This window comes from Leucoraja erinacea, chromosome 21 (genome assembly GCF_028641065.1).
Source record: "Leucoraja erinacea ecotype New England chromosome 21, Leri_hhj_1, whole genome shotgun sequence".
Taxonomy (NCBI): Eukaryota; Metazoa; Chordata; class Chondrichthyes; order Rajiformes; family Rajidae; genus Leucoraja; species Leucoraja erinaceus.
Window position 1 is genome coordinate 7,984,632 of NC_073397.1, and position 121,145 is coordinate 8,105,776.

Consider the following 121,145-nt stretch of genomic DNA (forward strand, 5'->3'; position numbering starts at 1 on the left):
CCTTCTTCAGACTGAGAGTCAGGGGAGAGGGAAACGTGAGATATGGAAAGACAATGCTCAAGGAAATGTATAATGGTTCATTGTTGGCAGAGGGGAAATTGACAACGTGGCCTCCAATTAGTAAAATTAATCAGGACAGTGGAACTAGTCGGAGAACTAGAATCGGGATGGGATGTAGAGAGAGGGAAAGCAAGAGTTACTTGAAGTTAGGCAGCATTTTTGGAGAAAGAGGATGGGTGACCTTTTGGGTTGGGGCCCTTCTTCAGACTGAGGGTGGGGTGAAGAGCTGGAGGCAAGACAAGAGCAGAGAGAGAGGGTCTCGCAGAACTGTCAGAGAGAGGAAGGGAACATCTTCAAAGTAGGCATACCTTGAGATTTCACTGTGGAGTATGCCAAAATGTAGAAACACTGAACTGCATTTGCTGGTTTATACCAAAGATAAACACACTGTTTTGGGTCAGGAAGCATCTATGGAGAAGAAATGCTGGAGGAGTTCAGCGGGTCAGACAGCGTCTGTGGAGGGATGTGGATAGTCATCTGGAAGAAGAGACAGACCCAAAACGTCCAACATTCTGTTTATTGCTCCAGATTCCAGCCCCAGTCTCCTGTGTCTCCATCGATGGAGGGGGTTCAATACCTGTTTTGGAGAACTCAGTGTTAATAATGTGGGACTGATACCAGGAGCATAGAAACTGACATTGTACAGCATAGAAACAGCCCTCCGGCCCACCATATTATGTCAACCTTTTTGCCCATCTACATAGATTCCATTTAAGAGAGAGCTAGATAGGGCTCTTAAAGATAGTGGAGTCAAGGGGATATGGGGAGAAGGCAGGAACGGGGTACTGATTGGGGATGATCAGCCATGATCACATTGAATGGCGGAGCTGGCTCGAAGGGCCAAATGGCCTACTTCTGCACCTGTGTGTGTGTCTGTGTGTGTGCGTGCGCTTCTGTGTGTATGTATGTGTGTGTGTGTGTCTGTGTATGTGTGTCTGCGTGTGTGTTTCTATGTGTGTGTGAAAATGTGTCAGTGCTCGTGTCTATACGTGTTTGTGGGTGTGTCTCTGTTTATGTGTGCGTGTTTCTCATCTGTGTGTGCATCTCAGTTTTTGTTCATCTGTTTCTTTGTGTGTATGTATGCAGTGTCCATGTGTGTGTGCGCGCGTCTGTGTGCATGTGCATGAGTTGAGTTGACATTAGTTTAATGTCACATGTACTGAGGTACAGTGAAAAGCTTTTGTTTGCACGCTAACCTGTCAGCGGAGAGACAATAGATGATTACAATTGGGCCGTAAAATAAACCTAAAGTACTGAATCTCTACTCAAACCAAGACATTGTTTATTTATTCACTGTGTTGTTATAACTTTCACTTCAATGCTACTTCCTTAAAGCAAATTGGCTTGAATAGAAAACTTGATACATAACTTTCTTTGGGTATTTTTGTAAGCTAATAAATGGCTTCAGAGATGAGAATTAATATCTTGTGGGGGGAGAGGGAGAGGCGTGTGGGTCAAACGCAAGCAAATGGGACAGAGACATATTTTGGCACGGGTGTATGTGGGCAGTGCATGTACTGCACGGTGGCACAGGTGGTAGAGTTGCTGCCTCGTAGCACCAGAGAGCTGGGTTCAAGCCTGACCTCGGGTGCTGTCTGTGTGTGTGGAGTTTCTCATTCTCCCTGTGGCCACGTGGATTTCCTCCGGGTGCTCCGGTTTCACAAAGACGGGTGAGTATGTACTGTTAATTGTCCTCTGAACCAGCGTGAATGGGTGATCATTAAATGGCATGAACTCGATGGGCCGGAGGGCCTGTTTCCAAGCTGTATCTATGTATATTTCAAGGATTCAACATTGCAAAGTTCCACAATTGAAGATAAGATGGGAAACAGAGAGTGTTGGAAATACTGGCAGATCCCGCAACTTTAATTCTTTCGGAGTGATGATTCAGGGCAGCACGCTGGCATGGCGATCTTTGTAATTCTCCTCGTGACCTGCGTGGGTTTTCCCCGAGATCTTCGCTTTCTTCCCACACTGCAAAGATGTACAGGTTTGTAGGTTAATTGTCTTGGTGTGAATGCAAATTGTCCCCAGTGTGTGTAGGATAGTGTTTGTGTGCGGGGATAGCTGGTCGGTGCAGACTCGGTGGTCCTTGCTGTATCTCTAAACTAAACTGATCTAAATTAGTCTTGAGGCAGACAAACAGTGGCCAGTCACTTCTGCCAGCGTTGCCAACTTGTGCGCTCACTGACAAGGTTCAAGCTGTTGTTCAGTGTTGCTCCAAATCCATTAAGCAAGTGGGAATTTTCTCTTTGTTTAAGAATGAACTGCAGATGCTGGAAAATTGAAGGTACACAAAAATGCTGGAGAAACTCAGCGGGTGCAGCAGCATCTATGGAGCGACGGAAATAGGCAACGTTTCGGGCCAAAACCCTTCTTCAGACTGAATTTCTTGGAATTTCCTCTTTCTTTGTTTTGAAAATGGGTTGCGCAATGAAGGTGTTGTGTACTTGACAACTGCATTGCTTCACGAAACGTGAAATGTGTGGGAATTGCGAAGGAATTGCGAAGTGTCTGTGATGTTCCACATTGGAACATCACAGATACATTGGAACAAGAGCTACATATACATCATAACCAAGCTGACCTCCCGGTGGCTCAGCACTTCAACTCCCCCTCCCACTCCGCCTCCGACCTCTCTGTTTTGGGTCTCCTCCATGGCCACAGCGAGCAGCACCGGAAATTGGAGGAACAGCACCTCATATTCCGTTTGGGGAGTCTGCACCCCGGGGGCATGAACATCGAATTCTCCCAATTTTGTTAGTCCTTGCTGTCTCCTCCCCTTCCTCAGCCCCCCTGCTGTCTCCCCCCATCCCCCAGCCTTCTGGCTACTCCTCCTTTTCCCTTTCTTGTCCCCACCCACCCCCGCCCCCGATCAGTCTGAAGAAGGGTTTCGGCCCGAAACGTTGCCTATTTCCTTCGCTCCATAGATGCTGCTGCACCCGCTGAGTTTCTCCAGCTTTTTTGTGTAACCTACATATACATCACCTCCTCATTACAACATCACCTATACATTATAACAGCTACACATTTAGTTTAGTTTGGCTTAGTTTAATTTAGTTTAGTTATTGTCACGTGTACCGAGGTACAATGAAAAGATTTTGGTGCGTGCTATCCAGCCAGCAGAAAGACGATACATGATTTCAGTCGAGGTTATTCCCTTATCATGATACGGGAATAACTTTTAGTGCAAGGTAAAGACAGCAAAGTCTGATCAAGGATAGTCCTAGGGTCATGGTCGGTGGGGGCGCTGCAATGGCGGCAGCCCTGTCAGCAGCGTGTTAGTTTTTTTCAATTTTTTAATTTTTTTAGTATGTTTTAAAGTATGTTTTTAATGTTTCTTTGTGTGTTTTGTGTGGGGGGGTAAGGGGGAAACCGTTTTGGCCGCCTCCTCCATGGAGAAGCGACTTTTTCCAGGTCGCCTCCCCCGTGGCCTAACAGCAAGGATCGGCGCGGCCTTTCCCGGAGACGCGCCCGGGGCTTCAGCGGCGGGCGCAGCGTGGACTCTCGGCGTGGAGCGGGTGAGCCCTCGCTGGGGCTCGCTGGAGGGGAGCGCTCCGTTTCGCTGGCCCGGGGCAGCCGGCAGCCTGAAGCAGCGGTCTGCACAGCTCCAGCTGGCGCGGCGTCTACAGCCCGGGATCCCTCGTGGGGGACCCGGGGGAAGAAGAAGCCATCACTGCCGGCCCGTGGCCAACTTCTACCGCGGGCCCGGCGTGAACTTACCATCACCCCTGGAGGGGAGGTTCGACCGCCGACCCTGCAGTCTGCGGTGCTTCTGTTTGCGGCGCGGCGGACACTTTAAATCTTCGACCGCTGGCCTGCGGCCTACACCAACTTAAAGCCGCGGTCTCTGGTGGGGAAGAGCCGACTCTGGACTTACCTGGACTTGTACCTTGTCCTTTTACCATCTGGACACCTGCAGCAACGGCTGCGGAGGGTTGAGGTCCCGACCACGGGGGAAAATGGAGGACGACTGGCCAAGTTCTGTGCCTTCCACCACAGTGATGAATGCTGTGGTGGATGTTTGTGTTATATTTTTATTGTGTTTATGTGTGTGTTCTTTATAATTGTACCGCTGCTGACATATCATTTCACTTGCACTTATGTGCAATGTGACAAATAAACCGTATTGTATTGTATTGTATTGTATCAAAGAGGTAGATAGAAGTTCAGGACTGCTCACCGGATGTGGTAAGATGGTTCAGTTGCCTGATAACAGCTGGGAAGAAACTGTCTCTGAATCTGGAGGTGTGTGTTTTCTCACGTGCTGCATAGGAAGGAACCTCAGATACTGGTTTATACCGAAGATAGACACAAAGTGCTGGAGTCACTCAGCGGGTCAGGCAGCATCTCTGGGGAAAATGGAACAGGTGAGGTTTCGAGTCGGAACCCTTCTTCCAACCCTTCAGACAGTCTGAAGAAGGGTCCCGACATGAAACGCCGTTAGTTTTAGTTTAGTATAGAGATACAATGCGGAAACAGGCCCTTCGGCCCACTGAGTCCACACCGACCAGCGATCCCCACACACTAATGCTATCCTGCACCCTAGGGACAATTTACCTACAAACCTGTACGTCTTTGAATCGTGGGAGGAAATCAGAGATCCCGGAGAAAATCCACGCAGGTCACGGGGAGAACGTACAAACTCTGTACAGACAGCAGCAATAGTCAGGATTGAGTCCGGGTCTCTGGCACTGTAAGGCAGCAACTCTACTGCTGTGCCGCCCATAGACTCACCTGTTCCTTTTAGTTTAATTTAGTTTAAATTCGAGATACAGGCCCTTCAGCCCACCGAATCCGCGCCGACCAGTGATCTCCCCGCACACTACCTATCCTACACACACTGGGGACAATTTACACATTTACACCAAGCCAATTAATCTACAAACCTGTACTTCTTTGGCGTGTGGGAGGAAACCGAAGATCTCGGAGAAAACCCACGCTGGTCACAGGGAGAACATAGAAAAGCAGCGACTCTAGCATTGTGCCACTGTGCCACCCAAGAGATTTGCCAATCAACATTTCTCCAGAGATGCTGCCTGACCGCGGAGGTGCTCCAGCACTTTGTGTCTATCTCCAGAACCAACCGTATGGGGCTGGTGAAGAGGTACATTCAGCCCATCAAGCCTCTGTTCGCATTTACAGAGAACTCTCTAATCAGCCCATCTCAATCACTGCTGCCCCTCCGCTATTAATCTATCTCTTTCCAATTGTTCTTGACTTCTTTCAAAAGCTTCCTTCCTTTCTTTCCACCTTCTCCCTATCCCTAACGGCAACCTCTTCCCTCTCCTGGTCTCACCACTATCTCTCTCCATCCCCTGAGCCACCCTTTCTCTACCTCCTCTCCCCTCCCTCGCTCTCTCATCCCTCTTACTTCACTCCACATCCTCTCTCCCTCTGTCTCCATTTCCCTCTCCACCTCCTCACTCTCCACCTCCCTCTCTCCTTCGCATGTCCCATTGACATCTTTCTGGAGTAACTCAGCGGGACAGGCTGAAAGAAGTGCAGGTTTGTAGGTTAATTGGCTTCTGTAAATTGTCCCTGGCGTGTAGGATACAACTGGTGTATGATAGATTGCGGTCGGTGTCGACTTGGTGGGCCGAAGGGCCTGTTTCCATATATATGTTTTACATATATATCTTAATTTCATTGAACCATATACGGTTGAATATGTGGCATTATTTTCATCTTGTTTCTATAGTCAAAAGGTGAGATTGATTAATTTATTTGTGCAGAGCAGTGATGGAAGTCTGACTCCTTGTTTCTTGCCTCTGTTTATATGTTTTTGTTTCTATATATATGCATAACAGCATGAATTATAATCTGATTTCCATACATGAATATACTAAAGTCATTAATGTGCTGCATCTGTTGATCAGAGTCTGGCTCTACTGTGGAATGTAATTAGGAATGTAGTTCAGCCTAACCTTATTCACACCTAATCCAATTTGAAGCATAAATGTTGCATCAAGTGTAAGTTAAAAGAATGCACCAGATTCCACAATTTCAAACTGAAAAATGCAAAAGCTTCCTACCTACCCTCCCCCCCCCCCCCCCCCCTCCCCCCCCCTCCACCCCCCACCCCCCCCCCCCCCCCCCTCAGTCGCTGCATTCCCTCGCAATTTCTCACTCTCACCTCTCACCTCTCACCCAATGTTGGCAGCCCTGCATTTGTCCACATTAGGTACTTCAGGCCACAGCGTGCTCTTCAGCAAGCAATCGCATGATGTTGTTGACCGAACTGAGGCTGACCCCAGTTCCAGAGTGAGGGCAATGGAGGTCGAACGAATAGTTTGCTATTTCTCCCGTAGATTAGCTCCACTCCAGCAGGTAGCACGCTGGAGATAGGTGCAACAATGTGGCAAAATATATTAGTAAAGCCGTTAGGGCGATGGAGCAGCCATGCTTGACACTATCCATACTGAAACTGGATCTGTTGTGGTTCCATTGGTCATCATCATCATCGGCGGTCACTCGAAGCGAGTATGAGTCCTCCATTGGTAATGATTTGACCATTGGTAAGATCATGACTCGCATGCAATTGTGTGGCCGGTATAAAATGATGGTGATTTTTTTCAGACAGACAAATTAGAGAAAAGTGCTGCTCAATCCAACCCAACTAACAGAACCAAATGCTTTTGTGAGGTCGATAAGGGTTTGAGTAATGGCTGCTGCTTCCTGTGTTTCTCTTTGAGCTGATGTGTGATGAAGATGATGTCCATTTTGCCTCTGGATAGATGGAATCCAGTGTGATTCAAGAGGCAGCCCTTTGGCCACTGGAGAAAGGGGTTGAAGTCACTGGTGACGACTTTCATTGGGTCATACAGCAGGCAGGGAGACCCCTCTATAGCTACGGTAATTATCATGTCTCATTTACAACGGATGGTCAGTTTTAACCTGCTGAGCTTTTCATACCAATGAATTGCCCCAACCCCGAACGTTGTCTGTCGATTTTCTTCCAGAGATGCTGCCTGAACCATGGACTTTCCCAACAGGTTGTATTTTATCCAGAATTGCAGCACCTGAAGTCTCTTGTGTCCCCTTGATCCCAAGTCTTGTTTTATTGTTGGCAGTTGACAATCTTCTTGTCAGTTAGAGAATGTGTCAAGGCTAGAGAGGATAATACATATGGATAGAATCAAGAGTGCTCATTTCAAGGACAGAGTCATGACTCAGATCTTTGAAGGGTTCAATCCAGTCATTGCCAACCACTCATCCTTGATGGGTTCACTTCACCTCCGTACCTAGCTATTAGCTCATGGATATTTGTCTGTAGATGGTCTTAAGAGCACTAAAAATCCCGCATCATGGTTGTCAGCAGGTTGCTAGACCTCCTGTGCATTTTCCACCCAACACCTGTTCTTTGAATCACAGGCTTTGAGTTAATACTCACCTTGCAGGTGCCTGTAGACCATCTCTTTAGCCTTGGGACAGAGTGGAGCTCCGACACAGTGTGTTTCTATACCGTGTTTGACTGATTGATCGATACTTTATTGTCACGTTTAATTGGTAATTAATTCCCCCCCCCCCCTCCACCCCAAGCCGGGTCCCATCTTGTCTCAGCAAAAGGGGTCCAGAACAAGGGGTCACAGTTTAAGGATAAGGGAAAAATCTTTTAGGACAGAGATGAGGAAAACATTTTTCACACAGAGAGTGGTGAATCTCTGGAATTCTCTGCCACAGAAGGTAGTTGAGGCCAGTTCATTGGCTATATTTAAGAGGGAGTTAGATGTGGCCCTTGTGGCTAAAGGGATCAGGGGGTACGGAGAGAAGGCAGCTTCAGGATACTGAGTTGGATGATCAGCCATGATCATATTGAATGGCGGTGCAGGCTCGAAGGGCCGAATGGCCTACTCCTGCACCCATTTTCTATGTTTCTATGAAACATGCTCCATCGACCACTGGGACTCACTCTGGCCCATTCCAAATGGGTTTCCATTTAAATAGCTCATGGATCTCATCAAACCATCCCTGGTGTTTGCATTGGAGAAAAGCAATAGTCTGTTCACAGGTGCCAATGTTTGTGGACCTGAAGTCATGCAAACAGCGCTGAATTAGGCCCTTCGGCCCAACTCGTCCATGCGCACCTCATGAAGTCCATTGGACTGACTGATTCATCTCCGAGGCCAAAGCTCACCCCATAAAGATAGTGTTAGCCTTCCAGAGCAGGCCATCTCGTGTACATCATGTCTTGCCCCGGATGGTGATGTTAGTGTCACGGTGTCTGAGCTCCCGACGAACAATAGCAGAGAAACGATCAAGTGGTGGGCTGTTCATGAGGGTCCTAAAATGACAGGCCTCAACTTCATATTGAGGAGTGGGCCTATTGGAGGGTATCCATTGCACACTAGCTACTATATGGACTTAGAACCAGGTCCTTGTCCAATGGCAATCAAGTTCAAGTTTGCGTTTATTGTCACTTAACCAACTAAGGTAGAGTGATATTTGACTGGTTACCATGAGGCCCGATCATGAGTGGAGACCAGGTTCTGTTGCACAGCCATTATCCAGAGTGGACACACCAGTCATCTGTTATCAACATGCATGCACTTACACATATGGGTGGAGCTCAGGCCGTGGAACACTTCCTCCTCCTTGCTTCCCCGAACTCAGCCAAACATCCCGCCCCCTCCCCCTTGAATTCCTCTCACCATTTATCTTTCTCATCCCTGAATCTCTCCTTTAGTGTCGGTCAACCCCCTCTCCTCAGCTCTCTTCCCTCTGCCCCCCTTAAACCCCTCTACTTTGTCTACAGCCTGTGGAATACCACCCCGCCCCACCCCCGCCCTGCCACCCGCACAACTTCCCTCCCTGCACCAGCCACTCTTCCCCTTCTCTTTTTGCCCTTAGTCTGCTCTGTAGCCTCTGAACCTTCCCGCTCACAATGCAGGCCGCTCTTCAATTTGCTGTCTCCCTCCCCTGTCCTCCTTGCAGCAACACACATTCCCCCCCAGCCTCAGCACCCACCTCTCCCCCCCCCCCCCCACCCCCCCCCAGGGCACGCCTCAGCCCCCACAATTGAACAGTGGCTCTGGTCTGAAGCGCCAGGCGACCCACACTAGTTATTATGTTGAATTATAATGGGTCATATCAAACGCTCCGGTTCAACAGATATGGCATGCAGACCTCTGTGACTGACATTCGCAAGCCGACCCTTGTTGCGTTTGCCACATATTTATATCAAAATGACTGTGTGTTTGGCCTGTTATCAGCAGGCCCCAGCTGACTCTCTCTTTCTATCTCTTCCTGTGGTTTCCAGGGTGTTCCACGAACAACGTCAACTTGCATTCTTTGCCCTGATCAGCTGTTGGATAATGCCTGCGAGAGCACATATCTCTGCTTGTGCAGTTCCCTGAACACGGCCCATTTATTTCACGTTTCTCTTGGTGTCATGGAGTTATACCACATGGAAACAGGCCAATCGGCCCATCACATCCATGCTGACCCAATGGGCGCTCATTAGTTCCCTCCCCCACCACTTGGTTCATAGCCTTCGCTTTTTTGGCAAGTCACGTGGTCTCCCAGACATTTTGTTTGTGCCACTAGTGACTTTGCTTACACCACTCTCATGCATTGTATTCCAGATACTCACTATATGTGGTAAATAGCACACTATCCTTGATTGGACTTTGCTGGCTTCAAATTCCGCTCAACGTTATTCCCTTATCATGTATCTATACACTATAAATGGCCCGATTGTAATCATGTACTGTCTTTTTGCTGACTGGGTAGCAACAACAAAAGCTTTTCACTGGACCTCGGTGCACATGACAATAAACTAAACTGAGCTGAACATGACGACACCTCCCTCCCCACATCGAAAGCATCTACTTGAGGCATTAAGGATACCCAGCATCGGGGCCATAACCACTTTGTGCTGCTGCCATTGGGCAGGAGGAACAGAAGCCTGAAGTCACACACATCCAACTTCAGAAACAGCTACTTTCCTGCAGCATCGGGTCTTGAACTGGCCAGAACTACCCTGATGCAACTCAGCAATGGAACATTGCCATCCACCACTTGCACTACCATGGGCTTGTTTAATTTTTTTTATTTTGCACTGATGTCTTATTTCTGGCAGTCTTTTTCTTTCCAATGTTTTGTATAATTGATATATATGTTTTAGTGTGCTGTTTGAGTCTGTGCCTGTGATCATGGGCAGAAATCCTGGGGGGGTGTGGGGGGGGACACACGTCCCCCCATGTTTTGAGAGGTGGGGGACAATCCCCCCCATGTTTTGTTTGTAATCCGGACTTTATCAGATACTTTCTAAGGGCCAAATCGGCCCGTTCACGGGGCCTTTCAGCGCCTGGCGCGGCTTAAAATCAACCTGCTGCATCGAGGCGATCAAGGCTCCCGATGTTGAAGCCTCCGCCGGTCGATGAAAGGCCCCGTGAAAAGGCCGATTCAAGCCCCATGATTCGGGGCGGACAAAGCTGCTGTAGCTGGAGTTTGGAGTCGGTCACCAATCAGGTCAGCTTCCGATGTTACTGTCCACAGGGCCCACGGCTTAAGCCTCGCGTGTGTGCGCATGCGTGGCCACCAAAAAATTGTGTCCCCCCCCCCATGTTTTGATAGAGATTTCCGTGCCTGCCTGTGATACTGCTGTAAGCAAGGCTTTCATTGTACCTGTACCTCAATTTTGTAATTAGCTACAATTAGGTAACTAACTAATTATATGCTTTAATTTCAGGTCATCCATGTAAGATTGTTTCATATTTGTTTCAGAATGCTTCAATCTATAATAACTGAAAATGTATTTCAGTTCTCTTAATTTTTAAGAAGGTTTTGGGCTTTTGACTGTCCTTGATCACAGCTTTTGTGTTAAGTCAATGGAAAAGCAAAAGGGATGCTAATTTTGGAGTATGAAAATGGCCATAACTTTTTTAATACTAAAGATATGAAAGTGACTTAGGTGTCAAATTAAACTTATCTTTATGCTCTATCTGATGGGATAAATTGCAGACTTGATTTTTTAAATCTCAAAATGTTGTAACATTGCTACTACTTGCATTGCCACTTTCAGGGAGTTTTGGCTTTGGACCCCAAGATCCCTCTGCACATGAATGCTGTTAAGGCTCTAGCCATTAATTGTATATTTTCCCCTCACGTCCAACCTTGCAATGTGCAACACTGTACACTTGCTCAGATTAGACTCTGTCTGCCATTTCTCCACTGGAATACGGTCATCCCAACCTTTGCCAGCACATCATTCATCATCCCAATTCAGATAAGACAATGTCCTGTCTCTGGGCATGGACTGCCTCTCGATCAGTACTCTGGGATGGTGGAGTAGGCTCTTCTTGTGAGTGCCAGTGATACAACACATTCTTACAACACCAGCAGAGAAAGCCTGCCTTCATTACCTCCTCTTCCCCTTCGGCTCATTCCCGCATAGCAGCCAAGGGTCATGCCTTGTGATTCTGTTAAAGAAGAAGGAGCTCACTCTGGAGGGAATTGCAGTGTCTGTCCAGGCTCAATGTTCAATCTCACTCTACATGCCCCGTGCTTCAAGTGCATGTGGGTTATTATGAGCATGGAACCATGCAATGGGAAGTCACACAGTATTCCATGTGGACTGTGGTAATGATCAGTTTTCCGATCCAGCAAGTAGTTGTCAGGCTTGTATGACTGGATGTCATCAGCTGCTACTCTATGAATAAACGTCCACACTCTGCCTAACGTTCAGAAACAAAATACCGGCAGAATTAGGCCAAAACTTCAGAGGCAAGATGGCGGATGTGCAGGAGTGGGCGCCGTCTGTGTATGGCAGCCTGCCCGCAGTCCGTTTCTTCACCTTTTTTTAATTTTAAGTCCTGTCCAAAATGTTAGTGGAGGTCTTTTATGTGGTGGTGGGTGGGGGGGGGGAAGGGGGAAACTTTAATTCTTAGTCCCCTACCTGGTCGGAGAGGCAGCATCCCTCCGAGCTGCTTCTTCGCCCCGTCCTCGCGGCCTACCATGGAGAATGGAGCGGCGTTTCCTGTCGGGACCGGCCGGGACTACAGCTTCGGCGGCGGCACAGCGCAAGGACACCATCACGGAGCGGAGCCACGGAGCGGGCAATGCCTTACCGGGTCCGTGCGATAAGCTCCGGAGCGCTGAGCGGAGCTGTGGCTGCGCGCGTCCGATTTGGAGCGCTGCGGAGCCTGGGATCGAGTTTGCCGTGGTCGGAGCTCCAACCGACGCGGCCTGAGGGCTACGAGTGCCCCGGTCTCCGGGGAGGAGGCAGCCGCTCCAGACTTTCCAAGCCGCTTGAGGATTTGGAGCGCGGCGGAGTTCCATGGATCGCCCTGTTCGCCATGGACTGGCTGCAAGGCCACAAAACGACGCGGGGTTTGACTTAACTTTCTGGTGCCTGCCCCCACAGTGGAAATTTTTGATTCTCTGTGGGGGGACGAGTTGAAGGCTAGACGCTCCAGTCCATTTTCCAAGCCGCTTGAGGAAATGGAAACTTATTATCCGACGCCATGCGAGTTTCCATCTTCACGGCAATAAGGCCCTACTTAAAATTACAAAGGACTGGCTGCAAGCACAAATGGGCTCCGACCTCGGGTGTTTCAGAGGAAGAGGAGCCCGACTTTCTGGACGGCGCTTTTCCGTGACAGTGGAAATTTGGCGGATTGGCTGTCCGGGGTTCGGGGGGACGTTGTGTGCGTCTGAAGGACTGGTGGGCGGTGCTTGTGTCCGGTGTTTTGAGCCGCGGGATTTTTTTAACATTTTCGCCCCAGCGCAAAGGGAGAAGAGGAGGGAAGAGACTGCAGACCTAAGACTTTTGCCTCTATGGTTGGTATGGAAACTGTTATGTTATATGTGTTTTATGTAAAGCACTTTGGTGTCAATGCAAGTTGACTTAAAACGTGCTATATAAATAAAACTTACTTACTTACACTTTTTTATATGTCCTTTGTAAGTAGTATGTGACCTACATACATCCACATAACTATGGTCAAGAAGCACGACTGTGTATTTACCATTAGTCAAGCATCTTCTCATCTGGCCACTCCACCACATCCCAATTATTTGTCCCTTATTTATGTTTTCTCCTTCAAATTGTATCGCCATTCATCCACACCATTAATATGAATATAGGAGGCTATTCAGCCCCTTCAACCTGCTTTACACCATGACTGTTCTGCAACTGCCATTTACTCCTTCAACCTGCATCCCACAATACCCAATAGAAAAATCCTACCACTTCCAGTCATGAAAGCTGTTGATTAAGCAGAAAGCACAAAGGGATCTTGGTGGCCAAATCCATAGCTCCCTGAAACTGACAACATGGGTAGATAGAGTGGTAAAGAAAGCATATGGTACGCTGGCCTTCATAGGTCGGGGCATTGAATATAAGAAGTCATATTGCAGCTTAATAGGACTTTAGTCAGGCAGCATTTGTAAAATTGTATGAGGTCTTGGTCGCCATATTACAGGACAGATGTGGAAGCTTTGAAGAGGATGCAGAAGATGTTTATCAGAATCCGCTCTGGATTAGAAGGCATTAGCTATAAAGGGAGGTTGGATTGTTTGAGCTTGAGCTTTGGAGCGTAATAGAAATATATAAAATTATGAGAGGCATAGATAAAGTAGACATTCAGAACCTTTTTCCCCCAGAGTCGAATTTACAAAGACTCCAGGGCATACCTTAAGGTAAGAGGGGCAACATTTAAAAGAGATGGTAATTTAAAGGTACGTGGATAGGAAGGATTTAGGGTGATATGGGCTAAACACAGGCAGGTGGGACTAGTGTAGATGGGCACCTTGGTTGGCATGGGCAAGTTGAGCTGGCTCTATGACTAAGAGATCCCCAGGGTGGTGGGGTGCCTGGTGCTCGGAGCAGACACGATAGTGGCATTTAAGAGGCTTTTGAATAGGCACATGGATATGCAGGATATGGAGGGATAGGGATCATGTACAGGCAGAGGAGATTAGATAACTTAGCATCATGTTTGGCACAGACATTGTGGGCCAAAGGGCCTATTCCTTTGCTGCACTTGTCTATATCCTAGAACTTATGAGCTTCTATGGGTCTTTACTTCCCTGAGTTTAGAAGAATGAGAAATAATCTCATTGAAACAAATAAAGGACACTCTATAGGGGAGACATGCAGTAGATGTTTCACCTGCTCCAGCGACTGGGACCATGGCACCATATCGCAAACTCAAGAGTCGTGGCTCAGGACAGAGATGAAGAATGACAGATGGTTTAATTAAATACGTACAAAATCCTTATGAGACGTCACAGGGTAATTGATGGGATGTTGTTTTTCCTGGCTGAGGGAATCGAGAAGCAAAGGCCACAGTCTCACAGAACGTTTGGCCATTCAGGATAGAACGAGCAATATCACTACGAGAAAAGAGAAATGAGACCTTTAAAGGTTGAGTTGCTGAATTTATGCAAGAAAGAGGTTGATAGGTTTGTATACATGAAGGGAATCAAAAGAGTACAGTTAGTGCAGGAAAGTGGTCTTGGAGAGTATTAGCATCATACAATGTGGAAACAGGCCCTTCAGCCCAACTTGTCCACACTTGACCCATATTCCTCTTAACCTGTCCTGTCCATGTACCTGTCTAAATGTTTCTTATCATGGGTACAGGATACAAGATCAGTCATAAACTTATTGAATGACAGAACATGAATGAGGGGGGTGAATGGTCTGGTGCAGCCTCCATTCTTTAGATCTAGTTACTTTTGTGTGAGAGTTTTAGATATATACCGGATTCCACGATGTGAAGCAATCGTTCCTGATTTCACTCATGAACAGGGTAGCTCTCAATTTAAGACTGTGCCTTTTTGCTGGGTCACCCCACCCGGGCCAGAGGAATTAGTTCAATACGTACCCCATCGATTCCCAATAATCATTTAAAAGCCTCGATTAGCTAACCGACCTTTCAACCTTCCAAACGTACAGCAATACAAACAGTTTGTACAACTTGGCCTGGTAGTTAAACCCTTAAGCCGTGGTGAAAGTAGAACATTGCTGATTCATGGGACTGTGAAGGCTTTAAATTCCTGATTAGCTGTTTACTCTTTAATTACGTGAGAGTTCCAACACTTGGTTTCTCTTATCTCTCTCTGCAATGCTCATGCTTATCCTTAGTGAGGGCTCTGGCATGCGTGTGTGGGAGGGATAGGGCAGGCAAGGGAGCATCATTATGTTTCCTGCACCGACTGCCCCTGTTGCCATGTGACACTTGACGGGTATTCCGAGAACTGTGACAAACAGCTGTTGCTGACAAGGTACGGGGCAGTTGAGACTTTAAATCGGCAACAATTCGACATTAGACTCGCCAACATGCGTGAGATAGTGCACCTCCAGATTGGGCAATGTGGCAACCAAGTTGGGGGCAAGGTAAGTGAACTTTGGTTTCACGATTACTATGGTTTTCTTTTTTTTAAATTTGGGCATTGGAAATGTGCTGCAGGGTTTTGTTTGGTCAACAGTCAATGGCAATTGTCCATGTGTTAACCAACCATCGCTGCAGGAACACATACATCCACCTGCTGGTCTGGTGGTCATTGTTATGGTCGCAGTCCAGAGACTTGAATGCATAATCTAGGCTGACAGCACAATGCTCTCGCTTTCAGTGACACTGCCTTCAAATGAGAAGCTGAGCAAGCCCGCAGTTAGTTATAGATTGTAAAATCTCCCATGTCAGTTGGTACAAGCTCAATATTCCATGCTCAACGGAAGACAGAGTGAGGACGCAGTCTGTAAATGATGTTGGTATGGATCTGAGAGAAAAAACTATACATCTCAATAACTTGTTAAAAGTACATAAAATAAAAATAACGGTTTGTAGAAACAAAATTCATTTTGTTTTAACATTCTGAGTCTGAAGAAGGGTCTCAACCCGAAACATCACCTATTCCTTCTCTCCTGTGATGCTGCCTATCTAGCTGAGTTTCTCCAACATTTTGTGTCTATCTTCGGTGTAAACCAGCATCTGCAGTTTCTCTCTATGCATTTTGATTTAGATAGAAAACAATAAATAATAAAAATGCCAACAGTTAATGTTATAAAGCTCAGATAAAATTAATTGCCATGTGGTTAATTTCTGTATAATTGTGAATCTTAATACTACATTGAATAATCCAGTCTAAAATGGAAATGTCATGCATGGTGGTTAAAATGAGTGGCAGTGTGCGGTGAGTAACCAAATAAGAAGAGAGATGGGTGTGGGGCAATTTCTCCGAAATGCCTGTCAGTCTTGTTTACACGTCGTAGAGTAGTTCCAGTAACTCCCAGCCAACAGGACTGGAATATAAATGTACAAAGGGAACATTGATTGGCCTCCATTGGTAAATGGATAGATCCACAGCTTGCTCTTTCTGATAAAGGTTCCCATACAATCTGCGCTATCCCAGCAAATTAATGCTCTACCACTGTCTGTCTGAAGTCAATGGAGATCAAGCTGAAAAGACTGGACAAAATACCTTGCATAAAGGAAAGTGGTTGTCAGAAGTCCATCATCCCAGTCCTAGGCTAACACTGCAGGAGATCTTCAGGGCACTATCCTGGGCCCAACCATCTTCATCTGCTTCATTAATAACTTTCCATCCACCATAACATCTGAAATAGGGATGTTCGTGAAGATTGGACAATGTCCAATTCCATTCACAATTCCTCAGCAAATGGAGCAACCTACGGCTGTGTGCATCAAGATTCAGACAGCGTTTGGACATGGGCCAATGAGATGATGACCATGTGCAACAAAGATCTAACTCGGCACTTCTGACATTCATTGACATGACCACCACCAAGTCCTCAACCATCAACATCATGGGATTCACCTGCAACCAAAAAACATGTGTGTGTGTGGCCAGCACAGCAGGTCAGAGGCTGGATGTCCAGCAGAAAGTGACCCATCTGCTGACTCTCCAACCTTTCCGTTATCAACAAGGTATAAGTGTGAATGAACCCTGCACTTGTCTGGATAATAGCAGAACACTCAAACTCAACAATATTTAGCAGAAGGCAACCCAATTGATTGCACCCCATCCCCATTTGTTCCCTCCACACTGATGAACTATGACTGCAGTGTGTTATTCACGTATATAAACTACTCTGACAGCACCTTCCAAAACTGTGTGCTCCACAACCAAGAAGGACAAAAGTACCAGGAACATCACCACCTGCCAGTTGTTCAAAGCTGTGCACCAAACTGATTTAGCATTGCAGTTAAACAGTATGGAAACAGGGCATCCAGCCTAACTCATCCATACCAACCAAGATGTCCATCCAAGCTAGTCCCCAATTATCCGCATTTGATCCAAATCCTTCTAAACCTTTCCTATTCATTTATCTGTCCAAGTGTCTTTTAAATGTTGTTGCTATATCTGTCTTCCTCTGTCAGCTCATTCTATTTATGTACATCTTCTGTGTGAAAAAGTTGCCCCTCAGATTCTTATTAAAAATGTCACCTCTCACCTTACATTTTGCCTTCTAGCTCTTGATTCCCCAACCTTGGGAAAAAGATTGTGTGCAATCGCCTCTCATGATTTTATACACCTCCATAAGATCACAGCTCAGCTTCCTATGTTCCAAGGAATAAAGTCTGAGTCATCCTCGTAAATTCCCTCTGCCTCTCTTTTGAGTTTAATGGTATATTTCTTGTAGCAGGCTGACCAAAACTGAACACGATCCGTCAAGTGTGAGAGTCTAGGACCAGGGGTCATAGCCTCAGAACTAAAGGACGTTATTTTAGGAAGGAGATGAGGAGGAATTTCTTTAGTCAGATGGTGGTGAATCTGTGGAATTCATTGCCACAGAAGGCTGTGGAGGACAAGTCAATGGATATTTTTAAGACAGAGATAGATAGATTCTTGATTAGTACGAGTGTAAGGGGTTATGGGGAGAAGGCAGGAGAATGGGGTTAGGAGGGAAAGTTAGATCAGCCACGAGTGAATGGCAGAGTAGACGATGGGCCGAATTTTCTAATTCTGCTCCTGTCACTTATGGATTTATGAAGTGTATACTCAACAATGTCTTGTACAGCAACATAATGATCCAGCGTCTATACTCGGTCCCCTATTTCATAATTAAAGGATCTAAATTCTGCAAGTCCCTCCTACACCATCGCCATTAGGACTGCACTGGATCAAGCAAGCCTTGAGGGAATTAAACATAGGCAACAAATGCTGGCCTTATTAGTCTAGCCACACATTGTAAAGTGAATAAAACAATTAACATTGATCTTGATGATACCATATTTAGGATATGCTTATTAATCTTAACAAAATACTTCACATTCTCTATTGACAGTTCTGGGAAGTAATTAGCGAAGAACATGGAATTAACTCCAATGGGAATTACACTGGAGACTCAGATGTCCAGCTTGAAAGAGTCAACGTATACTTCAATGAAGCACATGGTGAGGAACGTCACAGATAAGGAGCATCAAACTTACTGTTTTTATGTACATGTGCTGTATATAACCATTTATCAAAGTAGGTTTGTAGCAAACTAAAAATCTGCAAAGTTCCAAAACACAAGGTGTGAATCCTATACAGAATTCAAAATTATTTTCCGAAACAGGCACCATAAATATTTTGAAAACATACGTTCCAGGGACTTGGATGTGGGAGTCATTCTCAGTCCTTTCAGCAATGGAACCAAAGTTGGTTGATGCAGTATGCTGGCCACAAGATTGAAAACTTTACCTGTCATTCTTTTTTCCAATTTGCATAATACAAATGTAAAACTGAAAGAAAACTTTACACACACACACACGGTTGAATGAAAAATGGAAGCAATACTACTTTAGTTTAGTTTATAGATACAGCGTGGAAACAGGCCCTTCGGCCCACCGGGTCCATGCCGACCGGCGATCCCCGCACACTTACACTATCCTACACACACTGGGGACAATTTTTACATTTATACCAAGCCAATTTACCTACATCTTTGGAGTGTGGGAGGAAACCGAAGATCTCGGAGAAAACCCATGCAGTCACGGGGAGAACGTACAAACTCTGTACAGACAGCACCTGTTAAAAGGGACAGTGCAAGGGAAGTTCACTCTAAAATTAACCCAGAATCCATGTCCTCTGGGAGTGTGCCCTGGGACAGTGTAGAGTATGTTTTTCGTTGAATCTAATCTGTTCCAGGTCAGAAAATGTTTGATGGGAGGCATTATAGTATCCAAACTTTGCCAGACCTGTTCTATGAGTATCAAAGAGTTGCTCAATGCAGAGAATCACGAAATAGATGGATTTAATTGTAAGGCCTTGTTCACCTTGATGAGCGTTCAAAAGTATGTTAACCATGTAACTTTACATCCAGGTAACAAATACGTGCCCAGAGCAATACTGGTGGACTTGGAGCCTGGAACGATGGACAGTGTCCGAAATGGCCGCATCGGACATCTCTTCAGACCAGATAACTTCATCTATGGTACAGCCTTTTCTCATAAAGTAGCAAAGCAAAGCTCTTTTTGAACTGAAACATTTTCACTGTAAAAACTCAAGTTATCCTTAATGCAGTCATTTTTAGTCTTGGCTCTGTGCACATTTCTGATATGCGTTCCATTTGTTGGGTCATAGAACAACATTAATGAGAACCTTAAAGTAAGAAACAAAAGAAAATGGATTTAAGAGTCTTATCCATTGGATACTGGTTTCAACAGTCTGATCAGTGAATAAAAAGTGACAGAATGGCCATCAATTAGTCTGTTCCAGTGAAGACCAATCATAGTCAGTATACATTTGATTAATAGATGCTGTGGTGTCGGTCATGACACCAAGTGGACAATGACCACACTAACGACACTCGTAATAGGATGAACACATGTGATGTGGTTTATTTCAAAAGAAAGATAATGGTGATAGGAAGGCCCAGGTCTGCACAGGGGCATAGTCCTTCATCCTTACTGAGGGGGCACAATTAATAAGGGGATCAGTGTACCCCATCTCCACTGGAACTCTTGGAGGTGTTCCTAAAGGAGTAGGGCTGACAAGGTGCAGGTGAATTGGTCCAATAACCATTAATTGAACCTAGCTGTGTTCCGTTTGCCTCTGGCCTCAGTGCTGGTGCTAGTCATTGTTTGTGGTGCTGATTGGAGGCTTCCTCTGGCCTGCCTGCCGGTGATGGGGATCGGAGAAAGGTTGAACAAGATAGGTCTTTATTCTTTGGAGCGCAGAAGGTTAAGGGGGGACTTGATAGAGGTCTTTAAAATTATGAGAGGGATAGACAGAGTTGACATGGATAAGCTTTTTCCCATTGAGAGTAGGGAAGATTCAAACAAGAGGAGATGATTTGAGAATTAAGGGACAAAAGTTTAGGGGTAACATGAGGGGGAACTTCTTTACTCAGAGAGTGGTAGCTGTGTGGAATGAGCTTCCAGTGGAAGTGGTGGAAGCAGGTTCGATTTTATCATTAAAAAAAAAATTGGATAGGTATATGGACGGGAAAGGAATGGAGGGTTATGGTCTGAGTGCAGGTAGACGGGACTAGGTGAGAGTAAGTGTTCGGCACGGAATAAAAGGGCCGAGATGGCCTGTTTCTGTGCTGTAATTGTTATATGGTTATATGGTTAAGGGAGGACATTTTGTCACAGCGTACAATGGATAAGACTCTGACTCTGTACACACAGGGCAAGATCAGATACCACGGCTTAGTGTTACCCAGCAGTCATTTTTAATAATGGGGATAGAAATACTGAGCAAGCCTTTCTGATTTATCTTGAGTAGTTGCACAATCAGTAAAATATTAGAATGAACATTTATCCCACAGACCTTCAATAAGGTGACAGCAATTGTTTAGAATCATCAAGAAGTGACTAGTATCAATCCTTATTGCAGCTTAGGTCCATTTAAAATGCATCATAACTGGCCTCTTCTGTCTCCTTCTTCCCCTCACACCCTGCCTGCCTGCCTGCCCGCCTGTAGGAAACTCAGGTGCTGGTAACAACTGGGCCAAAGGCCACTACACGGAGGGTGCGGAGCTGATGGATAGCGTACTGGATGTGATGAGGCACGAGTGTGAGAGCTGCGACTGCCTCCAGGGCTTCCAGCTGGCGCACTCGCTGGGGGGAGGCACTGGCTCCGGCTTGGGCACCCTCATCATGTGCAAGATCCGCGAGGAGTACCCCGATAGAATCATGAACAGCTTCAGTGTGATACCTTCGCCAAAGGTCTCCGACACGGTGGTTGAACCGTACAATGCCATCTTGTCCATCCATCAGCTGATCGAGAACACAGACGCAACTTTCTGCATCGACAACGAGGCTTTGTACGACATTTGTTTTCGAACCTTGAAGCTGGCCACGCCAACCTACGGGGACCTGAACCACCTAATCGCCATGACGATGAGTGGTGTCACCACCTCCCTACGTTTCCCTGGCCAACTCAATGCGGACCTGAGAAAGCTGGCGGTCAATATGGTTCCGTTTCCACGCCTACATTTCTTCATGCCTGGTTTTGCTCCACTGATGGCCCGTGGGTGCCAGCAGTATTGCTCACTGACCGTGCCAGAGCTCACTCAGCAGATGTTCGATGCTAGGAACATGATGGCGGCCTGCGACCCACGGCATGGAAAATACATGACCGTGGCGGCCATCTTCAGAGGCAAGATGTCCACCAAGGAGGTGGATGAGCAGATGTTAGCAGTCCAAACCAAGAACAGCAGCCAATTTGTGGAGTGGATCCCAAATAATGTCAAAGTGGCTGTGTGTGACATCCCACCGTGTGGACTCAAAATGTCTTCCACCTTCATCGGAAACAACACTGCAATCCAAGAGATCTTCAGGCGCATTACCGAGCAATTCTCAGCCATGTTCAGAAGGAAAGCTTTCCTCCACTGGTACACAGGAGAAGGCATGGATGAGATGGAGTTCACAGAAGCCGAATGCAACACCAACGATTTGGTGTCTGAATACCAACAGTACCAAGATGCTACAATTGAGGTTGAAGATGAAGAATATGAAGTGGAAGAAGCTGAACTGGTGACAATTTGAGTAACTAGGACAATCAGGTGTATCACCAATCGAACGAACAATGAACACAACAGCAAAATATATCAGAACATCTACAGGAACAATGATTTTATTCTAAATAGACAGACCAGAAATTAACTTTGCTGGCCTGGAGGAATGTAGTTGACATCTAAAAGCGATTTTCATCTTCATAGAGATTCATGAATTTATATACTATCCTTCCATCATTACGGACTATATTTGAAGCATCACGTGCATGGGTCGCGAATACGGGGGGGGGGGGGGGCTGCAGCACCTCCACTTTCTTGGCGAGACATGCTTCATAACCCAAAATTATCCGGCCTGCAGGCGTATTTTTTTCTTCTGAGGATCTCCGACATCCAGAATCTCAGAACAAGCGGACAGTGAGCGCGACAAAACCGGGCAAAACCACGACCAGCCGTGGCGGAAACGGACTGCCCCCCCAAAACCCTCCCTCCCCTCTGCTCAATGGCCAATCACAGTGCGGTTCAGTCGAGATATGGGGCAGTGAACGAAGCGCTGTGATTAGCCGCTGAGTGGAATGGAGGGCCCAGAGAGAGACAACCATGAGAAGAGGGAGGGTCGGCCCCGAGAGGGGGGGGGGGGGGGGGGGGGGGGGGGGGGGGGGGTACATATCCCTCCACTTTTTGAGTCGGGGGATTGCCTGTATTATCCCCCAATTTTTGGAGGTTGAGCAACAACAAAAAATAATCATTGTCCCACCCTCCTCCCCTCCCTCACCGGGTACCCCTGAGGCCGGTGATCAGTGATCGCTCAGCCCTCCCACTTTAAAAAATGTTCCGCGGCCTCTGACATGGAAATGTTGGGTGTTTGGATATTGAACATAAACATATTTTGAATAATCTGGACAGTCAAATGATGCAATAGTGGAATGGATGGGGGGGGAGGGAAATAAATATTAATATTGACAATTTTTTTTTAAATTCTATGAGATGTATTCAGTGGGAACAGATGCCTCCAGCAGTATTAACTTTACGTGAGATTGGCTGTACAAAATATATGTTTTGGAAAGAGAAAATATTATTTCCTTAACTGAACCAAAATATATTGAGAGTGGCCTTATGCCAATGCTCATTAAAAGGGAATTTATCAAATGTTTTAATTGGCAAATGCTAATGTTTATCTAGCAGAATTTGATCACATTTCAAATGTTGCATGTAGATGGCACAATCCAGATCCCACACCACACACTTTGTGCTGTGATGCAAAACAAACTTAAGATGGAGAAGGAAAACCAATATAAAAATACTGCAGATTCTGGAAATCTGAAATATAACCTGAAAATGCTGTTAATATCCAACAGGTCCGGCAGCATCTATGGAATGAGAAACAGTAAATGTTCAGGTCCTTAACAAAACTTCCGAGTCAGACCTGAAACATTAACATTTTCTCCCTGCACAGATACGGCCCAACTTGCTGAGTCTTTGCAGCAACTTTGGTTTTAATTTCACACCACTACCTAGTCTGAAATCTACTTGACCTGCCAACTAAACGACTGGCTAGAATAGGCCTAGAGAGGCAACAGGCTGAAGAGTAGGTTGAGCAGCAATCTCACAATGTGCTATGTGACGTTGATTATTGTGTACGACTATTTTATACAACTAAGAAAACTGATTCAATAGAATGTTACGGAGCTTGACAGAGTGATCACATTTTATTTAATTGCCTTGCTTGCAATATTTAATATAACCAGACTACTGTATTTGGAAGTGGTCACGGTAATGATGGAAATAGTATGGGTGTTACCATAACTGGGAAAGAAGATGCTTGAATGAGAGGTTCCAAGAACAACAAAGAATGCGGTCTAATGAAAATAAATTAAAACACTTCCATTCAGTCGCAAGGATGACCCTTAGACACCACTCTATCACATATATTCCCTTTGGCCTCTCCATCTTCTCCCTCACAAATGAAAGCGTGCTTGCATACCCACTTCTCCAGTTTGGGCAACCGTGGGAAAAGTTGACTTTGATTCCCTCCCAACGGATGCTGCCTGATCTGATGAGTGTTTACAATATTTTGTTTAGGATTTTCTGCATTGCTCTAATTATTTAAAACTTGCTCAGTTTGCTTAGATATGTCAATGTTTGCATGTTAAACACAAAACCCAGTTGCACAGTGCCAACATAAACAACTGCAAAGATGCAGATCAGTTCTCATTTTCTTAATGATTATGATATCCAACAAATGATAGGAAAATAATACAAGATTTTGTGTGTGTTCCTTGTATATTGGATCTCCCATTGATTGGGTCTAAGGAAAACACAGCAGGTATCTGGGAGCATCGCCTCAGTTCCCCTCCAGGTGGCGCACGATCCCAACATTGTCACGAGGCAACGTTTTGGAACTGCCTATCTGACAGCTCCACTTGGTCTGTATTGATTCAAGAAATCGCACCAACACATGACAGGCAACCCGTCTCCCCTTTGTCAGTAACTTCTATCAACTGGAGTAGATCTTTTTCAATTTAATTATATCAAAAATCCAACTAGCGAGCTCCATTAGATGTAAGGTAGACAAAAATGCTGGAGAAACTCAGCGGGTGAGGCAGCATCTATGGAGCGAAGGAAATAGGCAACGTTTCGGGACGAGACCCTTCTTCAGACGATGTAAAATGTTATTAGATGTAAAATTTATTAGATGATTAGATGTAAAATTATTCATTAGATGTAAAACTATTTTGCATTCTTAAAATTAAATATTTTTAGGGGGGGGGGGGGGATGAGGGGGACATTGGTTCTGTAATCATTGGGCTGCATAGACTTCATAAATCTGTTAATCTCCAAAGTAAATGCCTAATCGTGCCTAAATACTCCTATACTGTCTCATTGCAAAGTACAAGCCAATAGCAGATTTTAGAGAATTGGATCTTAATTTTCTCATCTTCCCCCAAAAACCATTCCACATTGCCCCACACCATACGTAAACTCTGTATCCTCCTCATTGCCACCATCCTCAAACACTTACATTTGTTCAGCACTGGAATTAAGCATTTTATTTTTGGTGTAAATGCTGTCTTAATTGTAGCAAATGCTATAGAAAAATTGTGACGAACTGCAATACTTTCAAGGGAAAACCAAACAAGCACCCGACAAAGGAATAGAAGGATATGCAAGATGGAGTTGGTGAATGTATCAGGTAGTTCATTTAAAGCACTGACAAATGGATTGGGATGGCTTGTGCAATAAAAGCCATCCCAACTGTACAATGTGTAACTTGAAAAAGGTTTAAATCATTTATGCTATTGTACAAGTTGCTGTGTGTTACAGTGGGGATACCTTTAGGGTCATTTTTAGTCTTATTGTAAAGATGATTTATCTTACATCAATAAATATGCGTCGCTTATATCAATGGCCGAATCAAGCAATGATGAAGCACATATTCTACTGGTGGCTCACTGACATGATGGTGGTTGTGCCAATGGACTAGTGCAATAGCCTGGACTAAAACCAGAATAATTCCAAATCCATAGCACACTAGGATTGTTAAATTGGTTTGTGAGAAAAAAATAAATAAAGTATCAATAAAAGTGATCATTAGGGTATCCCAAAAACCCAGCTGGTAAATCTCCATCCTTCAAAGCCAGGTCAGTCATTCAATAAGATCTTGACGGATCTTATCTCACCACCACTTTCCTGCGCTAACACCATATTCTGGAATTTTTTTCATATCCCAAAATCTACCAATGTCAACAGCTATTTTGGACTGGTGATTCCAAGGATCCACTACCCACTTGGTGAAGAATCCCCCTGACCTGTCCTGAATGGTTGACCCCATATTTTAAGACTGACCACAAAGTGCTGGAGTAACTCTGTGGGACAGGCACCATCACGGGAGGATACGGGGTCAGCGCTATTTAATGTTGGGACCCTTCTTTGGACTACTGGAGTAAGGAGAAATAGGTGTGTGAGCCCAGGGGGGGGCGCAGGAGAGGGGGGGGGGGGGGGGGGGGGAAGAAAAAGGGGGGACGAGGGAGGGAGGAGTGGAAGGTGTTTGTTCGAGGTAACCTAAAATTGGAGAACTCAATGTTTATACAATGAAGTTCTCAACTACCCAAGCAAAATGCAAGGTGCTGCTCCTCCAGTTTGTGTGACCTCACATAGGCAACGGACGAGTCCCAGGACAAAAAGGTCAATATGGGAGTGGAAGTTAAAATAATTAGCAACCAGGAGATCCGGTACGCCTTGGCAGACCAAGTGCAGGTGAAATGGTCGGTGAGTCTGTGCTTGGTCTCGCCAATGTACAGGAGGCCACATTGGGAACATTAGATGCAGATGAGATTAGAGGAGGTGCATCTATTTCTCCCCCCCTCCCACCATTCCTTTCTCTGGATTCACAACTCTTTAATCCTTCTGTCTCATCTTTTTCTTAAAATCTCTAGCCTTTGTCCAAACAGCTGCCTATCAATGCCTGTGTTCACACATTACCTGTCACGCTTTTTCCTGCCTCAGTGCAGATGTCATTATAAATGTCAAATGCGCTAAATCAAGGCACTGAAAGAACAGTCCTTGTGTTTTTCGAGGGGACAGAGGCAATCTAATCAAGACTCTGTACAAAACAACTTGGCTTATTTTCAGCATTCTTCTATTAATGCATTGCGTTTTGTACAAAGGCTCAAATTAGACAGTATGTGGTATGAAGGTACACAAAATTGCTGGAGAAACTCAGCGGTATGAACCTGGTATCACTACAAAAGCTGTCAGATGAAATAAAAGTCAAATGAAATAATGTTCTTCATGGCAGGGCACTGAATAAGATGATGCAAGACTTGAAAATAATGCACAAAATTAGATGTATTATAACCTGAGACACATGTCAGTGCAAGATGTGAGATGTAAATGCAGTACACTCTCCAAGATATAACAAATGTCGCTCAATGAAATATTTGGCAAATGAGTCCAGTCCCAGACTACAATTCAATTTTGTACAATCCAGAATAAATTAGGCTTCACTTTGTATTCATAGCTATTGCCTCTGAAAATGTTTTTGTTTACTTGCTGCTTTCAATTAGATCTCTGCACTCACCCTTAAAGTATATTACTTTAAATTTGGTGCCCTTTCCTTGATATTGAACGATAATGTGTATTGCCTTAAGATACCAGGATTTTAGGTTTTAAATCCACCTTTAACACCAACCACTCTTATTGCATTTATTAAACAACACCCAGTCTCCATTTAAGCATGATGGAAGGTTTCCTTCTGACCAGGCCACGATAAAACATTAGCTTGTTTTTTAACTGCTAGTTTAACAGAAGTGTAGCCACAGGGAATCTTTCTACTACGTTAATAGACCGAGTAGAACAGCAACAAGAGGCAGCTCCTGCTCCTGTACGGATTCAGACTCAGCACTGAATGAGATGATGCAAGACTTCGAAACTATGTACCAAATGCTATTGGATGTTTGCCTTTTAATTAAAAATATAACCTAGAAGTTTTTGTGTTTGCCTGTCCACCGACTGATCCAAGAAGCAATGTCAATTGCAAACTTCACCTTCAACAACACATGAACCATGAATGCACTATCAGAATCAAAACCAGCAATTCTAGATGTACTAATGACAACCGAGTTATGGATCAACATTCTTGTAATCTTTGATTTTCTTAGTTTTTTAATGAACTATGTACAGAATTCCTTCATGCACCACCACCCACCCTTCCCTTAACCATTATATTTTTTGGGAGGTGAGGAACAATATTTCCCATTGTCCCAATTTGAATAGTCCTTGCCAATATTGCAACAGATAAAGTGGATGGCATCCTCAACTATGCACCAAGAGTTTAGAGTGTGGAATACTGAGGGACAAATAACATCAGATTTTAAACAAACAATAACCCCCTACAGATGTGCTAGCTTGCTCAATACAAGAAAAAACTCCATTAGCCAGTAAAGTATGTATATTTAAATAATCTCTGTATTTTGAATCAACATTTGGTCAGTTTTGCAGTCTTCGAATGGGTTAAAAGTTCCAACTATTGGGATGATAGGTTGAACAAGTTCTTCTCATCTTCAAATGTTCGGGCTATGGAGGTTCCTCAAATCCTGGAGAAAATTAAGCACACGTAATATAAGTAATAAATAGTACATTATATGCAAATTCTTTCAACGTTACAATGAATTTTAGAGCAGTTGGCCAGTAGCTAGTCAAAATTGCTACAATACCATAAGAAAATCACATTGGAAATTGAGGAAAACAATAATTTAATGTAATTTCATATAAATACTAAGAGCTTTAGTCCTTAGTTTAAAATCTACTCAAATCAAATCAAGTGAAGGAATGAGTTGCAAGTTGGTTATGATGGAGGAGAAAACTACAATGACATGCATGACAGCAACAAGCAATGGCCAACTTCTAGAGAATAAATGCAAAACTCACATTGGCCAAAACTCATTGCACCGGCCAAAGAAAGCCCTGCTGCTCGATTTGCATAGGATTCTGGGCACAGCAGTATTGCCAATAATGCAACAATAATACAACAAACATGCTGCAATCAACCCTTTTAGTACCAATTCCAGTATGGCTATTGTTCCTGGAAACACAATCTATGTGCTAAGGAGATACCAGTGTAACAGTATTAAGCAGAGAGAACATGAATTTACAAAAACAATCGAGGTTTTTGTTTGAGGTTGCAACTTCCAAAGTAGATAAGAAGGGTTGGGTGGAAAAACAAGACCTAGTGGAATGGGATTTTAAGGCCTTCAAAGGAATGCAACACAAGACTAATGCAAATTGCATTGGGTGCAATATATTGTATTGAGCATTGGCCAACTAAAACAGTACAAATGAATATTTAAGAAGGAACTGCAGATGCTGGAAAATCGAAGGTACATAAAAATGCTGGAGAAACTCAACGGGTGCCGCAGCATCTATGGAGTGAAGGAAATAGGTAACGTTTCGGGCCGAAACCCTTCTTTAGACTGATAGGGGGTGGCGGGGAGAAGGAAGTAAAAAGGAGGAGGAGCCCGAGGACATGGGGATGGGAGGAGACAGCCTGAGGGCTGAAGAAGGGTTGGAGACAGCAAGGGCTAACAAGATTGGGAGAATTCAATGTTCAATGATCAATTGAATTCTCTCAATTTTGTTAGCCCTTGCTGTCTCCTCCCCTTCCTCAGCCCTCGGGCTGTCTCCTCCCATCCCCCAGCCCTTGGGCTCCTCCTCCTCCTTTTCCCTTACTTCTCCCCACCACCCCCTATCAGTCTGAAGAAGGGTTTTGGCCCGAAACGTTATCTATTTCCTTCTCTCCATAGATGCTGCTGCACCCGTTGAGTTTCTCTAGCATTTTTGTGTACCTTAAATGAATATTCAATTCAGTTTGGAAGGCTGTGACCAGTGGGGTGTCACTGGGAGCAACAGTGGAGGCCTCGGGTCTTCAGTGCGTTAGTAGTGGGGCTTGATGTAATCTGCTGGAGTAGCACGGTGATTTACAACGATGCAGACAAGTTCATGAGATTCTAGTCTGGCAAAGTAATCCAGAAGGGCAAGGTAGATGGAATATGTGCAGAAATCAAGATACCCATTTTTGATTAAAATTCAGAAATGGAATTCTTAGGGAGCTGGGTGCCTCGCATACAAAAATTACTCAAAGTTAACATTCAGGTACAGGAAGCAATTAGCAACTAATTTGGCATTTATTTCAAGGGAAATAACGTGAGCTTCAATTATACAGAGCTCTTGTGCAGACCAACTGGAATAGTATGCAAGTCTCCCTGTCCAAGGAAATTAGATATAATTGGGATAGAGGGTGCTACAGAAGCTCAGATTGATTCCTGAAAAGAGACCAAGGTGAGGGAGTAGTATGCAAACTTAGTACCTCCCCCTGTCCAAGGAGAAACTTAGATATAATTATGGAGCGAAGGAAATAGAGGGCCGAAACCCTTCTTCAGACATGAAAGGCAGACTTATTGTTCAATCATTTGATTGATTCCTGAAAATTCATGAGATGTTCCCCTGGGGAAGGTCTAGAGATAGGGCACTAAAAAAAGGTCTGATCATGTCAAACTTAGCCCTATTCATACCTGCCCCAGGCATTTAATATATCTAAGACAGATGATAAGGTACATAATTTTAAAAAGCTAGGAGTATTAAACTCAGTTCAGGTGCAGCAGCATCTATGGAGCGAAGCAGAAATGGGGTTTTATCAATGAATTCATAAAGTGCAGGAACAGAGCTTCGGGCATGAAAACCCTTCTTCAGATAGTTGAGAAGATAAAAGGTATGAAAGGCAGACTTATTGAGCAAACATTTAAAATAATTTGCAACATCAGGGCAATTTGAGCAACAATAGGAATTGGCATGAACGATGTACAGAGATCCTAAAATAGATGTACCTGGCTGATGGTTACGTGTGTTCCCAGACAGTCTAGAGATAGGGTTCAGTCCCAAAATAAAAGGTCTGCCATTCTAAGCAAGTCATAAGTTTCTTCACTTGGGGAAAGTAAATCTTTGCAGATCTCTATTCATGAGGGCTGACAGCAACCCAGTCATTTAGTATATCTAAGACAGAGCGATAAGTATTTGGATATTAAAGATCAGCTATAATTTTAGAAAATTATAAACCAGTATTAGGTTCTACTCATGCTTCTAGTTCTTATGTTTTATCATTATTGACAAGAAGCAGTTATGTGGGGTTTTATCAATGAATTCATAAGAGTGCAGGAACAGAGCTATCCAGTGGTGTACATGAAGAAATTTTGCAGTTGACAGGATAAGTTGAGAAGATTAAAAGTATGCGTACCCTTGATTGTATAGCAGAGGCAGTGTTGAAAAAGCAAACATTTAAAATACATTGTTTAAATTCCAGCTGGAACATTATGTGCAATTTGAGCAACACACTTTAGGAAGGTTGGCAAGACCTTGAGAGAGGATACAGTGAGATCAACTAAAATAGAACATGAGAGTTACGTGAAACTTAAGGGAGCGTGCTGCTGCCTGCCCCTGAGTTAAAAAGATGCAAAAACACTGTGTAAAATACCGTGGGAATAACTTTGTCAATTATTAACCCTTACCCTCTTCTCTTGGAATGGGGATTTATTTTCTAAGTTCCGTTAAAATCTGCGGGCCGCCCTCGGTTTTCACAAGGATCAAACTGCATCACACAATAATTTGATCTGCATAAAAGGTTTTGCATATCTAAAATGATCCAAGCATCTCCAAGCAGATCTGCAAACTGCAGTACTTACACATTACTCTTTTGGTTTGTTGAGTTTTACAGTTACATCTCCTACTTTCTTGGCCTCTGCTTGGAACTGTGGTTTCAGTGCAGCCCGCAGAGCCACTGCACAAATCCGTGAATAACGAATGTAACTGGAAGAAAACATACAAAAGAAAATCAGAGCATTCCCTTATTTGTTGGCTCAAGGATAATAACAAAGGCGTAGTCATAGAAGTGGCAAGTCTAACAACCATTTTGAAGTGTTAATTATGTTGAAGCTCCAAACAGGAAGATGGTGCTTTTGTTGCTGCCTGTTTAATTACTTTGATCCCTTTTTCATCCTGTGCCACATACACAGAAAATGTAACCACACACTGGATAGAATTTTACTGAAAAGATCCAAGTGATTTGATCCAAATCATTAACAGTAGTATCAGTCATATTGTAATTACGAGCAAAACAAACTGCTGGAAGAACTTAGTAGGTCAATGGAATTTCTCTCACTGCAATTATATATGGCGAGCCCACACCTGGAGTGTATTATTTAAATCTTTTTGACCAAGGAAATAAAAGCATGCCATTGAATAAGCAGCGAAGAATCACTAGATTGGTCACAGGAATAGCAGGCTTGCCAAGTAGATTGGGACTTTAGCAGAATGAGAGGAGATGGCTTTAAAACTTACAAATAACCCACGTATCCCTTCTCTCTTGTTCCCTCCTTTACCCTAGTCATTGTATTTATTTTACTGCCACCCTGGCGAGTTTCATTGTGTGTATAACTTATTTGCACCTAGCCCACAACTAACATTGAACCATTTTCTTGATCATCATTACTTTTTTGCATATCTTTAATTTCTTTCATCTATATCACCGTCTACATCTCTCGTTCCCCTTTCCCCTGACCCTCAGTCTGAAAAAGGGTCTTGACCCAAAACGTCACCTATTCCTTTTCTTCAGAGATGCAGCTTGACCCGCTGAATTACTTCAGCTATTTGTGTCTATCTTCGGTTTAAACCAGAATCTGCAGTTCCTTCCTACACAAAATTCTTACATGGGTTGACAGGATGCAGAGTACATATTTCCCCTGGGTGAGAGTCCAGAATCAGGAGTCAAAGTCTTAGAATAAAAAGTAGATCGTTTAGGACCAAAATGGGGAGAAATTACTTAAAGGGTAATGAATCTTTGTAATCGTCTTCCTCCTAAAGGGTTGTTGCAACATTTAATGAGTTCCTTCAAAACAGATCAATGGGCTTCTGGATATAATGGGAATCAAGGGATATGGGGATAGTGGAGAAAGAGGGAGGCAGATCAGACAGCATCTTGATTTGTGGAAGAGCAGGTTAAAAGCGGCTAAATGGCAAACTCCAAAGCCTATATTAATTAGCAAGAAAAATTAACTTTTCTCCTTTATTGCAAAGAATGTACAAAATAAAGGTAGATAGGTTTTTCTGCAGTTGTATGGGACATTGAAAAACCACACTATGCCCACTGCATACTGTCATGGCCTGTTAATTAAGGTGGAATGTACCTGCACTAGTGGCAATTCTGAAAACATCATTGACAGTTGTTTTGTAGGCCTGGCCTATGTAAACTTTAGTGAACAAGTACCAGAGGTGATTGTTTGAAAGAATATTTTGATTGTAAATTTACAAGCATGGTGTGGGCAGCTAATCTTATTTCCAAGCAAATTTAAAACTTATCTTGTTTTAATATATTCAAACCAAAAAGAGGCATTTTACTAGATGCATTTGCAGACTGCAGCAACATCTCCAGATGAAGTAACAGAATCTTCAAGTCAGAAACTTCTGGGTCAAGTCGACTCTGGAAACCAATGCGTAATCCAAGCTAACAGCCCCAAGGGAGAGTGCTAAACCGTCTGTGATAATGAGAAGAGCTGCTGGCTGGCAGCGGATGGGACATTCCCAGTAGGCAAGCCCAGCTCAGGGTCCAACAGGACTGGCAACCTGCCAAAAAGCACAAAGTCCGCCCAAAGGCCTGTGGTCAGCCGGACCTCGCCTGAAGGCTCAGCAGAACCACGCCCGATGGCTCGGCAGGCGTCGTAACTGGGATGGACCTGGAGATGTCAGACGTGAGGAGCAAGGAGGTGACCCCAGGACACAAACATGCTGAGTGAGAAGAGAGGGGCATTGGTTTGTGGGAACTGCACCAGTACATTCAACACATGGGACGACTGGATTTTGAATAATGGCGCCAATAATTACGTTGCCCTCATGTATAAACATATGCAAAAAAAAAATTCACTGTGCAGTTGAATGTGACAAATAAAGCACTATTGAGCTCAGATGATTATTGAACTATAGAGGAAAAGGAGTATTTTCAGTCAGAACAAAACTGCCACTCTACTCAGAAAAATGACATTATCTCTCCATCAGAATAGCGGTGCAGTGGTAGAGTTGCTCTCTTACAGTGCCAGAGACCTGGGTTCGATCCTGACTGGGTGTTTGTTTATTCTCCCCACGACCGGTGTTCCGGTCTCTAGGTGTTCCGGATATCTATCACTTGCTAATTCTTGCCCCAAACATCCCCACACCTCTATCTACCAGCAATCTCTCCTTCCACATTAGTTTAGATCAAAGATCTTAAGATCTTTGGTTTAGATACAGTGCGGAAACAGGCCCTTCGACCTATTAAGTCGCGCATGCCAGCAATTCCCCTACACCAGCACAATCCTACATACTAGGGGCAATTTACCATTTTTACTGAAGCCAATTAACCTACAAACCTCTACGTCTTTGGAGTGTGGGAGGAAACAAGAGCACCTGGAAAACCCCCCATGGGGAGAATGTACAAACTCCATACAAACAGCATCCATAATCAGAATCAAACCCGGGTCTCTGGCGGGGTAAGGCCTACTGCTGTAGCAACACACCACCCCAATTGTCCAAAAAAGGGCACTATCGTCTGTCCGACCTGCTAATCACTCCACGAATGCTGTCTAACCTGCTAAGTTTCTCAAGCGGTTTGTTTTTGCTCAAAATTTCAACATCTGCAGTCTCTTGCGTCTCTAAATAATTGTTGAGAGTTTTAATAAACACAATTTTTTTTCAGGTAGGACTGTTCCGAACGTGTCAAATGTCATCACAGTTACTACATGCCAACCCCCCTCCCACAATGGCACTGCAACCCCTCCCCCAAGGGCACTGCATCCCTCAAGGTCACTGCACCCCCTGCCCTAAGAGCATACTGGGCAATGGACCTCCACCCCATATGCACCCAGGGGCGCCGTACACTCGGCCCTCCCAGAGATACTACAACCGCACCCAAGGTCACACAAGGACACCGCCTCCCCTCCACGCCCCCGCCGGGATGCTGTGCCCGCCGCCGCCACCCACGGGCGCTGCACCCATCGGCCGCTCCAGTCAAGGTGGGAGCCAGCGGCGCCGCTCCGGCCTCCTGTGCGGCCCAGTCCCGCGGGCAGCGAGGGACGGACAGCCGGCCAGCCCCTGTGGTTTATACTGCGGCCTACCTCAGCCCAGCCTGTCTCCAGTACGCCACCATTTTCGCTCCGGTCCCGTAGTGAAGATCAAAGATCTTATAAATCCAAACTCTATAGGACCTTCGGTAAAGATGGCGACGGGTCGAGCGCGGCCGGCACCATCCATCCAATAAACGGCGGGCTGGGACAGCGACCAATAGGAAACCAACTCTGGTCAGATGCAACCAATCACAAAGCAGCGCTCGCAGACATATATCCAATCAGCTCCCTTGTAACAGAAGACCAGTCACAGCTTGCAGCGTCTAAACCAATCATAGAGCAGCATTTGGAGGCAAGGCACCAATCAGGCCATCTCCCCCTCCCATTCCCCGTCCGACCTCTCTGTCCTGGGTCTCCTCCATGGCCAAGAGCAAAGATCTATGGCCAAGAGCGAGCAAGCAACACCGGAAATTGGAGAAACAGCACCTCATATTCCGCTTGGGGAGTCTGCATCCTGCGGGCATGAACATTTGTCAAGTCACATTTATTTATATAGCACATTTAAAAGACAACTCTCGTTGGCCAAAGTACATTGAATTCTCCCAATTTTGATAGCCCTTGCTGTCTCCTCCCCTTCCTCAGCCCTCGGGCTGTCTCCTGCAATCCCTCAGCCCTCGGGCTCCTCCTCCTTTTTCCTTTCTTCTCCCCGTACCCCCCCATCAGTCTGAAGAAGGGTTTTGGGCCGAAACATTGCCTATCTCCTTCGCTCCATAGATGCTGCTGCACCCGCTGAGTTTCTCCAGCATTTTTGTGTACCGTTGATTTTCCAGCATCTGCAGTTCCTTCTTAAATACCAATCAGGCTATTCGGCTCAGCACTGAACCCCGGGGAAAGACACAGTCACCAGCAGCTGTCAGTCTGCGAACTGCAGCAGCACCCTGCAGGACATCTCGCAGCATCTATGGAGCTAAGGAATGGGCGACGTTGTCTGACCCAAAACGTCGCCTATTCCTTCGCTATTCAGGAGAGGTGCAGTAAGACTGGAGGGTGGCAAATGTGCCTCTATTCAAGAACTGGCTGCAGGGAATATGCAGAGAACTATTGGGCATTGAGCTTAACAACTGTATCCGGAAAGTTACTGGAGAGTATTCCGAGGGATAGGATATACTGGCATTTGGATGGACAAGGGCTGATTAGGCCAATATGGTTTTGTCCATAGGAGGTTGTGTCTCACAAATCTGATTTGAGTTCTTTGAAGACGTGCCCAAAAAGGTCAATGAGGGCCGAGTTGTAGATGTATAAATGAATTTCAATAAGGCATTCGAAGATTCCACATGGTAGGCTGCTCTTGCTCTGGAAGGTTAGATTGCTTGGGATCCAAAGAGATAGTTAGCTGGATATAAAATTAGCTTCATAGAAGGTAGCTTCTCGGACTGGAGGCCTGTGACTAGTGGTGTGCCTCAGGGTTCAGTGCTGGGCCTGTTACTGTTTGTCATCTACATCAATGATTTGGATGAGAACATACATGGCAAGATGATGATATAAAAGTGTGTGGTTTTGCAGATAGTGAAGATGGCTGTGAAAAATTGCAGCAGGATCTTGATCGATTGGCCAGGTGGGCTGAGGAATGGTTGATGGAATTTAATAGAGAAATGTGAGGTGTTGCGTTTTAGGAAGTCTAACCAGGGCAGGACCTACAGTGAATGGTAGGGCTATGGAGTGTTGCAGAGCAGAGGAATCTAGGAGTGCATGGTTCCTTGAAGGTCAAATCACAGGTTGATAAGAGTGGTTAAAAAGACTTTTGGCACTTTGGCCTTCATCAGTTAGAGTATTGAGCAGAAGTTGGGAGGTCATGTTGGTCAGACATTGGTGAGACCGCATTTAGAGTGTTGTACTCAGTTCTGGGTACCATGTTATAGGAAAGATGTTGTCAAGCTGGAAAGGGTACAGAGAAGATTTACAAGGATCTTTCCAGAACTAGAGGGTCTGAGCTATAGGGAGAGGTTGAGTAGGCTGGGACTCCATTCCTTGGAGCACAGGAGGATGAGGGGTGATCTTATAGAGTTGTATAAAATCATGAGAGGAATAGATCAGGTAGATGCACAGTCTCTTGCCCAGAGTGGGTGAAGCGAAGACCAGAGTACATAGGTTTAAGGTGAAAAGATTTAATATAAACGTTTTCCACACAAAGGGTGGTACAATGAAAGTTCATTAGCTGGTGGTTTTAGCTTGGGCATATATCCTGGAACTCCCTCCCAAAGGCACTGTTGGAGCAGCTTCACCAGAAGGATTGCAATAGTTGAAGGCAATTGGTTATCTTCAAGTAAAACAAGAATCCAGTAACACTCATATCCCAAAAAGTAAACTCCAGAGATTTAAAACAACATGCTCAGCTGCAATGTGCCATTTTGAGAGGGCTTGATGCTGACAGTTTGAGATGGCTAGATAAAGTAGAAACAGGGTGCAATAATAAGGCATTGGCCATTTTGACCTGAGGTGACAGGAGATTTTTTTCTCCCGAGGATTGATAGCTTTGGTATTTATTTATTCGGGCAAACAGTTATTGAGTAATTCCTAAATTGAGATTCTCTTTTGGGATATGGAAGAAGTCGAAGGATGTGCATAAATTGGAATCAGAGGTTAAGGAACAGATACAACTGGAGGAGGGCTTACTCCTATCCTTGTATTTCTTCAGTGAAATGTCACCAGAACTTTATCACACTACTGCATGGCTCTTGCACTGAAGCTAAATTATACTCTCCCACAGCAATACTAATTTTTATAATTGAAACTGTTTCACTTTAATCACGTTTCCAGTAGTGGGAGAGTCTCGGACCAGAGGGCACACTCAGAATAAAAGGACGTACCTTTAGAAAGGAATTAAGGGGGCATTTCTTAAGCCGGAGGGTGCTGAATCCGTGGAATTCATTGCCACAGATAGCTGTGGAGGCCAACCCATTGGGTACTTTTAAAGGGTAGATTAATATGTTCTCGATTAGTAAGGGTGTTAACGGCTCAGGGAGGAATCAGGAGAATGGTGTTGAAAGAGAAAAAGAGATGAACCACGGTCAAATGGCAGAGCAGACTCCAAGGGCCAAATGGCTTAATTCTGCTCCTATAATTAATTTTGTCAGGTTTGCAAAATGTAGATTTCCCAATTCAAACTGATATTTATCATATCAGGGGGTGACTGCTAATGGTGAGTGTTTTAACACGATCCACAGGTTATTTCCACCAACAACTAGTCAGCCCATCAGAAATGCCTCAGCGCCTCATCTAGTTATGTTATACTTTGTACTCCCCATTCTGGGAAGTACAACAGTGATATATCACGGTTTTATTGAGATGAATTTGGTTCAGTAATGTTATTTTTGTGTACACAGGTGGCAGGGAGCATAATAGCAATATATTTATAGTGTTGCAGTCGGATTTGAAGTTGGTATTTGGACTGACTTAACAGGCTGCACCGGCTGGGACTATCTTCCCCGGAGCATAGGAGACTGAGGGGGAACCTTTGCGTTCTATAAATTCATGGGACATAGCTGGGTTAAGATTTTAAAAGGGATGCAACTTTTTGGGTATATGGAACAAATTGCCTGGGGAAACTGGGAAAAGGTACAATTAAAGTCAATTCAGACAGGTACATGGATAGTTAAGGTTAAGAGAGATCTGGGCCAAAAGCAGGCAAATGGGACTATCTCATCTATACAAATTGATCAGAGTGGATGAGTAGGGCAGAAGGGCCAGTTTTTGTGCTGTAAAAGTTGCTGAGTCTGACTTGTTATTGAACTCCAATATAAAGTAATGGTCCATGCTTCAAACATGCAAAACCTAAAACTACCCTCTGAGCATTACATCTTAGATATTAGCCTCAGAATTAGAACACTTTAGGAACAACAGAAATGGTTGAAACTATAAATTACAAGGTGGTGGTGCATGACCCCAGCTTATACAGAAGGTTGAGAGATGATCTACTTGATTTTTTTAAATGTTTTCCTTTTAACATAAATAAAAATGTCACCTTGTGGTGGAGAACTGTAGATTGACTATGCATGTTAGCCAATCACACATAGTTAGCATCATTAACCCCACCCCGCTATAACGTTTATATTAATACTTGCTTCTGGCACTACTCAGTTCGAGCAACAGTTGGCATGTTCTGACATCTAACCGTCCTTCATGCTATTAAAGTTTAAGTTGTGGATGTTTAGTTAATTGAATTTTCAAAATTACAGTGGTGGCTATGGGTTAAGGTTATAAGGCATTTGGAGCGCAAGTTGATAAATGGGATGTCCTTCTTATCAGAACAGACAGAACATACTCAAGGACCAAATAGTCACGTTTCCAAGTTCATTTTGTCCAAAGCTGAAATATTTTATGCTCTCAGAGAAAACCACCTGACATTGAACTTTATTCAAACATATCTTCAAACACAAAAAGGTTTAGATACAATATTTTAAGACAATTTTATTGACAGTAGTTTGGTTAAAAATGTTAAACTTGGCTGAAGTTTGAAATACAATTCAGTGCTATTAAAATAAATATTCCATACAAAAAACCCTTCATGGATATGCAAGTTAAGTTATTGCACAGGAAAATAAAATTTAAAAAACTAAAATACTGTGCATTGTGGTTCAAATGAACAAACCTAATTCAACATATTTTTTCCCCTGTTGGTCACATTAAGTTAGCAAATCTTCACCTACGAAAACATTAAATAAATGTTACCAGCAACATACACAATCAGCTTTCGTCTTTTCATTTGTTGTAAAAAGTTCCAGATCACAGATCATCTTGTGCAGAACTGAAATATAATCACGCAAGCAGATCCAGACTGGCCGAGAGACCAATGTCCATTCTGTCAGAACAAAACCAATCAAATAGGTACAAGAGTAAGGCCATTAAACCAAAGAGTCCCAATCCCATTCAAAATCCACTAAAAATGCAGAGGATCCCTTACCAATCACCTATTTTACGCTCAACACAATATTGCGTGACCCTAATACATTTTCTCCTTTCTCAATTCTACCTTTCGTGGTATGAACTGTTCGGCGTGCTAAGGCATTCAGAATTCTGGTTCTAACCCTGCACTTTTTAAACTTGTTCATAACACTGACTCCCACAGAAAACTAATCAACTGTAGAGATAATCGCAAAACCAACACAGGCAGTTTCGTGCTATCTTTATGTGGAACTATTAAATATGAAACAATGTGACAGACATTGGAAGTCAAATACAAACAGAAAAAGTAGGCAACAATCAGAATCGATGCAGGTGGCGCAGTGGTCTTTTATAACTACCACTTGAAAATTAGTGGACCCTAAATATTAACTACATTTCTCTTTAATTTCCCCAAGTCTGACCTAAGCTATAGAATGATACAAACTACAGCAGAATAACAAACCTACCATCTGAAAGTGGAATTCTGAATACTGCGTTAACTTATTAACTGTTTAAAAAATAATCACCAAGGGTGCAACTCCACTGAATGACTCCACTCTGCTGAGACAGGTGCAAACTTCCAGACTAAATCCCGAATGTACTGAACATTAACAAAGTGAGGTTTGGTGAGATGTGGAGCTTATCCCGCGTGGCACAACTGGACCAAAGATGCCCTACATAGGTCTCTGCATCGGGTACTGATTTTTTCATCAGGGTACTGGAACAAAAGACACAGACACCCCATATTATACTCCCAGCAGCACAGCTAAGTTTGTACTACCAGTAAATATAACGGAGGACAAACAGCAGTACACAAAACATGCATATTTTAATTAATAGTCAATGGATCAGTTGGTAGTATACCTTCTGCGTCAGATCAGTGGTTGTATAGATTAAATCTCCTCAGAACTTGATATCCTAAGAAAGTTATACAAAGAGAGGTCACACAAGTTAAGGCATCCTCCAGCAGTTCAGATAGGATTCTCAAAATTATTATTGCCATGTGGATAAGATTTAGATATTCTAATATTAAAGAAAGGGTTGTATTCAATGAATACACTTCCAAAACACTTAAATTTCCATGGAGTGACATTTAGGAAACTTTGCAATCTGCATACAGCTAGAGCCTATAAATCACAAGTAAGCATATGCTGGTGAGATGAATGGTAGCCAAAATCTCAGTATCTTTGACAAGATCCTTCATGCCCGAATAGCACAAAGCTGTTGTGCTGATATTTAGTGCTTGGGAGGGACTCACTCCACTATCAGGACTATCTGGTTCAAAGATGAGCTTGTTCCCAACTGTGCCAAGCTGACTTCATGGCAATTCGGCAAATGACTGCAATTGCTTCAGAATCAGAACCTTGCAAACAGGAAGTGAAAGTAAATTTTAAACTTGTAACTGCTTTCAAAAATTCAAGCACATTTGAAGTGAAACAAATTGCAAAGAACACAATTTAGCTCAAGAACTTTTCAAGTGTCAGCTTTAGTCATTCAGAATACAAAGGCTCTTCTTTCCACACAGCCTGATCCAGGAATTCTCTCATTCACAATTCTCCCATTTGAATTGGAACATGGCACAAATGTTTTCTTGTTTCAGCTAGTGACTGCTGAAATATTTTAAATAAATTCAGTCATAATGTCCCTCGTATCCATAACATCCAGATTCTAGCTGGTTACTGAAGACAGTCAAATGTATACATGGTTTATTCTAAGGCTCCACAATTAAAAAAAAAAAATGCAGACTGGGAAAACACAGTCCATTTCCTTGGACTAATTTACTGCCAAATAAGAGGATGTACCTGTGAAGAACAAAACTAGAGGGGAAGTATGATATGTGTTACCTTTAAAAAAGATCTAGAGCCTAGTACCTCAACATACTGAAAAAATCCAGTAACATCAGTGCTTTAGGAATGTTAACCCCTCGATATAGAAAATATATGGCAATTATGTGGTTTAGTTCTTTCATATTCAAGTACTAAATGCTGACAAAAATAACTAGATTATCAAAACTAAGTGAACCAGATATTCAAAAATGTTGATACTCTACAAAGCCATGATAGCAAAGTTTATATATGGACATCCCAAATACCCTTGGGTTCCCATCAGGGACTTCCTATCATCACATATAAACACAGCAATTCTTCTGAGAAGGATATCTTTTTACAGCAGGTGCCCATTAATTATATATTTTATCGATTTACAGAACTGTTGCAATTGACTATTTAATTTTCATAGTGAAGTTTACAATACTCATCAATACTTCGTGGCTGGAACTAACTGTTGAATTGTTAGATATACACTAGAGATTTAAATACATTTTCTTCAAGTTTTGATCGTTTTGAAAAAAATCCCAAGTTAGCCTAGTTTCCTCCAAGCTTATATTGCAAATGGTTCTCCATTTTACAGGTGAAGTGTGTCTTGTACCTCAGCCTCTACCTAAACCTGCGAGGTGCCAAGTCCTGCTTGGTTACCACAAGCTGTTTGCAATCATCTAATGCAACATGCAGGTGGCAATTTATAAGTTGTAATTCCAGGTAACAATTCACAGTAGACTGGATATAATGCACACATATAGAAACGTTTTCTTGTAGGAACAACTGGATAATAATCAGGAGTGGAAACTCGGCCAATTGTTCATTTTGCAATTAATCCACGCAAATTATCACTTTCTGATCTACTGAAATAACTGGCACTATTGTTTAGGTCCTTAATCTGTACAGCCTTGTGGACCACAAAAATGAATCACTTATCACTGTCAAGTCTTTGTCGTCATCTCTCAATTCTTCTGCCAACATTATACTTTACATATTAATATTAAAACCCATGCTTCCCTCTGGGTATCTGCTCCAATTCATTTTCATTTACCAGACCTCTAGGAGACACAGTCAAAGGTTCTTTCAAGTAGTCTCACCACCACACATCCCCACCCCGTCCCACAAATAGAAGTCAATTGAATCCAAGCTTCTTTAGTCTGTTTAGATCTGTCTGTCCCAGTGAACAAGGGGAAAATGCACAGTGGGAAGCAACAGGCTAAAACGGCCCAGAGGCAGACGTTGTGTTTCTGTACAATTCTCATTTGTTATTCTACTGATGACGCAGCCATTGGAATTTTGATACTTCGTGCAGATGCTGCCAACTCTTCAATCTCAGCATTTAACTTGCGTATTACCCACTCCATGGCTTCTCGGCCCTGTGTAGGAAAACAAAGATTTGTGTATTAATAGTAGCTCGCTGGAAAAGCATAGCTATATTCTGCTGGTCAAGTCTCACAACCTAAGGTGGTGGAAAGTTAATTCCATATCTTGTTATACAGTTCAGTTAGCTGTTTTATATGGAACATCACATTCTTTCAAATCCCTCAAGATGCAGGAGAAAAAGAGGCTATCAGGAAGTAAGGATGGGGAAAGATGGAAAGGGAGGGAGGGAGGGAGGGAGGGAGAGAGATCAAAGTCTTTATGAGTGTATAGCGCCATACTTAAAGGGAAGAGTAGGGGCAGGAAATCGGAGCAGGGATATATTATACTGCATACATCTATATTACTAAATCTCTGTTCTTGACCGCTTTTGGCCTTCTGTGCTGCGATTTCCGAGAGAACGCCGACACCTACGGCCGTCATTTTTGGCCTCTTCGCTCAGAGCCCCCCTCCGCCGCACGTGTGCCGACAATTTTTCCCGTCGATGAAAAATGACAGAGAAATTAATGTTTAAAAAAAAATCCCCATTCTCTCTGCTGCCCCTGCTGGAGGGAGGGGGAGGGACTATAAAACCAGGAAATGGTGTGCCTCAATCAGTCTCTGCAAGTGGTGTGCCTCAATCAGTCTCTGCAAGTGGTGTGCCTCAATCAGAGCTCTGAATAACACTGAACAAATGTTTCCACAGCTGTGAGTACCCATAATGTGGTTTGAAAATGAAAATATGGTTAGTTTGAGGAAAAAAGCACTGCCTGCAAATGGTTGTTTGGGTTGAAGTAAAAAGGAACTCTCTCTCTCTCTCTCCCCTCTCTCTCTCTCTCTCCCTCTGCCCCCTCTCTCTCCCTCCCTCTCGTTTTCTCTCTCTCTCCCTCCCCCCCTCCCTCTCCTCTCCTTTCCCCCCCTCCCTCTCCTCCCCCCCCCCTCCCGTCCCCTCCCCTCCCCCCCCCCCCCTCCCCCTACCCCCCCCCTCCCCTCCCCACCCTTACCCCCTACCCCCCCCCCCCTACCCCCCCCCTCCCCCCTCCCTCCCTCCCTACCCCCACCTCTCCCCTCCCCCCCCCTCCTCCACCCTCCTCCCCTAAAACCCCCTCCCCTCCCACCCCCTACCCTCTTCCCTCCACTCCCCCCCACTCTCTCTCCTCCCCCCCTCTCTCTCCCCCTCCCCCACCTTCCCTCTTCTCCTCCTCTCCACCCCCCATCCCTCTTGCCCCCCCCTCTGTGTCTCTGTCTCTGCCCCTTCTCTCTTTGCCCTCACTCTCTACTACCCCCCCCCTCTCTAGATGTGACTGCAAGTTGGGGGCTATGCGTCAGTAGATAGGGTGGTTATGGGGTAAAAGGAGCAAATTAATAATAATATAATATCAAGGGGGGTAATTAGCGTGAGTGCAGGGGGGGGGGGGGGATAGTTAGTGTGTGTGACCCTGCATGCCGCCTCCCCCCCCACAACCGCACGTTGGGGGAACAGACCCAACGGGTCTGCACTTGGTCTAGTATTTTTTTTAAATTAGAAATCTCCAAGGCAACTGCCAATAATAAAAGCATATTTTTTTGTAATTCTTATAATTGCACTTACTTTATTTGCATTAGCAGAGATGCTGGTTTCCATTATTTCTTCCAGGTAACTGCTTAGACTGACCCCTTTTACACTGATTATAGCTTCTTGGGTTAGGATAGTCCTGGAAAAACACCATGCTGTCAGATGTAGTAGAGATGGATATACACCATGCTGTCAGATGTAGTAGAGATAATGGAATTAACTCTATTCACACCAAATAATGCACAATTTGTGGCTTGTGTCACTTGAAGAGGAAGTGCAGCATTCCCTTCCCACACAAAAGCAACCTTTTTTTTTTATTTTTTTAAATAACGTAGGAGGAGCCATTTGACCCACTTTGTCCATTCTTATCAGTTGGGCGTTTCAATGCTAGCACGTGGCGATGTGGGCTCCGCCAGAGCCCAGCCTGTGAATGCGGAGCAGAACAACAGACAGCCAACCATGTCATCTCTGAGTGCCCACTCTACCACCCACCAAATGGAGCTCAGGGCCTGGCAAACATTGACGCAGAGACAACAACCTGGCTGCTCAACACCCGGCTTGAAATCTAACTATTCCTTTGGTTTATTTATGTTTCATTCGCAAGAAGAAGAAGTAATCCCATCAATCCCATGTTCTTTGTTCTGCAATTTATTCTGTTCACGCAAATTATGGTTCCACTTTAGTTCTTTCTACCAAGGACAAGCCGCCAGGAACCAGGTATTTCTAGTCTTTGGTGAAAATGGGCTTGACAAATTCAAACACAGCAAAAAACACAGCGGAACAAAAGGAATCTGTGCACAATAGATTTGCAAACTGCTTGTCTAACTGCATTTGTGAATAACTAGGCATATTAGAAAAAAAGCCCAGTGACCAGTATGAAATGTAATACTAGTTATCAATACCACAGGTTGATAATTAGATCCAATTCCTGGCCTCTGCCAAGTTGTTGCAAAAGTACACATGGTGTCTATAGAGCACAGCAGGCAGACAGCTGCTAACACAGAGGTAGCCCAAGATGCATATTTCACAGAACCAGCAAGACAATGCTTTTGCAAGTGTTACACACATACATGTAGAATTGTTACAGAAATATTTCTACCTACTTTTCAGGATCCTGTGGGTGTGGTTTATACTCCAACCGCTCATCTACCGACACTAAATTTGTTAGTGTTATCTGCAAAATAAGAAACATTCGGTTTGAAATGCATTACAGAACATGCATTTGTTCTACAACCATAATTAAGTAGCATTGGTCTCAAGTTACATCATCACTAATAAGTGAAATTTTAAAATCTGTAGAAGCTGGAATTGTAAAATATAGGTCGAAAAGTTTTTGATTGGAAACATTAGTGTTTACCGATTGTTTCAGTGTTTTTCCATTCTTATTGGACACCAGTTGAAAGATGAGAAACTGAATATACCCCGTTGAAAGATGAGAAACTGAATATGCAATGAGCAAAACACTTTGCTGACCCTGGCATCCGTAGTTCAAATTAAACCCAACTGTATGTAAGCAGGCTTTAGTATGCCAGCAGACAGTTACAAATCCATTATTTACAAGCATGGACAACATCATAATTGTACCAACAATGAGAGGCCATGTAAGGAGGACTCGTACGGCAGGGCGGTGCTAGCCTCAAGTTACAAATGAGAACGCAATGCTCAAGTGAGCCACACACATCAAACGGTGCCACATAAATGTGGTACTGATGCTGTATCACACACTAAGAATTAAAGTAGTTTTTAGTTTAGAAATATAGTTTAGGGTGATCGTTTAGTTTTTAGTTTGCAGCCACTCCAACAGTTCGTCTGTCTTTTAGTCTTTTTTTTTGTTATTTTTAAGGTGTTTTAAAAGTTTGTGTTAAAGTTCTCTGGTGTAGTGCGTGGGTTTATGTGGTGGGTGGGGGAGGGGGTCGGGGGAAACATTTTGTAAATCTCTTACCTTGCCAGAGATGTGATTGTTTTCCGGATCGTATCTCCGGTCGCTCTGCAGCCTAACATCATGGAGCTGGAGGCCTTGCTTGGGACTGACTTTGAGCCCCACCGCGGGGACGTGGACTTACCATCGGAGCCGATCCCTTGCCTGGGATTGACGCTCCAACCACGGCCTGCGGATTTCACTATCGAGGAACTCGCAGTCTCAGGTAGAGACTGAAGTCGGGAAGCTCCAAACGACACAGAAAATTCGACCAGCCCCAACCCGACTTGTGGAGCTGACATCCACCCGATGCAGGAGCTTGATCGCCCCGAACGCGGAGGGCCCAAACGGTGCCGGCTACGGGAACCAAGATCGTCTGTCAATGGAAGGCTCGAAGTCCCCGACCACGGGAGAACAAAGAAGGGACGAGATTGAACTTTTTATCGCCTTCCCTCACGGCGAGGAATGTGGAGGAGTCACCGTGGTGGATGTTCATGTTAAAATGTATTTTGTGTGTTTTGTTGCTTTTTTAATGGTATGACTGTATGGCAAATCAAATTCCTCGTATGTTGCAAAACATGCTTGGCTAATAAAGTATGATTATGATGATGATGATTAGTGCGGATACAGGCCCTTCGGCCCACCTATCAGCGATCACTGCATTTTTAATACAAGCCTACACACACTAGGGACAATTTACACATACCAAGTATAAAAACCCAAGCCAATTAACTAACAAACCTGTACGTCTCTGGAGTGTGGGAGGAAACTGAAGATCTCAGAGAAAACCCATACGGTCACAGGGAGAATGTATAAACTCCGTACACACAGCACCCGTAGTCGGGATCGAACCCGGGGCCCCGGCACTGCAGGCACTGTAAGGCAGCAACTCTACTGCTGCGCCACTGTGCCACCCATGCTGTAAATTGCCAGAACAGCGATCTGCACTGTCAGGGGTGGGAAATTTGATGGATTTACCTCACCTTACCCAAGTAAGGCTCCAGGTACACCCTCCAATGTGGTTGCTTTTTAAATGCTTATTGAAATATCGCAGATTTATCCAGACCACCAGGTCAAAATAAAAACTATACACATAGTGAACACTTAATAGTGGTCTGGACATTGAATGCAATATAACAAGGTCACTCCCAGCTGAGTTGAGTTTGCAACAATCTTTTTAACCACTGAAATGTTAATGTCCAATCTTTAGTCAAATAACAGGCAGTCATACTCCATGTTGAACAGCAATTATCCATATTGAATATTGTTTGGAACCACAGAGATGCAGGAGTTCATCTTGAAAACGTGATTGGTAGCAACACCACTAACTGAGTCGTCAGAATCCTGAAGGACATAACTGTCAGATTAGATGTGTCGCAAGTAGTGAACAAAACCAGAAATAATATATTTGCAGAGTCCTCTTGTCTAGCTTCACAATGGACTGATATTCTGCATGATACTACGTGGCGCACACATTTCAGCTAAATGGAACAGATACTGCACCGTAACATTAGGTATTTGCTAAGCACTATGGAGTTGTAGACCATCAGCCGACATACACCATCATAAACTATACCCTTGTGGACTGACATATCCCTCATTTTACTAACCTGGCTCTAGGAAGAGATCACACCAGGTGCAGCACCAGGTGTTCTAATAAGGCTGAACCTAGTGACGCTGCAACACAGGACTAAGCATAAAACAGCAAAAAAAATGCAATGGACTGAACCACGTGATCTCACAAACACCAGATCAGCTTGGAGCTCTGCTATTCTGCCCCTTCTGGTCATGAACAGTGACTGCAACTACATTACCATCCTCTAATCTGTAATCACATTCAGCTAGAAGTGCCAAACAGATAATCCATCTTCTTGAAATCTCCACTATCACAGGAAATGACTTTCAGCCAATGCAATTTGCTTCAATTGACATGATGGAAATGGATGAATGTACTATACAGCCTGGGCCAAGGATCAGAAAACATCCCAAAGTGTTAAAACTTTGCACACTGAATCAACTAGGGCCAAATAGTCAGATTCAGTTATAACACCAGTACCCACCAGGCAATCTGAAAAACAATTTGAAAATATGATTTATTACTGCAATTGCTTAGTGCTGTAGAGATCTGGGATTTTAATACGAAAAGTTAATGGTTAGCAGGCCAAGGTCACAAATGTATGGCTCAAACTGAGATTGGGATAGGAAAGTATTATTGAGATATCCTAGAGACAACAAAACAGTCGTCTCCCATAACAGAATACATATCAAGAAAAACAATTGCCGTTCATCCCAGATCTAAAGTCAGACAAGGAGCCTGATAAACCATTGGCAGTATTAAGGATTGAGTGAATTAGGGATGAGATAAAGGCAAGTCCAGGTGTCATGCTTCTGTAAACTGTCCTGTCATCAGTCATAACCAGGTACTGGTTTGGTATAGAGCAGTATTGTACACAGAATGGAGCTGGTCACATGCAGTTCTGACAAGCCAATACAGATTTTTCTATTCAGAGAAATAACACAGGCAAACTACATCTACAGTGCCTTGTGCATACAAAACAGCTTATATGTGTTACAAGATACAAAATACCTTGAAACAAAATATTACAAATTTAAGAAAGTATTGCTCTGAATAACCTGCAACACTTAATAATTCTATGAAAATACTTTCACTTACAAGGACTTTGGATCTTTTCCGAGGTCATAGTCGCTATGAAATGAATTGGTTAATACTCATTTTATTAATAGGGCATATTAGTAAAGCACAGAGCAGAAAGTTGGGTGTCAAAGTGATTGATAAAAGCTGGAACAACATCAAATTGACCTCAATTTTCTCAGATGAAAGGCGTTCAAAAGTAGCGCGGAAAATGGGAATCAGTTGCAGTCAATTTTGATCTCCACGTCATATTAATAGACAGCATGAAGCTAGTGTACAAGAGGGTTGCTGTCAACATGGAAACATGACAGAAAATATTTGGGAACAAAATATCCAAATTTGGTTTAGAAAGGGTTCGGGACACCATACAACCTATATTTTGGAATAAATTGGTAACGGTAAAAAATGATGCAAACCAATTGTAGTTTCCTATTAAAAACTTTGGCACACATCAGATCTGCTAAAGGAAGGTCTAATTTAAGTCTCATACTCACTGTACATATTGCTTGTATATTGTTGTTGTAGTCACATTTGTTTTGAGAGAAATGTTTCAATATCATGAGGTCCTTTTATAGGACATATTTATAATACAGGAGACATGCATTGACATACTCCCAAGCAATATTACAGCACTTGAGTTCAAATATTCTCACCAGCAGGAAGATCACAGCTAAGAGTTCATATTTTCAGTTTGTTCTGTTGAGCCTTTAAAAGGGGTTCTGGAAATATTACATCTTATAAACTCAGTGCAGCCCATAGTGCAATTTGGAAGAGTAAAGATTTGAACTGATTACACATAAACTGAGTTTCTGAAACCAGACTATTATCAGATGACCTGATTTCAATTATTCCTCATTCATTGCATGTACAAGCATATTGTGCTATTTCTACAATGACTGACTGATTTACTAACATTTGCAGATCTAAGCTCCATGGTCCTTTCCATGGGATCTACGACGGAGTGTTCCTGTACATACGTCCGCGTCCTCGTTGCACCAATAAGCTGGAAAATCAGAAGTAGCACCAGTCAATCTTTTAGTTATAACACCATAAAATCAAAGCAGCAAATGATTTCACTCCTGGGACCTTTGGAATTATCCAGGTTTGATACGAATGACATAGTCTGTAAAATTAGCCACACTTTCAGGAATCACCATCTAGTGTTAGAATTCATGGCACAGTTGATCTATCGTTACTGATCATTACTGCCAAAGAAGAGAAGACCATTGGTTTGGCATGGAGAGCCAGAATTTCTAACCTTTTGTTTAATCATTAAATTCTTCCCCTCCTTAAAATCAGACCTTCTTCCATATCAGTTAAAGACACCCATTTAAAAAATGCACTGATTCAGTCACTCAGTAGCAGAAAACATCAGTAAATTCAAAGACACATGATATTGGGAATATATGTATGGGAAATCGCTGACTCTTCATTCCCTCGGAAATATCATTCTCACTGTTACCATTGGGGAGGAGGTACAGAAGTTCCAAACCATCAGGTTCAGGAATAGCTACTTTCCTACAACTATCAAGTTCTTGAACCGAGCCGAACCCAGACGAAAGAACATTACTACCCACCTCTTGTATTACGATAGACCTTTTATTTCTAATTAGGCGTTACACGCCTTGGCCGTGGTTTTTTAGCCCAGTCTTTTTCGTTAGAATTTTGTATAATTTATATATAATTAGTTTGCGTTTTTCTGAGTCTATGCCTGTGATGCTGCTGGAAGTGAGATTTATCATTGTACCTACACCTCACTGGACTTGTGCACACGAAACTGAACTTAAATTTCAAAACATAACATTCAACTGGGTTCAATTCTTGTCTGGAACTAAAGCAATGAACTAGAATCTGGTCTCTGGATCAAACATGGAATGCAATGTCAATAATAAGAAATCAAATATTTTAAAGGGTAGGATAATGTCAAAGTTCACATTTCCACCTCTCTTTGCCTATCATGTAACTGAATTTTCAAATGGCTGGGTGTCTGTTACCTTATCTGTCCTCCCTGTCAATGAGCAGCATTGAAGACTGAATCATGACCTTGTGCCACTTCGTGCTGGCTGTTCCACGTGTCAAGGGTTGTGTAATCAAATAGAGTTGCACAACTGAAGTCTTTCATAACTGGCAATATCAGTGATTGCAACCTTTAACAAGCATTCCACAGTAGAAACTAAATTCATCAACATTTTTATTCCCTTTGTGACAATTCCCACCAGGCTGGTTTGACCAATAGTGTCAATAGCTGGTTTGACCAATAGCTGACTTATTCTGTGTTCTTGCTGAGATAAAACACCAAATAGATTCCACATCGATGAATGCATTCCATGTTTGATTAATCTAACCAACAAAACTGCAGTCAGCTGATTTACACTTTCCCTCAACCATTATATGGTGACTCTCAATTTATAGAGTACAAGGTGTTAAGGTTGAAAGTCCATAGTCAAAATCTCAAGATAAGAGAACTTAATTCATTCCTCTGAAAAGTGTATTGTCATTAATGTTGGTATACTAGTATCTGATGGGTGACTTGCTTCCATGCATGGCAGACCTTACTAAAATGTAGAATAATGCTTAATTTAGACACAAGTAAAATGAATGATACTATCTTATGCAGAAACACAGTACACCATTAACCAAAACACGAGGAGCATGAAATTTAAATAGGACCACCTAATTAACTAGATAACAGAGTTGTCAAGGCTTCTTAGCAAGACATGCCTTGTAAATTATACAGACAATTCCTTTACAACTTGTTAACTGACATTTAATTACAGTCAAGCTGTAACCAGTGACATTGGGATTGCAACAAGATCAATGACAGATGGGAGAACCCAAATGCCAAGTTAATTTGAAACTAGGTCTTTAGTCAGGAAAATAATTAATTTTCAAATATGCTGGATTTCAAAGAATACTCCTATTATTTATATCATACTTTCTATTGTGCTACTGATTTTAACAAGCAACATACTTCCCCATCAATAAATTGACTTCTCAATTCTTATGTGTAGGAAGGAACTGCAGATGCTGGTTTAAACCGACGATAGACACAAAAGGCTGGAGTAACTCAGCGGGACAGGCAGCATCCCTGGAGAGAAGGAATGGGTGAGGGGTTTGGGTCGAGACCCTTCTTTAGACTGATTTCGGACGAGAAACGAGAGATATGATGATGTAGAGATAAAGAACAATAAATGAGAGATATGCAAAAAGGTAACGATTATAAAGGAAACAGCCGTTGTTAGCTGTTTGTTGGGTGAAAACGAGAAGCTAGTGCAACTTGGGTGGGGGAGGGATAGAGATCGAGGAAATGCCGATGCTACCTGGTTAGAGCATCAACACTCATACCACTGGGCTGTAAGCAGCTCAAGCGAAACATGATATGAGAATGAGAACTATTTACAGCACATCTCGGGGGAAAGTCTGGATTATTCTGGGTTATACTAATTTGATAGATTGAGAAACTGTGGTCAGAATATCAAAAAAGTTAAGATATTTAAATGCAAAACAAAAATCTGCCATTGATCAAACTTTTAAGGCAATAAGTAGCTGATGTGATTCAACCAAGAACATTGAGTGATAAAGAGCACAGATGGATGGGAACAGGAGGAAGCCGTTTAGTTCCAAGTCAGTTCCATTGAGATCATGGCTGAATAGTGAATAAACATCTGACCTTTACTCAAGATCCCTAAATTCCTATGGTTGATGAAAAACAAACCATAACATTTTTAATTAATAAATAGCCTAACATCAATTTCTGTTTGTGGAAGAGTTCCAAGCTCCCAAATTCTTTGTGTGCAGAAGCTTTGCCTAACTTCATTCCTCAATATGAATCATGGCTCTTTGTTCAGGATATCCCTTTCAGTCATGTCAAGTAATTGTAGCTGTTTAGTAATTTTATTGTTCCATTTCAGGACTTATGAAAATGCACCACTCGAGTTGAACTATTTATTGTATTTTTTTAAATATTAACTTCTGCCACCACTGAGAAAACATTCTGGATCTTGTGTCCATAAACAGCTGTACAAAACAACTAACCATAGGAGGCTTTGGAAGAGAGATGAGGGACAATAATTCAAAATGATGTTTGCACCATCTTTTGCCAGTCAAAGAACACAATAAAAGCAAAATGGGAAATAGCTCAACGTCTTTCAGCTGGAAGCAATGTTTGTGCCATTTGAGAAGGCAGGTAATTTCCTTAAAAACATTTGATTCTGTGTCATAAAATATACATACAAAACCCAACGTATACCCAAAAAGAAAAAAGAAAAGTGTCTGCTCCTTAATACCTGTAACAATATAATAGGTTCCAGCAGAATTACAGTACTTACTGATTTAACAATGGACGGTATCCCCCATTCCGTACTGAGCAGCCTCTGACTATGCAATTTGCCCTGGTCATCAACATGCCGATCTAAAACATCCACGCCTACAACGCACGGGTTCATAGGATTTGGGTACTTTTGCATGGCAGCTTTAAATACTGTTTCCCATGGGTGGCTGGAGAAAGAAAAACAAATAAACTCAGAAACTAAATACACAACAAAAAGTGTAATAATAATGGAGGAAATTTTACCTCAATGAGCCAAAAGATAATTCTTACTGATTAATTCATCCAAATTAATTCACCATTTCAGTACAAATCACTCAAAAATACATTACCTTCTCCTCCTAACTATTTGTTAGATAGGTTTCAATACTAAGTGCACAAGCCTTACATTGCACAATGAGAAGAATCCCTTCACTTACATTGTGCAGATTACTGGATACCAATTTCAAAACTGGCTTTAGATTCTTTGGTACAGTATTATATTACAGAACAGAAATCCCTTTAAATTAGAGGGTTCAGTAAAGACGTTGAATGTTATCATACAACCAACATCACTAGGTTTATAACCATGCACAATTTAACCAACAATTTGAAATTAAAACGAAAAATTAGCTTTAATATGGCAAATAATCTAGCCAAAAAATCAAATCTAGCCAATAATAGGTATGGCAGTAGAACAAAAATAACTGGCAAAAAAGTATTCCAATGGCAGATTAGCAAAGCAAGGCCAAAATAATTGGGCTCAAGAAATGAAAGTCTTTTGTACAGATTGAAGTCATGGCATAGCAATATGCTTCATTACAACACACAATATAATTACTGTAGTTTGTTGAAAGTGGCATTTCAGGTAGATAGGGTGGTCAAAAAGACTATTGGCACATTGACCTTCATCGGTGTATTGGGTATTGAAATTGTTGTATTTACATAAGACATCGGTGAGATCGCATTTGGAGTATTGTGTTCAGTTCTGGGCACCATGTTATAGGTAGGGTGTTGTCAAGCTGGAAAGGGTGCAGAGAAGATTTACGAGGATGTTGCCTAGACTCGATGGCCTGATCTGTAGGGAAATGTTGAGCAGGCTAGGACTATTCCTTGGAGCGCAGGATTGAGGGATAGAGGTGTGCAAAATCATGAGAGGAATAGATGCAGAGTCTCTTGCCCAGAGTAGGTGAATCGAGAACCATAGAAACATTTCCCTATTTACAATAATTCTTCATATCATAGAAACATAGAAAAATAGGTGCAGGAGTAGGCCATTCGGCCCTTTGAGCCAGCATCATCATTCAATATGATCATGGCTGATCATCCAAAATCAGTACCTTGTTCCTGCTCTCCCCTCCCCATTTCCCTTCAATTGGCCTCCACTGCCTTCTGTGGCAGAGAATTCCACAGATTCACAACTCTCTAGGTGAAAAAGTTTTTCCTCATCTCAGTCTTAAATGGCCTACCCCTTATTCTTACACTGCGACCCCAGGTTCTGGACTCCCCCAACATCGGGAACACATTTCCTGCATCTAGCCTCTCCAATCTCTTAGGAATTTTATATGTAAGACCCCCTCTCATCTAAATTCCAGTGAATATTAGCCCAGTCGACACATTCTTTCATCATATGTCAGTCCCGCCATCCCAGAAATTAACCTGGTGAACTTACGCTGCACTCCCTGAAAAGCAAGTAATGTCCTTCTTCAGATTAGGAGACCAAAACTGCACATAATACTCCAGGTGTGGCCTCACCAGGGCCCTGTACAGCTGCAATAGGACCTCCTTGCTCCTATACTCAAATCCTCTCGCTATGAAGGCCAACATGCCATTTGCTTTCTTCAGTACCTGTTGCACCTGCATGCTTACTTTCAGTGACTGATGTACAAGGCAAGGCATTGGCAAGTTCATTTCACTGCACTTTATTGGGTATGTGATGAATAAATCTGATTGATTGATTGATTTATCTAACACCATTTCCTGACTAATGTGGATTTCCTTCAGTCCCTCCCACTCGATTCCCCAAGTATTCCTGGGCGATTGCTTGTGTCTTCCTTAGTGAAGACAGACTTAAAGTAGTTGATTAACTGGTCTGCCATTTGCTTATTTCCCCATTATAAATTCACTGGTTTCTGACCGCAAGGGACCTACATTTGTCTTCACTAATCTTTTCCCCTTCACATATCTATAGAAGCTTTGACAGTCAGTTTTTATATTCCCCGCAAGCTTTCTTTCTTGCTCTATTTCCCCCCTCTTAATTAACCCCTTTGTCCTCCTTAAGGACTAAGTAGTTCAATTTTAAATTTCTCCCAGTCCTCCGGTTTACTGCTTCCTCTGGCCAATTATATGCCTCTTCCTTGGATTTAACAGAGAATAAACGTTTAAGAAGAGGGGAACAATTTAATAGGAACCCAAGGAGTAACTTTTTCACTCAAGGGATGGTGGGTGTATGGAATAAGCTACCGTAGGACATAGCTGAGGCATGTACTATTGCAATGTTTTAAGAAACATTTAGACAGGTACATGGATAGGACAGGTTTAGAAGGATATGGGCCAAATGCAGGCAGGTGAGACATGTAGATGGGACATGTTGATTGATGCGAGCAAGTTGGGCCGAAGGGCCTATTCCAGATTCTGTGACTAGGCCACTTGACCCAGAGCTTACTCTGCCACCAAGATAAAGGCTGATGAGATTGAGACACCAAATTCTTGACTACCTGAGAAGCCTTTCAACCTCTTGCCTATAATCTATCTAAAAGACAGTGAAATAATCTCCTTTTCTGCTTTTCATGGAAGAAATTCAGATGGCCCCATGACCCTCTAGAAACAAAAAAACTCAACAGTTCTATCGTAAATGAATTAACTCTTTATGTTCAAACATTGATCAATATTTGACCCACATAGGTGAAAACATGATCTCCACATTCACCTTATCAAGAGTGGTCACTCCACCACTTTACAAAAACATTGCAGTTTTTTTGAAGCATAATTGAAGGATGAGCAAACGAGACAAACATGTTGAAAAAAGCATGATCATCTTACATTTAAATTTCATGAGATAGTGCCAACTATTCTACAAGAAACAAACCAAACATTTAAAAAATTCTAAAAGCAGATTATTCCCACACTTGAAATAATTTGAAAAAGCAGTAATGAACTTTGAGTTGAGCAATAAATATTACATAATGTAGCACTTCTAACATCTCATTAGAAAATGTAAAAATTCAATAAATGCCTAACAAAAGGACAACCTTTTGGACAAGTTATTTGCTAACAAAAGAGCCCGTTTTTAGGAGAGTTAAATGAAAAGAATCCTTTAGTATTTAGAATAGCTATGATTATTTTAATTAAATTAACCAGATTGTCACAATTCGTTCATAAACACTTCAGAGAAAGTGATTGGAAATGTGATGATCTCTGTCGAAAGGTTGAACACTTGCCGATCGTTTCACTGAACACCTTTGCTCAGTCAGCCTCGGCCTACATGATTGCCCTGTGCTAAACACTTTAACTCCTCTTCCCATACTGACCTTTCCGACCAGGGCCTCCTCCTTTGTCAAAGTGAGGCCAAAAGTAAATTGGAGGAACAGCATCTCATATTTTGCTTGGGCAGCTTACAACCTAGCGGTGTGAATATTTATTTCTCCAACTCAAGTAACCCTTGCATCCCCTCTCTCAATGTCCCTCCCCCACCCTAGTTGGTGTACTAATTTACTATTGTTCTGTTTAGTTCCTCTGTCTGTATATTCATTATCACCTATCCCACAGCCAACAATGGCCTACTGTGTACCCCACATTTCCTTGATTATCGTTGATGTCTTCCATTCATTTCTCCTAAATGCCGTCTGTATCTCTCGTTCCCCTTTCCCCTGAATCTCAGTCTGAAGAAGGGTCTCGATCCGAAATGTCACCTATTACTTTTTCTAGAGAGGCTGCCTTGCCCAGTGAGTTACTCCAGCCTTTTGTGTCTGTCTTCGGTTTAAACCAGCATCTGCAGTTCCCCCTCACACAAAAAATATTCAATCTTTTAATCACAGGTGCTGGCTACTTTTGGAGACTTTCGGCTCTCATCAATCATGGAAAGAGCAAGCAATCACCAATAAGTATTCTTTCAGTATTTGTCTCAAGTCAAGTCAAGTTTATTCGTCACATACGCATACGAGATGTGCAGTGAAATGAAAAGCGGCAATGCTTGCGGAATGTGCAAAAAACTACAAAACAGAATCAGTAATTACATATTTGTGGGAAAACAAAAAGAAAAACATGGCAATTTTAAAAAGACACCACACAACAGTAAATTGGTACAGTAAGTTAGTCCCTGGTGAGATAGGAGCTTACAGTCCTAATGGCCTCTGGGAAGAAACTCCTTCTCATCCTCTCCGTTTTCACAGCATGGCAACGGAGGCGTTTGCCTGACCGTAGCAGCTGGAACAGTCTGTTGCTGGGGTGGAAGGGGTCCCCTATGATCTTGTTGGCTCTGGAGTTGCACCTTCTGATGTATAGTTCCTGCAGAGGGGCGAGTGTAGTTCCCATAGTGCGTTCGGCCGAACGCACTACTCTCTGCAGAGCCTTCTTAGCCTGGGCAGAGCAGTTCCCAAACCAGATTGTAATGTTTCCGGCCAAGATGCGTGCCACAGCCGTTGAGTAAAAGCACTGTAGGATCCTCAGAGACACTCTGAATTTCCTCAATTGCCCGAGGTCGTAAAGGCGCTGCCTTGCCTTACTCGCCAGTGCGGCAGCATATGATGTCCATGTCAGATCCTCTGAGATGTGGACTCCCAGATATTTAAAATAGCTCACCCTATCCACAGTATCCCATTTATCTTCAGTGGTGTGTACGTCCTCGGATGTTATGCCCTCCTAAAGTCCACGATCAGCTCCTTAGTTTTTTTGATATTCGAGAGGAGGCTGTTGTCCTGACACCAGAGAGCCAGATCAGCCGCCTCCTCCCAGAAGGCCTTCTCATCGTTATTGGAGATCAGGCCCACCACCACAGCAAACTTGATTATAGAGTTGGAGCTGAACCTAGCCACACGGTCATGTGTGTACAGGGAGTACAGTAGGGGGCTGAGGGCGCAACCCTGGGGGGATCCTGTGCTCAGGGTGAGGGACTTTGATGTATTTCCTCCCATCTTGACTACCTGGGGCCTGGCGGTGAGAAAGTCCAAGACCCAGACACACAGGGGGTTGTTGAACCCCAATTCCAGCAGCTTCTCAGCAAGTCTGGTGGGGACTATCGTGTTGAAGTCTGAACTGTAGTCTATGAACAGCATCCTCACATAGCCACCCTTCTGGCTGTCAAGGTGAGAGAGAGAGTGCAGGACCTGGGAGACCGCATCGTCCGTGGATCTGTTCGGACGGTATGCGAATTGTAGCGGGTCCTTGTTACGAGGGAGGAAAGCGCAGATGTGTTTTCTGATCAGCCTCTCAAAGCATTTCATGACTACCGAGGTGAGGGCCACCGGACCGTAGTCATTCAGACAAGCTGGGGAGACATTCTTTGGTACAGGTACAATGATGGACCTTTTGAAGCAGGCAGGGCCCATGGACTTGGCCAGGGAGAGGTTGTAGTGAGCACCGGAGCTAGCTGCGTAGCACAAGACTTAAGCACTCGCCCCGAGATGCCATCTGGGCCTCCAGCTTTCCTCATGTTCACATGTGTCAGAGCCTTCCTCATGTCATGCTTGGACATCGAGAGCGTGTACCAATCCCCAGCGATGGCCCTCCCTCCAGCCTCGCTAGCCAGCGCGCTGGCGGGGTTGTTGTTAGCCGGCAAGCCTGGGGTGATGTTGCCCGTCTCGAAACGAGTGTAGAAAGAGTTCAGGTCATCAGCTAGGGGGGGTGCCGGCACTTCCGGTTTAGGGGGAGCTGCTCCGGTAGTTGTTTATAGCCCGTAGCCCCTGCCAAATGCATCTGGTGTCCTGCTGCTTCATCTTGTCCCTGTACCTCCTTTTTGCATCCTTCACCGCCCTTCGCAGTCGGTAGGACTCTCCCTTGTAGATGTCCATATTTCCAGATGCCAGGCCAGAGTTGTAGGCAGCGGTGTGAGCATTCAAGGCAACACGAACGGACCTGTCCACCCAGGGTTTTTGGTTCGGAAAGATGCTAACCCTTACCGTGGGGACGATGTTATTGGCTATTGGTGCGATGAAGTCCTTGACCGCTTCCGCGAACTCACTGACGTTGATGAAGCCGAGTTTTAGTTAAAAATATAAGAAGATATTAAATTGGTTTCTGGGCTAGCTTACAGCTTATATTTAGTGTCAAATTAGGCTTTCCTCAGGTTGCGGGGTGTGTGAGATAACATTGTCTCCCAAGTGAAGGAGCTAGAGAGATAGCTGGTCAAATCTTTGAAGTGAGATGCCATAAACCAATGTTTATGGGGAGGAGGCAATAAAGGAAGAGCGAAATAGCCAGTCACATCTTTGTAAACAAATGACCTATGTTTATGAGGGACCAAATGACAGAGGAAGCAGCGAAGAGAGCTAGGGTGGTCTATTTGGAGATAAGGCAAATGGACAATGTTTTTAGTATATCTTGTACCATGTAAAAAAAAGGTTTGATGTGATGCATTCTGTGGAAACCTTTTCCAGTACTTCTGACCATGACTAATGTCTGTGGAATGTGATAAGGGGACAAAAAACCTATTTAAAGCAATGTAATTCTGTTGTTCAGGGAAGGTGACTGAGCACAGTCAAGTGTCTGTGTTGGTCACTTGACTGGAGTTCTCCCTCCCTTCCATCGGCCGATGTTAAGTAAAGTTTTGAACTGGTCTACCAAACCGTTTGTGTGGTGTCTGTTTATTAAGAAGCGAACCTGGTTTAGTAATTAAGATAAGTAACTTTTTCAACGTCACTGGAACTTGCTTGGAACATATTCCAGTCGACATCTTGTCAGTGCATCTTGCAGCATGGCCTGACTGGTCGGACCACCGCTTTACGTCCCTCGTCACTGCCGCTTCCCGTATCCTCTGTTTATACTCCGGCAGCAGGAAAATGGCAGCATGCTCAGATTTTCCAAAAGGAGGGAGTGAAACGGCCTTGTAGCCCTTCCGGAACGGCGTATAGCAGTTGTCCAATGTTCTTTCCCCCCTGGTGGCACACGTGATATGTTGGTAGACGTTCGGCATGACCTTCTTGAGATTTGATTTATTAAAATCTCCAGCCAACACCATAGCCGCATCCGGGATCTTATTTTGATGTCGACATAGCACATCGTGTAGGGCCGGTAGTGCCACGTCGGTGTCCGCATGCGGTGGAATGTAGACGGCTGAGAGAATCACCCAGCCGAACTCCCGGGGAAGGTAGAATGGGCGGCATGAGATGCTCCAGGTCCGGCGAACAGGAAAGCGTCTTGATATTTCCAGGGTTGCACCAGTTGTTATTGGTTATGAAGCAACTCCTTTACCCTTGGATTTCCCAGATTATTCTGTTCTGTCAGCACGGTAGGCAGCGAAAGACTCAGTTGGGCAGATTACCTAATCCGGCACTAGCAAGGTCAGCCATGTCTCGGTCAGACAGAGGATGTTGCAGTCCCTTGTGTCCCGCTGGAATCTGACCCTCGCCCTGAGGTCATCCAGCTTGTTCGCCAGGGACTGGACGTTTGCCAAAAGAATGCTGGGCAGAGGAGGACGGAAGGCTTGGGCTCTCCTCCATGTCTACAAAGCCCTCAATGGGCTTGCCCCCACCTACATAAAAAGTCTTCTCACCCACCACTCCACCTCCAGGCCCCTCAGATCGGCCGACTTGGGGTTGCTGAATATCCCACGGTCTAGGCATAAGCTCAGGGGCAACCGTGCCTTTGCGGTTGCAGCCCCTAGACTGTGGAACAGCATCCCCTTTCCCATCAGAACTGCCCCCTCCATCGACTCATTTAAGTCAAGACTAAAGACTTATCTATACTCCCAAGCCTTTCCTGACGTCCTCTGAGTGAGGGCTACATGTATATATGTATGTAGTTTGTTTTGTTGTGCTATTCTTATAACAAATGTAAAGCACTTTAGCCAACAAGAGTTGTTTTTTTAAATGTGCTATATAAATAAATGTGACTTGACTATTCCGAATCCCCCCCCCCCCCCCCCTCGATGTTTTCTCCGGGTTTTCCTTGGAGCCGCGCTCCCATTGATGTTACCGCGGCCACGCTGGATCGGTGAGTACACAGCGTTTAAAAAGTCTCCGTTTACGCTAGAGTTTAGTTTTAAGAGAGTTTCCCTGCCATACTTTGTTCATGCTAGGGAGTTGGTACTTAGAAATAAATTTAAAAAGAACACGCAAGTTAAAAATAAGCACAGTTTTCGCGGAGCTGCACGACGGCGACTGGACAGGGCCGCGCCAACTTGGGCGACTCCAAACAAGATAGAAAAATGTAGAAGTAATAAACATCCCACAGACATTTACCATTCTCAATATAAAGTAGGAAAGAGAAAACCAAACTGCTATCAGGACGTCAATGTGAATCGCCAAAAGAATAGGAAAATATCTGTGACACAAGATGAATAAAAAAATTTGGAATGTGCTTAACTATGGTTTAATAAGGACACCCATTCTTACAAACATTACTCTTTAATTATTAAACACCTGTTCCTTGCAGACTGCACCCTTCTACAAGAGGCCCAATAGTGGTTTACATTTAGAATTTGTTTAGCTGCAGTTGAATTTGCATTACATAAAATTTGGAATACAAATTTGTAATTTTGTGTGTATAATTTTAAATTCCTAACTTCATTTCAATTCACACCAATCTGTGATTGGCTTCAGTATTAAATTATTTTGATACTTATGAGTGCAAGAATAAATGGTTTTCTAATATTGGTAATATGTCCTAGTATCGATACAGGCCAGAAACAGGCACTTTGGTTTACGTTGTCCATGCCAACAAAGTTGATATCCAAGGCTAGTCCCATTTGCCTGCATCTGGCCCATATGCCTCTGCACCATCCATGCCTTTTTGACATTTGTACAGATATATGGAGGAAGGGTTTAGACAGATATGGGCCAAATGCAGGCAAAAAGGGTTGTCCCGCATGGATAGAGGTCAAAGAGCATGTTTAAAGTAGGTCAAAGAGCCTGTTTCCGTTCACTCTGTGAATGGAAACATGGCACCATGATTCAATGACATTAACAATATTAGAAAGCTATTTATTCGTATGCTCAAAGTATGAAAAATAATTTCACACTAAGCCAATTACTGGGAGAGATATTTTGCTGAGGAAATTTGCAAATTGGCCTGCACCTAGAAATTTAACATACACCCTCAAATTCCAAATGTACAGCAGAGGCCTTACAAGCTTAACAATGGAATGAAAATCTAATGTAGTTTCACATTAATACCAGAATGAAAGGTATAATCTCTCTATATAACGGTACACATCATCTATTTCACCACAACCATCACCAGGACTACTTGTTTGTATCAGGGAAACACACAAATTGTTGTACATGCCTCCTGGATTGAGTACAAATGGGATATTCATTACAATTTGGAGATACGACATAACTGCCTTTGTAATAACAGAATTAAAAAAATGTCAAAATCAATGAAGATAATCAACATTTTTAATTCACTATAAAGTCAAAACAGCCTACACTAGGAAAAGAGTATGTCCAATCAAATGGAGTATGATTTTCAGGTACTAGAGATTATAAATTATATGCATTAAATGCACGGCACCAACATCAAAGTTGCTAATCTGTGGAAAGCGTTACATCTGATACCCTAACAGGGATAGACGCAAAGTGCTGAAGTAACTCAGCGGGCCAGGCAACATCTCTGGAGAAAAAGGATCGGCCCGAAACGTCTCCCATCATTTTTCTCCAGATGCTGCCTGACCTGCTGTTAATCCAGCGTTTTGCGTCTAATTTTGGAATAAACCAGCATCTGTAGTTCTTGTTTCTACATCCTAATAGGGAGAGGGTTTGCACATAGCGTGCTTAGTTGGATTTCTTAGGTAAATAGGAGAGTTGAGCTTGTATTCGAAAGGGCCATGTCAATTGGAGACCAGGACGACCTATGTTAAGGGTGCACAAAAATGCTGGAGAAACTCAGCGGGTGCAGCAGCATCTATGGAGCGAAGGAGATAGGTAACGTTTCGGGCCGAAACCCTTATTCAGACCTATGTTAATGCAATTTCGATAATATGGCGCGCTTCTGTGCACCTCTGGTGAGGCAGATTTAATAGAAATATGTGGTAGTCTCGAAGAGTCGGAGTTTTTCAGACATTCTGACCTGTGTTTTTTTTCCCCTGACAGTGAAAAGATAACTCAACTGCCCAGCAATCTCAAACCGCAACGTGTGTAAAACACCGGCTGTATGGCTCGTCCTCTGCAGAGGGCAGCAGGAGACGGACATTATTGGGGGTGGGTGTGGGTGGAGGCCGCGTTCACCTTCACCACAGGGTGAGTATCCAAGGAGGGCAACTTCCCCCAGCCCCGGGCCCATTCCACGCACTCAACAATCGCCAGGGAACCGTCCTCTACCTCTACTCTAGTCCTTAGCACTCTCTAGTGGGCCCGGCCCGCCCCGCCGCTACCCCAGGCCGGGTGACCCCGCTGCTGCTGCCTCGGGGCTTCAGATCCAGGCCTGACCGACAACGAGGGCGGGCGCGGCCTGACGAGCTCCACGCACTCACTTAAAGATGTGCTCCGAGGTCCAGATCTTCATCCTCGCCGTCGCCGTCGCCGCCGCCGCCGCCGCCTCTCCACCGGCTGCCTCTCCCGCACCGGCGACAGAACTTTCGCGGCGGCGCTGACGTCAGCAGCCAACCCGCCCGCGTGCCCTCTCTCCTCGTGACCCCCCCGCTGCGTGACCCCCCCCCCCTCTCTGCGTGACCCCCCCGCTGCGTGACGTCAGCAGCCCGCCCGCCCTCTCTCCTCGTGACCCCCCCGCTGCGTGACGTCAGCAGCCCGCCCGCCCTCTCTCCTCGTGACCCCCCGCTGCGTGACGTCAGCCGCTGTCAGGCGCCATGCTGCAGTAGCTCAGCGGGACAGGCAGCATCGCTGGAGAGAAGGGACGGGTGATGTTTAGGGTCGAGACTCTTCTCCAGGCTGGTTAGGGATAAGGGAAACGAGAGATAAAGAACAATGAATGAAAGATACGCTAAAATAAGTAACGATGATAAAGGAAACAGGCCATTGGTAGCTGTTTGTAGGGTGAGAACGAGAAGCTGGTGCAACTTGGGTGAGGGAGGGACAGAGAGAGAGGGAATGCCGGGGCTACCTGAAGTGAGAGAGATCAATATTTATACCACTGGACTGTAAGCTGCCCAAGCGAAATATGAGATGCTGTTCCGCCAATTTATGTTTAGCCTCACTGTGACAATGGAGGAGATTGAGCACAGACAGGTCTGTGTAGAAATGGGAAGGAGAATTAAAGTTTCCAGGAACCAGTATATCAGGTTACACAAAAAAAGCTGGAGAAACTCAGCGGGTGCAGCAGCATCTATGGAGCGAAGGAAATAGGCAACGTTTCGGGCCGAAACCCTTCTTCAACCAGTATATCAGGTTGGTTCACACGGGCTGAGCGAAGGTGTTCCGCAAAACAATCATCCAGTCTGCGTTTGGTCACGCCGATGTATAAGAATCCGCATCTTGAACAACGGATACAGTAGATGAGGTTGGAGGAGGTGCAAGTGAACCTCTGCCTAAGCTGAAAGGACTGTCGGGGCCCTGGACAGTCGAGGAAGGAGGCATAGCGACAGGTGTTGCATCTTCTGTGGTTGCAGGGGAAGGTACCTGGGGAGGGGGTGGTTTGGGATGAGTTAACCAGGGAGTTGCGGAGGGAACAGTCTCTGCTGAAGGCGGAAAGTGGTGGAGATGAGAAAATGTGGCTACTGGTGGGTTCCCGTTGGAGGTGGCGGAAATTTCGGAGGATTATGTGTTACGGCTGACGGGTGGACGGTAAGGATTAGGGGGGCTCTGTCTCTTGTGTCTAGAGGGAGGGGGAGCAAGGGCGGAGCTGCGGGGTACCGAGGAGACATGAGTGATGGCCTCATCTATGGTTGGAGAGGGGAATGAGAAGAGGCCGCTGAGAACAGGGTCGCGTTGTTCCTTTATGACGCTGGCTGCCTTTTGTGAGCCAGTGCCCCAAATAGATGGAATGGAATACTTTATAGGGAGGTTTCACGGCAGTCGGGTCACGACCCATGACCCGTACTGTTGCTACGCTACTCCAAATGGAGTACACACGATGAACTGCAGGTAGGCACTTACCATTGTTTCCAGCGTAGCGGGCCCGTTAAAACCCGCTGAAATTGTCGATTTTTGCGCTGTAAATAATTATGGAAATCGGGATAAGCGTGAGAGACATTTAGTTTACTTCAGAATTCCAAAAGTGAGGAGAAATGACAGTAGATAGAAGCGAGAGCTGAAGGGACAACAACAGCCAGAGTGCTTGGCGAACATTGACCGTTTGCTCACTGCATTTCATTAACTAAGGCATTATTTGTGTTTTTTCTTGATTCCTTTGGCATCTAAAAAGTTTCAGAAGTGATAAATCTGGCTGTAATTTTTTTAAATCGCCCATGGTTCCCAAGTGGGTTTTTACATACAAAATGAAAACGCATCTGAAGAAAAATTTACAGCCAGATTTATCACTTCTGAGAATTTTTAGATACCAAAGGAATCAAGAAAAAACACAAATAATGCCTTACTGTTGATGAAATGCAGTGAGCAAACGCGATAATTTCCAATATTTTCAATTCCAATATCTGCACGGCCAAGCACTTTAGCTGCTGTAGTTCCTTCAGTTCTCGTTTCTCTATACCTTCATTTCACTTTACTTTTGGAATTCTAACGTTGGGTACATGTCTCTCACACTTACCCCGACTTCCATAATTTTTTTTCAGTGCAAAAATTCAACATTTTGGCGGTTTTTAACAGGTAGGAAAGTACGCGTTTCTAGCATTATTAACATATACCGGAAGTGACGGATGTCCTCCAGATGGATTGAGCGGCTCTGTGCGTCAAGCCCTATGACCCAGTGACCTTACGTGCAACCCCCCTATTGTCACTTGGCACAGTGAAATTCTTTGTTGCATACCCAATGTTTACAAATAGCAGCCACCTACGGCGCTGACAACGTTACAAAGCATGCCGGCTCCTCCTGTTGTTCTTTCCCCCCCTCCTCAGCGGTTCCCCCAAGCCGGGTTCCCATTGTCCTTTGTTCTCCCGGGTCCCCATTGTCCTTTGTTCCCTCCCCCCCCCCCCCCCCCCCCAATTGTCCATTGTTCACCCCCCCCCCCCCCCCCCCCACCTCCCTCACGGCGGTTACTCCATGGTGGGGAATATTCCTTTGCTCAGCAATTATTTCCCATCCCTGATTGCCTTTGATCTGAGTGGCTATTGGGATATTTTAGACCCAGCATAATAAAATAATTACTCTTATTAATGAGAGATATGGCTAACAAACTAGAGATCTGAGGTCTAATCTCACCATCCTGGATGTGCAATTTGAATTCAGACAATAAGCCAGGTCATAGGGCTAACGGAATTCAGGGATATGGGGAAAAAGCAGGAACAAGTTACTGATTTTAGATGATCAGCCATGATTACATTGAATAGCAGTACAGGCTCGAAGGGCCAAATGGCCTACTTCCACACCTATTTTCTATGTTACCATGGTGAAGTGGCTATGATAAGAATAGCCATATCCCCCTCTGAAGGACATTAATGAACCAGGTTGGTCCATAACAAGAACAATTACTGAAGCATTGTAGTTATCAAAAATCATTTTAAATCTGGATTATTGTCTGGTCAAATTGCACATCCAGGATGGTGAGATTAGACCTCAGATCTTTGTTAGCCATATCCCTCAATAATAAGAGAGCAATTCCAATTCAATCCCTGTACCATGGATGAACATTTCAAATCGTAAAGCTCTGGTTGCTGAAGATGTAGCTGATGATGGTGGAAGGATTAAAATAGTCTGGAAAGGGCAAGAATTTGGATGATAATCCCAATTACTTTAAAAGGTACCATTTGAAGACAAACAAAAGAATTAAACAAAACATTAAAAGTCATATCTGTGATGGGAGGTGAATAAAAAGTGGTTACTTGAAATTTTAGTTAAACAGTCAAGACAAGTTTTTGGCTGAAGGATCCTGACTCGAAACATCACCTATTCATGATCTCCAGTAATGTTGCCTGACCCGCTGAGTTACTAAAGCACTGTGCAGTGAGGCATGGATAAGCTGAGCTGCAGAGCTTGTTTCCACGCAGTATGACTCTTTGGAGAATTTGCAAACTCTCACTGACAGCACACCCAAGGTCACACTCAAACGCAGGTCCCTGATGCTGTGAGGCAGCAGTACTACCCACTGCACCATTCTGTTGAGTGCCTGCAGTTTCCAGTATTGAAATGATTTACAGCTGAAAACCAATATGGTTTCCAAATGCATGTCCTGGCGTATGTGAAGGCACAAACTCAGGCAACTGGGAATGCCATCACGTTAAAGCACACTGTTACACATCATTCTGTTTGTGTTACTGGAATGAAATTCTGGAATACCCTAAAAATTGAGGAAATGGCAACATATGAATAGCATCAGTTTAAGGCTGAATCCACACCACCTATCAAGAACAACTAGGAAGAGGAAATGAATGTCCGTGACAGAAAGAACTCATCTCAAAAAAAATAATAGATACACACAAAACTGGATTAAACTCAGCTGGTCAGACAGCATCTCTGGAGTGATGTTTCAGTTCAAGACCCTTCTTGGGACCGAGTCGGGACTGAAGAAGGGTCTTGACCCAAAACGTCACGTATTCCTTTTCTCCAGAGATGCTGTCTGATCCGCTGAGTTACCCCAGCTTTTTGTGCCTATCTTTGGTTTAAATCAGCATCTGCAGTTCCTTCCTACTCAAAGAAATAATACATTTTAGTTTATCAGATTCCTGATAGGATAAAAACACAAATTTCAATTCAAACTGGATCACAAATAAAAAATACAAACAAAATAAAATTCATTTATTTGCATTAGCATTAAGCCAAGAATCATCAGAATCATCAGGTGTACATAAAAATCCAAATGCATTTGTTAAAGAGGTTCGGGCACCTGTCCATTGTCCCCCTTCAATTAAACCCATCATGCAATTTAACAGGTGAATTTTCGTTTGCTGATCTTTATATATTTTCCAACATTTCACAATAGTGACTGAACCAATAAAGAACATTTTTGCAGTGCAAAGTGCTGAAGTCAGAGGGAAAATAGTACAAAAGTTCTCTTGCTTTTACAAATATGAAAGTACGGTCTAATTTGATGAAATATAGTGGGTAGTGCTTAGACACAATGGATTAAGCGTGAAAGTGCAGGTTGTTACTAAATATTTTCAATGTTTCTAATGTTTTGGCAATTGCATTCATTTTTTCCTCTTATGGTAGAGCCATTTATTGTCACGTCTGCTGCTCCAAGTTAGAGCCATTCCAAGCTATTTTAGTCCACTTTCTGTCGCTGGATATATCAGTGTTAGAAGAGAAAACTGAGAACAGGGAGCTAAACAGGCAGGATTTAAAAGTGTTACAATGAAAAGGTTATACAACAAGTGTGGTAGAGAAAACATAAAGTTGATGAGTCAAAGCTTCTGGTTGGAGCAAAGCCTAAACAAGTCCATCATAAATCATCCCTTTCTTTAAGAAACCAGATACTCAACGGAACATTTTTTATTAAAATTACTACATTTGAAACTAAATAGTGCACATATCTTTTAAGTCACTAATCTATTACAAAGCATATCTTATATCAATCACAGTTATCCTTCCCACAGAAATCTACATTATTCTTTCAAACAATGAATTTCAAATCATAACCTCGGTGTGTATTCAACTTTGTAAATGTGTTGGCAAAAGCTAATGTACAATTTCTCCCCCTTTACTGGAAAAATACAAGTACCTGTACTGTGTACAAGAAATGCTACAATGCACAAACAGTGAAAATTTAGATAGGTTTATCCGTGAACCTTGCTGTTCTAGATTTGCGAGAGATATTGAAGAACACAGTGTAAATTATTCAAATGGTAAACAAAGTTTAGTTGCACAAGCCGTATGAAGTTGACATGAGTTTGTTTTCCTTTACATACATCAAATTTGCACTTTTGCTAAAAATCTGCTAAATTGCTATAGAACGGAGGAGCTTGCAGTTTATTTGAATTGCCAGTTTCATTCATTCCCTAGAACACGTTTGGAATTGTAATTCTCATGGTTAAAAATTATCATTTGAGTTTTTGAACTGGAATCCAAGATAAATAAATTTAGGAGTGGTTGATTGCACGGAGGTCAGTTTCCATACATGTATCCATATGTTTCTCTTCTAACACTGATATATCCAGTGTACAGTACAGAGACAACGAAATGCATTTAGCATCTCCCTTGAAGAGCGACATAGCAAACGCTTCAAATCGTTTGCTATGTCGCTCTTCAAGGGAGATGCTAAATGCATTTCGTTGTCTCTGTACTGTACACTGACAATGACAATTAACATTGAATCCGGAATCTGAATCTGATAATTGCAGATCAGTCAGTCTCAAGAGTGCCAATAATTGCAAGGTGCAGCCCAGGAGTGCTTATTTATTTGTAGAGACTTTCCACACGAGATAACGTTATGAATATTCTTACTGACAGTAGTGCGAATGGTTGGAAGGTGAGCTGTAATGGTCCTGTTGTGAATTTAAGAGAACTAATTAATATCACGGAGACAGGAAAGGCCTGGCCAGGCAGTTAATGTGCAGCCAGGCAGAGGCGGATTGTCCCTATTGAGAGATAGTCTGGAAATGATTTAAATCTTGTTTCTGCCATTTTAAAGAATAAAGCCATCATTAATTAATGTAGCCCAAGCTTATCTTGGGTAAATAATGCTTGAACATGTGTATGAAGTGAAGGAGTGTGTTTAGAGGGAGTAATTTTCCCTGGCGTGAAGCTGACATTTCAGAAACTGCTCACTGCCCAATCCTTTAAGATACCGCCTCAGAACCCACTACAAACCCACTCCCTGCTTGAGTGCACACATGTCCAGAAATGCTACCTTAATATTTGTTTACACTTTGTGCAGAATTCTTGTCCGTTGTCTCAGTATGGCTCCTTGTGCAAAAAGCGGCTGAAGAACGTGAAGGCAGCTTTTGGTTTGTCCGATGGCACCATGTGTCCCGCTCCCTGGGAATTGAACAATTTCATGGTGAAATAAAGAATGCAAAGGCATTGCTTAATCACTAAAATCCACTGTATCCTCAAACCTTTTATCGTCTCCTTCCCTGCTGAAAGAACTAAATGCATTCTCACCAACTCTTCCTGGCTTCAAGTGTCTATTCTGCATGTGTAGTCAACTCATGGTTTCCCTTTTCAATCCTCTAACAAAAACGTGCATTTGAATTACATTTCCAAACGCCATGGGCAGGTTCAAGCAGCATTCCAAATGGGGGAGTGAGGCAAAAAGGGAACTTCAGAAATGAAGGCTTCAGTGGCTGATTTCAGCAGCCTACAGTGGCATTGAAGAAGTAGGGAACGTTGGTGGAACTGGAGGAATCCAATTCTGATCATGATGAAATCGCCCCATGATTCCTCATTAATCAATAAACTCTCTCCAGCCTTATAACCCTCTAGGAGGTTGATTCCAAGAATGTGACATCACCTTCCCTAAATGCAGGGTACATTACTGCCTCGTGACATACATTAAGGCCAGGTTTTTCAGCGAAGGTCTGCAAACATTAAACACTCCCACTCTCAAGGGTAGCATAGTGGTGCAGCAGTAGAGTTGCTGCCTTACAGCACCAGAGACCCGGGTTCAATCCTGAGTGGGTGCAGTCTGTACATTTTGTCTGTTCTCACTGTGACCACATGCGTTTTCCCCGGGTGTTCCAGTTTTCTCCCACACTCCAAAGACATGCAGGTTTGTAGGTTAATAAATAGTTTGTAGGTCTATAAATAGTTCTTACCATCTAGGATAGAACTAGTGTACAGGTGATCGCTGGTGGGCGTGCACTCTGGGGGCCGAAGGGCTCGTTTCCATGTTGCATCTCTAAACTAAACTCCAACAGTGTACTTTCCTGGGACTGACCTTCCTTTTGGAAGGTTGCCAGGGTGAAGTGTGAAGGCCAGAGAGAGATTTTAATCAAGAGGATAATCTGAAAGTTTGAAATTATGCCACCCAGTTGACATGCACAGGGGAGAGGGCTAAAGGGATTTGATAATATTCATGATATCCTGGTGTTTATGGGAGCTGGGAAACTTCCACTCCATTTCTGATTTGGCTCATTACTATTTATAACCTTGACTCAGAAGGATTGCATTTCATCCCTACGTCCATCAGTACAAATGAGTTAAATGTACAATAAAATCTATTTTACCATACTGGTAATAAATTACTTTCATCCCTGTCCAAAGATCAAGTATATTTATCCACTAGCTACGTTAGAGTACACACTCACTGTTTCAAAAAGCCAACATACATATTGGCAGTGTTATAAACCATGCTAAATAAAAGCAAAATGTTTTCATGAAGTTTGGGAATCCAAATGGCCAAGAGAAACAGAGAGAAATATTTGACACTTTAGGCAGTAACCAAGCACTGGGTGTCAGGAACAAAGTTTCAACTATTAAAAAAAAATTCAGAACTGGGGGATTTCTCCATTTAAAACCAGTACAGTCAGGGCTGGAACAAACAAAAGGGAGGGTTTCCAATAGGATGCAGGACAGAGAAATGGTACAATTGAAAGGGTAGTGGTTTCAGAAGGGATGTAAACAGTAATGACAGAAACATTCTCAGTACCTGCCTGGAAAATAAAATGGGGCCGAGGTTACAATCTAGAATTATGAATTCAACATTTCAGCCAGTAAGTTAAATAGCAAAATTATGAGGCGTTTGGTCCATCGATGCTCTAACAAATCTTTTGGCCTTGCTTACGCCTGTCTCTGTACCTGCCTACAAGTTTTGACCCAGTTCGAATGAAAGGCTGTTGGCTTGAAACATTACCTCTCTTTAACATTGATCCTGCCTGTCCTTTCGAACATCTCCAGCATTGTTTTTATTTATCATTCATGCACACATTGAAAGGATGTACCTTTATAGTCAGGAAAGCAAGATTGTCAAATTCCTTGACGAACCCTCCCACCTGATCACCATTTTCATCTTTGTACAGCCACGTCCGACGATTCACCTGGTCCTGTGGGAAAAATTAAACATGTGTAGGCAGATAACACTGAACATTTAACATGTCCCACAGAGCTGTGACAACTCTATTACTCTGCTCCTCGTGGAAAGTCTGATGACACATTCAAAGAATTCAGACACCCAAAATACCTTAACAAAACAACCTTTAATAAAATACTAGTCCAAGTGGCACCCGTTGGTTCCCATCCCCCAACGTGGGGGCGCGCTGTGTCACAGGGGGAGGGCTGGTCCCCGAACTCAATATTCTACCACTCACCCATAGGTCCCAATATTCACCACTCCCCAGAGAGGGAGGGGGGGCAGAGAGGGAGGGGGGCAAAGAGGGATGGGGGGGGGGGGGAGGGGGGGGGGGCATAGAGGGAGGGAGGGGGGGGCATAGAGGGAGGGGGGGGCATAGAGGGAGGGGGGGCAGAGAGGGGGGGGGGGCAGAGAGGGGGGGGGGAGAGAGGGTGGGAGGGGCAGAGGGGGGGGCAGAGAGGGAGGGGGGGCAGAGGGGGGGGCAGAGATGGAGGGGGGGCGCAGGAGGGGGGGGCAGAGAGGGAGGGGGGGGGAGGGAGGGGAGGGGGAGGGGGGGAGGGGGGGGGGAGGGGGGGGGGAGGGGGGGGGGGGGGGGGGGGGGGGGGCAGAGAGAGAGGGGGGGCAGAGCAGACTCTGGACCCACGCTTGTCCTTGGTTCCACAGGCGGCTTCTTTCTCAGCCCCGGCCATGGCCCCATCCCAAGCCCTGGGCTCGGCTCAGCCCTCACTGCAGCTCCAGGCCTGGCTCCAGCCCAGGCCCAGTCGCGGGGCTCGGCCTGCGGCAGCAGCCTCCCCACCAGGTACCAGGCGGCCACCGGGTGGCCAGCAGCCACCGCCACTCCTCGTTCACAGCAAGCGCTGGAGTGTCCGTCCATCCCGGAGTGTCCTGTCCTGCCTTGCCACGTCAGTCTGATTTTTTTCCCTCAAAAATGGGTGAATTTGGGCTGTTTATAAAATTTCAAGGATCAAAAAGTTCAGAAATACAGGTGGAAGTGCGATGGGAAGCTGTTTATCGCCTCCAGGGAAAAATGGGAGTAGGATGTGTGAAAATGGGAAGAGTGTGGCCTAGCGTTTGGAAGAAATTAGGAATTAACAGATTATGCCCAGATCACACACACACACACACACACATATATACATACACACAAACAAGAGAAGAGTTCTAGTAATATGGATAATAATCTAGATGCACAGAATATATAATTCTAACCCAAAAATAGACACAAAAAGCTGGGCTAACTCAGCGGGGCAAGTAGCATCTCTGGTGAGAAGGAAAGGGTGACGTTTCAGGTCGAGACCCTTCTACCTTCTTCCTAATCAAGGTAGACCTCATCACCCCCAGACACTCTCTGTGATACTCCATATCCATTCGTCTGAAGAAAGTTCTCGACTCGAAATGTCACCCATTCCTTCTCTCCAGAGATGTTGCCTGTCCCACTGAGTTACTCCAGCATTTTGTGTTTATCTTCGGTTTAAACCAGCATCTGCATTTCCTTCTTACACAATTCAAACACAAAATTCCTTAAGCCTCATCATCTCCTGCACTTCCATTGAGTAGTCTCTGTAGATTCTTCATAACAGAGACATCAGATCCCAGTGGTTGATAATGGCTAACTCATAAGTTGGACACATCTTGTTCACAAGCAAGACAACACGATCAATGATTCCTTGCACTTTAAGCATTCAAAACAACTTAGGTCCCACTTACCAACTGTGTGGGATCTTCGTAGACTTGGACCTACTGTTGCCATAAAGGGGCTTGTACACTGGCTGCCTAATTAAGGGATGCTGAACTATTTCCACCTCTTATTATTTACCAGGAAATGTGTACCCAGAAACCTGGTCATGCCAGGTTTCATATAGTAAAATTAATAATTTATATTTTACACACTTGTTTCCCCTCTAAGTATCATTTCTTATTATTTATAATCGAAGATGTGCCATATAACCATGCAGGTGGATGTTATTGGGCCTATGCAGCTATCCAATTGAACCCACTTCCCCACCATTCCTTTCGTATGCCTCCAAAACCCAAAGGCTATTATAGCTCTGAGAGTAGCATTCTTGTCTCAAAAAGGTTGTGCGCTCAAGTCTACCTCCAGAGACGAGCAAAAAATAAAACCAATAGCAGTATAGCACAGTTTCACACTATCAGAGGTGCCGCCCATTTGCAGAGTAATAACCCCAAGCTCCAACTGTCTTTATCGGTCCACATACTAATCTCTGCTGTCCTGACAAATATTTATTTCCGAACCAACAAAGATTATCTGATTATTATATTGTCTTCTGCAATACACTTCCCACTTCAAAGGTTCAAAATCAGTTACTATAATAATAAGGTACACAAAAATGCTGGAGAAACTCAGCGGGTGCAACAGCATCTATGGAGCGAAGGAGATAGGTAACGTTTCGGGCCGAAACGTTACCTATTTCCTTTGCTCCATAGATGCTGCTGCACCCGCTGAGTTTCTCCAGCATTTTTGTGTACCTTCGATTTTCCAGCATCTGCAGGTCCTTCTTGAATAGTATAATAATATATTTGTTTGGTAATACCCTTGAAGTTACCACAGACACTGCTATAATTCCAGTTTGACTTGTTTATTCTTGAACTGCAGTGGTTTGCATTGAAATACCTACAAAACACTTCATTTACAGATACAATAACTGCACCACTTTCATCTGTATATCCTTATTTTTTTAGTCCCGGGTATATCTCCCAGACTCTGTGTATTGTAACTATTGCTCACAATTACATGTAGATTAACATGCAACTCCAGGCCACACACATCTGATTTATGCTACATACAACTACATACAACATACATACAAACCTTGAACGGCAATAATAACCTTACCTTCTGCTGAAGTGAATTCACAAACCACTCATCTCCCATGAAGTTATATGCCATGTCCACATCTCCGTTATACACAAGGATCTGGTATTGCTTGAAACAGAATTAAACAAAAACAAATTATCAATCTGGAAGATGAGAAAATACGCAAGGTATTATTTTAAGAACAGTATGTACCGCAGGTGATATGAGAAAGTAACCTGTGAAGAATACACAAGGAGGGGTTACAAGGGGATATTGATAGGTTATGTGAGTGAACAGGTATAATGCAGAAAACCTGAACGTGTCAATTTTAGCAGGAAAAAAACCATAGAACATGGCAAGATAAAACCCCAAAAGAGGCCGATAATGTATCTCAAAGTGTCTAGCCTCCTAATGTTTACTGGTCTGGCACTCATGGTCACTTGGGCAGAGTAACTTCAGTATTCTTGAAACTTCATTCAGGCGTGTGTAAGTTACATCAACAGAAAATGCTAAGAATTTAATAATGTTTACTTTTATTAAATTTAATAATGTTTTTCATCACAGGAAAGCAAGTCTAACTATTTGTGCATCGTGGAAAGGCCAGCATTTATCTGCCCTCGAATATGACAGCAAGCCATCTTCTTGAACTGTTTTTTTGTTGGAGCCAAAATTTATTTTGTAGGGAGTTCCAGAATTCTGATCTAACAATGAAAGACCCACAGCATATTTCCCAATCAGGATGGTGGAGTAGTTCCCTTATGCCTGCTATCATTGTCCTCCTTGGTGGTACAGGTTGCAACTTCGGTATTGCTATTGGGTATCATAAGATCATAAGTGATAGGAACATAATTTGGCAAATCAGCCCATCAAGTCTATTCTGCCATTCAATCATGGCTAATCTATCTCTCCCTCCTAACCCCATTCTCCTGCCTTCTCCCCATAACCTCTGACACCTGTAAAGGGTAGTCTCAGCAAATAATTTAAGTGTATTTTGTAGGTCACAATACAGCTCGGATGGAATAAATGGTGGATAGGTTGCCAATTAAGTGGGCCCCTTTGTTCTGGATGATGTTGAGTATTTTCAGTGTTGTTCGAGCTTCACTCATCTAGACTTAAGCCTTATTATGGTGACACGGGTGTTATAGTCACTTACTCTAACCTCCTCATTGTCAATGAATTCAGCTGACCAAATTTCAAAAGGGTCAGGAACGAAAATACCATTGAATGTAAAGAACAGTGACCCAATCTCAATTATAACACCATGATGACCAGGCAGGGTTGTCCCCACAGAATGGGACACTCACTAAGTCACTAGGTTGCCTTGGGGCATTAATCATGGACAATCACCAATAAATCTAGCTTTACATCAAGCTGGATTAGTGACCTATACTAGTGGTGGACTCAACCTGGTCCATTGCAGGGAGCGCCCTCCCACCACCGAAGGCATCTCTAGGCAGCATCTATCGTCAAGGACCCCCTATCACCCAGGACATCCCAAATCTTACTTTGGCAACATGACACTATGGTCCTTCTCTTGCACTACCATGAGTATGTCAATTTTTCAATTGTGTTTTGCACGAATGTGTTTTTTTTTTTTGCAGTCCTACTTTCAGAAATGTTCTGCTATTTGTTTTTGTATATTTGTCTATGTTCCTGTGATGTTGCTGCAAACAAGATTTCTCGTGGCACCTGTACCTCACCATACTAGTGCATATGACAGTAAACCCAACTTAATCATTGTACCGCTGCTGGCAAATTCATGTCACTTGCACTTCATGTGCATGTGACAAATAAAACTGATATTGATATTGATTGATTGACTATTTGGAATAAAACAGTGAAGCGGAATGAGAAAAAATGTCTTTACCCTGGCAGCCAATAGTTTCAGGTATTGATCCTTCATATCACTGTAGAGAGTTCGATAATTCAGATTCACTTTCATACTAGACAGGATCAAAAAGTTCACATAATCAAGTGGCAGAAATATTTACAAATATTACAAATATTTCATTTCCTGAGACCATACTGCAATTATTAACTTCCCCAAATTGCACTTCCTGATTTTAGCGGTGATCTTATCCACTGAATTAACACAAAATGTCAATAATGTTAGTCATTCCAAAAAGTAATAATGGATGAAGCCTTAATAAGCATTGATATTTGTTTAAAAGTTATAAATGACCCTCACATTCATACAACTGGTGGCCACAAAGATGTAATGGGATAGTTGTTCATGTACACAGATTGAGTATGGTATGACCATCCCCTGTAATATTGCTGTTCTCATGCAAGAATGTGGAACAGTTAATGCTGCACTGCACTACCAGGTTTCACTTTTTTTCATCCGCCATTCCAAAGAAAACAGAACATGTTTGCTCAGAACATGAATGCACAGCGGTAAAATAATGGAGGCCATTTTAAAATTAACCTTTGCTCCCACATGACTTCAAAGTTCATTGAACTGCTTGGGGAGGATAGAGAGCACCATTTCTCCCAGTGCCAATTTTGCCAATTAGATAAAATTACTCCAATGTCAAATAATCAAGAGCAAACAAATATTGTGCTTATTTTAGGTGTTATTCCAATCCCCAAATACACAGAGATCTTAAGATACCATGGATCCTATTATTCTATGATCCACACATGCCAAGAGAATATAAACCTATGCAGTGGTTTGGCTATGCTTTCCCATTATCTGCTAATAGATCAGGAGGATAGGACAATTCTCATGTCGCCAGAGCCACAATTCTCCCCCAGACTGTTGTGCTGCTGAACTCCAGGTGGGTAGGATCAATGATCTACTGTTGCTGTCAAAGTGATGCCAGTCGTGGTGGTGGGGAAGGACCTGGGGGATAAAGACTAGATTCACCTAAATTAGGAAGAGATAGATCGCAAGCAGGAAAAAGTGAATGGCATCTTTCGTAAATCTAAGAAGATTACACAGTCCATTAAATTATTGGCCACAATTGTGCATATTCTACATTTCACTATTTGATATGACCTTTCATAGTAACAAGTAGCCTCCTATTGATGCTGTTGTATAATTAGTTAAATGGACAAATCTTCTTTGAACTACATTAAACGTTTGAGTTTGGTGCCATGCATAGTGGATAAAGATCAATGCAAGCACATTAACACTGTACTAGACTATGTGGCTGACGGAGGAGGAAAGCTTCCGACTTCAGGAAGATAAAGGTAACCAGGTTAATGCAATCAGAAAATTGGCAAATTAAAGTATAATCAAGGCATACTTGAGGCTATTATAGAAATGGATAAAATAATATGCAAGCTGTAGTTTTAGTCATCTCATTCAGGAAAGAGCTGATTGAAGTGGAGAGGGCACAAAGGAGGTTTACATTGACATTGCCTGGACTGGAACATTGCCCAATTGATGCATGGGCTGGGATTGTTTTCTTTGGAACAGAAGATTGCGAAGGGAAACAATTGAAGTGCATCAAATTATGAGGCCTAGGTAGAATAAATAGGAAGTACCTATCTCCCTCAACAGGGAGCTCAGGAGAGGGGGCAAAGATTTAAAGTAACAGGTAGAAGGATTAGAGGGGCAAGTGGTAGGGATCTGGAAGCCACTGATTGAAAGGTTAGTGAGTCAAAAACAATCAGTTCTGTGGATTACATTCTCTTGACTGTTTTTCTCCACTCAATAACCAAAAAAACGAGGCTTTTGTCAGACCTGTTGACCAAATAGTGGCCATCACTATTTTTAGAACTGACCTTTCCCCATAAAACAAGGCATGATTCACAGACACAGCTCACAAATCAAAATAATGTCAGTCATCTCATTTATGAAGTAGTTGAATGTGTACAAAGGGCAAAAACCTACAGCACTATGAAGCCAGTGCTGGAATGTGGTAATAGCACTTTATTGGCAAAAATGAATCAGTACTCTCCTGGCACATGAATTCTATGATAGTGACTGCTGAAAGCCAGATTCACCAGCAGACAAGGCAGGACATGTAAAGGATCCATGCAATACCAAACGGTTGAACGGCTGCGGCTCGCCTCCAGTCCGTCTGTTTTTACTTTTTGTTGTTGTTTTTTTTGTCTTGTTTAGTTACATTTTTAGTTATTAGGCTGTGTTATGTGTGTGGGGGGGGGGGGGGCTGAAACAGGGCTTTCTGTCTCTCCCTTCGGGGGAATGCGACTTTTTCTTGTCGTATCCCCCTTCTCGGCCTCCGTCTGCGCTGAGGCCTAATGGCGGAGCTGGCGGCCTCCAACCTGCGACCGACCTCGAGGCTCTGGAGGCAGAGCCAGCCAGGACTCATCAACGCGAGGCTGGCCGTCTTCGAGCTGTGGCGGCGTTCGAGCGCTCCAGTGGCAGCGGCACGACTCGGAGCTCCGGTGAGGGCGGCCCGGTGCGGGGCTGGGACGGTGCTGGCTGAGACACTCCGGTGGCAGCGGCATGACTCAGGGCTGGGACGGCGCTCCCGTGAGGGCGGCCAGGCGCAGGGCTGAGACAGTGCTCCAGTGGCTGAGGCGGCGTTCTGGCGGCTGCGACCTGAATCCGGGGCTCGGCCGCAGGCCAGTGGATGACATCGTCGGGAGCTCGCAGGTCACAGGCTAGTGCCTGTTTTCCGGAGCTCCCGCGGCAACAGCTGTGTCCGCTGGACTGGAGGGCGGCAGCTTCGACCACCCCGGGCCGCGGAGCTTGAACCGGCCCGTTCGCGGAGCTCGGTGAGCCGCGGGACTGATTACCATCGCCCGGTGGGGTATCACCGGGACAGTAACCCTAAGATTTTTGCCTCCATCACAGTGAGGAGGTACCTGGTGAACTCACTGTGGTGGATGTTAATTTGTCTTTATTGTGTGTTTTGTTGTTTATTATTACATTTATGGCAGCAGGCAACGACATTTCGTTCAGACCGAAAGGTCTGAATGACAAATAAAGGATCTAAGTCTAAGTCTCTAAGTCTAAAGTCAAATATAATAAATGATAATTGCACAAGAATTCAGATAAACGGGTTTACGGTCACTCAATGTGAACACACTGTTACTGCACACATGTGCCACCTGCAGCACAACTGCATTTTTACCTTGTACACAGATCACAATACTACTTTTGAAAGATTCCATTTGCAAACAGACTTCATAACGATGACGATTATCGTCTTGAATTACATTTTGGGTTAATTTATTTACCAGATGCAACTGTGTTTACAGGGAGACAACTGCTAGGAACCAAGGCCTCCCCAAACAGGTCACACCCACCTTGTAAAATCACAGCAGAAGGCAAGCAAGCCACAAGAAATTCTGCAGAAGCATTCAAAACTATGAAGCAATACTAGGCAGCGAATGCGAGAGACAAGATTTTACCTGCACATCTCCCATTTCTGCACAGAGGGTGGAATGTGCAGAGCATTTCGTACTTTTGGGCTATTCAAGTAGTTGGAGCAGGCAGTTGTGTTGGTGCACGGGGGGTCCAATCGAACGTTCCTGTCGTTCTGATACATGTCGTGAATTTTCTATAGTAAATGCATAAAACAGGAGCGTAAGATATGAATCTCAAGAACTGAGTTTGCTGGTACAGCTCTGGTAATCATATTGCAGGGAGAATGCCTGAACCTCTGCCAGATCTGCAAGTGGGGCACGAGTCAGATCATTCATCACTTCCACTAAGTGGAAAGAACTGATTCAGGTCCGATTTTAAAGAATAATCCCACAAGGTACTGAACAGAATCATTTTATTCTTAAAGAATCAAGTGCAACACCTCCCTTACTTTCACCAGATTCAAATGTAAATCACTAATCTGAATGTCCCCAGACTTTAACTGAAAGTAGAGGAAACACATTTTGCATGTGACCACGAGAAAAAAAAGCCTGAAAATAAAAAGTGGCGAAAATGAAATGAATCAACTACCTACCAAATGGAAATTTTCAGTGAACTCCTGTAGTCCTCCAAGGACAAGGGAGTATCATCCAGGTTTGAGGAGCTTGCAACTCTTGCTGGAAAGAGTGTTTATAGAAATAGAGGGAACATAAATCAGGCCCTTTCCTAATTTGCTGTTATATTTCATCATCTTGGCACACAGGAGAGGAATTGGAGACTGAAGCGATGCAAGTTAGATTGACGTAAGGATTCAAAACTCTGCTCTCCAAGTTAGTGTTTGGACCACTGACTTCAATACAACTGCAAGATGTGCTGGGCATGTTATAATAGGAAAACAGATTCTGTAAATTGTGCCTCCGATGTTAATGTCCAATTTCATCAATTTTGCTTCTCTAATTTCTGCTTCATTTCAATGGAGGGATCTTTTTACAAGGTCCTTTTTTTTTGACAACTATTTATTTAGACCCACAGCCAATCGACTTGTTTTATTGCATTAGATCAGCCTTGGTGGAGCAGACTGCTCTGAGTGGTTGAACCACAGCTAAACACGGCATCAAACTTTTACCATCCATCCTTCACAGGTTCCACAATGGTCAAATATTTCTGGGGGAAATTTTCTGAATTTATTTTCAACTGTCTCGACACTGAGATCTAGAATTCTTTCTGTAAACCATTGTCTCTCCACTCTCTTCCATCTTTTGATTGTTCCAACCCCGACTTCTTAGACTAATCTTTTGAATATCTGCTTCAATCTCTCATGTAGATTGATACCCGATTAGACCAAAGTAAAGGGTTACTGGGCACACTATGACAATAGACACAATAAGAATGCAAATTATTGTTGAATTTTCCAATGGCCATATTTATATGGACAAAGACAACACACATTTACCTTCTTCCACATAAGACTCATTTCATTTTTGACAAACAGAGTTCCCAAATCATATAAAACCAGTTGCTTCTGATTTTCATCAAAGCTGTGAAAGATGTAAAAAACAGCACATCATTTACTGGTTTAACACATATCGTTCCATATGAAGATAATACCTCCCTCATCCCCTTCATCAGATACAAACTGTAACCCCAATTTCCAGAATAAATTCTCAAAAATCTGTTGAATTGTCCCTGCTGGTTATGGAATGTTCAGCATGGTCAAAACCTGATGTACATGATATTTAGGCACATTCCAATTCCATACCCAATGAAAAATAAATAATTACCTTTGTAAAATAAATAATTAAAAAATCTGATTCCTAATATTAGTATTTCCTTTCATAGTCTTCCCCTCCATTGAAAGTCCAACCAGTGCAGGGAGGTACTGCAGATGCTGGTTTTGGCAGAAGATGGACACAAAATGTTGGGACAGGCAGCATCTCTGGAGCGAAGAAATGGCGATGTTTCAAGTCGAGAGCCTTCTTCAGACTGAGAGTTAGGGAAGAAGGATCTCGACCCAAATCTTCACCTATTCTTTCTCTCCAGAGATGCTCCAGCATTTTGTGTCGATCTCCAACCCCGTGCGGGATGGTCTTGCACTTTCCCCTCATACTACTTGGGGAATGGGCACACATTTGTGCTCCCTTGTCGAGACACTTCTTCAGACTGATATGAGGGTGGGGGATGGGGGGGCGACAAGAAGAAAGGAAGAGGCGGAAACAGTGGCCTGAGGGAGAGCTGGGAAGGGGAGGAGAAAGCAGGGACTACCTGAAATTGGAGGTCAATGTTCATACCACTGGGGTGTAAACTGCACAAGCGAAATATGAGGTGCTGCTCCTCCAATTTACGGTGGGCCTCACTCTGGCCATGGAGGAGGCCCAGGACAGAAAGGTCAGATTCAGAGTGTTGTGCGAAGCGATCGCCAAGCCTGCGCTTGGTCTCACCGAGGTTGATCATACCCTGAATAATCCAACCACATTTTTGTTTGGAAGTGGAAAGAAATAATAGAAATTGCATTCATTGCCACGAGTAAAAAGCGTTGAGATACTGTATTATAATTTTGCTGCATATCATTGTGGTATATCTCATGTCTTGATTGGTGAATATGTTTAGTTTGTGACTTTATTCAAAGCAGAAATAACATGTGAATGCTTCATTGAGCATAATTCCGACTGGTAACTACGCACTTGGTCCGAGCACATTATCGATCGCGTCATACAAGCCGTCTTAGATGACCACCTAAACTGTCATTTGGCAACTTAAAAAGCTGCCTAGGTTGCCCGACTAGCAATAGAGAAAAAACGTGAAGTGGGAGACATGCATAGCTCTTCCAACCCCACTGACTTCCCACAGGTACTAAGTTTAACATTTTTGTTTGCCGAGTAGACTATATTTCCAAATAAATTTACAGATCAGGCATTATGTAATTGGGACTTAAACGCATTTCAGGCAGGCCTAGTTGGTGCCTGAAGCCAACATTTCTACGGTTGTTTTGCCTCCAAGCAAACCTGGACAAATAAATGCATTTCTTGGTAAAACAAGGAGCCATCGGTTTTGAGCTTCCCACTTTATCTCCTCAAATACTTTCCTTAATGCTGGAATATTTGTCCACAGATTCTCACTCACACTTTCTGACTGTCTAATATTTCTCGTGGGGACCAACAATGGGCTGCTGAAGAGATCCAGGGGCATCGGATCCCCAATCTGCCTCCTGGTCTTGCTCATAGTAATATTTACCCATCTAAATTATTAGATACCAAACCTTTAATTGTCTTTCCAAATTCAAACCTTTGCTCAATTATTCCTTACCGGAATGTGCCTGGGACTCCACCAATACAATCAGCATACAGGTTGTATACATTCAGACCCGAGTACCATACAATTTGAAACACTTCTTTAACCTGTAAAGAAAAGATGTGTTAATCTTCAAAATTCATTGTCCTTTGGCCAGGTTAATAAAATGATACTGCAACTTAAATTTACCCTTTCAATACTCTAACTCAGGGGTGGGGAACCTGCAGCCTTCTAGGTCATTAAGTGTGGCCTTTTGAATGAATCCAAATTTTGTAGAACAAATCCTTTTATTTTTATTAATATGTTTTTGTTCGTCTTTTATTATTTTTAATTTAATCTTAAAATGAATGTATTTAAAATACCAAAGAGTAAAAGAAGATTCAACAAAATAATCCTCCCCGACTGATGGCCACAATTAAAACATTAGTAAGTCATGAGGGCTATTTTAACAAAATAATGTACATTTTGAAGTATATCTGATTGAAGTATCTTGGATGCGGCCTTATTAGATTACAGCTAACTTAATGCGGCATTCCAACATGAAAAGGTTCCCCACCCCTGCTCTAACCACTATGGACTGGGTCACAGATGCTGGTTTGCACATACAGTAAGATTCCCATGATTAAATCACTGCAAAAGAATACAAGACATAAGAATTAATGCTAACTTTCCATAGTCACTGTTTACCTCTCAGTTTAAACTGGATAGCATAGTCTGAGGACATCAGGCCTTGGAGAATTATATTAGATGCGGGAATCATTTAGACCGGAATCTAAAGAAGCTGAAATTGTTCCTTTCCAACACCGTGGGCGAGGCCAGAATTTGTTGCCCATCGTGAGAAGGCAATGATCACCCGCCAGTTTGGACTTGTGCATTACTCCTACAAATGTTATGCCTGGCTTTAGAACTAGTAACAATGAAGGAACAGTGATATGTTTTGATGCAATGTGCTACGTGGATGGGGACATGTAGGTGTTGATGTTCCCACAAAATCTGCTGCCTTTATCCTTCTATGGGTCACAGCTGTGGGTTTGGAAACAGAGCTTTCTGACAAAGTTATTCAAATTAATGAAGTATTCTAACACAGCACACAAAAAAGGTTTCCACACACTGGAGTACCAATAGAACCAGAGATGATAATTGGCAATGCAAGAACCAAAAGGACAAGTGGGTAATTATTTCATGCAAGTACTGAATGGTGAAAGCAGATTCAACAATAAATTGCTATAATGAGTTTATTTGCAGAGCCATGAGGTAAGTGCGGAGGAAAGAGACTAATTAGCTCCTACAAAGAGCCAGCAAGATGGGATGAGCAACAAGCTTCCTTCTCTGCTACCAGATTCTATGAATACAAATGCGGAAAATGAAGAAAGTAGTCATCCTGACTGTATTTGTCTGGGTGGAATGTAGATCAATGTTAATTTACGTGGAGCAGAAGCATGTCTGAGACGCTACATCTTGACGATATGAAACTCGTCTTAGCAGGAAAATCGGAGCAATTTTCAAAGATATGGTCTCCTTTCATTGATTCATTAGAAGGATAGTATGGTGCAACACAACTTTGGAATTAAACCGATTTACGGACGGGGTGATGGGTGAGAAATGAAGCAGGTATATCAACACGTTTTGGTCTTTTTTTTTAATTATATTTCATTTTTGTCTTCTTATTCTTTTTTAAGTTTTTACTCATTCACTCTTTGACTACACTCTTTGGTAGTTTAGGGGTTTACACATTCACTATTTCTTTCGCTTTCTCTCTTTCCCGCTCTTTCTCTCTTTTTCTATTTCTTTTTTCTCAAAATTAAGATGAAGATGTACAATAAATGTATTTTGTCATATGTCCGCAGTTTATACTACTGTACACTGCTTCTAATAAAAATATTAATTAAAAAAAAATTATATAGATATATTAATTTACGTAGCCATGACTGCAAAAATTCAAAGGCAGAGATTTATTCCACCTCTTACAAATTCTCGAACCCCATTAGTTTCAAAGAGCTAAGTGCGTTTCTGTAAAATGTGTTTTACATTAACTCCTTGTAATATGAAGTCAGACTTCTCAAAACTAACGTTGAACTGATGCTCCAGATTAAGTTGTGCAAACAAAATGCCAAAAGATTGAAGGGCACAGCCCACCTTTCAAATGGCTTTAAACTAAATGTTCCTTCAACTGCAACACCAGCCTTGTGTCTTTTATCCACATGAGGCAGATAAATGGATGTGATGGATTAATTAACAATTAGTTTATCATATGTAAAGTGTATGGGAGCACAAAATAAATAAGGTGTTTTATTGGAAAGGATATGAAGGAACCATTTCTACTTAAGGGCCTGCCCAACTTTCACAACCTAATTCACGACCTTTTTTACTCATGGACATTTTTCATCATGCTAGAAAAAACTGCCCGACCTACTAGATGGCACGAGTACCTACGACTAGCATCACGGCCTACTACGACCTACCTACGACCTCGTGACAACCATGCTGCAAGTATGAGACAAGGGAAAGCTCGGCAGAGGTCGTGAATTAGGTCGTGAAAGTGGGGCAGCCCCTTTATGGAAGCGTCAGAAATCAAAATCCTAAACGACCCAAAAAAAGTGTATGGTGATATTGTTATTAAAATTCAGTAAAGCTGCAACTCACTCTCTGAAAGAATAACAAATAGATGAACTGATAACTTGCAGAGGGGACAACCGGAGATAAAACATACAGCCACAGTGAAAGATTGAAGGAATGATATGAAAAATGATTGTAAGTGGGAGAAATCTGCAAAGTGATACTCACCTTTAACATACAGTTCTTATCTTTATTATTATGAAAGTTGCATGTTCCCACAGAACAGCAGAACTTCTGGAGATCCAACCAAAGCCTAAAGCAAATTGTGAACAATAAATTAAATATTTAGTCCCCTAAATTCTACCTGAATAATCTGGGTTTACTTTGGGGGAGAAAATACAAGTTGATAACTAATCGCAAGATGCAGATAGGAATTATTGCATAAAATGTGGAAAACAAATGGTATTCAGTGGTTGGATGAATTTCACTGACATGCCGAGACAACAAATCAAGGCATGTGTTCAACTATCCACGCCAAGGTTTAATATGTTGCATGAAAATAAATGGCAAAAGGAGAGCAAGAGAAAAAAAAAAATCACACATCGCACTTGGACAGAATTCGCAACATTTGGACAGGTACTTGAATAGGACAGGTTTGGCGGGATATTGGACAAATGCAAGGAGACAAGGCTAGTGTAGATGGGCATGTTGGTCGGCGTGGGTAAGTTGGGTGAAGGGCCTGTTTCCATACTGTATGACTCTTGACTCTACCCTTCTCACTCTTAAACCCTGACAACTGACATCATAAAATTCACAGTGGAGTTTATGACGACCATCAAAAAATTGCAGGTGTAGGTTAATCCGCTGTGGTGGATGTTTATGTTAACTTGGATGCAGTTGTGTGTCTTGTTGCTTTCTTTTAGTATGGCTGTATGCTAATACCAATATCACTGTACCTTAATTCGACACGTGGCAATAAAACACCTTTGAATTCTACCACTGATAGTTTTCATTTTATATATTGATATTAGTTCCATTGCTCTAAAAGCAAAAGATCTCTCATTGCATTCTCCCTCATTATTTACAAGCAATATTTCACATTCCTTCTCAAATCCAATGTCTGTGACACACTGTACTTTCATTTAAACAAAGTATTTAAGAATTGTTTCCTCCATATCTTGTTCACTGATTTTATTTACTTAATATTAGGGAAAGTGATTTCTGACAATAACCAAACAGTGAGCTAATTCACATTGTATTTCTTCAGGCTGCAGATCATCAACCTCGATCTAAAATTTACAACAGCTTCTAAAACTATATTTTAACGCTGTTACAATTGCTTGAATTGGAAAATTTAGAGCAGTGCCTTACAATGTAAAAAGGCTGGCCCATCAGCGCTACCAAATGTTCTGCATGCTCGTTAATCCAAATAAATCGTGTTACAGAAACATTGCAGAGAAAATGAGTTGTTTGTACTTACGAGGATTTCAACAGCCCATGGTAATATGCAAAGTACACTAAAGAATTGTCATTGAACTCCCAGCTAGATAATCCATTTCCAACAGCCATCCCCTGAAATAAAAGTGTATTGAAGTTATTACGGACCATTCTGTCATTTCATAGTTCAAATTCCACTTTTGTCCTGTATTCATTGACAACTTTTCATAATTAAAATCAAACATTTACTTTTTTTGTTTTAGTTTAGAGTTACAGTTTGGAAACAGGCCCTTTGTCCCACCGAGTCTGTGTACAATAGCGCTGTACACACTCTCTATCTTATACTCAAGGAATAATTTACAGAATCTAATTCACCGACAAACCTGCGTATCTTTGGAATGTGGGAGGAAACCGGAGCACTTGGATGAAGCCCATGCGGTCACAGGGAAAACGTGCAAACTCCGTACAAACAGTACTCGTAGTCAGAATAGAATCTGGATCTCTGGCACTAAGGCAGCAGCAGCACGGCTGCTGCACCACTGTGCCACCTGCATTTTCTGAAGCGTCAATATCCTCATAGAGAAGATTCCAGAAATGTTCTGTGATGCATGCAAAAAGGTGCTTCCTGACCTTGAGCTGACCTAATGCTGAGATAGTTCCCTTGTTCTGGAATCTCCAATCAAAGGAAATCATGTGTCTACCTACCAAATCTTTTTAACCTTAAATTCTTTGGTTGGGTCACTCCCGTTTTCGAAGACCAATGATTTGCAGCATTAAAGTGTTTTATACCAGCAACACAGTATTTTGGAATAGAAAAAGAAATTCCTGCCACTCAAACCAAACAACCACCTCTGATTGTCTGCAGTTGAACACCAGTCAAGAAGAACATTAACCTGCACAGATCAGATCTCCAACTTTGCATTGTAAATTGATTGAGTTAGTTCAGACAGTAGCTGCTGACTTGTTCTTTCGTCCCTAACCCAGTGGCTACAGCAGAGCTTGCTCTCAACTGCTACCCAGGTGCTGTTTTATGAAGAATGAAGAAGCAATTTAATTTTACATTTGTTCGCGGATGTAGGTCATGGAACAACGCTCCCAGGAGGCCGCGGCCCGTGAGAAGCAGGGCGGTGAGTCCCTGCGGCTGGACTCCAGGTCGGAGCCGCAGAGCGGTCAGGAGAGGACACCTCAGCGGTAGAGGACGAGGCCAGCGCCGGTGGTTGAGAAAGGCTGCGTGGGTGCCGGAGGTCACATGGGCGGCATGGGTGCAGGACGCGCCACTGAGAGAACAAAGGGGATCCTGGTGTGGGGGGGGGGCTGTCGAGAACAAAAGGGGACCGTTGGGGACTAAACAGAAAATTTTGTAACTCTGTTGGTGCCCAATATGTGGCGACTCTTCCCACATTATAATAAAGTATCATTTATTCATTCAGGCTCTAGTAGCAAACCTGCCCATCGCTAGTTGTCCAGAAGACATCCAGAATCAACCATGTATTTTGGGATTAGATTCATATGTAGGTCACCAGGACAAGGGGAGGGGGGGGGGGGATAAGTCTCCTTACCTTAAGAACATTAGCTCACAATAGTTTTTTGCTGCCATCTCATACTTTGAGACTCATCGTTCCATGTTGGGATTTAATCTTACAATTACTTATGCAGTATTTAATCATTATGCTCCTACATTAATCAGAAAAAAAATCCCCAAAATGTCATTGTTCCTTACAAAAGCAGATTCTATGAATACAAATGCGGAAAAATGCTGTTTTCAAGAGAGAGTTAGATTTAGCTCTTAGGGCTAAGGGAATCAAGGGATATGGGGGAAAAAGCCAGAACGGGGTACTGATTTTAGACAATCAGTCATGATCATATTGAATGGCTGGTTCGAAGGGCCAAATGGCCCACTCCTGCCCCTATTTTTCTACGTTCCTATGTTCATTAATGGGATTTCCCTTATTGTTTGAAAGTACAGATGACCAAAGGATTTGGATTTCCCCAATACGCTTTTTTGTCAATAAAATATTCTTAAACCGTTGTAAAGAAGGAAATTGTGGAAGTCCCGAAAACTGTTGGAGGTGTTCAAGTTGCCAGCTAGCATTTGCCATTAATGGCAGTCACGGTGGTCATGGCGGTCACGGTGGCGCAGCGGTAGAGTTGCTGCCTTACATTGCTTGCAGCGCCGGAAACCAGGGTTCGATCCCGACTACAGGTGCTGTCTGTAGGGAGATTGTACGTTCTCCCCATGACCTGTGTGGGTTTTCTCCGAGATCTTCGGTTTCCTCCCACACTCCAAAGACGTACAGGTTTGTAGGTTAATTGGCTTGATAAATGTAAAAACTGGCCCTTGTGTGTGTAGGATAGTGTTAATGTGCGGGGATCGCTGGCCGACACGGACCCGGTGGGCCTGTTTCCACGCTGTATCTCTAAACTAAAAAACTAAACTAAACATATTGTCAGTTCCACTATACCCCAGTTCTTGCAGACTCGCCATTAACACCTTAATTGTCCTTTCCTTTGCACCTTGTTGCATTCGGAACCGAAAAGTCACGACTTTTGTACGATGTAAGGGTAAAGCACAATTCCTATAATTAATATATCAATCTACCTCACATCTGTACTTCCGCAGTTGTTATCTTTTTTGGTGTATAAATGTGCTGCTGTACCGACTTAAACTTTGGAGTTGTGATCACAGCCTTTGACTGAGACACTTCTCCCCTTGTGCAATTAAAACTGACTGCTGATGGTTAATCCTATAGTTCCTTGAGTCTTATTAAACAAAATGCAGCAGAAAGTTCACAGCGAAATGCAATAAACTGTGTAAAACAGGTCAGGTAATATAACTGTTTGAGAGAAAGTGTTGGGCGAGAATTGAGAAAATACACCTGTACTCCTCAAAACACTACAATAGGATCTTCCTTCAACATTTAACCTTAAAATCTAAATTTCCCCGTGCAGGACCATGAAACGTATACTCTCTCCCTCTCGAATCCAACAATATTACACTCCCTTGGTATGATGTATTAGATGGGGAAGAGAAGATTTCCTAATCTGCTTTCTCTCTCCGATTAACATGCAACATGATGGTTTGGATTCTAGGGAAAATATTACAGATCTGGAAATAAAGTGACAAAGTTTCATTCATTCATTCAAATCTGAAATAAACACAAAATACCAGAAACGTTCAAATTTACAGAGGAAAAAAAGTGTTTGGATCAATTATATCGGCAAATAAAGCTATTGGTTTAAAATATTCAGCATCCTTATTCGCAGCTGCTGCAAGATTTGCTGAATATTTCCTACAAGTTTTGAATAATTTGCAATTTTAAGCTCCTACCTTAAAATTAATGTTCCTGTCAGTCATCACACGCTCTGCGAGTGTTGGTACGTAGATTCCTCCGTAACTCTCTCCAGTAATATAGAATGCATTCGTCTTGTATTCTGGGAAAAGCTGGAAGAATTTCTTCACTGCGAGGTAATTATTGAATGAAACCTGGAAGCGGAGAGAGGTGGCGCAAGAGCAAAAGAAGTTTCGAAGGGTTTAAAAGCAGGATTAATTTTGACTAACATAAAATACAAAGAAAATACCATCAGCAGCCTAGTAACGATAACTTAGTCGTACCAAAGATTTCCCAACCAGAACAAATAAAAATAAATGGTATGTAATAAATGGTATGTAATGGTGATAGGTGGGGGCGCTGTCCTGAACGGTGCCTATCTTGCAGCTGTCCGTTTTCTTTCACTTCTTTTTATTGTTTTTAGTACGTTAAAGTGTTTAGTTGGGGGTCTAATCTTTTATGTGTGGGGGGGTGGTGGGGGGGAAGGGGGAAACTGCTTTTCAAGTCCCTACCTGGTCGGAGAGGCTGCCTTCCTCCGAGCAGCACTTTCGACCTGTCCTGGCGGCCTACCAGCGGGTCCTGGAGCGACGTTTCCCTGAGGGGACCTGGCCAGAACATCGGCTTTGGCGGCGGTGCGGCGCTGGAGCACTATTGCGGAGCGGGCGATGCCTTGTCTGGGTCACCGCGCTGGAACTCCAGTATGCTGGGACCGCCGATAATAACATCATGGAGCCGGGGTTCTGTGGAGCGGCCAGCTGCGGCACTGAACTTACATCTCGGAGCCTGGGATCTCTCGCCGAGATCGCCAGTGTGTGGGGCTCCGTTCGGCGTGGTCTGTTGGCTTGGAAGCCGCGGTCTCCGGTAGGAGGGCGGCCGTTCCTGGCACCCCAAGCCGCTGAGGGTTCTCCCGACGTCGGAATACCATCACCCGGCGAGAACGGCCGGGAACATCGGGCCCCCGTAGCGGCGACTGTGGAGGCCTCATAGGCCCGACTTTGGGTGGACAAGAGGATGGGGACTGGACTTTGTGCCTTCCCCCACAGTGGGAACCATTGTGGGGGGATGTTTTTATGTTCTAATGTTAAAGTTCTTGAATGCTATGTTGTATTTTTATTAGTGTGCTGCAGGAACATCTGAATTGCCCCTCGGGGACAAATAAAGTGTTTTGTATTGTATTGTATTGTATTGTATTGTAATTGTATCACCAAACCCTTACCAGAGGCAATTCGGACTGTAAACGCCTATCTCACTAGGGACTAACTCTACTATACGTTTTTCCTTCCATTATTAATTATGTAAAAGAATATGTGTGTTATGATTTGTTTGGTTGTTTTGTTGTTTGTCTTTTGCACAAAAGTCCGCGAGCATTGCCACTTTCATTTCACTGCACATCTCGTATGTGTATGTGACAAATAAACTTGACTTGACTTGAGTAGAATGTTCACACAAATCTGAACTGACTATTGAACGTAGAGGACTATAGTACAGGAACAGGCCCTTTGGCCCACAACATCTATGCCAAACATGATGCTATGTTAAATTAAACTCTTCTGCCTGAACGTGATCCATATCCCTCCATATCCACATGCCTAATCAAAAAAAGTCTCTAAATGCTTTTTCCAGACTATTTAGGCAGCATGGCTTCCTTGCTCAGGGCTCCTAGACTTGACATCAGGTCTCCTCCTGATGCACTGTGACTGCACAATAACTTACCATGAAGACTACACACAGCATCTCACACCCCTCTCTGCAATACTAAGAACAAGAGCAGTAATTTTGTGGGAACATCTTGACTTACAAGCCAATGGCCCTTGCTGGATCACCACCCTTAAACCCAATTAGTAGCAACACAGGCCTTTACAATTCAAGGAAAAGAACCATCACCAACACCTTAACAGAATAAATAAAGATGGGCAGTAATAGCTAACCTTTGCCATGAGGGCATGCACATTGACAGTGAAACACATTCCCTACCTGTTACTAACATAAACCTCGTCTCACCTCAGTATCATTGGTTCGGTACTGCTGGTCATCGTCGTAGGAAAATCCAACCCCTGCTGGTGACTCAAGGTACAGCATATTTGCAATCTGTAAAGGACATTTGGTTCATTATAGTGTAAATTCAGAACCGTTACAATAGAAAGGGCCAAAACCAATGGTTAAACCTATCAATATTTCTCTATAATATACTCCCACTTACACAAGTTATTTAGAAGAGAATTACAGCGTGGAAACAGGCCCTTTGGCCCGCCAATTCCGTACACTAATTCTATCGCACACATAAGGGACAATTTACAGAAGCCAATTAACCTACACTACCACATGCCTTTAGAATGTGGGGGGAAACTGGAGCACCCGTAGAAAACTCACATGGTAGCAGGAAGAATGTACAAACTCTATACAGACAGCACCCGTAGTCAGGATCAAACTCGAGTCTCTACCGTTGCAAGGCAGCAACTCTATCACTACGGCATCTTTACTTTCTACATTATTGCTTCCTTTTTATTTGCACCATTATTCCTTTTGTCATATAACTCTTCACTCTTAAATTCTGAACGCTCCCCGACCAGCCCTCCCCCCTTCTCCCGGGTCTCAGAACTTTAACGTGCATTTAAGGTGAGAGATTTGATCTTGTTGATTCTTTTTCAACAAAGGCTGCCTGAGCCTGCTAAATATTTTGAATTTTCTTTTTCTTTTCTAATATCACCTTGCATGGCTTGGTGTTGATGTTGTTTGATAATCTTTCTGTAAAGAACCTTGGAATGCTTTTGTACATTAAAGTGCTAAGGAAACGTTGTTGTATTTAGAAGTCATTTATTCATGGGTTAGCAGCTGAAAGGTCAGCTTGAACAAGGGGCAACACAATAGATTAAAAACCAAAATGATACACACCAAGTTCCAGGAGTAAGGATTATATTGAAGTGTCTTCCCATCAGGTTGGATCTGCAAAGTGAACACCAATATTTAGTTCCATTAACTGAATGTTGCAGACAATTTTGAAATTAACAACAATTGTAAGCATTCTCACCACACTGACAAGGTTCAAGTTCTTTCTGACAAAACCGGATTTGTATGCCAATACATTGTTGATAGTTATTCTGCCTTCAGAAGTATTGTCTTTTAAACTGTGGCCTTGTTTGTTCCACAGACTGTGTTAAAGAATCATAGAAGAATCCTCTTTGGTGTCCCAACTAATATTTAACCTTCAAGCCTAAGTAGCTCATCTAGCCATTTGTTTCCTTGCTATACTTTGGCAGGGGGCTAAGTCTGTTTATCAGTCTTATAGCCTGCGGGAAGAAGCTGAGGAGCATCCTGCTGGTTTTGCAGCTAATGCTCCTGTACCTCTTCCCAGATGGCAGGATGGAGAATATGTGATGCGATGGGTGGTAGGGGTCTTTGATGATGGAGATGGCTCTGTTGATACATCTCTTCCTGTATATGTCCAGCAAGAAAGGGAGTGGAGCACCAATAATCCTGCTGGCGGTCTTCACAATCCTGTCAAGTTGGTGCCGTTCGTACGCCTTGCAGCTCCCGAACCAGGAAGTGATGCCGTTGGTTAATGTGCTCTCGACTGTCCCCCTATAAAAAGTTCGTAGATGTGTAGTGGGGAGACCTGCTTTACGTAGTCTTCGGAGAGGGTGTAGTCGCTGCTGGGCTCTCTTGACCAGTGCTGTGGTGTTGGTTGTGGACATCAGGTCATCTGACAGGTGGAGTCCTAGGAACTTCACGCTGCTGACCCTTTCCACATCAGCTCCATCGATGTGCAGAGGTGTATGGTGTTGTTTTCAGTTTAGGATCCATTTTTAAATTATTTTATTTGCTTTTAAATCCCTGAATGGTCTTGCCCCGCCCTACCTATCTGAGCTTCTACACCCTTATACACCCGCCCGCTCTCTCAGGTCAGATAATCAGCTGCTCCTGAGTGGGCCTAAAACTAAGCTAAAGCTCAGAGGGGACCGTGCCTTTGCTGTGTCGGCACCCAAATTATGGAACAATCTGCCTCTCCACATTAAACAGGCCTCTTCTCTGTCTGTTTTTAAATCACTTCTTAAAACCCATCTCTTCTCCGTGGCCTTTGATACCCAGTAAGATGTCGACTTTATTTATTTACTTGATTTAATTTCTTATTTTTTGATTGCTTTTATTCCGTGGCTATTATTTTTACTCATGTTTTATGTCTTTTAATTTATTGTTGTATTTCATATGTAATTTTTGCGCCTCATGTGAGCTGCTATGGTGTCTGTTTATGATGCCTTGTTTATTCTTCTGTACAGCACTTTGGTCAACATTGGCTGTTTTAAAGTGCTTAACAAATAAAGTTGGATTGGATTGGATTTACACATTCACCGTGACCACGATGCCCCAATGTGTCCTCCCAAATTATAGACATATTGGTTGGTGCAAGTGGTAGAATCTGAAGAGAGTTTTTTGGGAACCAGAGGAGAATAGAATGGGATCAGCGACCCAATGGGACCCATTTCCATGTTTTATGGCTATTTTCCCCTCACGTTTACCTAACAGGTTCCAATGGACTCAATCCATTTTGGATCTCCAGATTAAATTAAACTCAGGCAACTAGCTCAGTACACATTTAGGTTATGGACTATACCATGTACCATATACCACACCATGTACAGTAAAACCCAGCACAACTCACACACAATCATCAGGCTCTTCTCATGCTGTAGAGAGGGTGCTCTGCTAGCCTCCCAAATTGTTTTAATTGGGCTATTCTCTGCAGCCAATTCCTTTTCTCGATTAAATGGTATCAAGACTAATTGTAGCATCATAAAACTCAAAGCAGAAAGCATTTATTGAAAAGGTCACTCCTTATAGCGCTTAGCAGCATTTCAAATCATTGCCAACAATTGGATTGAACTCATGGAGAAGCCAATGACACTGCTTACCAAGAAGGGACCATGCTCATTTAGAAGCCCATCCAGCGAGCTGCAGCCCGGGCCTCCATTCAACCACAGCACCACTGGGTCTCTTTTAGGATTCCCCTGAGATTCAACAAACCTGCAAGGTAGGAACAATAACCATTAGAGATGAAGTAACTCCATTCAACACCTAAAGGTGAATTCAGGATCAGAATGACAAGGTCTGGACAATGAGTATTCTTAAGTTTCCTCCTGATAAGTGCTGACTTTGGCTGAGATGCAGAGGCTAGAATTAGAACAAACACCAAACAGGTTTAGGATCATCTGGATTCACAGGTTTAGGATCATAATGGGCCAAGCGATATCTGTGAAGGTAATGTATTTTGGGTTGAGACCTGCATCAGGACTGAGGCGAGATACTTTCAAGGCAAAGTGCGTGTGCATTTCTGAGAACATATAGGCAGAGGTGACCGCACACACCTGAAACTTCTTGCTAGTAGAGGTTTGCAGATTTGAGGTGTGCTGCCATAGTAATCTTGGTGGGTGATCACTATATAATATGTAGAAGGTACACTGATTATGGTGTACTTTTGCAGCAGCCACGAATAGTATGCCATCCACAACACTAAACAATCAAACAAGGTGCTTTGTCTTGGATGGCATCAGGTTTCGGTATTGCTGGGACATCACTCGTTAAAGGGCCTGTCCAACGGCGTTTTTTTCGGCGACTGCCGGGATTATTGACTGACGTATCAGGTCACCAAAAAATACGTGGCGTGATGACGTATGGTGCCCGGTGTTTTGCAAGTGTCGCAACATTTTTTTGTCGCCGCTGGGTTTTGAAATGTTCAAAATCTTTAGGCGACATTGATATGACGCCGGCAACATCGCCACATGGCACAGGCCCCTAAAACAAGTGTAGAATATTCAACTAAACTCCTGACTTGCCGAGTGACTCTTGTATATGATCTCAGTGGGATGTTTCTATACACTGTAATTAACCTGAGATTATGCTCGTATAGCTATAGTTTATTGAACTGTATACAAAAAAAGAATGTCACTGTACCTTGGTACATGAGGAATTATAAAAAACATTGAATTGTGATCTGTAGTTGGTGAGATGTTAAGGATGACAGGAGGTGAGTCAATGACCTCATTTGGTGATCCCAAATGTTCAAAGGTTGGTATCTGCTGTATGATGATATTACCATCTCTTATTGGAGATGGTCATTGCCTGCTCTATCATATTATTTTCCAACCCATGGCCAAATGTTGTCCAAATATTGCAAAAATGAACAGCTTCATTTGGTTTGGATTTAAATGTTGTGCAGTCAAACATTCCCACCAAATTTAATCGTGGAAGTTCAGTCACTGAAGTACCGTACATGGTGGAGCCAAAGAGACTGTCCTGAGGAACTCATGAAGTGATGCCCTAGGCAGCTAAGGTAGACAAAATTGCTAGAGAAACTCAGCGAGTGTGGCAGCCGCTGTGGAGCGAAGGAAATAGGCAACGTTTCAGGCCGAAACCCTTCTTCAGACTGACCCTAGACAGCAATATTTGAGCACCAACAACCATGACCATTTTCCTTTAAGAGAGCTATGATTCCAACCACTTGTGTGCTTTGCCCTTAATGCCACACTCAGTCAAATGCAACAACGTCAATGGAATTCACACTCATCTCATCCCTGGAATTTAGCTCCACGTGTGATCCAAGGTTGTGATGACACCAGGAGCTGAGCGATCCTATGCACAAATGTTCAGATGCAGACAAACCAGGACTCTATGTAATGAGAGTGAGAGGAGATCTTTTGGCTCAAGCTGAGAGCACGCAACAGCAACAGATACAATTATCAATACACTGGAAAGTAATGTATCCTCACTAGAATTGAAACAAAGATTGATTGGGAATGTTCTGTTTCTTGAAATCACTTACTTCCTGCATACAGAACTAAAGGGAAATATAGTTTCACCATCACATGGATCTACAGGATCAAAAACGCCAGCGAATATCATAAAAGATGCTTACTATCCTGGTCACGCTCTCATCTCATCGTTACAATCGGGAGGAAGGTATTGGAGCCCAAGAGCCATTCATTCCATAAACTATTGGGTTCTTGTACCACCCTGCACGACACTACCTTAGCACAGAACCACTGGACTCTGTGCAAGATTGCACTGTGTACTTCAGCTTTCACTATTATGATCTGATGACCTAGTGTAACGGATACAACAATAATACAATAAATTATATTTGCCTGACCCGCTGAGTTACTCCAGCACTTTGTTTGTTTGTAAACCAGCATATTCAATTTGTTGTGTTTAAATTATATTTATATATTTGCCTGACCCGCTGAGTTACTCCAGCACTTTGTTTGTTTGTAAACCAGCATATTCAATTTGTTGTGTTTAAATTATATTTATATATTGCTATTGTTGTTGAGGGTAGACAAAAGTGATGGATAAACTCAGCGGGAGAGGCAGCATCTATGGAGCGAAGGAAATAGGCAACGTTTCGGGCCGAAACCCTTCTTCAACCCTTCTTTGAAGCAGTTATTGTTGTTGAGTTTAATGGGCCTGAAAAACTGTAGCCAGTGAGGATTTCATTGTTCCTGTCCCTAGTGCATGTTTAGATTAGTTTAGTTTCTGGAAATAGGTCATTTGGCCCACCGTATCCATGCCGATCAATGATCCTTTGTTTACACTAGTTCTATGTTCTTCTGCATTCTCATCTATTCCTACACATTAGGGAGGCGTTTTTTTGTTGCAGATGTCAATTAATTTACAAACCCACGTATCTATGGCATGTAGGAGGAAACCAGAGCATATGAAGGAAATTTAAGCAGTTACAAGGAGAACATGAAAACGAGATTAACACAATAGAAAGGAAGGACATTAGTTTGGAGGATGTGGAATCGATATGGGTAGAGCTGCGAAACACTAAGGGGCAGAAAACGCTAGTGGGGGTTGTGTACCAGCCACCTAACAGTAGTAGTGGAGTTGGGGATGGCATCAAACAGGAAATTAGAAATGCGTGCAACAAAGGTAAAATAATTATAATGGGTGACTTCAATCTACATATAGATTGGGTGAATCAAATTGGCAGGGGTGCTGAGGAAGAGGATTTCTTGGAATGTATGCGGGATAGTTTTCTAAACCAACATGTAGAGGAACCAACGAGAGAGCAGGCTATTCTAGACTGGGTATTGAGTAATGAGGAAGGGTTAGTTAGCAGTCTTGTTGTGCGTGGCCCCTTGGCAAGAGTGACCATAATATGGTTGAGTTCTTCATTAGGATGGAGAGTGACATTGTTAATTCAGAAACAAGGGTCCTGAACTTAAAGAAAGGTGACTTCGAGGGTATGAGACGTGAATTGGCCAAGATAGACTGGCAAATGATTCTTAAAGGGTTGAGGTGGATATGCAATGGAAGGCATTTAAAAACTGCATGGATGAACTACAACAAGTGTTCATCCCAGTTTGGCAAAAGAATAAATCAGGGAAGGTAGTGCATCCGTGGATAACAAGGGAAATCAAGGATAGTATCAAAACAAAAGATGAAGCGTACAAATTAGCCAGAACAAGCAGCTTACCAGAGGACTGGGAGAAATTCAGAGTCCAGCAGAGGAGAACAAAAGGCTTAATTAGGAAAGGGAAAATAGATTATGAAAGAAAACTGGCAGGGAACATAAAAACTGACTGCAAACGTTTTTATAGATATGTGAAGAGGAAAAGATTAGTTAAAACAAATGTAGGTCCCTTGCAGTCAGAAACAGGCGAATTGATCATGGGGAACAAGGACATGGCAGACCAATTGAATAACTACTTTGGTTCTGTCTTAACTAAGGAAGACATAAATAATCTGCCGGAAATAGCAAGGGACCGGGGGTTAAATGAGATGGAGGAACTGAGTGAAATCCAGGTTAGTCGGGAAGTGGTGTTAGGTAAATTGAATGGATTAAAGGCCGATAAATCCCCAGGGCCAGATAAGTTGCATCCCAGAGTACTTAAGGAAGTAGCCGCAGAAATAGTGGATGCATTAGTGATAATTTTTCAAAACTCTTTAGATTCTGGAGTAGTTCCTGAGGACTGGAGGGTAGCTAATGTAACCCCACTTTTTAAAAAGGGAGGGAGAGAGAAAACGGGGAATTACAGACCAGTTAGTCTAACATCGGTGGTGGGGAAAATTCTGGAGTCGGTTATTAAAGATGGGATAGCAGCACATTTGGAAAGTGGTGAATACATTGGACAAAGTCAGCATGGATTTATGAAAGGTAAATCATGTCTGACGAATCTTATAGAATTTTTCGACGATGTAACTAGTAGAGTGGATAAGGGAGAACCAGTGGATGTGTTATATCTGGACTTCCAGAAAGCTTTCGACAAGGTCCCACATAAGAGATTAGTATACAAACTTAAGGCACATGGTATTGGGGGTTCAGTATTGATGAGGATAGAGAACTGGCTGGCAGACAGGAAGCAAAGTGTAGGAGTAAACGGGTCCTTTTCAGAATGGCAGGCAGTGATTAGTGGGGTACTGCAAGGCTCAGTGCTGGGACCCCAGCTATTTATAATATTATTAATGATCTGCATGAGGGAATGGAATGCAACATCTCCAAGTTTGCGGATGACATGAAGCTGGGGGGCAATGTTAGCTGTGAGGAGGATGCTAGGAGGCTGCAAGGTGACTTGGATAGATTGGGTGAGTGGGCAAATACATGGCAGATGCAGTATAATGTGGATAAATGCGAGGTTATCTACTTTGGTGGCAAAAACAGGAAAGTAGACTATTATCTGAATGGTGGCCGATTAGGAAAAGTGGAGATGCAACGAGACCTGGGTGTCATGGTACACCAGTCATTGAAAGTAGGAATGCAGGTGCAGCAGGCAGTGAAGAAAGCAAATGGTATGTTAGCATTCATAGCAAAAGGATTTGAGTATAGGAGCAGGGAGGTTCTACTGCAGTTGTACAGGGTCTTGGTGAGACCACACCTGGAGTATTGCTTACAGTTTTGGTCTCCTAATCTGTGGAAAGACATTCTTGCCATAGAGGGAGCACAGAGAAGGTTCACCAGACTGATTCTGGGATGGCAGGACTTTCATATGAAGAAAGACTGGATAGACTCGGCTTGTACTCGCTAGAATTTAGAAGATTGAGGGGGGGTCTTATAGAAATTTACAAAATTCTTAAGGGGTTGGACAGGCTAGATGCAGGAAGATTATTCCCGATGTTGGGGAAGTCCAGAACTAGGGGTCACAATTTAAGGATAAGAGGGAGGTCATTTAGGACCGAGATGAGAAAATCATTTTTCACACAGAGTGGTGAATCTGTGGAATTCTCTGCCACAGAAGGTAGTTGAGGCCAGTTCATTGGCTATATTTAAGAGGAGGTTAGATGTGGCCCTTGTGGCTAAGGGGATCAGGAGGTATGGAGAGAAGGCAGGGATGGGATACTGAGTTGGATGATCAGCCATGATCATATTGAATGGCAGTGCAGGCTCGAAGGGCCGAATGGCCTACTCCTGCACCTATTTTCTATGTTTCTATGTAACGCCACACTGACAGCACCCTGATTTAAACCCAGGTCTCTGGCACTGTGAGGCAGCGACCTTATCAGCTGCACTACTGTGCTGCATATGACAAATAAACACTTTTGACATTTGATCTTTCTGATTGCTTTGTGCTCATTGTCTGAATTCATTACAGATGTGGTAGAAAAATGTTGCTCTTGAATCCAGACAATTCATTGAAGCACACCTGATGGCATAAAATCTTAAATAATCTAAAAATCTAAAATCAAAAAACAATACAGATAGATTTAAAAAAAACTACCAAAGATATTCTACAATGGAAGCCAATGGGAAACTACAACTAGCATTTATGAAATCAATTTCATGTCCTGGACCAGGCACACCTAGCACATTCAGAGCCCCAGGTACTGAAATGGAGGATTCGGGTTCTTGAGCGGCTCGGTGGCGCAGCGGTAGAGTTGCAGCCTTACAGGATTCAATCCCGGCTATGAGTGCTGTCTGTACGTTTCTCCGAGATCTTCGGCTTCTTCCTTCACGCCAAAGACGTACAGGTTTGTAGGGAAATTGGTTTGGTACAAGTGTAAATTGTCCCTAGTGTCTGTAGGGTAGTGTTGGTGTGCGGTGATCACTGGTCGGTGCAGACTCGGTGGACTGAAGGGCCTGTTTCCATGCTGTATCTAAACTCTAAAGTAACATACAAGGTGGTCTTACTAATCTCCAAAATGCAGGAGATGAGTGGAATGGAATGGAAAGGAAAAAGAGGAGTTTTGGAAGTTGGGCAAGGAATGGGAAGCATGCTGTTATTCACACAATTGTTCTTCCTATTTTAAAATGGAAGGCTCAAAATTATTAAGGTTTAACAAGTATAACAGGGATTTCCCCCAACCAAGATGTATAGAGTCAAAACAAAATTCAAAATGAGGAACCAGCCTTGGAGGACCCAGATAAAAAGAAAGGAGGGTGTTTGACGTCCTGACGTCAGAGTTTCGATCTTCCCAACGAGAGGGCCTTATATCGGGCCGTCCGTAGCAGCGACTATGGAGGATTTCTGATCCAGACCACGGGTGAACAAAGGAGGAGGACTGGCTGAACTTTGTTGCCTTCCACCACAGTGAAGAATGCTGTGGTGGATGCTTGTGCTAAATTTTATTGTGTATTGTGTTTTCTTTTTAAGTGTATCGCTGCTGGCAAATTCATTTCACTGCACCTTCATAGAAACATAGAAATTAGGTGCAGTAGTAGGCCATTCGGCCCTTCGAGCCTGCACCGCCATTCAATATGATCATGGCTGATCATCCAACTCAGTATCCCGTACCTGCCTTCTCTCCATACCCCCTGATCCCCTTAGCCACAAGGGCCACATCTAACTCCCTCTTAAATATAGCCAATGAAGTGGCCTCAACTACCCTCTGTGGCAGAGAGTTCCAGAGATTCACCACTCTCTGTGTGAAAAAAGTTCTTCTCATCTCGGTTTTAAAGGATTTCCCCTTTATCCTTAAGCTGTGACCCCTTGTCCTGGATTAAGAATTTTTAAGAATTTTGTAAGAATTTTGTAAGTTTCTATAATTCGGGTGCATGTGACAAATAAAATTGACTTTGACTTTGACTCTTTTGTTCTTCCAGAAAGTGATGAATCTTTGGAATCTGCTCAAAAGAGCGGTCGAGGCTCAGTCTCTTGGTACATTTAAGAAACTGATAAATTGTTGGATATTAAGGGAATCAAGGGATATGGGGTTAATATAGGAAAGTGGTGCCTGGGCAAAATAATTGTCTTGACATTATAGAATGGCAGAGCAGGCATAAGGGGAAGCTTCAGCCTCTATTTCTTACATTAAGTGTATGGTAAACCATGCATTACAAACCTAACTACACAAGGTATCCTTGTCATGAAATCCAAACTCTGCCCTCGTTGATTTCAATATTTTTTAACATTGCATTACTTAAGCATTGTCAAGAAAATACCCATTGTCTAAACACTTTAACTCCCCCTCCCATTCCCACACTGACCTTTCTGTCCTGGGCCTCCTCCATTATCAGCGAGGCCCCAGTGCAAATTGGAGGAACAGCACCTCATATTTGGCTTGGGCAGCTTACACCCCAGCGGGATGAACATTGACTTCTCTAACTTCAAATAGCCCTTGCTTTCCCTCCCTACACCCTTTCCAGTTCTCCAACCAGTCTGATTGGCTGCGACTACATTTTATCCGTTTGGTTTGTTGTCACCTTCACCCAGCTAACAATGATCTATTCTACATATTCCTTGATCTCCACCCCCTTTGTCCTGTTTTCACACCTTACACTGCCTGATCTATGCATCTCCCTCTCTCCTGAAATCAGTCTGAAGAAAGGTCTCGACCCACAACATTACCCATTCCTTCTCTTGAGAGATGCCGCCTGTCCCGCTGAGTTACTCCAGCATTTTGTGTCGATCTTCGGTTTAAACCAGCATCTGCAGTTCCTTACCACACCTATTGTCCATCATTTGTTTCCCATTAGATTTGCTCTTGGACCACTACAGCCTGTGATAAAAGTGCATATGTGATACTGTAATGGGGTTCTTGAATTTTGAGTCAGTATAAAGGAAGGGCTACATGTATTAATTCCCAATGGTGGTGGTAATGCATCCACTGCCTTTGTCATTCCAGACTGCAGTCTGTCAAAGGCATATTAATTAGCAAGTTGCTGTAATGTACAAACACTGTTGGAAATACAAAGCAGATCAGACAGCATCAGTGAAACTGTAACCTTACCTGTGGATAGTAAGTTTTTGAACCAGTGTGCCATTGAATGAAGAAATTGTTATTTTTAACATAAAAGAAAGTTGAGTAAAAACATGAGCAATGTAAACCCAAGTCACTCACCAGTAGTGGAGATATTTATTTTCAGATGTATTCAGGTACCCAGAGTACTGCCTGAAACTGGGTTGTTTGGCCAGGCCTGGGAGGTACATAATCTCATCTTTAGCTGGTGCAGACTCAGCAATAAAGACTTGAACTACCAGAATCAAAACCACAAGAGGAGTCATCTGTTAGAGGAAATAAAAAAAGAGCTGAGATCAGTGGAAACACAAAGACCTGAAGATGCTGGTTTACAAAACACACAGCTGGAGTAACTCAGCAGATCAGGCAGCATCTCTGGAGAACATGGATAGGAGATGTTACGAGTCAGGACCCTTTCAGACTGATTTGGGGGGAGTGGGCGGGGAAAGAGCAAGAGAAAACTGGAATAGAGGTGGGGCAAGACAAAGCTTTGCTCGGCTTTGTCCTGACATCAGTGATGTAGTTTAATGTGGGTAAAGAATGCTCTGCCACCATTGCTGAGTCATGTGTTGTGATTGATTGTCAGACAGACTCTTCAAGGCGACAGTGGGAACATCCCTTCAAATTGATGGCATGATGCACAATACCTCTACTGCAGTAAACAAGTCAGGCCACATTGTAACCTCCAAATGTGTACTTGACTTGACTTGAAATGTGTAACTTGCTCAACTCAGTTGCACACGATGTGGAGGAAGGAATTGCAGCTGCTGGTTTAAACCAAAGATAGACACAAAACGCTGGAGTAGACTCAGACTGAAGAAGGGTCTTGACCCAAAACGTCACCCATTCCTTCTCTCCAGAGATGCTGCCTGTCCCGCTGAGTTACTCCAGCATTTTGTGTCCATCTTCAGTTGTACACAAGTTTAACAGCCAGAGCTTCCTTTGTAAATCAAAGTAGTGAGCTTCAGAGGACTTGAACTGATGTCATAAGACTAGGAGATGAGAGCATTTACTGAAGAAAATAGATTCCAATAGAGTAAATAGGCCCAATGGGCTGGCGATCCTAGCACCCAGTTACATCTCCCCCAGTAACAGGGCACTTGCCCCCCTCCTACCCTTCACACCACAGTGAGCTGCCGTCATCCCTTCGTGCAAACTTGTGGTCACCACACAGGCTCATTGATAAACCACCGAGAAAACACAGTGAAGCCGTGCCGGGCATCACACGCTCCCGGCGCCAGGAGCTCCCTCCCGACTCCTGCCCGTCTCCCCCCCTTCATCTCAACGCGGAACTCGCTCTTGGACCACTGCCCGGCTCCTCGTCCCGACATTCCCGCTCTCCCAGCCCCTCTCCCCGCTCTCCCAGCCCCTCTTCCCAGGCAATCCCCTTCTCCCAGCCCAAATCCCGGCAGTCCTGGTCTCCGGACGTCCCTCCCGCACTGCTACACTCCCGGGATCTTACCCCCTCTCTCCCCCTACAGTCACAGTCACAGCCTCCCGGCCCCTTACTCCGCTCTCCCGCGATCTCACCCCGATCTCCAAGTCTCCCCCGGCAGCCCCGCTCTCCCCCTGCTGTCCCGGGATGGGGTGGGTGGGATGGGACCTCACCTCTCTCTCTCTCCAAGTCTCTCCGCCTTCACCGTCAGGCGCCCGGGCGGCCCAGCAGTCATGTGCTAAGGTCACGTGAAGCCGGTTCCGGGCAAAGATACCAGATATCTTTGGTTCCGGGTTTGTCATCTGCAGAACTTACGCTGTCCCGCAGCTCCCGAAGCGGGGGCCGGGGGCTGGAGGCGGCGGGACGGGACGGGCGCTGCAGGGCAGTGGGGGCAGCAGCAGCTAGAGTGTCGGCAGCGGCTAGAGTGTGGGCACCACAGCAGCTAAGTGGGGGCAGCAAGCTAGGTGGGGGGCAAAGCAGCACCAGATAGAGTGGGGGCAGCAGCTAGAGTGGGGGCAGCAGCTAGAGAACTTACGCAGTCAGCAGCAGCTAGAGAAGCGGGGGCAGCAGCTAGAGTGGGGGCAGCAGCAACTAGAGTGGGGGCTGCAACTAGAGTGGGGGCAGCAGCAACTAGAGTGGGGGCAGCAACTAGAGTGGGGGCAGCAGCTAGAGTGGGGGCAGCACAGCAGCTAGAGTGGGGGCAGACGGCATTTGCGTCGGGACCCTTTCTAGGATTCATTGTGGTGGGGCAGAAAAAGCGCAGGTGGCGGAATAAAGGCAGGAAAGTGACATCAGTCTGAAGAAGGGTCTCGACCCGAATCGTCACCCATTCCTTCTCTCCAGTGATGCTTTTTGTGACTATCTTTGGTTTAAACCAGCATCTGCAGTTCCTTCTTACACGTCACTCATACCCTATGCCTCCTTGTCCCCATCCCTTCCCACCTCATCTTTCCATTCACCCTTACTTTACTCTCAGTCTATTTCTTCTCCCCTCTGTCCCTCCCACCTCCTCGCCCACTTTCCTCCCCATCACAATTGTTATTTCTTTATTTTCATTCGTGTTTCTTCATAAGGTACTCCCCAATTCCTATGTCTGTGTAACATGTTTAGGTGCTCTGGACTACAGTACCTTATTTGTATTGTGACGACCGTCACAATATTATTACAGGTACCAGGTAAATCTTGCTTGTAGCAGCATCACAGATGCATTGATTCAAACCACATACAGAATACAAATTGTACAAGATAGCGAATAGAAATGACTACAAACTGTAGACTACAACACTACAAAAAAAAAATCGATAATGCAAAATACAATTAATAAACAAGTCCGTGGTAACAGGTGGTCCATAGTATTCTGTTGCCAAGGTAGGATTGGGGTGTGTAGGTCAGTTCAAGAACTTGATAGTTGTAGCAAAGAACATGGTGATTTAAAGATCCTGTACCTCTTGGCCGATGGTAGCAGTGAGTAAACCACATGGCCTGGATTGTGTGGATCCTCCACGATATTATTTATCCAATTTATTGGCCAAGTATATATACATGGAAGGAATTTGATGGTGTTTTGCTCGCAGAAGTCCTTGTTTGTTTGGCACAGGAGTTGCAGTTTGCCCACTTTGTTGTTGAGCGAAGGTAGATTTGCAAGGAATGTACTCAGCAGCTGTGTGCGTAATCCCCATGTCCTCCCACGTCTCTTGGCCTTAGACATAACCACAGCCCCCGCCGACAAGTATGTCCAAATAATCCATTTGTCCCATTGTTTTGGGGATCTTGCATGAATGTATCCCCAACTTCATTGTGCTTTGTAATGGAACATACTGTACCTACATTTATGATAAAGATTGACACAAAACACTGGAGTAACTCCGCTGGGCAGGCAGCATCTCTGGATAGAAGGAATGGGTGACGTTTCGGGTCAAGACCCTTCTTCAGACTCGTGGTTTATTGGACTGTGTGTCCCTTCCTACGATTATGAGTCTGTGGCGTTATCAATGTTCACAGCCATGCCTTGATTTTTGTGTCACCACTGTCGGTGTTTTTGCCATGTAAAATATGCTATTCACATTGTTAATCCTCTTCAATATTGTATAGGCTTCCCAGTCTGTGTTTTCTATTAGACCCCGACTACCGGGTGAACAAGGGGAGTGGACTGGACTTTGTTGCCTTCCCTCACAGTGGGAACCATTGTGGGGGGATGTTTTTATGTTATATGTTCAATTCTTCTTTTAGTGGTGTGCTGCAAATGGCAAAACAAATTTCACACCAGAAATGGTGTATGTGACAATAAATGTCCCTTGTCCTTGTCCTTTGTCCTTGTACTATTGACAGAGGCCAAATAGTGCGATTACATTTTTGATAAAGTGAATACACTGTGGACGGCTTGATTGTAATCATGTATAGTCTTTTTGCTGACTGGATACCATGAAACAAAAAAGCTTTTCACTACCTCAGAACACATGACGATAAACTAAACTAAAATAAAGGTATGTCATGATTCAATGTCTAACCAGTTGAGTTCAAGTGCCCACAGATGATGTTTGTTTTACCCAGATGTGATCTGACTTTCTGTGTGTGATTGTGTCTGCATTTAGGCTCTCTCTTCCTTGAGTCAGTGCACAGTAAGCCAGATGTATTTAAGGGAAGAGGTGAGCAATGAAAGATGTGGTCTTTCAACCTCAGAAAGATGTCTTGCAGAACCAAAAAGTGCCATTGAAAGGAATTACTGGCAGGTAATAAAACCCAACACAGGGAAGCTGGAGGTAGCAGAAAAAGAAGGACTAGTGTGATGGTGAAGGACAGGTTTAGGTTTGGCACCTGTTCTTCGAGTCATGCCCACCTTGTTACAATTGTTGACCTCGCTGTCATCGTCCGTCCTGGCCGATTGGGAAAGGGGGAGATGCAGCGAGACCTGGGTGTCATGGTACACCAGTCATTGAAGGTAGGCATGCAGGTGCAGCAGGCAGTAAAGAAAGCGAATGGTATGTTAGCTTTCATTGCAAAAGGAGTATAGGAGCAGAGAGGTTCTACTGCAGTTGTACAGGGTCTTGGTGAGACCACACCTGGAGTATTGCGTGCAGTTTTGGTCTCCAAATCTGAGGAAGGACATTAAGGCTATGTGATGGATGTTTATGTTAAATGTAATTATGATGTGTCTGGGGTCTATTTGTGTGTAATGTATGGCTGCAGAAACGGCATTTCGTTTGGACCTCCAGGGGTCCAAATGACAATTAAATTGACTCTGACTCTGACTCTGATTATTGCCATAGAGGGAGTGCAGAGACGGTTCACCAGACTGATTCCTGGGATGTCAGGACTGTCTTATGAAGAAAGACTGGATAGACTTGGTTTATACTCTCTAGAATTTAGAAGATTGAGAGGGGATCTTATAGAAACTTACAAAATTCTTAAGGGGTTGGACAGGCTAGATGCAGGAAGATTGTTCCCGATGTTGGGGAAGTCCAGGACAAGGGGTCACAGCTTAAGGATAAAGGGGGAAATCCTTTAAAACCGAGATGAGAAGAACTTTTTTCACACAGAGAGTGGTGAATCTCTGGAACTCTCTGCCACAGAGGGTAGTTGAGGCCAGTTCATTGGCTATATTAAGAGGGAGTACTGTGGCCCTTGTGGCTAAGGGGATCAGGGGGTATGGAGAGAAGGCAGGTACGGGATACTGAGTTGGATGATCATATTGAATGGCGGTGCAGGCTCGAGGGCCGAATGGCCTACTCCTGCACCTAATTTCTATGTTTCTATGTTTCTATGTCCTAAAAAGGACGCAAACTTCAGCGACAATCAGTGGAAGCCATCACTTGTCGTCATAGATACTGGTGGTAGCAGAATTAGACGACAATCAGTGGAAGCCATCACTTGTCGTCATAGATACTGGTGGTAGCAGAATTAGCTCAGGATACTTCCAGTTTCCAGTCCCGCGACGTGGACACTTCTGCTATGGGGCCATGCACCTGTTAAGAATAGGAAATACATTTGGGATCAGGATGAAGTACTGTTAGCAGCAGCGCTATTTTGCAGTAAAGGTGATCAACACCTGCAACAGGTTTGGAGGAGGAACACTGGAGCCAGGTTAGTGAATCAGTTTAATAATCCACTGCGAGATATCAAGGGATAGCAATGGACATTTTGGAAGGATGAGATCAAATTGATGGGTTAATTATAGGAACATTTGTGCAAATCTACATTATGAACTTAAGCAGTGATCAGCTGAGAAGAAATGAAACTGGGCTGGAATCCAGTACTAATCATTGCACAAAAATCACACAATACAACCATTTCCTCATTGTTCCAGAAGCCAATCAAGTATAATTTCCCTTCTTGGTATTTAGACAGTTGTAAAATAAGGAAGTGATACCTTGGCAAGAACTAAAATGCTGACTGGACCTCTTAGTCACTTTGGCCACAAAACACATGCGGTTCTTAGGGTCTGAATCAACTGGGTATGCAGGCATTCAGAATAGGTCAGGTAAATTACTATAATGTATAAACATGCGGTGTTTAACCATAGAAACTACATTAGTTGTGCCTGTTCAGGGGCATTAATAATATAATTACAGCAAGTGAGCTGCCTATTGTGATGGCCATGCTAATATATGAATTTGAATCAATCAACCACTCAAATGATCATGATCGCAAATGATTGTAACCTCAACTCTACATCCCACCTACCCATATTGGACTTTTACCCCCTGGCTTATCAAGAATCTATTTACATCTGTCATGAAAATATTCATAGAATTATAGCTTCCACTGCCTTTTGAGGATGAGAGTTTCAAAGACTCTGGACCCTCTGAGACAAACAAATCATCTTGTTTAGGTGATCCCAGATATTTAAATGGTGACTCCTTATTCTAGTTTCTTCCACAAGAGGAAACAAAATGTTCTCTCCCAATTCGTCCTGTGAAAATCTTTTTTAATCATATATGTTTCAACCAGTTGCCTCTCACTATTCTAAACACCACCAAAGACAGCCTAGCCCAGGGCCGGATTTAGATGAAGAGAGGCCCTAGGCTAGTCCGCTTGTGAGGCCCCTCCCAATCCCCTATGTAAGGCCCCTTCCAATCAGCCCATGAAGCCGATAGGTAAATCCGGCCCTGCCGAGGCCCCCCTAGATCTCGAGGCCCTAAGATTAAGCTTGTGAAGCTTATACGTAAATCCAGCCCTGGCCTAGCCAGTCCCTCCTTACCCCATAAGACAACCTGCTCATTCTAGGTATCTTTCATTACATCTTTTATTGACTGCTTTCCAATGCAATGACACTCTTGCTTAATTGAGATCAATACTGCACACTGTACAGTATTCTCTCCATATCTGCACTAGTCCATTTGACTGCAGGTCCTTGGAAATAGGTTATATCTGATATTCATTTTCTTTTTATCCTAGTTTTATTGACTGACGTGTAAATCTACCACTCTCTTATTTTGTTCCCCTAATCTACTAATATTTTGGAAAAAGAAGTATAATGAGATGGTCACAAAGTGCTGGAGTAACTCGGTGGGACAGGCAACATCTCTGGAGAGAAGGAATGGGTGAAGAAATGAGAGAAGAAAGGAATGGTCTCGCCCCGAAACGTCACCCATTCCATCTCTCCATAGATGCTGTCTTTCCCGTTGAGTTACTCCATCACTTTCTGTCCATCTTTGGTTTAAACCAGCATCTGCAGTTCCTTCCCACACATATAATGAGATGGTCCTTGTTTGTAAAAGGCCTGTGCTTGCAAACACCTCTGTCATAATAGACCAGAGCAAGATCAATAATGCTAAGGGGAGAGATCCCACAACAAATGTGAGTAATGCATTTTGGGGGCATTCATAAAGCTAGGACATTCACCGTTAATGTTAGGACCATGCAGAGTACGGAGGTCATTTGGGATGTATAGGATGGAACTGCAGATGCTGTTTTTAATGAAATATAGGCACAAATAGCTTGAGTAACTCAGAGGGTCAGACAGCATCTCTGGAGAAAATAGGTGACGTGTTGGGTCGAGACCCTTCTTCAGACAGAGTCTGAAATGGATTCTCAACCCAAAACGTCATCTATTCCTTTTTCGCAGAGATGCTGTCTGACCCGCCGAGTTACTCCAGCTTTTTGAGTCTATCTTCGAGGAAATATGGGGACTTGGAATACAAATCCATAGACAGGTGGCAATGCAGTTAGACAGCGTGATACACCATAATTGTACCGGTATCAAAAAATGCCTCCCCAGCCTGCCTGAATGACTACCGTCCGGTGGCCCTTACCTCGGTAGTCATGAAATGCCTTGAGAGGCTGGTGAAGAAGCACATCTGCGCCTTCCTCCCTCGGAACATGGACCAGTTGCAGTTTGCATACCGTCCGAACAGGTCCACGGACGATGCGGTCTCCCAGGTCTTGCACACCGCTCTCTCCCATCTGGACAGCCAGAAGGGGGGCTACGTGAGGATGCTGTTCATAGACTACAGTTCAGCCTTCAATACGATAGTCCCCACCAGACTGGCCGGGAAGCTACTGGAATTGGGGCTCAACACCTCCCTGTGTGCCTGGGTCCTGGACTTTCTCACCGCCAGGCCCCAGGTAGTCAAGATGGGAGGGAATACATCGAAGTCCCTAACCCTGAGCACAGGATCGCCCCAAGGTTGCGTCCTCAGCCCCCTATTGTACTCCCTGTACACACATGACTGTGTGGCTAGGTTCAGCTCCAATTCAATAATTAAGTTTGCTGATGACACTGTGGTGGTGGGCCTGATCTCAGACAATGATGAGAAGGCCTACCGGGAGGAGGTGGCTGATCTAGCACTGGTGCCAGGATAACAGCCTCCTCTTCAACATCAAAAAAACGAAGGAGCTGATCATGGACTTTAGGAGGGCACATCATCCGAGGACGTACATTCCATTGAGTATAAATGGGGATCCTGTAGATAGGGTGAACTGTTTTAAATATCTGGGAGTCCACATCTCTGAGGATATGACATGGGCATCACACGCCTCAGCACTCGTGAGTAAGGCAAGGCAGCGCCTTTACCACCTCAGGCAATTGAGGAAATTCAGAGTGTCTCCGAGGATCCTCCAGTGCTTCTACGATGCGGCGGTGGAAAGCATCTTGTCCGGGAACATTACCATCTGGTTCGGGAATTGCTCTGCCAAGGACAAGAAGGCTATGCAGAGAGTAGTGCGTTCGGCCGAACGCACTATGGGAACTTCACTCACCCCCCTGCAGGAACTATACAACAGGAGGTGCAACTCCAGAGCAAACAAAATCATGAGAGACCTCTTCCACCCCTGCAACGGACTGTTCCAGCCGCTACGGTCAGGCAAACGCCTCCGTTGCCATGCAGTGAGAACTACCACCCGGTAGGCGGCGCGGCTCTGGCCAGCAGCGGCCTCTGCAGCCTGTCCGCGTTTTTGTTATTTTTTGTCTGTGTTTCTGTGTAGTTTTTTGTTATTTTATGTTGGGGTGTGTGTGTGTGGGGGGATGGGGGTGGGGGAGGGGGGGGGAAACTTTTGAATCTCTCCCTGCACTGGAGACCCGACCTTTTCTCGGCCTCCAACGGGAAGAAGCCGGGGACTCTGGTGCCGACTCACCGTTGCCGTCGCGGAGCTGGCCGAGACCGGAGCGGGTGGAGCGGTGGAGGAGCGCTGCCGCTGCCGCTGCTGCTGCTGAGTCGGAGGCTGCTACTGCGGGTCTGCGGACGGCTCGGACGACCCCGCGCGGCTCCCTGGAGGGAGACTGCTTTTCGGGGCTCCTGCAACGGCGAATTCTCCCGCCCGTGTTGCGGGGTCGAAGAGCTCCTGGAGCAGGGCCTAACACCATTGCCCCACGCGGCTGGAACGGCCGCGGGACTTCGCGAGCACACACCGGGGGCTCCAACACCAAGACCCGGTGTGCGACCTCGCACCACCCATGCGTGGCTTCAATGGCCGCGGGACAATCGCCATCGCCAGCCGGGGGCTTTGACTTTGACTCTGACATCGGGGGGGGGGAGAGTGCAGTGGAGAGATAAGTTTTTTTGGCCTTCCATCACAGTTATGTGATGGATGTTTATGTTAAATGTAATTATGTTGTGTCTGGGGTCTATTTGTGTGTAATGTATGGCTGCAGAAACAGCATTTCGTTTGGACCTCCAGGGGTCCAAATGACAATTAAATTGACTCTTGACTTGACTCTTGAGAAGGAGTTTCTTCCCAGAGGCAATTCGGACTGTAAACGCCTTTCTCACCAGGGACTAACTCTCTAGAACGTTTTTCCTTCTATTATTTATTATGTAAAAGAATATGTGTGTTATGATTGTGTTTATAATTTGTTTGGTTGTTTTGTTGTTTGTCTTTTGCACAAAAGTCCGCGAGCATTGCCACTTTCATTTCACTGCACATCTCGTGTGTGTATGTGACAAATAAACTTGACTTGACTTGACTATCTCAGCAAAGCCCACATGACCACATTTTCCAGAAGGGCCATTGAATAGCAATTGAGTAAATATTGTCCGTCATTATTCAAGAGGTGCTGCTTTTATGTCTACATCAGAGAGGTGCTGAGCACAAACATGTGTGCAATGTGGAGGAGTGCAGTGGGTATTTTGATCGCTACATGTGTCTGTCATCTCAGCTGGACAGAGGAGATCCCTAGGCATCCCAAAGAAGAGCAGGAAACTATTCCATGGTGTCCATGGCCAATATTTGTTACTCAGTCCAAGATTCAAGATTCAAGAGAGTTTATTGTCACGTGTCCCTGATAGGTCAATGAAATTCTTGCTTTGCTTCAGCACAACAGAACATAGTAGGCATGACTACAGAACAGATCAGTGTGTCCATATACCATTATATAAATATATACACACATGAATACATAAACTGATAAAGTGCAAATAAACAGATAATGGGCTATTAATGTTCAGAGTTTTGTCCGAGGCAAGTTTAATAGCCTGATGGCTGTGGGGAAGTAGCTATTCCTGAACCTGGTTGTTGCAGTCTTCAGTCTCCTGTACCTTCTACCTGAAGGTAGCAGGGAGATGAGTGTGTGGCCAGGATGATGTGGGTCCTTGATGATACTGCCAGCCTTTTTGAGGCAGCGACTGCGATAGATCCCCTCGATGGAAGGGAGGTCAGAGCCGATGATGGATTGAGCAGTGTTTACTACTTTTTGTAGTCCTTTCCTCTCCAGGGCGCTCAAGTTGCCGAACCAAGCCACGATGCAACCTGTCAGCATGCTCTCTACTGTGCACCTGTAGAAGTTAGAGAGAGTCCTCCTTGACAAACTGACTCCTTACGTAATCTTCTCAGGAAGTAAAGGCGCTGATGCGCTTTCTTAATAATTGCATCAGTGTTCTCAGACCAGGAAAGATCTTCAAAGATGTGCACGCCCAGGGATTTGAATCTCTTGACCCTTTCAACCATCGGCCCGTTGATATAAACGGGACTGTGGGTCCCCATCCTACCTCTTCCAAAGTCCACAATCAGTTCCTTGGTTTTGCTGGTGTTGAGGGCCAGGTTATTGTGCTGGCACCATATGGATAGTTGGATTGCTGATAGTGAGAAAGCTTGCCGTGTGCAAACTGTTTGCCTTGTTTCCCATATTATAAAAGTGACTACACTCCAGAAGTTTCATCAAACTTCAGGTGACCTGAAATTGAGGCAAAAGACACAGTGTAAGTTCAGATCCCTTTTAAATCATAGTGACAAAGATTCACCACCAGCAAAGACAAAGTCAATTCCTATTGATCCAGCTGGTGATTCTCACACCTGTCTTAGAGTGAAATTTGGCATGACTCCAATTAGACCAATTCAGCAAGTGTCTAATTCAGCATGTTTCCTCTTGTAGTGAAGCTTTCTGATGCTGGGTGTTAGCTGGCTCATTCAATTGTTGTTCCCTGTAATACATATTGTAATATTACATTAAGATAAGAAGAATGTGTGGGACAAGACTTTGATAATATTGGCTGCTTTTCCGAGGCAGCGTGAAGTGTAGATGGAGTCAATGGTGAGGAGTCTGACCTGTTGAACTGGGTTATATCGACAACTTTCTCCAATTTCTTGCTGTTCCCAAGCCAAGCTGCGATGTTAGTCGACAGTATGTTTTCGATGGTGCATCTGTAGAAAGTTTGAAAGAATCATTGGAGACATGGCTAATTTCCTCAGTCTTCTCAGTATGCCTTTTGGTTGTTGCATCAATGAGGTGGGTCCATGAAAGATCATTGGTGATATTTATGCCGAGGGGCTTGAAGCTCCCAACCATTTCCATTTCATCACTATTGAAGCTGATTGGCACATGTTTAGTTTAGTTTAGGGATACAGCGCGGAAACAGAGCCTTCGGCCTACCGGGTCCATGCTGACTAGCGATCCCCGCCTATGAACATTACCCTACACACACTAGGGACAATTTTTACATTTACCAAGCCAATTAACCTTCACACCTGTACGTCTCTGGAGTGTGGGAGGAAACAGAAGATCTCGGTAAAAATCCACGCTGATCTCGGGCAGAACGTACAAACTCCGTACAGACGGCACCTGTAGTCGGGAACGAACCCGGGTCTCCGGCGCTGCATTCGTTGTGAGGCAACAACTCTACTGCTACGCCACCGTATTCCACCACACTTCCTGAAATCAATATTCTTCATCTGGCTGAACTTGAGGGAGAGGTTTTTGACCTGACACCATGTCACTAGGTCATCTATCTCCTTCCAGTACTCCATCTCATCATTGATGCATCAGTGGTGCATCTGTCCAAATGCAATGAGAAGCGCTCTGGTTGAATAACACAGTCAGGTGAGGCAGGGGTGAGCCATGTCTCTATAAAACAGACATACAGCAGGCCCTTAGTTATCTAGGTTAGGTAAATCTAGCTTTAATCATTGACAATGGGCGGCGCGACTCTGGTCAGCAGCGGCCTCTGCAGTCTGTCTGCGTTTTATTATTTTTCTGTCTGCGTTTTAATGTAGTTTTTGTTATTTTTTGTTGGGGTGTGTGTGTGGGGGGGTGGGGGGGGGGGTGGGGGGGGGGGGGGAAACTTTTTAAATCTCTCCCTGCACTGGAGACCCGACCTTTTCTCGTCAGGTTTCCGTTCGTCGTTGGGGCCGCAGCGAGGAGCGGCCCCCAACAGGAAGAAGCCGGGGACTCTGGTGCTACAACTCACCATCGCCGTCGCGGGGCTGGCCGAGTCCGGAGCGGGTGGAGCGGTGGAGAAGCGCTGCTGCTGCTGCTGCTGCTGCTGCTGCTGCGGCCCGACCGGAGAGTCGGAGGCTCCAACGGCAGGTCTGTGGACGGCGGCACCGGGAGCCCGGGGGTCCCTGGAGGGAGACCGCTTTTCAGGGCTCTCGCAACGGCGACTTCCCCCGCCCGAGTTGCGGGGTTGAAGAGCTCCTGGAGCGGGGCCTACATCACCGCCCCGCGCGGCTTGGAATGGCCGCGGGACTCTGCGAGCGCACGCCGGGAGCTCTAACACCAAGACCCGGTGTGCGACCTTGCACCACCCGGCGTGGCTTTAATGGCCGCGGGACAATCGCCATCGCCAGCCGGGGGCTTTGACTTTGACTCTGACATGGGGGGGGGGGAGAGTGCAGTGGAGAGATAAGTTTATTTGGCCTTCCATCACAGCGATGTGATGGATGTTTATGTAAATTATGTTGTGTCTTGGGTCTATGTGTTTGTAATGTATGGCTGCAAAAACGGCATTTCGTTTGGACCTCAAGGGGTCCAAATGACAATTAAATGTATCTTGTATCTTGTATCTTGTATCCAGTTTGTTCTCAAAGTAAAAGTAACCACACTACAGTTTTAGATGCTATGCACTGTTTGCTATAGGGTGAGAGAATGGTTAGGATAGTGGATTAGGCCTAAATCAAATTCTTCCTATCAAGTTTCTTAAACATAGTTGGAGTTGCATTCATCCAGACAGGTAGAAAGTATTTAGTTTAGAGATACAATGCAGAAACAAGCCATTTGGCCCATCAAGTCCCCTTACACTAGCACGATTCTACATACGAGGGACAATTTACAATCTTCACCAAAGCCAATTAACCTATAAACCTGTACGTCTTTGGAATGTGGGAGAAACCGGAGCCCGGGGAGAACCCACGTGGTCATGGAGAACGTATGAGCACCAGATAGACAGCACCCATAGTCGGGATCGAACCCAGGTCTCTAGCAATGTAAGGCAGCAACTCTACTGCTGTGCCACCGTGCTGCCCTAAAATTCCATTGTACTTTTCCTGCCTGGTAGAGATGGTGGGTATGTACAGGTACTTGTCCACATCTGTGTCTGGTATGTTCATGCAGCAGTACCTGGTCTGCAATTATTTTAGCTCACTTTGACAAAGAACCAAGCCCTGTAGTAGATAGTGTGTGATGGACCACCACCCTGCATCCACAGATGTTGTCTAACCCATTGAATTCCTCCGCATTTTGTTTTTGGCTTCAGATACCAGTCACTGCTAAATAACTAGGTAACCAACTAGTTTTTTACATTTCACAGTCTGAGCTCAAAACCTGCACATTTCCATATCACTGGTGAGCCAACTTGACATCTCAAACTGTCACAGAGTTTGGTTGGTCATTCATTGAACATTCAGGACTGAATGGTTACAGCCAAAATAAAAGATTGATCTGGGCTTCTTCTGTGGGATAAGACCACAGAGGGGAAACCTGTTGGAGAAGTATGAAAAGGTTTGATGAGGATCAATGTCATTTTTGTGATTGCTGGCGGCTGAAGTGAAAAGCAAAAGTAGTGCGAGAAAAGGGTTAATGGAGTTGGTTGATTTATACTAGAACTCTGAAATATAACTTTGAAAGAAATAAGGTGTCAGCAGAAGCCAGACTGCTAGTAGAATAGAAAGTAACGATATAAAGCACAGAGAGAAATTCTAGATAAAAAGTAGCAAGTCCCAACACTCTTGCACTTCACGACTCTTGCGCACTTTCTTTACTTTCCTTACTTCTATCTTTTTCTTAAAGCGCAAAAAAAATGAAGCGGTACAAAAAATGTATTAAGATATATGTGTTGTGTAGTATTGTAATTTACCGTACTTCTAATAAAAAAAAATTAAAAATAAATAAAAAATAAAAATAAAAAAAAGTAGCAATAGAAATACTTCAGTAGAAGTTTTAAGAAAAGTAAGGCAGAGTTGAAAAGGGCGAGGGGTTAAAAACAACTACGCATGCCTAATGAACTTGCATGAATATGTACACACACCTACTATGACAAGATGCCTAATTTAAATGCACATGCGATGCATGATAGGGGAGGTGTCTTTGACGTTGGGTGGGCGTTCCCGGACGTTCTCGTGGGAATCAGGGCTTTATGTTATGATTGGAAGAAGCTCAATGGGGAGGGATGAGGATGTGATAATAATGAAATGAAATGTATAAAGATAGAAAGCATCTCCATCTTCGTTGTGCCTCTAGGGGACATCAGAGGAGAGGCACCTATTCTGCAGAATATGAAATTAATAAAAACACTTCTTTGTCTGAATTTGTCTCAAGAGCATTTGTGATTATTGAATCTCACAGTAGGGAATAGAGAAGGTGCATTGTTACCAATAAACCCAATGGGGAATTCAGGAGAAACGCTCCACAAAAAGAGTGATAAAATGTGAAATTATCTGCCAAGTGAAGAAGTCACATAAAAGTACGCGGGGTGGAGTTTGGATAAAGGTATGAGGGATGGAGTAACAGGTTATGCTACTATATTGAAGAGTGGGAGCAAGTATTAATATAATGAATTGAATTAGCTGTTTCTGTGCTAAATGGGCGGCATGGTGGAGCAGCAGTAGAGTTGCTGCCTTACAGTGCCAGAGACCCAGGTTCGATCCTGACTACGGGTGCTGTCTGTATGGAGTTTGTACGTTCACCCTGTGATGACGTGGCTTTTCTCTAAGTGCTACGGGTTCCTCCCATAGTCCAAAGATGTACCGGTTTGTAGGTAAAATGTTCTTAGTGTGTAGGACAGTGCTAGTGTTTGGGGTGATCGCTGGTCGGCGTGGACTTGGTGGGCCAAAAGGCCTGTTTCCGCGCTGTATCTCTAAACTAAACTAAACTAAGAATATGGTTAATGTCATTGTATGTAATTTACATCTTTGACTTTTAGCCAATGAAGCCAAAATGTGTGGTGTGCTTGTTGCTATGGTATTTTACACAGAGGAGACTGTTGCAGGGCTTGTGATGTCATCCATCTCCTATTTTGACATCAGGGCGTTACTGTGACAACATAAGGTTGGTGCTGACAGTGACATTGAGGCTGCCCCACCAAACGTAAAGGATCACCGATGGCAAACAGTTCATTCTGAGCTTCCCACACGTTTGTGAGTCCTCTATAGATTTGTTGCTCAGGTAGGGATCAGGAAGTTATGAAATCCATTATTTTTTTCAATTTAGTGTATTATCACATGTACCTCAGTACAGTGAAAAGCTTTTGTTGCGTGCTATCCAGTCAGTGGAAAGACAATACATGATTACAATTGAGCCATTTACAGTGTATATATACATGATAAGGAAATAACGTTTAGTGCAAGGTAAAGCCAGTAAAGTCTGATCAAGGATAGTCCGAGGGTCACCAATGAGGAAGACAGTAGTTCAGCACTGCTCTCTGGTTTGTGGTAGGATAATTCAGGTGCCTGATAACAGCTGGGAAGAAACTGTCCCTGAATCTGGAGGTGTATGTTTTCACACTTTTGTATTTATTTATGTAAATACCAGTAGATTCTTTTCTCTTCATACAACAATTATTGTTTATAAAGCAGCAGGTTTCAACAAATGTCATATTGCTAATTATTGTAAAATTAAAATATATTTATCTTGATGAGAAGCTTGCTTAATGATGCCCAAGTTATCTAGATGGACAGACTAAAGAGGAACCTCCCTTATACATATTTAGTTTTTAATCTAGTGGTGGGAGATATTTGTAAACTAGTTGACGTGGTGTTTGTAATAACTATTCCCGTACCCAATGACTACCTTGTAGGTCAAATGTCTGTGGATCTTCACCTTGAATTTCTTCAATAACTGCTGCCATAGCTCTCTTGGGTAAAGAATCTTACACATTCATGAGCCCGAGAGGAAGTTCATTTTAAGTGGTAGATTACTTGTGAAAGACTGCCCCTGGTTGTAAATATTCCCATGCAGGGCAGCATCCTCTCAGCATACACCCTGCCAATCTGTCTCAGACTTTCATAAGATCACCTCATTCTTCTAAACTCAAATGAGTATAGATCTAACCCACCTAACCACTCTTCATATGTTAACCCATTCATGCCATGAATCAACCTGATTGACTGTCTCTATAGTGTCCCCAATGCAAGTATATCATCCCTTAAATATAAAGAACAAAACTGTAGGCAGTATTCCAGGTGCCAAGTCACCAAGTAAACACACCTCTAGTTTTATACTCACTATCTCTTGCAATAAAGGCCACCATTCCATTAGTTTTCCTCAACAACTGTTGCACTTGCATGCTAAATTTCTGTATTTCTTATACAAGGAACCTCAGGTTCATCTGACGTTTATCATTTTGTGGCCGCAT

The 121,145-nt window shown here is 43.7% G+C and overlaps 4 protein-coding genes across 7 annotated transcripts; 1 reads left to right on the forward strand and 3 right to left on the reverse strand.

Moving 5' to 3' along the window:
* The first annotated feature begins 13,013 nt into the window (after window positions 1–13,013).
* LOC129707208 (tubulin beta chain-like) lies at window positions 13,014–22,612 on the forward strand. The gene is made up of 4 exons (XM_055652036.1): window positions 13,014–15,406; window positions 18,320–18,428; window positions 19,340–19,450; window positions 20,944–22,612. The coding sequence occupies exons 1-4, from the start codon at window positions 15,350–15,352 to the stop codon at window positions 22,008–22,010; spliced, it is 1,344 nt and encodes a 447-aa protein (XP_055508011.1). The 5' UTR covers window positions 13,014–15,349; the 3' UTR covers window positions 22,011–22,612.
* A 5,313-nt stretch (window positions 22,613–27,925) lies between these two features.
* Window positions 27,926–34,828, reverse strand: atp5f1e (ATP synthase F1 subunit epsilon). Its single transcript, XM_055652037.1, has 3 exons — window positions 34,669–34,828; window positions 31,210–31,333; window positions 27,926–28,071 (listed from the first exon to the last, which is right to left on the reverse strand). The coding sequence occupies exons 1-2, from the start codon at window positions 34,698–34,700 to the stop codon at window positions 31,213–31,215; spliced, it is 153 nt and encodes a 50-aa protein (XP_055508012.1). The 5' UTR covers window positions 34,701–34,828; the 3' UTR covers window positions 27,926–28,071; window positions 31,210–31,212.
* A 4,183-nt stretch (window positions 34,829–39,011) lies between these two features.
* Window positions 39,012–63,923, reverse strand: prelid3b (PRELI domain containing 3). Of its 2 annotated transcripts, XM_055652038.1 has the most exons (6): window positions 63,794–63,919; window positions 53,189–53,357; window positions 49,774–49,863; window positions 45,393–45,463; window positions 44,326–44,428; window positions 39,012–42,751 (listed from the first exon to the last, which is right to left on the reverse strand). In XM_055652038.1, exons 1-6 carry the CDS (start codon window positions 63,823–63,825, stop codon window positions 42,641–42,643), a joined length of 576 nt encoding a protein of 191 aa, XP_055508013.1. In that variant the 5' UTR covers window positions 63,826–63,919; the 3' UTR covers window positions 39,012–42,640. The 2 variants fall into 2 exon arrangements, with proteins under 2 accessions (XP_055508013.1, XP_055508014.1); XM_055652039.1 differs by lacking the exon at window positions 49,774–49,863 and having other exon boundaries at window positions 63,794–63,923.
* Window positions 63,924–68,106: 4,183 nt separating this feature from the next.
* Window positions 68,107–105,935, reverse strand: ctsa (cathepsin A). Of its 3 annotated transcripts, none has more exons than XM_055652041.1 (15): window positions 105,822–105,935; window positions 104,316–104,479; window positions 95,954–96,065; window positions 93,939–93,989; window positions 93,048–93,134; window positions 91,046–91,201; window positions 87,761–87,852; window positions 86,509–86,593; window positions 83,740–83,831; window positions 81,890–81,974; window positions 80,484–80,632; window positions 77,020–77,095; window positions 75,192–75,281; window positions 72,210–72,311; window positions 68,107–70,305 (listed from the first exon to the last, which is right to left on the reverse strand). In XM_055652041.1, exons 2-15 carry the CDS (start codon window positions 104,477–104,479, stop codon window positions 70,222–70,224), a joined length of 1,425 nt encoding a protein of 474 aa, XP_055508016.1. In that variant the 5' UTR covers window positions 105,822–105,935; the 3' UTR covers window positions 68,107–70,221. The 3 variants fall into 3 exon arrangements, with proteins under 3 accessions (XP_055508016.1, XP_055508015.1, XP_055508018.1); XM_055652040.1 differs by having other exon boundaries at window positions 105,854–105,898; XM_055652043.1 differs by lacking the exon at window positions 105,822–105,935 and adding an exon at window positions 105,744–105,821.
* Between the last annotated feature and the right edge of the window lie 15,210 nt (window positions 105,936–121,145).

Coding starts and splice junctions, on each gene's coding strand:
- LOC129707208 (XM_055652036.1), top strand. CDS start 15,350: ATGCGTGAGATAGTGCACCTCCAGATTGGGCAATGTGGCAACCAAGTT. Junction 15,407..18,319: donor GCAACCAAGTTGGGGGCAAG/GTAAGTGAACTT, acceptor CTCTATTGACAG/TTCTGGGAAGTAATTAGCGA. Junction 18,429..19,339: donor ATACTTCAATGAAGCACATG/GTGAGGAACGTC, acceptor CTTTACATCCAG/GTAACAAATACGTGCCCAGA.
- atp5f1e (XM_055652037.1), bottom strand. CDS start 34,700: ATGGTGGCGTACTGGAGACAGGCTGGGCTGAG. Junction 31,334..34,668: donor TGGAGACAGGCTGGGCTGAG/GTAGGCCGCAGT, acceptor GTTTTCTTCCAG/TTACATTCGTTATTCACGGA.
- prelid3b (XM_055652038.1), bottom strand. CDS start 63,825: ATGAAGATCTGGACCTCGGAGCACATCTTTAA. Junction 49,864..53,188: donor TACCGTCCATTGTTAAATCA/GTAAGTACTGTA, acceptor CTGATTTTCCAG/CTTATTGGTGCAACGAGGAC. Junction 44,429..45,392: donor CACCCACAGGATCCTGAAAA/GTAGGTAGAAAT, acceptor GTGTTTTTCCAG/GACTATCCTAACCCAAGAAG.
- ctsa (XM_055652040.1), bottom strand. CDS start 105,883: ATGACTGCTGGGCCGCCCGGGCGCCTGACG. Junction 93,990..95,953: donor ATGAGCATGGTCCCTTCTTG/GTAAGCAGTGTC, acceptor TTCACTTTGCAG/ATCCAACCTGATGGGAAGAC. Junction 81,975..83,739: donor GGAGTCCCAGGCACATTCCG/GTAAGGAATAAT, acceptor CATCTTTCACAG/CTTTGATGAAAATCAGAAGC.